The sequence below is a fragment of the Liolophura sinensis genome, chromosome 6 (genome assembly GCF_032854445.1).
Source record: "Liolophura sinensis isolate JHLJ2023 chromosome 6, CUHK_Ljap_v2, whole genome shotgun sequence".
Taxonomy (NCBI): Eukaryota; Metazoa; Mollusca; class Polyplacophora; order Chitonida; family Chitonidae; genus Liolophura; species Liolophura sinensis.
In genome coordinates, this window is record NC_088300.1 from 12,644,221 (window position 1) to 12,759,082 (window position 114,862).

Genomic DNA, 114,862 nt, shown 5'->3' on the forward strand with positions numbered 1-114,862 from the left:
TCCGCCAGCGAATTAGGGAATCTCCTAGCTTGACGGAGCGGTTCTTGGCGTGGTGAAATAAACCAGGATTAAGAACGACTTCAGTACATAGGCCTCAAATAGATACAGATTCGGACCTTGGACGTGAGATTTGTTTTGTTTTGTTTGATTGAAAGTGAAAAAGCGCCCATCTCCGTGCCATCTAATGAGAAAAATAAATACACGGTTAGAGACATTCATGATTGCCTCATCGCAAGAGTCAAATAAAGGTAATTGCTCTAGAGGGCGATTAGGTTAGCCACATCTGTAATCAAGTGAAATTAACTTCGAAACACCGGTCACCAGGAAGTTAATGTGTCTAGCATTATAACTCTTATTGTTTTGGTTCTATATTTCATGCCTCTTTAAGCCTTATGAATTATTTGTTCCAAAACCTGTGCATTATGTGATCATTCACAAGTTTGAACGACCGTTTATTACCTCAGTTTTCTTGCATGTTTTCTTCTGCGTCTTGTTTTGAAGGGCACAGAAAACTCAGATTTAAATATTGAAATGAAACGTTGAAATACATTAACGTGAAAACGCCATAGGTATATTAGAGAGCATCATAATATTAACTGAAGATTTTCTAAATTTTTTTGTGTAAAGAAAACCCCGCCCATATGGCTGATTAAATTGGAGCTACCAGCTGAACTGCAAAGTTGAGTTTCAGCTATATATATGTTTGAAAACTGAAAACTTTATGGGGTCCACTGAAATACGGTGGACCCCATAAATACAGGAATATATTTACATTATGTTTAACACAGCAGGCAATTCTAGTTTAAATTCTAAACATGTGTAAAATATTACAGCGTAATATTTTTTATCTAAAGATCATATACTGTGTACATGCAATACTTAATTTCTTTATACCCTGAAGGGAAGTGGCATTTAAAGAAATGAATGAAAAGAAATGAAAGTCAAACCCAAAATCGTTTGATATATTTGTACCTCGGTGTACAGCAAATGCCCTTTGTATAGTAATCCATGTTAAATCTACTTTGTGTTTTCATCATCATCATCACCATCATCGTCATCATCATTAGTAAACGTCAGTTTTTCAACCTTTCGATTTTAAGCTGTTCGATGTCCAGTGTCAAAGATTTCTAATACTAAAATTATTAAAAACAGACACCTTGTGCTGCAGGCATATCTACATACTTTCTACTGACTGACAAACATGTGATTTCAAGGCTAAGGTCTGCATTTTCATTTAACTTATACATGTAATATTTAGGATCTATGGTAGATATTAACAGTTTTACACAGGCACCTTTCCTGACTTTGTAAATACTTAATCACTGTAAAATTATAACTATTTTGCTTCAAATGTAGGTGTGCGACTCCCATCTTGTGGCACACGAGGTACGGGCTCAAACCCGGACTTGGGGTTTATAGATTTCCCCCCTCTCACTCTTAATTCGTTAGTTCTGGGATGGTGACAATAAATATTCGTCGAGGCCCGTGTGTCCGTTCACTAAGACCACTGGTACAGCGGGAAGATTTGTATGTCACAAGTGAGGGAGTCACACGTGTATCTCGCGGAAGGTCGGTGGTTTACCCCAGGCCCTCCGTATTCCTCCAATAAAACCCACCTTCATCTTGTAAGCATGAACAAACAACCATTGAAGAAATAAATGTAATATTTTTGGCTTCTGTAACCGAATATTTACAACAGCATTATTCATGGATAAAGGATGTTGTTCACATGAATTAAGGCACTATAGCATATTTCTTTATAAAGAAATGCGAGAAATGCTATGTAAATCTATGTTGTTTTAATAGACAGGTAGACCCAGCGGGTCTACACCAATGTGAAAAATCCTATGCTTATTTTATGAACTGTACAATTTACATGCAGGTGTAAACTGAATCTGCAGAGCAATGAGTTAAATCCTACCCTTATTTTATGAACTGCACAGGTTACATGCAGGTGTAAACTGAATCTGTAGAGCAATGAGTTAAATCCTTCACTTATTTTAAGAACAGCACAGGTAAAATGCAGGTGTAAACTGAACCTGTAGAGCAATGAGTTAAACCCTTCACTTATTTTACGAACTTTACAGGTAAAATGCAGGTGTAAACAGAACCTGTAGAGTAATGAGTTAAATCCTACCCTTATTTTATGAACTGTACAGGTTACATGCAGGTGTAAACTGAATCTGTAGAGCAATGAGTTAAATCCTACCCTTATTTTATGAACTGCACAGGTTACATATAGGTGTAAACTGAATCTGTAGAGCAATGAGTTAAATCCTTCACTTATTTTACGAACTGTACAGGTAAAATGCAGGTGTAAACTGAACCTGTAGAGCAATGAGTTAAATCCTTCACTTATTTTGTGAACTTTACAGGTAACATGCAGGTGTAAACAGAACCTGTAGAGCAATGAGTTAAATCCTTCACTTATTTTGTGAACTGTACAGGTAACATGCAGGTGTAAACTGAACCTGTAGAGCAATGAGTTAAATCCTTCGCTTATTTTGTGAACTATATGCCTATGCGTTGGACCCCCAGCAACCAATTAAATCGTTCGCTAATTTAATGAACGTTACAGGCGTCCATCCTACAAAGCTGTCGCAGGGCTGTGTCTCTTCAGTGTGTGTTTGTCTACAGTTTCAGGAAAATTAGTCGCAGTTAGCGACTGCTTCGTAGAACGGGCTCCTGGCGTCCACTGGGCGCCCAGTATAAAGAGTTTGAACGTTTCAGGTGTACATCGGACCTATAGGAATGAATTAAATCCTTGCCTTATTTAATGAGCGTTACAGGTGTTAACTGGTTAAATAATTCGCTAATTTAATGAGAGTTTCAGGTGTCCACTCAACCTACAGTAATGAGTTAAATCATTTGCTGATTTATTGAGCGTTTCGGGTGTCAATTGGGACTACCTCAGTGAGCAAATCTTTCCCTCATAATACTCTCAGAACATTTCAACAAATATGGACTATACCTTTCACATGTCGTAGCGTTGAACCGTGGACCAAAACCGATATATGATATCAGAATGTGATTGTCTGTATTAAAGATATTACAGAATTTAACACCATAGGTAAACTGAGCTTTCCGAGTGCATTCAGCTTGGGTAGATTATTACACTGCCAAATCTAATGAATATGTATGGACTGGCATTGTTATGAAACATGATGACAAGAATAAGCTTTCAAATACACAAAAGCAGAGGCACAGTTTTCTTGTATTTTATGTAGTACTTTGTGAACTAAATAGGAAAATTATGGCCTATATTGAAAAATTCATTGATTTATTTATTTATATTTATACGCCGTACTCAAGAATATTTTACTTATACGACGGCGATCAGTATTATGGGGTGAAAAACTGAAAGAGATCCTCTAATATTAGAGATTAACGTTATAGATGCTGGTGTTCATTTCAGTGCTGAATTGTACATTTATTTATTTTATTATTTATTTATTTCCACACCGAAAAGAAGAACATTTCAGTAATAATCTGGTAATGATATATATACATGTAGTTGGTTATGAGTAATGGGTAAAGGCGGTGGGCAGTGGCATGGGTTGAAGACGGGACCTTATACAGCCTTTATTTAAGTCAGAAACACATATAACGAAAAAAAAACTCATTCGCATCCTATATACAAACAACATTACAGTCATGTCATATACCCAAACTGAGGTAAATGGACAAGACAGAGTCCAGTTTCACTGGTTACGTGTTACCACTTGCCAGCCATCCCACTGTCGTCGCTGCTCTGGTTTTTCTCTCTGTGCTGTATCTCTTAATTATATTGTCTATATTTGACTATATTAGATGCTTGATTATAAAATTTGATGAGAGACATTTGGTCTTCCACGTACCTCGCCATAAAAAGCATGTAAATAATTAAGTAAAATGCAATATCGAACAAATTCAGCATGAGGTAGTCAAAGCGTTTTATAACGCTATAGCCACAGGTGTATCATAAATTAATATTTATGGCTGGCATATCGCTAAATCTGTATATTATCACTAATGTTATATTTAATTCGAATTGGTAGAATTTGATGCATAGACGCATGCTTCTTAAAAAGTACACTTAACATAAGATATATATGCTTCCTTCACCTATAAATGTCTCATGTATGCATAGATCATATTTGTTTGCTAAGATTTACCTGGTATGTGTCCTGTAAAAAACCAGTTGGTCAGCTTAGACAGGTTTACATTTGGCAGGTTATATAATGGTGTAAGGGTTAAGTATTATTTATTTAAAGTATTAAATAAATAATCGTATTAATGATTATTTATGAATAAAAAAACTTTTATATAAAAATACGATTAAATTGTATGATGTTTTGAAGTATAAGGGCATATGGTTAAGCCAGTATGTGCCAATTTAAACACAAACAACTTGCTTGTTTCTGACATGGGCACCCCAGTGACAAATCATGAATTTAGTGTCATGTTCTTCAATTTCCAGCTCATGAGCAATTTTGATATTCATTTCCTAGTACTCTTGATCACGCATAGCACAATAACCTTCTCTGAAGACATGTTTCTGTGCTTGCAAATCATTCGTTTCACAGTGCAGCGGAATACAGATAAAAGCTTTTGCGTTATTACGCAATCATTTGTAGAGTTCAAATACTATGATGTCTTACTGGCGTTAAAACACCGACATTTGTTCCTTTTCTCTTTCGTGAGACTTATTTCAGATTCGGTGTAACATGAGGAGATCTGTTTCCGATATATAGTGTAGTAGTCCATGAACACGAGTATACAAATGCTCGTACATAAGTCGACTCTGTGTTGACAGAATCGAGCCAAATTGACCAGACATAGCCATTATAGGTCTGACTGACTTCTGCCGTTGTCTGAAATCAAATCTGAGAACATGGACACATTGCAAGATGCCTGCAAGCGATATTAGTGCGGGTAAAGTGGCGCACGACCGGCAGATATTACCACCAATCCATGACTGTAAACGATTGAAGTCCAACGATCAAAAAGTGACGCGGGATCCAAGTATGGGAATGGGAGAAAAGCTTGAAAGCTATTGTACACTTTGAGAAATAATAGATACAGCTAAGGTGCTTAGCGCACAGGAAATATCCGCGAAAGAACACAGAATTTGGAAGTTTGATATCGCAGCGCGCGTGACTCTTCCATCTCCTATACAGAACTGTTCGCATCTCCATTTATTCGCCGGTCGAACAAATCGTATTGGCGAACAGCGAAGCATGCGACCCGGCGAGCTGGGCCCTCCTATCGCCGTCACTCCGCTCGCCCCTGCAGCCTATCACGTTAGACTCCTCTCCTGGACTGTCGATCGACACGCATAAATTATTGTCAGGTTTAGCGCAGAGCAGCGGCTTGGCTAACTGGATCTGTTAGATACCGTGCCGGTCAACTTGTCTTCATATAGCAGACCGTGTGCTTCCAGCGATTCTTCTGACAGCTGATCTCGTCAGAGTTACTCCCAACACTTCGGACTTGATTCCTACCCGTCCTGGTCTCGGATAGCTGTCGCTCCGAGGGTCTAACCACACGGCGGCCTCTCCAGACACCCTACCCCTCCAGGCGAAACCGCCGGCTGTATCACCAGGCCTCTCCGTTACCCAACCTTTTCAATTGACAGCCTGAAATTTTAATGGCCATCTCGTGGTGTTAACTAGCATTAATGGACACTTAAGAAGATCGTGATGGACAGACTTGACAAGAACAGTGATCGCTGAGAAGAAACGGTTTCACATTCGATCACACAATATCAACGTTATAAGTATCAGACATTATCCCCTAAAACGTTAGACTGGAAAAGAAAGCAAGTTATCATCAGGGAGTATCGACCCGTATTTGACAACCGGTTCAGGTTTTCCATGGACCCGTATCAGTATTTGGGTAAGTAAGCACTTTTTAAAATTATTGAAAAATTAACATAGTTCTTCCTTGCTAATCTTTATGTGTAAGTCTTGTGGCTTCAGTGATATCGAATATTTGTCGTTAAGTTGGTAAGATATTGTTAAATGTCATCTATCATTAGGCCTAAAAGTGGATAATAGATGGCATTATGTTTGTAACTGTTTGAAGCTGTATAAAGAACTGCAATTTTTCCATTTTAATAAATCATGGTTTTTTGTTAACTATTTATTGTGAGCGTAATGCACACTGTGGTTTACGGTATCACCAGATTCATAAACAGATAAGTCTATAATTGTTTTATGTGCTTAAAATTTTCTGGTTTAATCCCTGATCCATTTGCACCTCATTTGTAACATGTACAAATATCTGGCGGCCTGTTCAACATGTTATCTATATATTATACACGTATATATATATAGCCCCCAGCTTTCTCCCAAACCACCGAACATCTGTGTGAGAAGTGAACCGACAAGTGAAATGTTAAAGACAGACCAAGGGGTTGATATCTGGCAACACGGGAACAAAAATCATCCCCATCATATAGGCTATAGAGCAGTTTGTGGTTAAACATGGCACCACATGTGGTCTCCAGTGGGAAAAATGTACAAATCTCAACACTGTGAAGAATGGAAAAGACATTCCATGACATTAACCAATTTTAAAAATGGAATTAAACAACTTTTAAAGTGTAATATTTGTATTGGAATCAGATAGTCATTACAAATCACAAAAAAAATTAATTTCTAAGATATTTTGAGGATTTGAAATTAGGTTGCATGGAGCTGTGGTTCATACATTAATACTTTGATATGTTTAAGAAGATTAAGTCCAAATAAGTTTACATGATGGCAAATGTCAGATTGCGGCTTTAGTTTGCTTGGGTTTCACAAACTTTAATTTTTAAGTATTAACTACATGGATTTTTTCATCCCGTGATGATAAAAAATAAAGGGCAGATCTGAATGAATGTTTTGAATAATCTCCATGATATTTCACTGTAATTGTATAAGTCTTTCTTTCATCCAGTTAATCAGAATTAATTAGACCCAAATTCGATGGGAATATGTCTTCGCTAAATCACAAGAGTCCATGTTTTCGTCGCCAAATTTGTCAGGGCTCAACAGACTGTTGATAACGAGGTGTAAATGCTGTCTAGAGTGCATGTTATTAAGATAATCCGAATGGTCGTGTTGAAACGGTTATATAATCCTGATGCAAATATAAAAGCTCAACCAATCTGGAACAAATTCAAGATCGTATTGCTATCTTCAAAATAGTTATTATTTGAACTATTTAAAGTTCAAAGTATAAACAATCCCCTCAAAATGTTTTCTGCAAGGTGTGGAAGCAGAGGTAAAACTACACTTTACTCGTTATGGATATTGTATACATTTTCAATATTATACAACTGTATTTTGGAGCCACATGCATGAAAACCTCGTCTCTTGGACGGTATGTATAAACTAATAAGCCTGCATGCATGGTTTAGATTCCTTTGAGAATCTCCATTGTAATAAATGTATTTTTAAGACATGGTAATGGGTTATATAAAGGTGAACAGCGCACAGAATGCGTTATAGGGATCAGTATTACGTAGTTATTGATGTTGTATATCAACAGACACTTAACCCTTCCTGTAGGCTGGTAATTTTAATCAGATATGTTATTTCGTTTCTTACTCTTATTCATAGCTACATATTCGGTTCCATTTGGACACTTTTCAAAACAATTTGAATACCTGTCTTAACATTTCAAAATGTGTATTTTTAAACCATGTTTTGAATGTGTATTTTTGCACCATTAGTTTTTCAGGTTATCTTGTCTCAAATGCAATATCGGTTGTTTTCATCGAATCCGATTCCAAATATTTCTCCCTCCATAAAAGAATATCAAGGACTGTCATATCATCCCAATAATTACTCCATGCAGATGTATTGTGTCATAACTATACAGCCTCTGCGCTGGGATTCCTTAAGTTACAATTGATATTCGTACAATCTGATACCCTGCGATCCGCACATCAGAATGGAAATGTGATGGCTTGTTTTACACACACAGGTATTCGTGCATTATTTTTTTAGAGTTCATCTTTCAAAGCCGTTTTTCTGCCGCCAAAGTTACACGTAATCCACCCATTCAGGATTATTTGTCTCAAAGAAATGCAAAGCTCTTGTTTCAGGTGTCTTGTCATCAAGTTTGATACTTTAAGGGTTAAACTGTGTTCCCTTCCAGGAAAAAAATCATGACCCATTAGATCCAGATCATTACAAACTGTAGATTAATCAACGTCAGGAGCGGTGAAAAGTGGCGTATTTTGTTCTGAAAAGACAGATATTAGTTTGTCTGTGAACTTTAGGTTTGTCAAGTAATTGGCCAGAGACAAGCCGCGGTGACGCGGACAAATTGTCAGGCAGCAAATATCACATCTCCAGCATGCAGTACACACCCCTATCCGTATATAATGTGTATACACAAGATTGTGGAGGCCTTTATCGTCGCAGCACAACACAAACACACACACTTAGAACAGAAACTTTTCAGAAATTCTAAATTAAAAAATACAAAACTTACTCATCTTTTGACGTTGTAAAGACACACAAAAGCGGAGCAGCTTCATGTTTTATATATTTTAAAATTAATAAAAAATAATACATTTCTTACGGTATGAGTAATTTCACACTATAATTGTCATACTGTGTGGATCAAGACCTGGTTTTAGTGTTATAGATAATAACATGGTGACTTACTAATAACCGCAGGTCCAACTTTTATGCAGGCCTAATTGAATAAAATTAGCAGCATTGGGATTCTCACATACCTGTAGTCCAGTCTCATTATAAGCTGGTTTCATTGATGTTTTAAACTTAGTTCTTTAGATGTGATCTTTTTGAACAATGAGTGTCTAATGTGTGTCACGTAAGATGAAGAAAACTGCATATGCCAGCACAGTTACCATTAGCGGGATGATGATTGTACTGAATCACTTAATCCCATTATTTAACCCTACCTCTTGGCGCTAGGATACGTTTATCACTTTGTTTTTCCACAATGTATATGTGATTGACTGCGTATCAAATCTGTAAGAGTGTAAAAACTTTCCTGGACTTAAACTGGCCTATATGGTTATAATATCGGGTTTGTTGTTTTTTATCCGATTCTTTTGCGGAATACTTTCATTAATTTTCAAAAAATAATTGTTTTCTCACATTGAAACCGACGATCAAAAATTAATACTCTGAAAACTGTAAATTTACAATACAATTCATATATCGTAGGTGATATTCATATTTCTTATGCTTGTTAACTACACTCAAAAAATTAATCTGCTGAAATTAACGGAGAGTTTGTTGTCTGAGTGATGCTAGAATGTGTTCTTTTGTTGCAGTAGATTGTTCTGTTAAATATGACACACACATTCCATTAATTCAACATTCTATTAAACTAATAGGATATTCTGTTGAATGTGACACACTATCGTGTTATAATAACAGAATACATTCTAGCATCACTCAGAAAGTCAGTTATATAGTCTGCCTTATTTATGCGAAACATCTTAATGCACATATTTCACATTGATTAAATCATTATCTGGGATTGTCACGATAACATGTATATCCTCTCCTCTATAAAATATTTCAATTTCATGACATGCATGAATGCGCCTATCGCGCTTTTAATCAACATTTAAGCTGTTATTATTTCTAAAAGAGATGCGATAAAATTTGATTAATTTATGAAAGCTTTCCAAAATGCTGTTGTTTTATTTATGCAGTATTTATTTATTAACAGGGTCATATATACAGGTTTAGTGTGTAAACTGAGTGTTTCATCTTTAACTTTTGTTATTCTATAAATACAAACTTTATCTCCAACACTGTGTATTCCCATTTATAGGAACACAACTTGTTTTTGTAACAGTGAAGTGCAAAAGGTCACTGTAGATGATATGGTAACGTGTAAGTATTCATATGTTAACAAAAATCAGGTAAATTGGAAAATTAAATTATAGGAAAATGTATGGTTTATACAGTTATGAAAGGAAAATATCGAAATTCCCATATTAATTCTGACCTGTCGCTACACATGTCTGATGGCATGCTGGGAACTTTGTCATGCGCACAATGGTGCAAAATGAATTGATATTAGACTATAGACATTAAAGGTCTTGTTTGGATTGATGTATCTGTATAGATGCACACGTGCTCTATAGGGCTATCCCGTGACTCATTCCGACAAGTGGCCCTTCCACAACATGCATAGATCATGTCATCGGAAATGTTTAATATAATCCATGGGCAGCAGTGAAGGATGTAAATTAATCAGGTATATGGAAATGGAAGAGGAAAGTAACGAGAGTTAATTTGGGCTGGTAGGTTGTAAGGGGTCCGTGCTGGCCTGGGTAGTCAGGCGTGTACACCTAACAAGAACCGCTGGGGATATAGCTCCGTCTCCGACACACTGATTAAGCCTCCTCAAGCGACCCTATCTAGTCCATCAGATATCTGAAAAAGAAGCCAGAATAGATGGATAAGGCAGAACGAGATTTTCCGTGAAATTTACTGCCAAATGGCACAAAAGCTTGACACTTTGGCAGTAAGCTGATCCATGCTGGAGAAGAATTCCGTGTCACCTCCCAGACAAGACCCGGACAAAGCCCAAAGGTCAGACTGAGGTCACGGCGCCGCGACGTATGCTCTGACGTCACCTTGTTCGAACAGACATTTTCTTGGCTTCCCTTTTATATTTGTGCATCGGCATGCTGTTTTATTATATAACCGTGTTAAACAGATTAAGATTCCAACCACTCGAACCACTGATTGTTCACCTATCTACCATAGAGACGTGGCAGTTTAGATCAGTCGAACTAAAGACGTCGTTGGCACCAGATCACGGGACATTAAGCAATAAGAGATAAAACACTGCAGGGGACGAAAATTGACGAAAATTACTGCCCTTAAATCAGAGGGTATTTTTTTTTATTGAAATTAAAGAACACGCTCCCCTCTGTTATGTCGATGTATGCAGACAACATCGTACTGGAATAGGAGGTTTTGTTGTCAAGTAAATTACACAAAAACTTTCAAAATACTTGCTTGTATCTTCTGACAGTCCCTTGCAATATAGTGGGTTAATATGAGCAACAAGAGTGCTTCGTCGGTATACTATATACTACCATATATTTTAGTTGTTATGTGTACGTGTATATTTCAGCGTTCTCCTAGATACTGCATTACATTTTTGAAAGAAAGACCTTTATTATATGTTTTTTTTTACCATAAAAACTCACATCGTAGTGTGTATGGCATTAGATATATATTTTAGTTACCTATATTTGATAACGAAAAAAAAAGGAATGCTCTTTTCATTTATGTGTTGTTCCCACCAAAACATAAGATTGTAAAATTCTGTTATGAAAATACGAAACTCGTTTCATTTTTTTAAAATATTAATACTGAATCAGTCTCGAAGTAGCATCTAATTACACGACTACGTAAATGTTATAAAAAATCAATAAAACTACTCTTATCTTTACTGCCCAATACAGTGACTGGACATTTCATGTAAAGCGAAGCATTTCTGTGAAGCCATATGGTCAGACTTAGTCAAGTTACGATAATGGTTTTACGACAGATATGTGTATATTATATTTTAAGTCTGTCGCCCTCTAGTAAGTAAGGTTGTCGATGTTCTATTATAAGGACCAGACATATCTTTCACACCAGCCCCTAACTTCAACGGGGACAATTATCACAAGTCGCACTTAAACTCTCCTGACACGCGAACCGAAAAAAAGCCCTCACTTGGAGATTGCGTGTTGACAGAATTATTGCAGACACGCATGCGCAGTGCTATATTCTCTTTTTTCTCCGTCACGCGCTCCCGTCATGTGACGCGGTGGCCCGTTCTGAAGAGTGAAACACGACCAAAGCGTTTCATAAACGCAAGATGCCAAAGCGCACTAAAGTTCGGTTCGAATTGACTTATACATGCAACTGGTTTATCTGACGTGCAAAAATGAAATCTACCCTGACTTTTTGGTAGCATTTAGAAAATTTAGCATGACAAAGCAAAAAGAAAAACGTTTCATCTTCGGATATCATTCACTGGCAAAGTTTCGATCTTGATTCTAAACCTGTTGTCAAGGCTACAGTTTATTTTTTCGTTTTTTTCGACTTTTACAGTGATCGTAAAGATACGAGAGCATAGCTGTTTGTATTTTCGCTAAAGTCTTAAAATTTCCATGAGAATTAGAGGTAAAAATAGCATTACTGCTACATTTAAAAACAAAAAGAACTATGAATATTAGGAAAACCATGCGTATATTTGTATGTATTATTGCTTTTGTGCAAGTCGAGTGATCCACATCACATCTTCCAGAGCTATCAAAACTTATAGAGAAAATATTGCATTTTTTTGTGATAAACACAACATTTTCCACAAAAAATACACGGGATCCTCGGACGTTCAAAGTTTAAAATCTTGAAACACACTCATATCTGTACGCATAGCAAACTGAATCGAAATTCAGGATATACGGGATTGTCAGTGAAATCAGTTTGCGTGGGGACTGTCATGTCCTTTTGTTCCATACTATAAATCATCTCTATGCCTGTCCTTCTATTGTCCTTTGTCCACACAACTTGGGCTCTGTCGTAACCTTATAATCAAACAAGACGAAATGAAACACTAGACAGTGCAGACCCTTGTACAGAAGACACTGTTCAGGGGAGAGCGGAGGAACAGTTTCACAAAACATTCAATAGAGTGACTCGAAGCGTCTGTGAAAACATCGTCGTTTATTCTGTGGACGACAGACTGGGTCTTTCGACCACACAGGTAAAAAAACAAAACAAAACAAAAAAAAATGCTGGAGATTTAATCTCAATAAAACATCCCCCATGATTTAAGCCATCACGGTGTCTGTGCCCATTAGATAGAAATAAGGTGCTTACTATTCCCTTGTCCTGACAGTGGCATAATCAACCTACAAGCAAACTGACGGCCAGGAAATTCGTTTCGCTTGGCTTTTTTTCTAGGGCGTGTGTTACCTGGGTCTGATCACCTGGCTGGCAATTACCGTTTTAGATTTCAGATAATGTCCCCAAGTGTAGGTCTGGAAGACCGGGGGTTATAATTTTGCCAGCTAGCTTTTGTCGCTGTGCCATATTTCCGATGTGAAGGCAGCTAAAGTCAGAGTTGAAACTTTCATTTATCAACCTTCTGGTAGACGCGAGTGTCTCTCGGATCAAGTGAAATTACACGGGCTCCCACATTGTCCCGGGGCAGGCGCTCAGCAGGCAAGCAAAAGCCTGGTGAACATACACAGCCCTTTTTACTACACAGATTGCGTTTTTTTCTCAAGCCGTACAGCACTTGAATGCAAATTGTTGTATAGGCCGCCCTATGGCTTTTATTGGCGGACAGCTCACGATATATATGCATAGGGGTATGAACGGCGTCGAACAGCAAATTAAAAACCGCCTATTTCTCATGTGTGGATAAACGACAGCCATGATTTATGGCCGAGTTTAGTGACACTCAGCACAAACGGACGGTACTGGCTTTTGTAAGGGTTTGTGCCCCAATACTGCTTACCGGTAAGGCAAGAATTATTATAGCTATCAATACTGTGGGAAGTTGTAGATATGTACAAGGCTACAGATCAGATTCACTGTAGATTCTTCATCACTGGTTATTGATATACCCTAACTTTGTCATTTGATTAACCGTATTATTTACGGCGAACTTTCAGAGAAAATATCCATTCTCACAAGCCACTGGCCAAGTTTTGTACTTTTACAACCTATATGAATATTATATGAGCATTTGAATCTTACACCGAAGAGATGTGACTTAGCCCACAATCCAAATACATTTCAGCATTTCATATGGACTCGTAACCATTGCAAATTTTTCTTTTTACCCTAAATAGTTCTAAATCGAAATGTTTCTCTTAACGGATTAAATGAAGGGAAAAGACATCGACATGGGCCTTACTCCATGCTATTATCGCTGAAAGGACAGGGATTAAGATATTTACAGTGGCCTCATTGCATACAATTATTGTCTTTATGGCTGGAGGATCGCCATACAGACCTAGTCAAGGCCCCGACCGTGGCATCATTTATGACCATATTGTCTTTACAGCGAGAACAATAGACGTACAGACATATACCCTATCTTTGACCATGATCCATTGATGACGAAGATGACGGGGTATAGACTGTTATTTCAATCATAGGCCGATTAATGCGGGGATCTTTAATTTGAGTTTGTCAGGGTTACGTGGGCTCACTTGTGACAGAGATAGCGCGTCTAACGGCTTACTCCTTCACACCTACACGTACCTGATCAGTTGTAAGATCCATTAATGCAAGCTTTAAATGCAAAGTGAGTAAAGCCAAAGCAACGGAAACAATGTAATAACAAGTATATATTTGGTAAAAATACCACCACTTGTATTTTTTTTATTTCAGTCCGAGTGTCGTTCGAACTCTTAACCAACCTGTTTCAGTTCTGACATGGGACAAAGTAGAACTTAATAAGTAAAAAGCGATGTTTTACAGTTTTTTAAGTACAAAAAAGAATAAATCCACGCGACATACACATATAATGACTAGATCATTTCCACAAATGTACATAATATGATGTAGACAATGTATGTGTATCATTCTAAGGTTCGTTGGTTTTTGAACATAAAGACTTTTACACATAACAGGAGGAAAAGAAAACAGGCGATGGCATCCCCAAGAGACAATATCGCAATATCGACTATAGACATAGTTCCTTTCCCCTTTGAAAGCTACAGTAATCATAATTTAACAAGCAAAACATCTTAACGTATCGCACAAAACATTCCTGAGAGTTACCAGAATTTTACTATTTTCTTAATGTCGTTACTTGCTTCATTTTGCAGTGTAAATACGACAGAAAACTATAGTCATGTCTTTTGCAGACCGTTGGCCGGAAATTTCTAAGCGGTGCGACAAACAGGGGCTCAAAGTCTCAATACATCACCAACAGCACCGCTGGCGACAGGTGGCGCTGACTGTATCCAGTTACTCAGCACACAAACACATGAAAGTAACGTTTTATCCGAAACCGCCTTGTCGAAATGTTAACGAAGCTACTTTTCGGATACAAAACCGGGTAATTTGACGCTGCGAAAGCCATTCTATCAGATCTCAAAATAAAACACCATATGGAAATTACTTCCAAATGGACAACGTCTGTGCTCGGTACTCGCTGAACGATAGGGACAAGCGTGAAGAAAACTCAACACATTTTTTGCCATCGAGTACTTGTAACTTCAAAATATATATAGCTCAGTTTTTGCTTTCGTATATGAGTATAACAACACATGCGTTGCTCACATGCAGGCACGAAAACTTTTCGACTCCAAGATTTTATTTTCTCTTTTGAGAATGAGAAAACATTGTACAAAGAAAAAGAGTTAGTATTCAAAGGACTACCGCCCTCATTTGAGATCCAAGTTATGTTGAAATGGACAAAGCTGCTGTTATTGTTTTAAGTATTCCAGTCGTCAGAGTAAAGATATGGCAATTATTTGTTACTTTGTTTTATGAGCAGTGGATTATAGGGACGCCTACATGGAAGCTGCCTCCAGATGTGCCCTGCATTTAAAGCACTAAATCTATAGGAAGATATTGCTGTGAATTCCAAGTTCTTTACCACCAATACCAAATGGAAGAAACCGCCTTTCCTTTCCAAAAACATAACAGGATTTCGCCGTTGTATTTTATATAACTGAACTTATAAGTGTGTACTTAGTTTGTTTTTATACATTACCCTTTCCTTTTCGTTCAGTTATGATTTTTGTTTCTTTCATATATGTTTGTTATGTTTTTATTTATTTCATGTATATTTGTTCTTGTTTTTATTCGTTTCATATATGGTAGCTATGTGGTTTTTCTCTCATAAATTTTCTTATGTTTTCATTCCTTTCGTATAAAGCTGTTCCAATCTTAATTCTTCCACACATATGACAGGCCCCGATGGCTCAGCTGGTCGAGAGTCCGCTTCCTTGCTCGGGTCACACCTAAGACTTAAAAAAGGAAGCTGTATCTTCCTCACTTGGCGTTCAGCATTAAGGGGAAGTGCAACGACTGGTTGACCCGTATCAGTATAATGGCTCGGGTGGGGCGACTTACTTGCCTTCGGTTAGTCGTCTCAGTAAAGCAGCACTAGATAAAAGATCGGGGAAATCTGTCCTGCAACAAGGAGGCACATTAGATGCAGTCTAAGGACTCCTTCGTCGTCATATGACTGAAAAATTGTTAATTGCAACGTTTAAAACTAAGCACTCACTCTCTCACTCTCTCATTACTTTTGATCTTTTTAGCATTCGTTTGTAAATATCCAAGACAGATTTTCACACGACACAGGTGTTCGGAATTCGAAGCTTGTTATTGAGCGGTCATATACAAAGTAAATAAGAACACTGACTCACTGGCATCCATGTTATATATACAGTATATTGCCATTTGTTCATATTTTACACCACATAAGGTCCACCGTATTGATCTGAAACTGTGAAAAAAATAGTTACTAAAGGATATATTAGCAATTCAGGGGAGATAATTATATTCCTGTGAGAAAAATAGTTTGATTTTTAATTATCTTGTTGAGCTCGTCACACTATGAAAATCATATCGTTGTCTGTTTTTTTGTCTTGCGTTTTATAGCTCAGGAATAACTTTGGGACAAATTAGAATGTCAGGTGATACTAAATGATTTCGTTTGAGAACAGCATTTATTAGAATTGAATTGAGTGATTATGGCTTGACGCCACTTTGTGCATTTATGAGACCCTGTCTTTTACGTATTGTAGAATAATATGTGACTTGGGTTGCTCAGGTGTTACACAAACGCAACGAAAAATTCACACGACAGAGGACTGTTTCTGAATATCTCCAGTGATCTCTCGGACGAAAGATAATCTGTCGTAATGGTCTGACTTAAGCAGTAATCTCTCCTTTATAATGGATACCACCGTACCCAGACCAATCTAAACGACACCTGCTGCGTTATCATAACCTTGGCATAACTCCTTAAAAGACGTACATTTCAGCTCAAACACTTTGCACCATCGACATGTGTTGCATGTCATCGGCACTCTGGTACAGCGTAACCCCAGTACCTCGCGTGATCACGTGATTTCATCCATCATAAAGCTGTTACAAAACTGTAACTTGAGGGAAGACGGCATTCATGTATGCATACCATTTTGGCAGCGATATTACTTTCAAAGCCGAATGCTACTCGGAAACCCGACGCTTTCCAAACGTCTTTAACCTAAGGAAATTAATTTTAAACACGGCATCCCAGATGTGTCTATATAGATTTTCTAACAAATTTAATCAGCATCGCAACCCCGTAACAAAAATTAATACCGGGTTTAAACCCAAACCACAAAACCCAATTTGACATCCTCATTTACTCGGGAATCTGTAGGCAAGGGAGTTTTGCCTTATTTTTCAAGATCTGGTGTGGTATAGGTTCGAAGTTTAGTGAAAATGCAGGCGCGGCAAAAGATTTTTACCTTACAAAATAAGGCATTCGAAGTCATGTATATGTATATGTATATGAATAGAATTTAGTAAAGCATAGTAAGGCTGATGTTCCATGTTCTGTAGGTTGTGTGAAAACAAGCACAGTCTCCAAATCATTTATTTACTGCCAACGTATATTTATTCTAAAATTTCCTGCTTTATATCGATGGCTATTTCACTCATTTGACAGCTGTCAGATTTTTAGAAAAACAAAACGAACAAAAAACACCACACCTGATAAGGAACATGGTAAGTCTCCTACCTTAAAGCAGCAGCCAAGTCAGCTAATCCTGTTTCAGGACACGCCATTTGATTGGTCCAGCGTTTATGTACTGAAGGGAAAACGTTTTAGTCCACAGCACTTGCTCGCGTCCTGTTTACCATCTCGTTAATTGTTACATGCTTCAGGCCATATTAGTTAAACTTTTATAAATATTAGAGAGGTTTTTATATGGAAATAAATGTGCTAAATTCTACGTGGGTATTTAATGGTGTTAGCCTATGCTTCTTGTTTGGTAAATGTACATGAAATCAAATGGTAAACTCATTTTAAGTTGAGTTTTAATTAAGTTGAAGTTAACTTAATCAGGTAAAAAGGAACATTAGATCACTTTCTGTACAAATGCGGAGGCGGCTAAAGACTTTACATCATAAATAAGTCAATAGTTTAATGAAGGAGAGACCAACACAGGCAAGCGGAATTACAATCCCGAAGGTGTGGAGAATGAATTACACATGGATGATATCACATCAAAGGCTGCTCTCCAGGCTGTGATATATGGCGGTTGCCTCTCGGAAGCGATCCGACAAAATGACAAGGCCTAGACTAATATATCGCTCATCTGTGCCACAAAACACCTGACTATTGTCATTAAGTTTACCTGAGAAGGTATCACTTCGTTTGCTTTCTCGGGGATCCGCTCTTTCTTAATCTATACGCCCTTTGACAGCCTCTGATTCTTAGACTCTGCAAGGGTAAACGTCCTCTGCCGTCATTTGTTTTATGAGCTCCGCGTCCATTGTACTTGGTGTGTATGCGATTAGCAATATAATTAATAAAGGATAAAATGATCATCCGAGAGGAAATCCTTGAGGTGCAGATGATGACATGAAACTGATACGCCCGGACTCCTGCTAACTGCCTGGAGCCAGAACAAATGCTTCAGACCATAGCTCACACGGATCTTCTCAACGTAGCTGTAATACTTTGGGCTGTATCAGTGGAAATATTCTTCGAGCTCTACACTTCGCTATAACTTTTCTTGTTCCTTTCTCCACTGATCGAAAAGAATTGCACAGGCTAACTGATACCAGTTTAAATAATATAGTCAACGTATTTAAATACTAGTCCATGAGTTGCTCTAAAGTAATGACAAGCTCTATTGTTGTCATCAGTTGATTGAGAATTAAGGAACGGTTATTTCTCCAGCTGCAATCGACATCCTCTGGTGAAACCTGTCCTGTGCAGATTTAGAAGTATGTACAGTGTACTTCTGGAGAAAACTATTAAACATGACACAACAGAATAACACAAACAAGAAAACACACATTGCAATAGCCTAATGTTTGATGGTATTCATTTAATATGTACTCATACCCACTGACAACGCAAAACGGAATTTGGAAGCAATGATATGACAGAGAACCAACTTTCCTTCTGTAGAAGGACACAAACCTAACCAGAAAACGGCTTTACCAAATTTTCTGCTTGCGACTATTGACAAGGAACGTCCTTATTGGTTGACGACTGGTATACGAATGTCTGTTTCGACGCATAGATTTACCACATACACCTAATTTTTGTCTCAATACCTTTAATACATGAATGATACAAATTTCACCAACTTCTGTATTTTTTATATTTTCATGATTAATTTGTGTCAGTATATAGCCCTATGTATGATGACATCATTTAACACACCACTTGTTATCTTTCATGCATACTGATGGAATAATGTTATTTTTTTGATAAGATATATAAAATACTCAAAAACCTGAAATACTGTGTACCTATTTATGACAATAAAATATTTGCAAAAGTTACATAATTGCACCTCAGATATGGCAAATAAACATATGTTGTGGACAGAGTTTTACTCAATATAAATGTACAGACGCTACATATCTTGTCAAGTTCTATCCTCGATTCTGTGTTGATTTCACCGCCCTTTCAATCACAAGAGATTTTGAGTTATAATAGCGTCTGGACAGAGGAAAATACATTGTGGCTGAAATGATTGATGATGAATTACTGTGATGGGGAGTGTAAATTCCACCGGGGTCTTCCATTTAACACACAAGGGTTCCCCATGGGGGTCCTCGTAATTGCCATTTGACAGTTTATCTCCGATTTGAAACAACCACAGCTAAAAGACTGTCGATTTTCTTCACTAATTTGCCCGAAATTAGATTTTGAGGAAAGGGGAGTGCAATTGACTTAGTCAGAGGTTGTTTAAAAGACAATTTGGTTTTCCGTTAAAACTGATAGAATTCTGGCCAAAGCTTTATTTCCGTGAGCTGACAGCTAATCGTGAGTACTCTTGTCATCCAGTAATGTAGATTTAGAATCCCCTGTATAGCAAAATATATATGATATTCATGATTATATAGTTTTCCACAACAAGCACATCGGTAAACTGATTTTTGATTTGCAATATATTCTATAGGCTGTCAGTGCATGGCTGGAAGTAGTGAGGTTGAAGTTCTGCTTCATCCCCAAGATAAACCAGGCGGAAATATTAAAATGATATGAAGGATACTCTATGTAACACCAAGGTTTAATAGGATTAACGAAGAATAACACTATTTAACCCCACAAGTGAAAAAGCCTGAAAGACAAAATCTTCAGCAGTTACCCTAAATTTTTCCTGATGTGACGTGATAATATGCATTAACCCTCATGAAACCACGGTTACTTCCCTTGATTGGGAAATCAAAAATGAAATATTAATTAAATACGTATATTACAAGATGTTCTCTTGAAAGCACAATGACAAGGATTTATTTCAAATCATTCAAACCAGAATTGTAAATGCTACAAATCCACCCGGGTAAAATTAGAAAAATATCCAACTTCCTATGAGACTGAAATAATCAAAAAGAAAATGTATATCACTCATTGTAACACACGTTGTAAAGCCAAGCCTTGTGCCTTCAGACTTTATACATACCCAGAGCTGCACTTGGTCTATAACTTATGCTGACCGTCAAAATGTCCCAAAAGGCTTCAAACACGATACACCATCCAGAGCCGCACTGGGTCTGTAACTTATGCTGACCGCCAAAATGTCCCAAAAGGCTTCACGTGTGATACACCACATAGCGGTGTACTTGGTCTGTAACTTCTACTGGCCGCCAAAAATGTTCCAAAAGGCTCAGGCGCGATACACGACGCAGATCAACTCTTGGCCTATAACTTATGCTGATGGTCATTCTACACAGTTCTCGGTGACGCATCTTTTCACTGTTGAGAATGCTATACGAGGTGCATTTTGGGACGGGCTGTTGGTCAGCAAGAAACAAACTTTCCAACTTTAATGTGTTACTTCAAATGAAGTGCTGTCTTGGTTGTTGACAGGCCCCAATATGTGAACCTGCATCGCTTTTATGCATAATAATCCCTATAAACAGCATACTATTTCAACACAAAATAAATAATGCAAAATAAACAACTGCATAGCACGACTGCACCATTTGTAAAACCTGGAACGCCAACTTTGGATATAATATCTAGACATCCATTGAAATAACACAAACCCTTCACAAACAAATGGCCTGAATGTCACTCTATGGAATGTTTGTCACTTCAGCGTGCTATTTGTCATTGTCATCTTGAAATCCCTTCAAAAATAATCCTCTTCAGAAAACTAAGTGAGTTTACATAAAGTTATTCCTAATGTGAAATCTGGGGATCATTTGGAAATTCCTAAATAATATAGTTCAAAATGCCTCAAAATTTGATACAATTCTAATAACTCTCAACCTGTGTTTTTTGCTTCGTTGTTTTACATACGCTGTTTTGTAATATTTTAAAGTTTCGTAGACATCCAAACATAAACCACTGCTTCCAGCTGTGTAAGCAAGCAGTAAAACATATATCTAGAGTAACTGGATCAGTAAAGCATTACAGATGGTTATTTCAAATTTTCGGCTATTTTGTTGCTTTGCTTTGTCCGCTGTTGGTTGTACCGAGGTTTTCTCGGCACATCTCTCAGGGAATATCATATGCAGAGGGGATGTAACTGAATGCCGCCTTCTATTCCTATCCGTCCTGGGAGAAGGGATCGGGGAGGGGTTACGTCACCCCAAGGAGGACAGTAGACTGTTGAAGGCAGACAGTGTATCCTGGCATCAGTTGGTAGTCTATCACTCGACACTCTTTCCTCTTCATTCCTGCCCACATCAACGGTTACTTTACAGATGGCATCTCTAGTCTGTCGGGTGTAACCTAGTCCTATCTGCGTGAGAATCCCCCACCTTGTATACACGCCCGTCCCTGCGTCATATCTAGTACTGCCTGTCCAGCTGTACTCTGTCGTCTTGTTAGCCAGCTAATTACAGTAGTTTAGCAATAAACCGATGGACATAGTATCTCTTAAAACAACATGCATGTACAACACCGACAACTTTGTCTAACCCGCCTTCTTGAGAAGTTGTCGTGAACTAAAAGCATCAACGGGTGATAAGAGTCACAGCATCCATTTACCCACCAAAACTTTTTTGATCCCGTCATGTTTGTTTCTACCTGATTATGATTCTAAATTAGCTGAACAATATGGCCGACAATCTACAAGAAGTATGGTTTTGTAAAAAAAGATTCAAACACCATTTTCTGTGTCGTCGCTAAATGCTTTCTGGTTGTGTTCGCTACATCTTTTACATCTCTTCCAAACTACTTTTTTATTTTGTGTACCTCTCTTTTCCCCAATGGTACCATGGCATACCTGCCTTCTTTATTTATTGTTCCATTGCTTTAGTTAACAGCTTTGCAGTGTGATATATAATACAGTATGTGAAATGTTTATGTCGTATCAATACTCAATGGCTGGGTGGAAAAGTTCTCTTAGTATTGACCTTAAACTCAGAGCAATGCCGTCTGGTGAAGCCCTTGTGAAAGAAAAGGTCGCTGGATTTATCAACTCTGCGAAGTTTTGAAATTGAATTCCTGCCCAATCGCTGCTGGATCATTGTGTATTTATGTGAGTGTTAGCAGGGGTTAGCCATTGGGAGTTGTTGCAGACAGATTGTCTCTGGTTGAGTGTGAGTAGGGAAGAGCGTGGCTTCTAACGCCGCCATTCCGTATCGGCTGGAGGTTTGCAGAGACAATGAGCTGCCTAACAGCTCAGGAAAGATCACTGCCCATTGCGTACAGAACATCCAAGAAGCTCCCCTAAACTGTTTGCGGCATGTTTTAAAACAATCACCATTAATGTGGTGTTTTTGTTTTTATATTATTCCTACAAATAGCTGGTTAAGTCGCTCTGTGTGATAAGCTAATAAACTGTGTATGCTTGAGCCACGAGGGGTTCGCCTTGGCCAACCGGGGAGATCAATTAGACAGGCTGTAATGGACACTGCGCACGGGAAATAAATGAAATGTGCTGCCCTTCCGAACAGATCGCTTTCAATGAAAACATAGCTACTCTACCCTGTTAGGCAAAGCGTCTAGATATAGCCCGGGTCTTGTGAAAGTTGGAAATGTACGCTATCGGTTTCACACGCATCCCCACCGTGGTAGAAACGTCCATGGACAACGTAAGGGTGCGGTTACCCCGATTAAAATCACCCGGTCCTCTGCTTCATTAAAACTCAACTCCCTTAATTTGGTGGGCAAGCAGAGAATTGTATCAGTTACTTCTGTATTTTCACTTCTCTCGATAAAGGTGACGAAAATGGTTGTGTAGATTCAGCTTAATTGATACCAAACGTCAGCGGCTACTTGTCTACCCAGATTTTCTTTCCACTCTGGCTATTTCGGCAAAATTCCATTGGAAGCCGATATTGTCCGAATCTGGCTTTCAGTTCTGAGAAACAGAAACGGATGTGAATGAAATAGTTAGGGACGCAGAGCTCTTAAGGGAACGTATACCAATAATTGGTACTAACCACTTCTAGCCTCCAAAAATCATTTTAGGACAAATCCGTGTTTTCTGATCAAACATCCTAGTGGTAACTTTTTAAAAACGAAACGAGTTTGGCCGAAGCTGTCTGTGATGTTTTGTGATGTTGCGTTTAAGGTTTAAGATGCGTTAATGACAAGATAGCAAGCATTAATTACTATATCTAGATTTATTTTCGATAACATGTCCAATTTTATTTTTTATTTTAGAAAAGAAAATAACATAAGCGTCCCTTTGTCAGTTTTGTCAGATAGAATTATGGACTGTAGGTTATGAAGAGATGGTGGCACAGTGGGTTTTAGTCGGAAATTATAAATAACAGTTAATCTGACGTGTAAATATAGTACAGTGAAACTCGAATGAAGGTTTAAAACCTTGGGGTGAAAATATACATTTCTCCTATATTCGTGTGTATAATGCAGGTACGGTTCTGGCGCATAATTCATCGTTCTGTGGGTTAGATCAGTTGTTATCAATCTTTCCTCAAACTGCCCGGACCGCAGCCCGATTGAATTCTTGATCGGGACGCATTTCTCCTTTCGTTTAAGACGAAGCGCCATCAATTCAGGCGGTAAAGCACAATTATCTCGACTAGAAGACGTCTCTTTATCTACACACCATGATTAAGGAATAATGCTGTTTGAGGGAGCTATCACTGTTTAATCACCGCCATTGTTGGGAATTATCTGGTTTCGGGGCGGTTTTAATAAATTGACGATGAGCTGCACCCCGACACTTCAGGACCCGTATTAGCACTGCCAACAAGGCCGCCATGTTCTTGGGCAAGAGCCCGCTCATCTTGCCCGGTTCCATGATGGACGGACCCAGGCGATGACCCGGCAGTCTATCACTCTTATATCTGTCACACGAAGCAGCCAACAGACAGCCTTAATTCACTCTCTAGAATTGGTCAATTTTACGCGGGATTGTGACCAATGAGGTTGATAAAAATCCCAAAAGTCATTTGTAAGTCCTTAAGGAGATCTTTCATTTATTTACTGGAGAAAAATACATTCGACCATACAGTGCTCTGAATCTGAACTTTCAGACCGCAAACGGAAATGTAATTTACTGTTGTTGGATTTGGCGGAAGTATAATTTGCTTACAGAGCAAGCATATGATAGTATACATATATTCTTAAAGATTTTAAACCATACATCTTCTCTCCGACAGATATTATTTCCGATAGTGTTTTTCTCAGCAATTAATGCTGAACAAAATCACCTTGCACCATTCTCTCTATTTGTAAATTAGTTGACAAATGCTGATTTAGTTCACCAGTTCAATCATCATTTGTTTTCAAGCGTACGCGTGAAGTGTGGCAGCTAATATCATTTTCTCCAATATTTTTGGGTTATGACTTGGTCTCAAATTGTCCGATTTTATCTCCAGACGTCTTAATTACATTCATTTTTGTGGGTCGTTAATTGTAGGCTTTTCCAGACAAACAGAGCAGTCTTCGAACGGTTCATTTGTATGGTGATTTGCTGCTAGAAATCCCATGGAGGTATATATTTATCTATTTATTTGATTGGTGTTTTAACGCCTTACTCTAGAATATTTTACTTATACGACGGAGACCAGCATTATGATGGAAGGAAACTGGGCAGAGCCATCCGTAGGCTGCTGGAAGACCTTCCCACGTACAGGGTATATATTTTAAGAGGAAATGTCAAGACAACTGGGTATATGAGATAACGTTGGCCAAACGTCTTCGTGACTTCATTAAGCTGAGGGGTAATTGATTTTCCAAATGACAGGGGATGCTTGTCAGTGGTTGATAACTAAGGCTCTAACATTACATTCTATTCTGCCCAGGACGTTTTTCAAGAGATCGCGTCTTGCCTGATACGAGTTAGAAATGAAGCGGGTTTAGAGATCGGTGTAATTGTGGAGGTCATTAAAGGATACGTCCCTCTCTCTCCGGGCATCAAACACCGACACGTCCTCCTTCCGGCACATGCGCAGACAGACACGGCATATCACCCCTGCTCCGTGGGCCACAGTACCATTGAATTATCTGTCTCGTGCTATCGTTAATAAGGCAATTACTAGCGAGTTTCTATGCGCCGGTCTTGTGGCCAGGTCTCAGAGATAAAAGAAAATATAATTGAACTTTTTGATACAGACATTTTGTTGGTAGCTAAGAGGTTCGGATGAGTGAGCAATCCATCTCCAATGTGGAAGGCGATATTGTCTGGACTTCTCTTGACAGCGATCCAGGCTAGATGATGTGGCTATCTGCAGACTTTACTAAAACAACGGCAAACTAATCCCTTATTCCGTGTGGTATTCCGATAAAGCGCCCCGCTCATATTCAACCAATTGCCGGCGATAAAATCTGCTGCGCTAGGGAAGCGGAATTACTGTTCGCCTATCAGAGAAAAGGTCAAAGAGGTCAGGGTGACTGGTACCTTGCTGCAAACAGAGGCGCCCCAAACATTTTGATCAAATTTGTCGCCGTTGCTCGTTTCTTTTTTGTGAACTTTATGGCCTAACTCTGGTTCCTATTTGAGTTATCATGTTTCCAGATCAAATTGAATTTCGGCAAAAGTGTTCAATATCTTTTATCTTAATCACAGTTTGGTCCCGAGAAGTGTATCATATTGTACGGACGCCTGCCACTTGTGGGCAGTGAGTCTCAAAGATCAGCGCCTGTAATGCACTTAATTTGGTTACATGCTCGCCCTGTCTGTTAGGCCCCTCAGTGATTCGCTTACACCCCAGGCCTCGGATGGAGACGGTCGGGGTATCAATTAAAGCACCAGGAATCCATGCATACTGACCTGAAGAAACCAGCGTCTATTGAAACTATCATATCGTCAGTGTTCTCAGCAGGAATCGGTGAATTAACGACGAGCTTCATGGACAAGAAATCCCAGCTAGAATTTCCAAACTGAGGAAAGTTAGAGCGTCGCTATCACTCTACTCTGATGAAATATTTCACGGCATCAACTGGGGGTGAGAGGCTAACATTGGTGGACCAATAAATCCAGTCCTATATCTGTCACAACTCCCTCTCCTTTTACCAGACAGAGATGATAATCGACGTGCTCGAAAAAGTCACCTAGTACAAAACTGCTAGACACCACGTCAGTGTGTATTAATAAACAGTGAAGCGCTTCCCTGATGAAGTAACTGAAGTTCTACTCCGTCGTTTAACTAACATATTCTTGCTATGTAAAACTCCAATCAATTATATTAATATGTAAATAAATTCATGTCCTTTGTGTGGGTCTATATATTATTAAATTGTTCTTCATAAGCAAAAGGTATTGTACTTTTTAAGTTCTAAGCTATTAACTATGGTCCACATCACCGATTTTTATTGTTGTTATTTCTGTAAGGCATACCAGCATATAATTAGTTCAAAATCATGTCTGGAATCACTAAACTCTAAACTGCTTAACTCTTTCATATAAGATAGATTTATTTAACATAACACTTTACCAGATAAAAGTTAAAATACTTTTTTTCCTGGTCTCATTTAAACCTTTTGTACGTTTCCCTTCAAAGTCGTCATAAATTTTAATGACATTTAAATGTGCACATAGATAAACTCAATCTTTCACACTTAACATGTTCACACTTATTATCATGTTCGATTAAAAAAGACATAAGCATTAATATTATATATGTATAAATTATCTCTTTCTTTCCATGCATGTATATGTAAACATTCATCTTCAACTATACCAGATGGGATGCACTCGTACTGCATAACAGATTGATCACTTCTACCGATGGTGATAAATTGACATGACATGGTGTTTCTTTGTGGAAATTTCAAACTTGTTCTCAGACACTAACCATCACTACATTAGAACTTTATTTACCGTGACCTGTGTCAATTTATTTAAAGGAAACAATATGTTGCAATATTTAATAATAATAATAAAAGGATTTGATGAGCATAAAGTTTTAAAGGAGAAGAAAACATAAAAATGATGCTAAAGTCATATAAAAGAGCGCCAAAACTTATTTGAAAATGTGATCTTTAATACCTTTTGGGATTTTTTTTTCAAGAAAAAAGGGTGTTTGAAAATATTTTTGTATGGTGGGTATTTGGGGCCAACTTTTGGTATTTATTGTTGTTGCATAATAATGTGCTAAATAAGGATGTGATGCTTGTCAAATAAATTTATTTGAATGTAAATTTGTTGTTTATATCGAAACAACAAATGCCTTTAACCTAAATTATGATAATATTTATGAACATATTAAAAATATAAATATGATCCAAATTGATTTTTTTTTGATTGGTGTTTTACGCCGTACTCAAGAATATTTCACTTATACGACGGCGGCCAGCATTATGGTGGGTGGAAACCGGGCAGAACCCGGGGGAAACCCACGACCATCCGCAGGTTGCTGGCAGACCTTCCCACGTACGGCCGGAGAGGAAGCCAGCATGAGCTGGACTTGAACTCACAGCGACCGCATTGGTGAGAGGCTCCTGGGTCATTACGCTGCGCTAGCGCGCTAACCGACTGAGCCACGGAGGCCCCGATCCAAATTGAAGTTTAATACATTTGTTAGCTGAAAAGAACAAATTCCAGTGCAAAAATATTGATTAAACCTGTGTTACATCCTCGTTTTTGAAATTATTAAACAAAGACTATAAATACCAAAAGGTGGTCCCAAATACCCACCATAAAATTATTTTCAAGTGTCCTTTTCTCCTTCAGGAAAAATTGGAAAAAATATTGAAGGCCATATTTAGGAATAACTTTTCGCACTCTTTCATCTGAACTTTCTGTCAATTTTATGTTTTCTCCACCAATCGTTGTAATCAATGCATGTTTATGTGTAAGTTTCATTATGCGCTTGTTTTGTCAGGCCAGATGAAATCGTTCCTTTAAGCATGCCAGAGCCATTACTGTGTTTGGTTACGTGCTATAACGATATTGATGCTAAAATCCACAGGTACGTAGTTAACTTACAACACAGATTGCTTTATGTGTTTTCGTAGTGTCGACGCAAGTTGACGTTAGTACCTTACACAAACAAACCCAGACGATCTGACTAAAAGGCAATTCGACTCAGTATGGAGTTTGCCGGGACAAATTAACAATATTTAGATGAGGGTTGGATAAATGCTGCTTGAAAAACACGTGAACATTTACCAATAGCGATGCTCTTGATGCGTCGTTGCTTAGCATGTCCGAAGGCCAATCGCTGCTGAAGTGTGTATGTTCGCGTAAACAGAGGATGGAGGACAAGAGATGTACTCATCTGGTACACTGACATCTGCGCTACACATGGGCTTCACTGTTTGTCCCCGGCTTTGTTTAGATTCCGACATCTCCGTTACACAGGGTTCCCTGAACGCTTCTATTACCCAAGACAACAAACCCTGCCATAAACCTGTTATCTTTGAGGTGGCCCATCCACATATGTTTTCTCTCCCTGATTCTGTTCACCGTAGGGATGCGGACACCATTGGTGTAAGACATATACCACTTCGCATACTGAACCATCAAACACATTGACTTTTCAGTAAAAATGCATTTTATGTTGGCAAAAAAAGGCGATAGCAAAAGATGATCATCCACAATTAACGTATCCATGCACTTTAAGCTATGGTTTTTAAATGAGATATAATTAAACAAATTAGTTTTTTCGTTTTTTCGTACATTTTATGCCAGTGACATTAATCAGAGGTACAGTTAACAAAAAATGTTACATATCTCTATACATACTTTCATTACCACGAACGTTACTCTCCATTAAAGGATGTTTAAGGCAATAAAAAACAAGTTTATTAAACTCTTGTTCTGACTGTTTAACGTTTAGAACTATAGAGTTTTTTTAACGCTAAAAACATTGCGGACCCCACGGAGGTTTCTTTCAGATAACAAGAACATAAAAAGATCAGATTCTGCATATTCTATGCTAAATTTTACAGAAAAAAAAAACTAGTGACATCTTACTTCGGTCATAGATTATTTAGGCCATATTTACGTAAATTACAACTGTTTAACTATAGAAATCAAATGCAATAATGGATTAAAATCACCCCCAGCTATCATGCATCTTGTTTGTAGTTTATCTTAACATTTCAGAAAATTCAACACTTCAGTTCATCTGAATGTTTGCTTAGAGTATTATCCTCCTAATTATCAAGCCAGGGTCATCACCTTGTGGGTCACTAAATTCATTCAGCTTGAGAGAGGTTATTATAAAACGAAAGCAGACTTTATGGTTGACTGCTTCTAGTTAGGACTTGGAAGTTGTAGTAATCATTAAACACAAAGCTTTTGTGTTAATGTCCTTTTTCTTTTTATTGGATTATTTTATTCTAGCGCTATATATCGATTTTGTCGAGCAGTTGATTCATCCTTTCCGCATTTTCTATTTGTTTTCCTCGACATGGCAATGACTGCGCGCGCTGTGCAGCTCTACTGAGTAGGAAGGTTTTGGTTATCCTGGTTTATGGGCGGTGTTGAGATTTCTGTGAGTACTTGAGAAAGACGTCAAGATAACAGGGGTCACGACTGCTGATCACCCAATAATTTACCCTGATGGTCGGTTTGCTCCCCCACTAAGTTTCAGCGTTTTAAATCAATGATCAGTAAAACGGCAATCGGATTGGATCTTTTCTAATTCCGAAACATCAATCCACAAAGGCGCTGTGCTCAATACGACGTCGTAAAAGACTAAACACTCAGCTTTTTTTTTACAACGCTATTTTTTTCTAACAACCGGAAGTTGATTAGCTGTAGAGACTGGAGAAAATTAAGTCAGCTTAGCAGCGGCGTGAATAATAAGCGACATGCTACAGCTACAGCTTGTTTTCATCTAAATAATTTTCCCCTACGATGTTACTGGAGGACTTTTTTGTCGGCTTTACTACGTACTCAGGCTCAATCAGTGAGACCCCGTGTCAACGTTCTGTAAAAAATCTGCCCAGTTAAGAGAGCAAATTGGCATCCGTTAGGCACTCAATGCCGTCAAAGTGCTCCCACCCTTCTGGCAACGTCCTCCAAGGGATTTTTTGTACTTTATCAGTGTCAAAACAACGTTAATTTATTTTAATTTCTAGGAATGTCAGTGACGCCTTTTCAGAGGCTCTTGCGTCAGATATAGAGGCCTAGCTGTGACTATAAACATATGTCTGATCTGCCATCACCGTGTTTTCATTATTCATGTATACAACGGTTTTCGTTTTCCCAAAGTTGGTGAATTTTCAACGAAAAGAAATCATTAATAAACATGAAAAATAAATATTTTTCACGTCTGTATTTCCAGCTTAATGTTTTTTGACTACATCTTAATTACTGCAACTGCGGGGAAATTCAAGACTCTTTAGGATGTTTAAACATTCCTTTACCGTATATGAAATGTGCACGATACACAGATATGTTTCACATATTTCACTGAAACCAGGACAGGGATGTCAAATGCACTCTTCAGGAAACATAAAAATCTTCAAGGGAACATCTAATATGCCTTTATATGAAAGCAATATGCACCTCATCAAAATTATTTCGCGTTCTCAGAAATAATAATGGTGAATAAATTTAATAAATCAAATTCATTTGATGCAGCTTAACATGAATTTCTGTGTTTGCACTGTTTACACTTCATTGACGTATTAACGGAGGAGCAACAGATTTTAAAAAATCACAGGACCAGAAACGTAACCACATGTAGAGGAAATATCTTACATTAGCAATGTGGGAATCATTGAAATTCAACGATGATAAAATCTGAAATTATGCATATGAATATAATGATTTAGGTTATACAGAAAACACCATACTGTCAACATTTTAAACTTTTATGCGCAAAGAGAAGAAAAACAGTCCCGAATGATGATTTGAAAATAACCATGTTAAAAAGAATACAACTCAGGGGACATAACTCCACTAGGACAACCCCACACGCTGCGGTAGGCACCGTGACTCCATTGTTAGCGGATGGAGAGATAATGCCCAGTTTACGAACGGAACACACACATAAAATTATCAGAATGTTAAGGAGAACAAAGCTAACTGTGTATCAAATATTACTCAGTTACTAAGAACTAATTTCAGACTACATCATTCTCGTTACATTGATCATAGATATTTGAATATCTGAGCTGTGTTTGTTCAAAGAAATTCATGCGGGATAAACATCAGCCAAATAACTAACAAAACCAGTAAATAAACTTTTGTCGGGATGGAACAGGTTGTTTTTTGAAGCAGTATGTTTCCTCGATTGATTGATTCATGTGAGAGACAATGGAATTCTGGCCTGTGCTGCAACCTAAAAAATAAATTATCACTGTATACACTCAAATCAAATGATCACTATATACACTCAAATCAATGAGAAATAAATAGGCATATTTGCCTGTAGATATTTATAGAATAAACAGAATTCTACAAATTATTTCGCATTATACATGCATGCAATGCAACTTAGTTCTCATGCAAACTTATCTCCAATCAAGCTTATTTCAAAGGCATCTTATTTCACAACAGTTTGCATTCAGATTTTTGTTGCATTAAAACTTATTTCACAAAAAAATCACTTCGCTACTGTTCGCATTCAAAATTTCTTCGAATTAAACTTACTTCTGCGTGGAATTATTTCTAAGACATAACCTGTATGAAGATTACAGTAACAAAAGTTCAGGTTGTATTCACATCTGTATACCTGTTTTAATGGCAGTGGAAGTGACAATAAGTTCAACAACAATAGGTTGTGCCTCGAGGCTACAGTGCTTGTCCCATATTCGGATGCTGTTTTCCAAATTCCACACCCTTACGCCCTCTGCCTCTCCGAGGTGGGCCTCCCTCACATGGAAAGCCCCATGGGTGTGTACATACCGTGTACATACCGTTTAACAACACTACCTCCAGGATTGTTTGACATTTTCACCAGTAATTGTATTTTTTCTTCCGCCCCATGTTGTGTATATACCCTAAGATGTACATCCCTATTGCAGACGTTGTTCAGTGATTCCCTGAAGCTGTTTGTGTTATCAGGTAAAAAAGAAAAAAACCAAACACTCATTAGTGAAAGATTTAGTCCACTCTCCCGCCGATGAAATCCCCCTTGAATTAATGTTCTACAATCATTGTAGTATAATGTATTATCACTCTGATTAGCATAACTGACAGATATCTAATGAAGTTGGTCTGTCTTATAACATAGTATACTTCATTGGGCATAAAATAAATATTATGTTAATTCAAAAATCCAAACATTTTTTGAAAGGCAATAGCTGCAATGCATGCTATAGTAAAATTAATTAAGGACGGGCGGTATTGCGTAACTGGAATTATATAATATGTATATATACATATATGTAACGCTAATAAATTATATGATATTCCAGCATGGCTGGTATCTGATGGCAGAACTTGGGTGAATACGCCTAAAGAAGTCACAGGGGGTGTAGCATACATTACCTATATCGTTGATCTGGACAGTATGTTTTGATTGTTAAGTATAACTAATGACTGTAGATGCTTAGATCATAACCCAGTGTAAAATGGAGATATTGCATACAAAGCGCTTGATTTTTCCTGAACCTGCACATTGACGTAGACTGTCAGATAGCCTTGTCACGATTTCCTGTGTTAATGTGGATAGAAATTAGGATAGCACTGCGGGATTAAGAGAGACATCGAGAACGTCTCTGTCAGTTTTAATCAAATCTGGCGTTTCATTTTTCACCGAACAGCGTTTTTCTTCGCATCTTTCGCTAGCGCATTTTTTTTTTTTTTTTTTTTTTTTGCAGTTTACCCGAGTCTGAGTCTGGAAGGCCAAGCGGCTGGTATAGGTAGACCTAAACATAGATTCCCGTCGTGTCGCAGTTCTGACACAACCGCCTTCCTCTGCTGAAATAACTCGTCACTTAATCAACTGTACACTGGCAATCCATCCGTCTCCATGAAGCAGATACTTACGAAATTAGTTTAAATATGTTTTTCGCGGATGGAAAAAAATCCAAAAATTATAGCTCTTCAGCCTTCTGCAAGTGTACCAAGGCTTGCTTTTTTGCTTGCATCATTTTTTCGAGCAGTAAAAATACCATTTTGTTAAAATTTACAGGAAGGTACACGAAGACACTTGTCATGAGCTTTGGGAAGAGAGGGTATACCAAGAAATTTGAAGTTACAATTTGCCATTTACATTAACAGTGACTATATAATATAGAAGACATACATATATTTAATTATGAATCAAATGTAACTTTAATATGTCAGAAATATTGATCATATAATCTGGAAAATCTATGGATTTTCTGTCAGCATTACATATGTGAAATAGACGCTGTCAGTCACCCAATTTCAAATGGACTTTTACATCATTGTTTTGACATTGCATTTCTTTCCTTTTTGAGACTTTCTCTTCATCTGGTGGTTTCAGATAGTCACCATACTAATGTATGAAACACCATCGTTCCACATGATTGCCATATCTCATTTAAAACAGTCACTCCGTAATTCCGCTCTTAGTAATACATAATCACATCACATAATGAAGTAGCTAACGGTAACAGACTCAGTTGGTGTGTTGATTATGCCTGGAAAATTTTCTTTCTTCCCCGATAAATCTGTCTATACTCCAAAATTAGATAAATATACGCTATGTCTATTGAAAGGTCTGAGCTTTTTACCACAATGTTGTGTTGCGATATTTAAAAATGACCCGGAAGGCTCTTTCAAATATATGGGCACGGAAACCTATACAGGTAGGCTAACTTTAAATCGAGCTTAACGCTTGTGGCAATGACTTAATGCTTCTATACAGTGCTGAAAAATTTCCCCCTGTTTAGTCTGGGGCTACGCCATGCATATCTAAAGGCCACCAGTCTGCCCATTCCTAGTTTGAGAGCCTTACCTCAAGGGAACCCGATCCGTCATTGGGACAGGCATGCATTCTGACCTCTGACCCTTGGCGACATTCTTCCCACCTTTCGGAATATCAGGCAGGTAGAGTGGAGAATGGCATAAGCCGCAGAAAACATAAGCTCTCCTCTTCAAACTGCTTAGTAGTTGCCAGAGACGTAACACAAGACCTTAAGTGATATAAGCAATCCGCTCTCCGAACGACGTCTTTTTGCAAATGTTGCGTGACAAATTATTATTTGATGCCGTAAATTGGAGTGGTCTTTGGCTTTTATTTTTTACCGGTGTAGAAGAAGAGCGGAAGATGTGGTCTGTTTTGTCAGTGGGCCGTGGAATGAAGATGAGCGAGACTGTTTCTAGACAGGAGAGCGCTTCTATAAGCCAGCCACAATTTGTAATCCTCACCGGCGTGGCCAATTCGGTTTTTACGGGAACCTGCCTTGCCGGCCTGTAGACTATAAAATGTAGTCGGTGTGTATTTTGACTGCCAAAGTTTCAGGCGTACAATTCGAGGAGCGGCGTTGTTTATGCAGACGTGTCTGTGGTAAAATACTGTAACAATGTTTCCACTTTGTGTATGTTTTCAGATAGGAGCTATAAACACAGACATTAGATCCATCCGCTCCTCTTCTTCTTTCCAACTCCTCCTAGATTCAAAAACTGCCCTCAGACGATTGATACTGATCTGAGAACACAATTATGGACCCATGGACACTAGATCGAATTCTTCAGGCGCAAGGTGAGAATGTTGATCGGGCATGACATTTCATATATCCTACGCATGCATGGACTGTCAATTTGCGATATATTATATATGACACCAAATCTGAAACAAAAAAATGTGGCTTTCCCCGCATGCTTCTGTCCTATCATTTCACTCCCTGTGGATATGTAGATATGTACACGTGTATCAGGTTTTCCACATAACCTGGTACACACTTTTATATGAAAGACTTAAAAATCAAGTGCAATTATATCACCTTGTGCATAATACTCCATGAGCCGTTTGTCTTCCAGAAACGGAAATTCATTTTCAATTGAAACATTCTTTTTTTTTGAGCGTTTGAAGTTAAAAACTAGACTTCGTTACATTAAATAGGTCTATTTTTACAAGTGTTTGTATGCATGTAGCCTATGAGGCACCATTGACAAGCGGTGAGCTTTACTAACGATGACGTAGTGTATTTTTTTATCAAGATTTCTGCCACAGACCGTAGACGAAAAAGTCTATATTGGTCAACAAGGTCAGCAAATAAGTTTGTCGACGTCAAGACAGTTTTTTTTACCGAATTATATACCTCCCGTGTTGAATATAAAATTTTAAATAATGTAAACATTGTTTGCGATTTTAACGACATAAAGCGCTGGTGGCCATGAAGGTCTGTGGCAGCACACAAGCTGTCCATACTTGCAACAATTGCAATTGTTTCCTCGCCGTATTTTCAGTCTATAAACCACATGAACCTTTATAACTATAAAATCGAAGGTTATTAATGCACAATTGTAAAGTTTTAACTGCAATTTTTCTTTATGACAGTGTTTCTTGAGTCTATGCGGATTAACAAAGGCATCGAACTACATTTGTCGATCTAAAACTTCACAATTGTTTTTCGCCCATTAGAGTTTGTGCATCGGTCAACTTTAATAGCGGCATTAGGTCTTTCCTGGTGAATTAAGCACCACTAACATTCCTTCCTGAAATCGAATATACCTGAACTAAATTAGTTAGGGGTTTAATTATATGTTTAGTCCATATGCCTGTAACAAATTACACAATTAAAACCATAATCAAGTTTTAAATAACTGATTAGTGTAGTCACATGTGACAACGTGCTTTGCGTTCATTTTCATACATATGTAGGAAAATACGAAGTATTTCAAATGTTGCAAATATTGAAGGTAACAGATAAACAAGAACAGTTCAACTGTTGACACGGTAATTAAAGCTATACTAGAACCCTGTTTCGCAAGAATATCTTGGGAATAAAGCATTACCTGAACATGTATAGTTCTATATCAAAATATATATATCTTTGGAGCTTTACTGCTGTTTGAAAGTTTTGGGTAGCGCTGTTTATATTGTGTACCTGTATCTCCAGCTCATTACCTGTAAACATCCAAGTGCTATATTACACTCAGAATAAATATTTATATAACTTTACTAATTTTCCGATGATCACATTATTCTCCTGGTGGTATAGTCTGCTGTGATTGCCATATCAACGTACCTGGAAGATATGTTTACTTAATAAAGTCTAATGTACTTGACTGAGAATTCCTCTATGTGTTCCTAAATAATTGTAGGTCTCATGCATTGTTTGCAGACATGTTGCGAAAAAAGTGCCATCATAAGAATGAATGATTATAGCTTATATAATGCCACGTTGGCTGTTTTGCAATAATAGCGAGTGACATTAAGACTATATGTATACTCGCCGCAACATACAACACACACACCGCACAGATATACGGAATGAACTAAACGATTTATTTAACCAGGAATGTTCTTCCAGAAAGACGAGGCGCTTATGTGTGTTATAGTTTCGTGTCATTTCTGCTGTAAGCTTTCAGCAAACTGTAATATATTTTAACATCTGGAGGTGTGGATAGCATCTTCACAAAATTATACTCTATCTGATCCAATCAGCAGCGGGTTAGCGCATCTGTTGACTTTGGAACTGGCATTTTGTGTCTGCCAGAGTGAATGATGTACAGGGTTAATCCTTGGCAAATATTACCTGGTTATATATCCGTACTTTACACATTAGCAAACGATTTTCTTTCTTTCTTTCTTTATTTATTTATTTGATTGGTGTTTTACGTTGTACTCAAGAATATTTCACTCGTACGACGGCGGCCAGCATTATAGTGGGAGGAAACCGTGGGCATAGCTCGGGGAAACCCACGACCATCCACAGGTTGCTGGAAGACCCAAACGATTTTAATTCTGAATACACTTTCATAATAATGAAGGTCTTCTCCAATATTTTGAGCATCTGCACGATTACAAAAACTTATATTATCCTCGTATATGTGTTAATTTGATTTATTTATTTATTTAATTGGTGTTTAACGCTGTACTCAAGAATATTGTTCATTTGAAAGTCTAGATGTATTTATGTGCCAAATTTCTAAATGACATATTCATACTCAGTATTCAGATGATTGTATAGTTCCAGTACTTGCACCACTCTATAACTATATGTTTGCTCACTGGAGTGAAATGCATCTTAGTTATACCGCTATACTTAACCTTGTTCAAATTTACTTATACCTAGCTGGCCGATACATTTCCAGTGATCATGTTATTCAGCTGTGTATGAAGTGTATCAAATTTTTGCAAAGGTAAATAGTCCTTCCTGCAAGCTAGGCATGAGTTCAATCTATGTGCAATCTTGTGCTTATTATTCCCATGTGGTTTTCATAATTAAAGAGCAATTAAATTAGAAATAGATGTATTGTAAGAGCATTCATTGCACACCAAGCTTATGAAGGTATAGGGCTCAAACTGATGCATACATTGTGGTTTCTCCAGCTTCGGTTTGATCGATATGGTGTCTTCAGCTCCATCAATACAAATATATGGAATGTGAGTTTAACCTTTTGTTTAACACCACACAAGCGTATAAAAAAACGTAGCCCCCTATCTGCAGTGCACTTATCAAGTATTATACTGTGTAAACATAGGTTCCAAATATTCGACATACATATGGCTGCTGCATACAAATCCATCTATTTGTTTAATATTCATGAGCATATAAAGTTACTCATTTATACATCAATCCTTGGTTACTTTATAGAACACACGGATATATGCACGTGCATTTTGTAAACTTTCTTCAATCGTGGCTATGGAAGGTATGGTAATAAACTTATACCCGTTCGTGTTAAACTAAAACCAAACCCCATGACTCGTATTTATCCACCCAGTGCACAAATTTTAAACTGTCTGGAGCTAAACATTAAAATTGTAGATGTGATTGAATTTTCGGCTTAAGTTTTAATACGTGTGATAAATGCGAGAAATGAACCCGTATTTATCAAAAAACTTAAGATTTAAGTCATAAGTAAATTGCAAGGGCGTAAAACATCAAACTCAAAACAGGAAAGAACTCAAATTTTGATTGGCCTATTGTTCTGCAGTAAAGAATCAGTATACAAAATTTGAAGTTCCTGGAATATAACATTTTAATTATAGCTGTGTTTGAATTTTTGACTTATGTCTAAAGACGTTTGATAATATGGCCCGTGGATCATAAAGCCACGGTGGACTTAAACCAGGCTTAGCCTTGCATAATTTCTGTACTTGGATATGAACGCTAGTTTTTCTTTTTTTTTCTTTTTATCAAACTCTTAATACCGGCGGTATAATGAAAAAAACTAAAATTCGGATTAACTTGATTAACTGTTTTGGAGTTAAAACTACGGCAGAGAAAGTTTCTTAACATAATGACCTGCAGTCTGAGCTTCATCATTCTGGAGTTCGACCTTCATGATCCTAGAGCCTGAGTTTCATGATCCGGGGTGTTAGCTTCACTATCCCGTAGCCATAGCTTCATGATCTCGTAGTCTGACCTTCATGACCCTGGAGTCTGAGTTTGATGATCCCGAGGTATTAGTTTCATAATCTCGTAATGTTAGTTTCATGATCCCGGAGTCTGAGTTTCATGATCCTAGGGTATTTATGATCCCCTAGTCTAGGGCATATGATCCTGTTGTCACAGCTTCATGAGCCCGAGAATTTGTCTTCAAAGTTCCGTAGCCTTAGCTTCATGAACGCGTAGTCTTAACATCACGATCCCGTGATCTTAGTTTCATGATCCCAGTATATTAGCTTCAAGATTCCATAATCTTAGCTTTATGATCCATGGTCTTGGCTTCGTGACCCCAAGGTTTTAGCTTCTTCATTCCATAATCTTAGCTTCACGATCTCGTAGTCTCAGCTTCATGTTTCCGGGGCTTAAGCTTCATGATCCATTAGTCTCAACTTCATGATCCCTTAGTCTTAGCGTCATGATCCTGGAACCTTAGCTTCATGATCCTGGGACCTTAGCTTTTTGATACCGGAACATTAGGTTCATGATCTCATAGTATTAGCTTCAAGATTCCGGTGGCATTAAATTATTTCTTACAGATGGATATCTTATATAGTTTATGTTCGCATTCAAAGAATAATAACACTTGATTAAGTCTTAAAGATAAACTATGATGTAGAACAATATAGGCCTACATAATTGTTTAATAAAAAGTCATATCATTAATAACTTTTGATAGATTGTGCCGTAAGCACATCATTTTTGGTAAATATTTTATATATGTGATAAACAGTTCAAGTTGTTTAACTCCAGTGAGTTGTAATGACAAAAATCTAAATCATATTTTCGAGGGCAGATCTGTTGGACAGAGCAGTGAGCGGCATGATGTGCCATTAGGAAGTGACATTACTTCCAAAGTGCCATACTTTAAATTTATTCATTTATTTGACTGGAGATTTACGCCGTATTAAAACATATTTCACTTATACGATGGCGGCCAGCATTATGGTGGGAGGAAACCGGGCAGAGTCCGGGGGAAACCCACGGCTATCCGCACGTTTCTGTTAAACCATCCTACAAACGATTGGAGAGAAAGCCAGCGTAAGTTGGACTTGAACTCACAGTACTTTTATAGTGTGATTAAGCCGGACCATTATTTTCAGAGTGCCAGCTAGCAGTCTCATTACTTTCGGAATGGTATAGGCAGTGTTATTACTGTTAAAGTGCAATTATGCAATGCCATCACATCAGTTATGCAGTGCAATGACATCAATTATGCAATGCCATCACATCAGTTATGCAGTGCAATGACATCAATTATGCAGTGTCATCACTTTCACAGCATCCAACTTTCTTGTAAACCTATCCTTCGACCGGTTTACAAGCTGTTGCAAAAATATGTTTTGTCACCAAGGTGTGCCCATAGTAGCATGTTTTGAAATATTAATATCAAAGCGAACTGCAAAGGGTTTTATTTTAAACGTTAAGCTTCGTTCATAGGGTGCGAATTGTCACATGCCTAGTTACATGACGCAAATTGGACATGTTATCGGTTCCATTCGATTTGTAGCTTTTGACTAAAATCGCAATAATTGTTCACACTTTGCAATTTGGTTTTGTGTGCTACATGTTGGTGCTACCAATCGCATTGTGCGAACGGAACGTTGTCATTTTGATGGATGCTACATAATGGTTCTACAACCTCGCTTCTAAAGCCGTATTAATAGTGCACTTACTGTTCCGTATATTCATATGATACTGTTACGTGTAAAAGTTTAATAGCGTTGCTTTTCAGGCGGGAGAAAGCAAGTGCAATTCAGTGTTGATACCACAGGGAGTTTGGTCTACTTATTGCTTGTCAACACCTCGACTCCCGCAGCTGTTCTTAAGGAAAGATCCGATATCAAAGTGGCTTTGATATAATGACATATGCGGCCAACAGTCCTACACTGTCTCAAGAAATCTGAAGCAATGTGAAATACCAAGCTTGAACCACCAATAAAAATACGTGACACTAACCCAAGTGTTGGACGAATTGGGACACCTGCAGGAGTCGTGCAAAATCTCCGACACATCAGGGCCACACCCCTGATCTTCCGGTATCGGTGCCATTAAGAGGCCATAACTTCGTTGCCCAGCTTGGGTCTTTCTTCTTTTCAGTCGAAGAACGCGAATACACAGTAATGAAACAAGTGTGTTTTGACAGAGTACGTAAAAGTCTTCACAAGCATCTTACTTTGTAACTTTAGAACAGAGAAATTTATCTGCGGTTTGGTGCATTGAGTGACTAGGCCATTCCTCAACACACAAACTTTTATTAAAATCAGTCAATTAGTAAATAAAATCCCAAAATACTTGCATGTCGGAAGGACTTCAGACTTTTGTGGTAAAAAGGCAGCATTGGTCAATATTTTAATGATTTTTAATCACATTCCTTGGAGCAAAAATGGATCTGCAGGTAATATTTGAAAATGGATTTTAGCAATCTGTTGACGCTCACAGCGTTGCTCTAAGTCAACACGTCTATTCAAGGGACTTACAGTTTCTGCACTTGAAGAACTCTTTTTGTACTTTATTGTCTTTATCTTGATGGCTTATGACTTAGTATCCGTGGTAATAGAGAGAATTGTCTCCCCTGCTTGCCAAACCGCCAACCAACTAGCCCAGATTGCCGCGCCGGATCGGGTGTTGTTTTATTGCGAGGAACATATGCCGAAGACACCCGATACCGTTGCAGACTGTTTCTGCTTATGACTGTTAGTGCATGGGCCGGGACCCAAACCTACCGCTATTTCACACCAGTTGTAAATGTTTACGGCGCTCCAATAAAAAAGCCAGGCCGGTGAGGGTTCCTCGGCTGCTGACGATAAGCTCAGTTAGGGCGTACCCCGACCATGCGTGTTATTAACGCTGGGCCAGGGAGTAGTTTTGACAACCTCAAATTGGATTCTAAAAGCTGCCTTTACTTTTTGCCTCGGCACAGAGGAAGAGAAGCTAAGTCTTACGCATAAAGTTGAAAGCTTTCCAGATAATAAAGTTATTTATTTTCCATCCCCAAGATTCAAAACGATTTTGGTGATGTGGAAGATTGTTGTATAACGGTACATGAGGATAACTCCAACGAGCAACAAACCAGCTGTGTACATAGACTGTTATGAAAACATTGCCCGTTTCTTTAATTAGTGCGCCTACACGTTAGAGGCTTTGGAATGCCAAAAACTGTGCAGTGCCATTAGCTGATACTCTTTTTGCTCGCTTTCCAAGCGGAAAACTTCTTTGCATTCGCAAGTGTATGCCTTCTACACCAAGTATATCATAATCCGAATTTAAGTTCACTTGTGTAGTATGACTCACTTATAATTAAAACGTTTCTTACATTGACCGATAGGCCAATGTAACCTATACAAAGCGCTCATAAATTGTACGAACTTTACTCCGGCCCTACTTTTCCTATAGGCCTCAGTATATATGAAGGTTTTGGGCTTTTTCTTATGTTATAAACTGGCAATTTTAGTAGTCTCGAAGGTAAGGTTTCACATGCTGTTAATCGTGTCAACTGACGTTTGTTGATTCTGCTATCTTAGACTCCTTACATCCATCAGTCCGAGGCAAACTTTAGCAGTCAGAACAGCTGGGCACGTACGCCCTGTGAGCAGGAGCCCCAGTACATACACTCCATCCACACATGCGCACATGCGCGCCCGGAGGGGGCCTCTCCACACTAGCAGCTCTCCCAGACTCCCTTTGCTGATGAAGATAGCAGCCTTTGTAAAAGCGGAAATAGAAGTAGTCACAGTAAAAGCAGTTTCAGCCACCATCTTTGCAAGGCGGACGAAAGTACTTGGTTCTGTCGTTATCTAGTGAGATTGGGTTGATCGTCTTCAGAGCCAGTTTACCCTCTCACCTTCATGAAGTTCATCCCACAAGAAGATACCGTAACGAAACCATCTATCCAAAGTTAAGCGGCAACACGTAGTTCGCGGATGTCTCAGTGAATCTGCCCCACAACACGGGGTAACTAACACAGGAAGGGCCTGAGAGCCGGGTGGATACCCTCTCACAGGGAGACGTCAGAAGGTCCTGTGTAAGTAAGATTCATCTATCCACACTTCATGGCGGGCCACCTATAACTCCGCATGCTTCGTAGAACTGTGCAGCGGTAGAATTATATGTAAACTGACGACCTTACTTTGAGCAGACAAGTCGTAAGATTTCCCAGTATCATCACACAGGGCAGTTTTATAATATTTCGCCAATATTAGTTTTTTAGTATTTTCTAAATTTAACTTTCTTGGACCCCTTTAGACCTCGGTAAATTCCACCGAAAGTTACCTAACGAGAGTTTTTAACACACTGAACTACAGAGGCCAACACATTTGCTGTCACTCCTTGTCATTAAATTTCACCTTAGCATCACCGTGGATTTTCGATTTTACTTACACCACCAATTTCGTCCATTTGTGTACCTTTCGTATGTGTATTTACATGTTACCCGCGAAAAGTCAGGTCGTCTCTTTTTAACCAGATATAAGCTAGAATGGCATGTTTAATAATTGCATACACCTGTAACTCCTCTTCTTTCCCCATGTGTTTGTGCTTCACGTCTGTTAAACATTACAAACGATGTACACTGTGACTGAAACGAAAGTGGCGGGAACATAATCATTTCTGCGTTAATTACACACCAACAGAGAGCGATCGATTTTATGCGGTCACTGGATCTGTCTTTGGTTTATATTTTGGCTTCTGTGTCTTGTATCTAGGTTTACTGATCTTTACATGAACCGTCATAACTGCATTTGGCTTACACAATGGCCTATCATATCATTACAGGTATGGAACTCCGTATGTATACTGCTGACCTAATACTACCATTCAGTATCTTTAAGTTAAAATCAAACAGGTGTACTAAACGTATGATTCGCAGCTGGCGATTTGGGAAACAAGTGTGAACGAAACTACTGGTGAAATCAAACCGTTTTCAAAACGTGTACAACTACACACGTATTTATTCAGGATTTGGTTTGTGTACGCCAATCTATCCCTGGAATAAGAGCGCTTTTCAAAACGTGTACAATTAAACACGTATTTACCCCGGCTTGATTTGTGTATGCCAAACTATTCTTGAAATAAGAGCAGTTTCAAAACGTGTAGAACTACATGTACACACGTGTTTATCCAGGATTGGTTGGGTATAGCAAAATACCCGTGAAATAAGAACATTGTTCCAAAAAGTGGACCTTCATATATAGTTAGTTATACATAACTGCATTTGGCTTGTGAAAATAGAAAAGAAATCTCTGTAAGACTATTAACCATAATCAAAAAGACCGCACCAAACAGTGATCATGAACACAGTGTATTTTTATCGTTTGTATTACGTAAAGGGAAATGGATATAATGTTTGATTAATCATGAGTGTTAATCATATTACGAGCACGATCACTTAAAATGGTTGTGGAAATTACATCAGAATTTTGTGAAATTATTGAACATATAGACAAAACAAACATTAGTTAATTGGCCACCGAATAGTTTTTAAACCACTCTTTCGCACACGAGAAAACGTGAGCTTCAGAAGTTCCCAGCAGATGTTCGCACACTTGGCATCTGGCTTTGGGATTCGATCATAAACACATTATTTATGGGTGGGACTGATGTTAATTCTGGAAGCATGACCGGTCTGTAAATGCATTGGACCAGAGCAGCTCATCAAGATTACTTATAATGTGGAAGACCCCTCATTAAATGAAAACAGTTATCCGAATCCATATAGTTAATTGCAACTAAAAAGAAAGCATTAATTTTAATGATGGACCGATTTATTTGTGTCATGAAGTCATAGAGTAAACTTCAAAATTATTATAATTATAATCATAATTCATATAAACTCGTAAAAAAATCTGCCCATTGTCCGTCATGGAAGGTCATGCAGTCCATCATTTACGTATACATATGTATATTTGTACATATCGTAGATGGAAGAAAGCACAAAGCTACAGTGTGCATATCCTAGAACAAAGTGTAGGCAGTTTGGGGTTTTATAGGTTGTTTCACCCATATATCACTTGATAAACTATTTTATTGGTGAAGCTCGATAAGTTCCTATTGAAACACAGGGTCTTGCTCTGTGTAGTTGATTTGTGCAAAAGTATCAAAAATGTAGCACCCCGACCAGTCTATATGTTGGTTGCATATCTAGATCAAATGTACGATAAATCTTTGCAACCCGGGAGTTGTAAATTTTGCCAGTTGAAACGTCTACATTGTTTCGTAACAAAAGGGAACAAACCCAATGGAAAAAGTGGTGCAAAAATTATTGCGAAAACTTGTTGATTAGTGTTTGAATTTAATGTATATAAGTGGAGCAAAACGTGCCCCTGGCATCTTTTGGAGTATGGCTGCTATGCCAGCAACACAATCGCATTGAGCCTATTGTATTGCTCTGTGTATGTGGGGGCTGGCTGTTCTGTGTGATCGCATTGCCTTCCGTGCTACGTGGGGAAACACTTGACACCAACACTAAGAAGATTTGAATTGGAACAACTATAGAGGTTACAGCAATTTTCCAGTCCTCTAAATCACAATCCTTTAAGTTTGTTTTCTTTCTTGTTGATTAACCAAAACCATTTATCAATCACCTATGGCCGAATGAATTGGAATTCATATAGTGGACCAGTCTATTTTTCAAACCACTAACCTTTTAACAACTAAATTCAGTAAAATGGAAAGTGTTAAGAGATTTGTTTGGCTGGATTATAGTAATTTCTGTAGCTAACAAACAATTTGAAGTAAGTGATGAGTCGATATGAGTGCTAAAAATATCTTAAAGTGTTTTATCCATCATATTATATTTAAAATACTCTGCTGGAATTTGTGTAAATGTATTGAAAAGGTTTATGGAGAATTAAGACAAATAGCTGCAGTATAGAACAGAATAATTATGCATGTGTTTTCAGAAATCCTAGTCGTGACAAAGATTGATATCAGCATGCGTTTTCCATTTGATATCATTTAACAGTGCTTTACTTTGTACGTGCATTTTTACTTTGTTATCGCATGTCAAAATCAGAGCAAGAATTATTTAAAAAAAACATGTCACCTGTATGACGATGGTATTAGATGTATGTTCACAGTTGGAGGAAGCTCACTACTAAAGGAACCACAATGGCATGTACACGTGCTTACTGCCGAACATGTACACGTGCTTACTGCCGAACATATACATGTGCTTACCTGCCGAACATGTGCACGTGCTTACTGCCGAACGTACATTCTCCAGCTCAGTTATTTCATTTTGTCTAAGGGACAAGCGACAAACTTTTCCCGCCTACAGGAGCTGTGGCGAAAGCTGTCTGGGTCTGCTGTTCATTCCAACCGTTGTAATGACGTTCTGCGAGGCGATCCGGTTTTGTAGTACTCGTGCATTGCAGGAGAAGAATGGTCATTCCAGCTTGGAACAGAGTCTACAGTGCGCGGGAAAACATACCTCAGTGACAAAGGGCTTTTGATCTACAACTGATCACTGAGCGCTCGTCCTTGGCGCTGCTTTAAACTTGTACCTAAAAAGTTTCCTTTGTATAGATAGCAGGCTGCTTATATGTATTTTAAGCTTATTTTAGCAGATGACTTTAAAAATTATGGTATGAACAGTGTCCCAGACGCAGTCTCTGTTTCGTCTTTGGCTGTGGCCTAAGAGATGTTGTAAAGCTAATTGTGCGGGTAGGCCAAGACGTGATTAACCCGATGTCTTTGTCTCCACATCAAGCACGCTTGTCGCACTTAAGATATGACAAGACCACTTAATGTATTCTGACACGCTAGATGAGAGACAATACGCACCCCGCGCCTGATTGCTGGGGTCTAACTCCAAATAGGCACCCGGGGTTTCTCCCGCATGTTTAATCGCCGGTGTTTTGCCATGGGACGAGCCAATAACGATAACTCTTCCCCATCCAGCATGTGTAACGAGAATGAGGGATATCAGGCCGTATTGATTTGTCTTTGTGTTTGCCATTTGAACCGCAGGCGGACAGAATACCGAAGAATGCTTTAAGTGACAGGAAAGCGTTAGTTCTTGGCCAGCAGATTCCACCCAGCGTTTCCTGGTCCTCCGGATTCTATAATCATCTTGAACTGTATGATAGACGATTAGGCACGATTATCCTAACGTCTGACTTCGGTCTACGACATGAATAGAATTCGTGGTGTGCATATAATCTGAAATAGGCCTATTTATAATGCAAATTTTCGGGACAGGTAAACGTCAATAAAAATGAACTACCCCTTATGCCCATTGGTATATTTATTAAAGAGGTTGACAATTGCAACATTTAGGTGAGTGTTATTACACACCTTCTAATATTATATATTTATGTTTTTAATTTTGAGAAACCGCTTGTCAAATCGTATCTACCACTTCTCATTTTAAAAAGACAATGCAGTTCTGCAGTTTATCGTGTGTTATCATGTGAAAATAATTGAGCCCGTATTTTTTCAAAAATTCTCATCTCTAACGTCACGTGTTGATTAACGTTTATATAGAATCGCAATATAACCAAGGTAGACACAAATTTCAAGTTAGGTTTCAAAACGGATTTAGTTTTGGTGGTTTGGTGTACATCCCTGCCTGTTAAGATTTCATTTTCATTTTCCGTCCTAAAGCTACAATTTTGTGTCCCATAAAAAGAGAGTATGTATCAAACCGGTATAATTTCTGGGTGGGTATAAAAAAAACTATCGTGATTGTTCGTATGTCTGTCATTTGAATGTCACTTCGATGCATACAGCTTTTCAATCAAAATACCACTCTTGGGTAAATAAAGTGTGTCCTTTTGATATAAACGTATCTGTATTTGTTAAAGTTGAAAGTGCACTCCCAGGTTCACAGCATGTTACCAGTTCAATAATGGAATGTGTATTTTTATCGATAGAAATGCCTTCTGTGTGGGTGACAAGCAAATATACGTTGGAGAGTTTTGTTTCCGTGACAAACAGCTTCCTGTCTCAATTTTAAGCGGTGTTTCATGTTGGTGAGGTTTTCATCTAGGGAAGATATTGTTTATAAATGTTCACCTTCTAAGAACTTAAGCCAGAGTATCGGGCACAATGGTTGCGATAAAGGAAACATTCTGTCATCACTGAATGAATGATTATGGTATAACACCACCTCGGCAAGAATGCAGCCATGTCGTGAAGATTGTCATCATGGCCTTGTGGCGATTGTCGTCATGTCATCGTGACGATTGTCATCATGGCATTGTGACGATTGTCATCATAGCATCCTGACGATTGTCATCATGGCATCGTGACGGTTGTCATGGCACACTTATGATAGGAGTATAGCTTACATTATACTCTAGGAAAGACTGATGGCAACATCTTTTGAACTATTATATGGTTACAATATTTTTTGCACTCAGGGACAATATTACAACCTCACCATGAGAAAATGACATAGTCCAATGTCGTTTTTCACTAGATTAACCTAAAACTGTTTTGTTATAGCATTGTTGAAAAGTAGCCTGAGCAAAAAGAGCGGGAAATTAAGGGTAAATATGAGAGAAACTCTAAATGTCTACCTTTGGAAAGGATTACTGTTTATTCAGAGTACTCTTCTGACATTCCTATGTCAGTCGTCAATTGAGCATTCATTTGACATTCGTTCTCTTAGATGAAATTTACCCGAAAACCTGATTACTGTCATTCATGTGTGAGAAAAAAGCAATGGCCTTAAGAGGTCAACTTTTGCGAGGTGTGCAGAAAACATGAATAACTTAAAACCAAACTGATTTGGTTGAATAGATACGCCTAGTAGAAATTAACCGTTAGATAATCAGGGAATGATCTGTTATCCGGTATGTGTGAGACATTCTACAGTAAATTGCAGTGATTTGTCAACAGACTTCAGGTCCACACTGTTCATGTTAGAAAGGTTGTCATGCGTCGAAAACTACAATGGCCACCACACACATGTGCTTTGCTTCAAATGTTATTTAAAACTTCAACACGTTTTAAAAAGGAAGATGGCAAGAATTTGCATCTGGTTTAAGGTCGACTCTGTACAGTGTCCCTGGAGCACACATGGCTAGGAACAATACCTACTGAAGTTTGGTTCAGATTTCCACCTGCTGTCCGCTTGGATCCGGACTGCAATGTGTGTCGACCATGACCCAGAGCAGAAGAAAACACATCTTCTGGAATGTATCTACAAACAAAAGGCATTTGGAACAGATCTGTATTTAAAGGTGGCGAATTTAAGCTATCGCTGTCCTTTCCACCAAAACGACGAGTAAGTGCTAGTTCAAGCGAAGAACAATTGTTCTGGCATTTTTTTCCTAATTCCGTCGTTTCCTATCCATTCTGGCCGCTCTGAGAACGCTGGTGTCCACATGTGGTGTCGGTTTAGCGATGCCTGCCCCCGACACAAGTAGCAAATCTGCTACAAACCAGACTAAACCTTTTGTGTCCACAGACACTGAGTGGATACCATGAATAGAATCAAAATGTCATCCGAGGTGAACATTGCTTTTGAGCCTAGGTCGTCTGTACCCAATTTCCTAAGTATTGTGCATGGATGACAGGTTTTTACCTGACAAACTTATCATTTTCTCGCCAAATGTTTTCATTGAATTTTATTTCTTCCCACCTATCTGCTTATCTACTTCTTTCATTTACATCCTCAGTCCATTATCCATGGAATTTAATTAAGTAAATTATTGTTTCTCTGGAGGAACTCAAAGGATCTGCCCATTGTTTCCCGTTATAATGTTGTGTTATCAATCCACTCAAAAGTAGTTCTTATATCCGAAAGTGTCAAGCTAATCTGTGCTGGCCGAGTTATTGATAACCAGTTCACTGCGCATATTGAAGAGATTATTAACTCTAATATCTGCCAGTATATTTGATTGTATATATGATACATTCCATTCATATTTACTGATCCAATACGTCATCCGGCTCGTGCACTGTGGGTAGCGAATATGGAATGCTCTCGCAAAGATCTGTATCCGGTTATTGTTATGACGTAACCACCAATGATAATATACAAAGCAGTTTCTTGTTATCGCATATACAAACTGGAAGCTGGAGAGAAAATATTAGTGCAGGCGAAAGAGGTATTTTTTTCTTGGAACCAAGAATGTTTACGTGGGTCGTGGAAATCACAAGGAAGACGAAATGTTTAATTGTTCATGATGTCTCGATATACTGACTGCATGGTGCCAACTTGTAGCACACAGACATTCTCAACTTGCATAGTTACAGCATTCCTATTGTATATGAGGATAGGGACAAATGTGGAATAGCCGGTTTTGCTGAATTGACACAGCAACAGATGCGTTACTGAGACAGCATTTTGCTGAAATAAGAAGAAAGGTGAACATGATAAGCTTCTCTAAATGGGAAATACTCCCCCGCCTGAATGTCAAAGAAATGCCACTGATTTGGTTAAAATCCATCCGTTTTAACACCAAACTGGAAAGTGAACTTATAGATTTAATACCGCATTTCTATGAAGAGAAGTTTTCAGTGACTCAAAGAAATGTGCAAGAGAAATGTCTCTTTGAATTATTGAGAATCCTTGGTATTGGATAATGACAATGGACTCCAGATAAATGTGTGTTGTTCCATATGTAAAGTTTTGTGTACAATACACATTTTGTCCGCGATGTTATTGTGTGTTAATTGTGCGAAAATACATGTGATCTGGGAAGATACCCCACCGCTGAGATGTCCGTTAAGATAATTCCGTATGTCCGCGGCCCAGTCTCCACAAGGCTATTTTATTGCAGCCGTAAAGGATGTTAGAATGAAATGTTCACATTTTCGTACATGCACAGAAAGGTCTGCTTTTTCTCTCACTCGGGGGTCTTGTGGAATTTGACGTGTTAGTCCTGGCTGTTGTTGAACAGTTCTGGGCTGCTGTACGCTCCCCATCTCTCTCTCCGTTTCAAACTCTCTAGCCAGCGTTGCCTCCATCCATTCATCGTCAGACTGGCGTTATCTGGGCTAGCACATGGGCTCTGTACAGCGCGCAAATTTGTTTTCACAAGTGGTGTGTTATATTATCCATTCCATCTTAGAAGCATGCCTTCTTATTAGTTTGATGGTGCGTGTACGGAGAAAAAGGCCCCTTTGAGCTTCCATATGTTCTAAAAACACAGAGAAAAACTCCTGCCCAATTGGAACACCATGCTGAAGAATTTAATAACCACAGCAGGGATCCCATATATTGACTTAATTTCACGGTCTTATCCAAGCTAAGTTGACAACTCACAACAAACTAAGCAGCAAACATGGATCTTGTTGCCCTGTCGTGATGTTTGATTTTATTCAAAACATTGTTATTGTGAACCTCATTTTATAATAATTTCTATGTCGCACTGATAAGATAAATAAAACCCGGGAAATAAACAAAGCGAACTACGAAGTGGGTATAATGTAAATGAGTATTAAACTGTCAGAAAAGTAACAAGCGATGTTTCATGTGTATGTATTTGATTAATAATTTCCGTATCATAAATATTTTTGATTATCATTCATTCATTGCCAATAGTGGGTGAATTCATTATTATAATATGACCCTTGTTGAATTTTATGTCAAGTAAAAATTAAACACCAGGTCTTGTAAAGTTTACTTGAACACCTTTTTAAGAAGTTCTGAAAAAAAAACCCTTAAACATATACGAGAAAGTTATTATAAGGCTAAATGGTCTTAGTATTTATTTTCCATGGGGGGCTGTATTATTACCCTTGTGCAATATGTTTTTGGGATTTTGAAAATGCGCTTAACAACTAAGAGTAGCCAACTAAGAGTAGCTGAGAGACATATAAATGCACATACGGTGATTCACCAGCTGGAGCTTTTGGGCGCAAGCGTCAGAAGTCACCTCTGTCAGAAGGCGTGTTAAATGTGTAATCAGTAGCTACCATCAGGTGTATCCCCTTACATTGCCCACAATCTGACTTTACACTGCCTGAAGCAGTTTTAACAAAACATGGAACTTGATCCTCCTCGTTCTTTCTTGGTATAAAGACGTCTTTTTAGCACAGTATTGCGCAAGCTCTTTACAGATTATTCTGAATATAATACTTTGTGTCAAAACAAATACTTGGCGAAATCAGAAAAGGAAACAAAACAGCGACGTGTATTTCTTTTCTTTTTTACCTCTTAAATATAATATAGCAACAAGAAAGCAAAACATTGATTTTGTACAACAGAGAATTCTTTTGACTAAACCAAGTAACATAAATAAGTGTTCTTCGTCATGTGAAGAGCCACTTTTTGGCAATCTTTATCGTGTTAGCATATAGTGGGTTTAGCTTCGTTCTGCTCCTGTAAAATTATACAATGTGTGGGTTTCGATTTATTGTCCCCTGCAGGAGTCCGTGTCGGGTTTCAGGACAAGTCCGTCTTTTGTTGCTGCTCAGGCAATGTTTTAATCCGTGCCACACGTTTATCGCCACTGTGTTCAACTTATCTTCCGAAATACATATATAATGTTCAGGATGAATGCTCCACAATGTAAAACCTGTTAACTTTAGAGAGACTTTTTCCCTTAGCCCTGGTTCTGGCTGAGCAAGCCTACCGCCATATAATAGGTATCGGCCATCTGTCACAAAAGACATATTACCGTATAAAGTTACCATAGCCCAAGTCTGAATCCTTCAATATTGTATAAATAGGAAAAAAATGACCCCTCTAAAGTGACACCTGCTGTTAAAATGTGCGCTTAAAACGTATGTTTCAGTTGACGAGTCACGTAAAACTTTATTCTGTAAGGTGTAAGGTACAAAGTGGCATACATGTGGTAATTCATGAACGTACATATTGCCGTTGTTGAAGACTGGGTCAGGAATATTGGCCTTTTGTGGCAAAAACGAGATCTGATTTTTGGTACATCAAAATTTCCCATATCTTGAACATTTCATCTTTTTATTAAAATAATAGAAAATTTTAGTGGTTTTTGTGTATCGATATTCTTGTATCTTGTCAATGATAGTGCTTGTGACCTTTCTTGAAACTTACTTTTAACAAAGCAGAGTGTTCCACAGCATCTCTACCCCATATAAGATGTTCATTGTTGATGACAGTATCGAATGATCAAACCAGTTAACCCAAGGCTAAATTTAATTTCTCTGTGAGACGGAACGAAATCTGACCAAGCCCTGGACTCTCTCGATCAGCTGTTGCTCTTTGCCTACCCAGTCTCTAGGGGCCATTAGACCCGCCTCCGGCATTCCTGGGGCATCTTGAAACACCAGGGACAAAAGCCCTGTTGACTGATAAACTCCGGACACAGCATGATGGGAACTAACTCTCCCAGACCTTCCCCAATCGTAGTTTTTTCCAGTCATTATGGCCAAACAAGAGTTACATGCTCTGGTACATCGGTCATCATGTAAATATTACCATGGAAAGGTATAAATGTCACAAAGACATTCAAATGTCTGGAATCCTTTTGTCGCCCAGAATCGTCTGGGTTTCCCTGTGAAAGTATCGAAATAATTTTTGAGACAATATAAAGAAAGTTTAAATAAAAATGTTCTTTTTACGTTTTATGGTAGAACAGAAAGTGGAAAATTTGAAAGTTTTAGGCAATAATCATACGTTTATCTAATATTCTTAACAATGCTTTCACTACTGTGTGTGGCAAAGTTGTTTGATCCTTACAAATGTATATTGGTCTGGAACCTAGCTGTTGATGCAATATTCGGTTATATTTTGGTGGTTTATGACACATGGCAAGTAAAGTCTTATGTGAACTCAGGTTTGTATAAAGTACATGTTGTAATAATATTTAAAGGTTAAACTTAGCCAAAAGTATTTTTAATTCCCCAGCAAGTAGTAATTTATCTTGCTTTCTAAACAACGGAATTATTTTTGTACGCAGGACAGTGTGTAAGCACGGAAATTAAACGTCTTTTGTTGTATGTCTTTGTTTCTATAAATACAATAGATGCCCAAGCTGAACGGAGCAGGTTCTCTCCTTTATTCGGGTTTCGTGTAGCACATTTTCGTGTCTTGGAGAGCATCTGTGAATGGGACATATGTAATTACTTAAGATGACAAATGTGGCCCGATCTCGTTAGCTTCCAGATAAAGACAAAAAAATCGAAATTCCCCATTATATGCTTTTTCTATTCTTACGAAGAAGCTTGTCTTAAAGTGTGAGAAAAAAAGTAGACCGTGTGTAGGTCTGAGATACTAGATCCCCACCAGTGCGGTAAGCTTTTACACGAGGGGTGGTGGAAATAATGTGAGAATGTAGACAGGCTGTGTGTTTGTGTTTTAGATCTGCCAACATCTGATTACGACTCAGGTTTCAATGATTGACAGGGTTGCTATGGTAATTGAACTCCCAGAGCAATGCAGGAAAGCCGCGTGAACTCTGAGGTCGGTCAAAGCAGCCAATCAACGTGAGCTCTCACAACCATAATGTAGCTCAAAGTCGCACAAGCAAAGCGTCAGGACACGTCAGTAATTCTACACTTAATTGTATATTTCAGTTCATTTTCGTGCTGGAAATCGTGCCACGGTGGGGGCCCTGGCAGACCTTCCGATGCTTCACGACCAGGGCGGCCCGGGGGTGAGCTCTCCGACCCCGCCCATGATCCCGTCCTTCGGCTTCACCCAGGAGCAGGTGGCTTGTGTGTGTGAGGTGCTCATCCAGGGAGGGAACATCGAGAGACTCGCCCGCTTCCTCTGGTCTCTACCAGCCTGTGAACATCTCCACAAAAATGAAAGTGTTCTCAAAGCAAAGTCCGTGGTCGCCTTTCACAGGGGCAACTTCAGGGAACTGTACAAAATCTTGGAAAGCAACACATTTTCCGTTCATAACCATCCCCAACTGCAAGCCCTTTGGCTCAAAGCCCACTATCTGGAGGCAGAAAAACTACGTGGACGCCCCCTCGGGGCGGTGGGCAAATATCGGGTACGCCGGAAGTTTCCTTTGCCCAGAACAATCTGGGATGGTGAAGAAACCAGTTATTGTTTTAAGGAAAAATCACGAAACGTTCTGAGAGAATGGTACGCCCACAATCCGTACCCCTCACCCCGGGAGAAAAGGGAATTGGCTGAGGGCACAGGCCTTACTACCACACAAGTGAGCAACTGGTTTAAAAATAGACGACAGCGAGACAGAGCTGCCGAGCAAAAAGACCGGTAAGTATAAAGAGTATACATCAGATAAAACTGACTGCTGGGGGAATCGGACAGTCTTCTTATTACTGGCAACGTTTTACACACACACACATGACGTAAATTACTAACAACTTTCCAGCCAAACTTAATGCATCCGTATTTGAAAAAAGGGATTAGATCCTATAACATTATCACAGTCATTGTTAGTATGTTACAAGTGGGCTTACATCAAGTTACATAATCACAGTCCTTGTTATTACACTCATGTGTTACAAGTGGGCTTACATCAAGTTACATAATCACAGTCCTTGTTATTACACTCATGTGTTACGAGTGGGCTTACATTATGTTACATTTTCACGATCGTTTTTATTACACTCATTTGTTATAAGTGGGCCTACATTAAGTTAAACCGTAAGTGGGAAGATCTGGCAACAACCTGCGGATGGTCGTGAGTTTCCCCCGGGCTCTGCCCGGTTTCCACCCACCATAATGCTGGCCGCCGTCGTATAAGTGAAATACTCTTCACCAATGTATATATAGTAAAACACCAATCAAATAAATAAATAAATAAAGTTAAATAATCACGGTCGTTGTTATTACACCCATGTGTTACAAGTGGGCTTACATCAAGTCACATCATCACAGTCGTTATAATTACACTCATGTCTTACAAGTGGGCTTACATCAAGTTACATTATCAAAGTCTTGGTTATTACACTCGTGTGTTACAAGTTGGCTTACATCAAGTCACATTATCACAGTCGTTATTGCACTCATGTGTTACGAGTGGGCTTATAGCAAGTTACATTATCAGTCGTTATTATTACACTCATCTGTTACAAGTGGGCTTATACCAAGTTACATTATCACAGTCGTTATTATTACACTCATGTGTTACAAGTGTGCTTACATCAAGTTACATTATCAAAGTCTTGGTTATTACACTCGTGTGTTACAAGTGGGCTTACATCAAGTCACATTATCACAGTCATTATTATTGCACTCATGTGTTACGAGTGGGCTTATACCAAGTTACATTATCAGTCGTTATTATTACACTCATCTGTTACAAGTGGGCTTATACCAAGTTACATTATCACAGTCGTTATAATTAACACTCATGTGTTACAAGTGTGCTTACACCAAGTTACATTATCGCAGTCGTTATTTTTACACCCATGTGTTACAAGTGGACTTACACCAAGTTAGATTATCGCAGTCGTTATTATTACAGTCATGTGTTACACGTGGGCTTACATAAAGTTACATTATCACAATCGTTGTTATTACACTATTCTGTTACAAGTGGGTTTACATCGGTTTACATTATCACAGTCGTTGTTATTACACTCGTTTGTTACAGGTGGGCTTACCTCAAGTTACATTATCACAATCGTTGTAATTACACATTATGCGTACACGTGCACTCTGAGGACTCTTTCGTCGTCATATGACTAAAAATTGTTAAGTGCGACGTTAAACCCTAAGCATTCACTCACTCACCAGTACAATATCACCGTCACTATCAATACACCCATGGAACAGAAACAGGGTTACTTAAACGGGGTATATTATACCATACCAAGTACAATATCACAGTCACTATTAGTACATTCATGTAACAGTAACAGGGTTACTATACGTTGTACATTATCACAAACAATGTACAATATCACAGTCACCATTAATTCATTCATGTTACAGTAACAGGGTTACTACACGTTGTACATTATCACAAACAATGTACAATATCACAGTATTAATTCATTCATGTTACAGTAACAGGGTTACTACACGTTGTACATTATCACAAACAATGTACAATATCACATTCAGTATTAATTCATTCATGTTACAGTAACAGTGTTATTATACATTATCACAAACAATGTACAATATCACAGTCACCATTAATTCACTCATGTTACAGCAACAGGGTTACTACACGTTGTACATTATCACAAACAATGTACAATATCACAGTCAGTATTAATTCATTCATGTTACAGTAACAGGGTTACTATATATGCCCTACATTATCACAAACAAAGTATACTATTAGTACACTCGTGTATCAGCAATGGAGTTGCTACATCACGCAGGATTTACGCACTTCAATCATGAAATGTAGGATATACAATAAAGTTTGTCCATATTATAGAGATAATCAATAAATGGATACAATTCCGCTGAAATCTTACCGCCATTGCTAAAATAAAGAATATTGTTACTTCATATTGCGAACAGCTTATTGCTTCGCAGTTTTAAATACCAACAACTTTCGTGCTGACGTGTAGTCCATGTATGTACATTGTCTGCATTTACATTTTATGTTTGAGAAAAATATTTTTCTACATAATTATGCGTTTAGCACACATGTAAGTTACTGATAAAGAATGGACATTTGTTTAGAGTCCATATATTTATTGCGTAATATTCAAATAATGTATCTTCGAAAAGCGAAGACTTCATTATGACTCAATATTTCAATGTTTATTTGGCATGAACAGGAGCTGACGGTGACAGAATAGTGACCAGAATAACGAATATTACTGTATTAGATTAAACTCGTCAGCCGAACTTTAGCGGATTCCTACTGTTCATAGCAGTAGTGTTTGTTAAGTTTTCCCATGGTTATATATCCATAAAATTGCTTTGTACGTCTCGTGGCGTACTTTTTGTTTCTTTCTGCAGTAAACATTATACTTGTACAGTTACAAAGATACTCAAATTCATGGATTAGCCCCATGTAATTTTACTGACATAATGATATCAGATGGGTGTTAATTTTGTATTACATGTGCTTATGTTGATTAACTCGACGGCTGCGTAACTTTGCCAGCGTAGATCTAATACTGCTCTCAAAACGTGCCGGTATACACACCACATAAACAAGGTAACTCCTCAACTCCCTCAGGTAAGAGTTTATAAGCTATACAACCACATCTCAGTAGCCAGGCTGACGGGGTAGGGTAGTAATCCAACTGTCAGGTGCTGATGATAAATAATACCTTCTCACGTCACCCCGCAGTGTCAGCCTGTCTTCACTCTGGAAAAAATTTTCCACCTTAAAACCCCTGTGTCACTGATAGTCATACATTTCTTCCACTGTCTATCCTTGAAATACCTTCCTTCAGTGACCACAACGACAGCAAGGAAGTCTCTGGACATTCAACAAAATTCAGTAATAGAGACACATATGCTTTCGGAAAAAATGACAGGTCTAAACAACTCTCTCTTTCTGTGTATATATGTGTGTATATGTTTTGTGTGTATAAAAACAACTAGTGTAACAACTGATTTCTTGTGCTCTGTAGAAATGTTGCCAAATGTTTCAGATACCGGTACTTTATCTCTTCTACTTTTGTAGAAATAGTCGTCAACATTGGTAAAGGCATACTTCTGGACTTCATACATGTAAGCGACAATAAGTCGATTCATGTTTCAGGCAGTTTCCACTTTTTGTTATATTACCTGTACATGGTGACTTCTCGGCTTGGTTGGAACATTTGCATGAATTCTTTGTTATTCAAAGTTGATATTCAAGCAAAGTCCAAATTAATGGGCTAATCATTCAACCTATGAAACAATGTACAATATAAACACAATTTTTTAAGTTGTAAGGTGAATGCGACTTATACAGGAGCGTTTTTTTTATCTTTGGCAGGTAATTGTCTTACACTATCTTTTTCAGAATCTTTAAGTCCATTACCAAGTATGGTAAAGCATTTATATATGATTATGTATAAAAAACCTAAAACCAACATCATAAACACTTTGAATGTGATTAGACTTACCTGTGTGTTCTATCCAGCATACTGATGTGACAATACATGTTGTCTTCAATTTAGATTCTTCAAATAATTTACTTTGTAAACAGTATAAAGGCGGTATAAGAGATGCAAATGTATTCACTCTTATATAGCATCTGTATTCGCCTTGGCAATTCAGTAACAAAATAGTTTAATTTTGTAAGTACAGGTGAATTACATGGAATGTAATGACACCTTACCATACTTAACAGTCAAGTTGTTTTCCGTTTGTGTACCTTACCTACTCACATATCTCGGTGCCAGTTCCATGCTTAGAATGTAGGAGTACCCATTTACGGTCATCTGAAATTTGAAGAAGAAAAAATATTAGTGGAAGATTTGATATAATTTTGTGTTAATTTCAAACACACAATGACAGATTAACAAAAGTAGAAACTAATCAAAACCCATTATTCATTAAAACATTACTAACAACAAAGAGTAACCGACAGAGTTGGTCTAAATAAATAGCTAAAAAAAGACATTTGCATATGAATCTAAAATTAAGTCTAAAAATAACTTTATATGATCCAAATAGTAAGTATTTTACGCCTATGTCAGTTGTTGTCACAAATAATAACCATTCGTGTTAAGGTTTTAACATTCGACATTAAAACTTTAGATATATCGTTTTTGTTATAATTACGTTTTTTAATCATGCCCTGTTACCTATAATGTTCATACAAAAGTCCAAAAAGGGCGTCAATGTTTAGGGTCTGTTATTTTATGAAAATATTAGGTTATTTTGCGTGTATATTATATCGTAAAAATATATAAGTAAATTTAAAATAGCTATGCTACTCATTTTGACTGCAGTATTTTGCAGTCCCAAATTTCAGACTTTAACAATAAAGGGTCCAATAAATAGACTTAAAAGTTTGAGGCTAAGGTATAGAATAAACAGAATAATATTCTGTGTGAGGTAATACATTTCATGCTGTGTGATATATAGTATATATGTTTACCTGTGCGTCGCTCTGTCTGCCTTAACGCGTCAGGCATTACACACACCGAGTGTACTGTCTATTGAACGGCCCCATGCCTGTAACACAACACTCCTTGTGATCGCTCTTCATTTCAAAGTCAACTTCTTACCACTTTAATGGCCTCGACTTCAAACGTTTAACAGCAGCTAACCTCATGTGTATGACCAGGTAACAAATAATGGGAAATTTCAATAAGCCTTGAACCGTAAGCCTACAATCCTGGAAAAAGCATTTACCATGAAGCAGTGCTTAGAACAAAAACGACTCACGCTCAGTTTGTAGTTACTTTGTTTTGCATTTCTGTTAATTTCGGTTGAAACTCTTGTTGTCAAATCCTTAATTGCAAAGCATCTGAATATAACGCAAATTAACACATAACTGTTCATATATACACAGTATACTGTTTATCATTTATTTAACCGAATTGTCACTGTATTTGAAATGTATGAGTTGTTGTATTCGTTTATGTTGAGTCTCTACAGTTGAGTTATTCTGCGGGAGAACGAAATGGAAAAAAAATCACACTTGTTTTGGCATTAACAGCAATATTTGTTATTTCGAGATTTTATTCTCAATTAAAAATTCTGAAGATAAAGTATTCACACGGATGTGGTAAAAAAAATGTCAAGTTAGCAAACAGGCCTATGGTAAAAACGTACGCATTTATGCTGATAGTTTGTGTTAAACAGCCGCTAAGCCTTTTGTTCTACGTGCAGGGTTGAAACAATACTTTCATTGCATGAATTCTCACCATTGCGTTTTCAGTGAAATTACAGAACAAATTGCAATCTTTCAATCTTTCAATAAATGTTGAGACATGATTACTGAGTATTTGCGTGACTTAGACGGAAGTGCAGCGCTTACTTCCCTTCCTTCCTTTTTTATATAGGCAAAATAACCGTACAGATTGGCGGTAGATGCCGGTAACAGAGCTAATAGCGGACAAATATATACAAGACAATAGCCAGAAATAAAGCTGTTGTATCATTATTTTAGCATTACATCTTCCCCGTTGTGACAATAATCATGATTTATTGCCACAGTTAACTGAGGCGAGGAAGTTGGTAGGCCTATCACTGTACACATGCTTATATACGCCTACGCTGGCATTAGAAACTATTGTTAATTTGGATGAGATAATGTTTCTAACAACCGGAATTATCTCAATTTAGAGGCATTATTAACTTTTTGCCTCTACTTACAAGACTGCGAATAATGCACAGCCTTGAAATTTAATTCCTTTAATTAATTAAAATTTAATTAAGATATATACATTACTTTACCTGTTTAAAACTATAAAAGCGAATGAACATTTGAAAGTATATTTTGAGCAGTTTTGGAAGCAGTACCATTATATGGTGTACACCTGGGATATACTATATCCCAGATGGTGTTAAATATATGTTTCGTGCAGTGTTGTTACTCCATCAGTGTAGTGAGTGTATTATTGCGTTACAATCTATATTATATCTTACTACAATAATATATGACGTATATTTAATCAAGCTGGCATATATAATGTATTTACAAGTCTGTTCTCAAATGGGGATGTTTCTATCAATCTTTTGAATTGTAACAAAGTACATTAAAAATTTGGAAAATTAAAACTTAAAACAAAAAAAAAAAACAAAATGGAAATTTTGAGAGAATCAAAGATATGAAAATAAAAATAGTGTGAAGTTTACTTATGTAAGTTCAAGAAAAGCTGATTGAATCGCACAGCTTTCTGCTATTTTAGTTCTATATGGAGTTTATATTGAGCTGTAAAAATCGTGTCACGTAAGGTATGCTCGGTATGGTTTTCGTGGTATGAATAGTGCTGTCAGGCGAAGAATGTGGTGAATTAAAGTGCAAGGTATTTATGACATACAAATCGCCTGCTGAAACGTTTGGTACAGTAAATAGTGCTTATCTATTTGACAATATCATTTGTGATATGTGATCAGGTGAGTATTCTGGGGTTAAGTGCTTCAAGGTGAATGATTTATTGTGAATATTTAAGTGGAAATTTTAGTCACAGGAATAAACCGAGCTTCACGTCTCTGTCTGTGTAAAACTTTGAGTCAGATTTTTACCTGTATGGAATATTTGTTACATATTTAAAGCAAAACAGCTCACGTAGAGCAATAGCAGAGATAAGGTATTTTTCGTCAGATTAGGTATTTCCGCTACAATATGTTTTCCAGACCAAACAACTATAGCACATCAGGTATTTTTAGCAAATCAGTCATTTCTACCAGATGAGTTACATTTGTTTATACCAGATCAGGTATTTGTCAGCTCACATATTTCTCCCAGATCTGTTATTTATATCAGACCAGGTTATTTATGCCAGAGTATGTATCACTGTGAAATGCTTCACGGCTTTCTCTGATCAGGTATTTCTGTTTCATCAGACATTTCTGCCATATCAGGAGGTGTTTTTATCTAATGAGGAATTTCATCCTCAGCAAGTTTTCTACGATATCAGGTATTTCAACTATAACAGGTATTTATTTGTACCTGCTTAGGTATTTTTGCCATAGCAGATGTTTTTATCTAATGAGGAATTTCAGTCTCAGCAAGTTTTCTACGATATCAGGTATTTCAACTATAACAGGTAGTTGGTTGTGCCTGTTTCTGTCATAGCAGGTATTGTTTTTGCAACAGATTGTTTTTTTTTCTGGCAGCTTAGATATTTTGCTATGAAGACAATAACACGTATTTCTATACCTGATCAGGTATTTCAACCACAGGATGTATTTCCACTAGAGCATGTATGCTTGCTAGAGGAGGTATTTCTACTTAGTAAAGAGAGTTTTCTGACAGATCAGGGTTTTCTACTTCAGTAGAAAAGTAGAAAATCTATACCTGATCAGTTATTTCTACTATAGGAGGCATTTCTACTGTATCACGTATTTCTATACCTGATCAGACATTTCTACTATAGCAGGTATTTCTATTATTACAGGTGTTTTTATTATAGCATATAGTTCTACCAGATGAAATATTTATGTCCTATCAGGTATTTCTGCCACAACAGATATTTCTGGCAGATTAGGTATTTCTACTATATAGCAGCTGTTTCTACTAAAGCGAGTATTTCTTCTTGATCAAGTGTTTTTACTTTTACTTGTCATCAGTTTTTTTTCCTACCAGTTTAGCTGTCGCAGATCTGATATTTCTGCGACATCAGGCATTTCGCCGAGCCTGGCCATCGCGTTTACCATAAATGAAAAATGTCATTATAAATCATCATTATAAAAGTATACATGGCTCCGGGTGCATTCATTTTTGTTATTATTTTTTTCTTCAGGGAGACAACTCACTCAGGCCTGCAGGACCCCAATTCTCCTAATGACGACAGTCTCAAGGATGATACCCCGGGCAGTCTTAACGGACAGACGAAGCTGGATGACCCCTCGGGCACCCCCCAGCATACGCCCCAGTCCCACGCGGCCATCTACGCCGATCTACAGAAATCCCAGCTGCTACCTAGTCCTACCTCGGGTACTATCCCCAATCTTTTTAGCGGCACCAACAGCGGCCCTTTGACCAGTCCGCATTCCGCTAACAATGGACCAACACATGCCCATGATAATAGCATTTTCTCGGACTACCAGACTTTATAAGGCTTCCTGTCCTCTTTATATACCCTCTATATTATAAGGACTATTGGTAGCCAATCTTTAGGAATACTATTTCCATGTCTCATCATTTATGTGGCTAATTTACATATCCACCGGGAGTTTATCACGGTACAAAAGTACGTTACCGTAGTGACTTTCGATATGTCATTGTGGTGACCTTGCATGGGTGCAGGTTTTTTATCTGTTTATTTTTTTTCGGGCAAACGACCAGTGTGCAGCTTAGAGGAACTACGTTGGTATCCATCGCTCTTTGAATATATGATGACAGCGTTTAGTTGTCATCCAGATAGCAGTAGTATTGGATATTCGCCATTTGACGGCACCAGATGATATGAATGTCAGATGTACTCAAGTATACACGCAACTGTTCCCAACTACTTAGGTCATAACCACTGGATGTATACACTGAATGTAGATCGGCTTGCTCAGCTCTTAAGAAAGGCCCGCCCCATCAGGCAACTGTTTACCGCATTCTTGACCAGCTTTAATCAAGCATTGTCAACAACTACACAACCCCTGCAATGGTCTGTCGTGCTTCTAGGCCTAAAGGTAACTCCCAAAGGATGGCCAACGGCATGAAAAACTCGGAACTATTTTACGCCTGAATTAAATGCAGCTGTTGGTCTGTTTCTTAACAACGTCTGGGAAACGTCTTTTTCCGAAGGAACTACACCCAAAATATTTTGATAGTTTTTCAGTCCTGTCGGTGGACATGTTTCAACTGGTGTGTAACAGCCTGGGGTGAAGTGGGCGCAATTCGAACTGGCTCTCTCTCCCCCTGTTCTGGAGTTAGTTAAGATTTTTCATCACCGCGTAGGATGGTAACCCGGACGCTGAACGAAGCTGGGAACACGTGCTTATGGAATAACAGGGTGACTGCCATTCCAACCATTATGCGGAGAGTGAGTAAGTAAGTATGAGAATTCTGACTGGGAGCAAAAAGCTAGGTCAAGAGGGGCAACAAATTGACTGAATCAACTTGGAGCATTATCAGTAGCAATCTGTCAAGAATGTCCGTATCGTATGACGTCTGAAACGTGTGATTGGTGGGCCTACCTGCACGAACATTTTTACTGAGATTCGGAATGATCAAGGGGCGGAGAATCCATTTTCTTCCATCGGAGACTCACATCAGTGCATCTGTACTATATATATATACTACATGAATTACAAAGGATTGGATGTTCATGCAGTTTTAAAAATGCCAAGGTGTGCAATAAGTCCTAATGTGTATCAGATAGCTATATCCACTCCAGTCATATTGATTATCGAGTGCTAAGGAAAGAATAATGTTTTATTGACATGCTCAGTGCTAATAAAGCAACTGTATATTTTTTAAACATTGAAAATATCAAAATATTGTGGAAAATGAATCTGTTTTAGATGTAACTGTGTAACGTGGAAACTAGGGAACATTGAACAGAAACGGCGAGATCACTTAAAAAAAAACTGTTCCTGTCCTGAAGAATTTCCAGTTAAAAGTGTTTTTGTACAGAAAAGATGTGGTTGAAATTTAGAAATTTCAGAGCTGTGCTTGTTTTCCTGTCTTAAGTACTGCTCGTACTGATGGCACTGTAACACAATGCCTCCATTTACTGTAATTACATAGGAATCAGCTTTAGTTCCATGTCCAGTAACCTCATGAACACTTCAACTCATCGGAATACATTCATGTTTGTCCAGTATCTCACAGGAAGCGATGTTTTAATAATCAACAAGATGGTTTTATTCGATAAAATAGCCAGGATTTTGTATGCTGAATCTGTTCTGCAATCTTTCACTTGACGACAGCTTTTTATCCCGTGTGAATAGTGTATGCCACTAAATCTACAGAAAACACGGTATAATTGAAGCCAGAGATATACAGACATTGGTATACATAATTATGAAATTCCATGAAAATAGTATTAAAGAATGACCGCACAGTAACACGTGCGGAAGTCAAGAACCTCCGCAATGCGTACCATGACAGTGTATTTAGCTTAGGATAATTGTTTTTGTTTCTGTTTCAACCGATCTATGTTTCCTCCCAGTACTTGATTTTACAAAGACTAGCGCTGGATATAATGCTTTATGTGTCTGCTTTACTACATTGTGCGTCCGCTGCATTGACGTGACTGTTTTATGGACTATACAGTGATCGTTATGGGGGTGTGTTCGCACTTCCAATGTGATCAGGCTGTTTTCAGGGCGTGAGGGTTGAGTGTTTCTAAACAATATGACCAATGACTGATGTAACAGGTGTTTATTAGCGTCGAGAGCAAACCATTGGAGATTGTGAGTTATTGTAGATTACACAATGTGGTATTAAATAAACTGTAGTTTTGTACTATTTCTTTCTTGTGCGTCCCAGCAGCCGAAGAATTTCTCATAACGCTTCAGCTTAAGTCGAAACAAGCCTCCAGTATTTCGTGGGTATTTATTTTTACCCTCTGTCGTTGTTTACAGAAGTTCAGCTGTTTTGTGTGGGCACTTTGCCAGGCTATGACGTCAGAATGTCAATCTGTCAGAGAAGCCAATCTGGATACATCATCAGTTGGTAAAGTGCCCGGATAGTCGGTGAAAGATCATGGAAGCCAACCAGACGTACACAAAACTGTCACATTCCGACTTGCTCTATACACAAGGCTTGCTAAATATCCCAGTCGTTGGCCCAAGGTACTCGATTCGAATCGATTGATTGGTTGATAGTGAATTTCTGACAAACGATTGAAGCACACTAACACTTATCAAGAACATATAAATTACTCGAGTAGCACGTGGTGAACACAAGACAACGGGCGTCTTAACCCTTGAATCTATATTACCTGTTCGAACATTTAATGATTAACTAATTCGTAACTGCGAATAATACAGTAGTGGATGCATTCTTGGTATCGTTTGTTTTATATTTCTTGTAGTACTGTAAAACCATACACGCTACATGATAGTCGACGATGTGCGACCATCCTGTAAACCGTCCTACTATATTCCGAGGCAATGTTATATACCATTCAGTATTCAACCCCCAGCAGTCTCTCACCAATGCGGTCGATGTGAGTTCAAGTCCAGCTCATGCTGGCTTCCTCTCCGGCCGTACGTGGAAGTTTTGCCAGCTACCTGCAGATGGTCGTGGGTTTCCTCCGGGCTCTGCCCGGTTTCCATCCACCATAATGCTGGCCGCCGTCGTATAAGTGAAATATTCTTGAGTACGGCGTAAAAACACCAATCAAATAAATAAATAAATAACAGTATTCAACCAATACTTACTTTCGATCAGCCAAAAAATTTATCAGCTCATCACCTCTGCATCGTCGAAAGTTTGCAAAATGTCACGTTAAAGTACAGTGTAACATTGAATGTCACGTGAATTGATTTATGCTATGCACTAATGGCGATCAATGTTGTCTAAAAACCTTATGCATATAGGTACCAAACTTTCCAGACACAAATTATCCAGGTAGGCTATTCTAAATGTCGACTGTGATGCATTGATAAACATAGACACCTGTGTCAGCGAAAGAATACAGTACAACGAAACATTTGTTCCATATTTAGTCCAAACTGAGCTGAGGGGTCGCTGCAGATCTGACATTGGAAGACACTAGATTGATAGGAAGAAATAGACGCGTGTAAGAATATCCTTAATTAAGTTTGCGCACTTATATAAAGCGTCTGATTCATTCATATACAGCCTTCATCTCTGCTCTGTCGATCTGCACATGGCCAGTGCGGTCGAGTGCATGATTCGATGTTCGTATACGGCTTTATGTCAGCTACACTATGCTATGTCTATATACTGAATAAGCTACCAGGCAAAGGGCGGTGGTTTTTCTTAGAGCTCTGGCTCGGTTTTCTCCACCAATAAAGCTAACAGCCGTCGTAATGAAGTCAAACATTTTGTGTACGATGTTTAACTCAGATCACAAAAAAGGATTGGATGGTATTCTTGGGAATTTCCATGATCATTTCACATGAACTGTTTTAATAATACTTATGTAGAAGTTGAATTCAGGATTCGATTACATTGAGGAAGGTGCTCACACTATGCTCTTTCAACTACAGGAGCAAGTCTATCTAAACCATCCTTCTGGTAAATTGATGCCATTCTGCCCCCCCCCCCCCCAAGTACCCCACCAACCGAAGTTATGTAATTCAAATGCTAATATATTGAGTATATATTCATGAAATTCTATCCAAGGAAATGTCAAACACACTAAACATGAAATTGGCAAACAGCATCTTGCTTGGGATCAAACTATTCCAGCTATACCACTGTTCAAGGATTCACATGAATACATGTAGACCTACTATTCAAAAATGAAAGGAATATTTTTGTTGGTAACGCTGGAAATACGATTGTGTAAATGTGAGTGAATATGGAAATACGATTGTGTGAATGTCAGTGAACAGGGAATAAAGTCAGGCTATTCACGATTTTATACATGATAACCAGCGAAAATATGCCAATACCATGCCCGCAGGCGATTTGAATAACGTGCGTGTCGTGGGGTGCATTTCCGTACATTCGACTGGTTAGTGCAGTGGAATTAAACTGAAGTAATATAACACACGCAAATATTGTCGGCTATTAATTCGGCATGTATCAATGAAATTGCACGCATGATTATTACACAGAGTACATAGCAGAGTGATTTATGGGCTTTACTTTAAATCGCCAGGTCACACAAGTTGATGGTTCAGTCTTAGGGAATCTTCGACATACACAATCACGAATGTTGTTGGGGGAGGGGGGGGGGGGGGCTATAGAGGTACGAGCACTGGACGGTATAGTGAATCGTTTTTCTGATCTTAAAAGACATTCGCTGAATATCATCTTCATTCTACTGAGGTAGTACACACAGAGCTCTGTTGAAATGTGTAAGACGTGGAAAAGTTCGTCAGTTGTTTGCCAGAGGTCGGGAGTTTATTATACATATTAGTTATCTCTCCAGACCCTTGGCCAATGGGGTAGCATGTTCGAATGGAGCTCTCGCTGCGTCGGCTATGTAAGTCAAGAGGCTTTTCAGGCATCTGTGAAGGCCGTTGCTTTACGCCACTAAGTACCAATCAAATAAGTAGATAAACCATACACTATGCCACACCAAATCTTTCTTTAAAATTCTCACAAAATTACTCATTATTTTGATTTTGTAATCACCTGCAGCGCATAAGTCCTGAACATTCCCCTAAGTGGAGAGAAAATTTCAGTATATACAACTTTCACAGATATTTTTCACATTTATTTTTGCCTGAGTTAAATCCAGTAAAATATTTCGGTCTTTGTTCATCTTGATCACTGTATGTAATAATTACTTCACATGAATGAGTCGACGTGGCACCAGTAAACCTAACATGAAATTCTTCTACTGGCAAAAATAAAAGGAGAGAGGTAAGGTTTCAGGCCACCGGCATCCAAGACTATTAATATGATTGATAAAGCCCAGTTAAGTGAAAATTAAATGCAGTGAAAACCTCAGAAATAAATATAGTTTTTAATTTAAGCTTAATTAGTCTTCTCGTTGAAGCTCGAGTATGTTGTTCTCTGTTTTTTTTTTTAACACACTGGCCTTTAAATATGTCTGTTTCAGTAATACATAAACACACGGAATAGGGGATGTTTCTTGTCAATGCCCTATAAATTACGTCACCGAAAGTCCACTATTCACCTGAGTGGGCATGCGCAAGTTCAAACAGCTCTCGTTGGTTAGGTTTCGGCTTGAAGTCAGGAGTCCTGTATGATATCTGGTGAGGCTCGTCGTTTCCTCATAAACCTGGCCCACCGCGGTAATATGAATGATTACACATTTGATTAACATCAACAGTCGAATACATAGATCAAGCAAACAACAAAGCGGCATTTTAAAGATTCTTGGCCCATTTTCAAAATAAAGATGGTAGATAATACATGTATGAGTGGTGTCGAGCTCTGTAATAAATGATCCCCGTCGTAGAAGTGAAAACTGGGAATGGCGTAAAACACCTATCAAATTAAACAAATAAGTAATAATTTATAAATAACAGTGGATTCACATGATTGTGACAAAACAATGTAATTGTTCTTATTCATGAACTGTTACATGTTGATTCTGTATCTCGGACTTTATAATAATAAAAAATTTTTCAATTCATATAAACTAAAACTTCTTCAGTATCAGCATGTAGCTCTGGCATTTATATCATTCGCTGAAAGCAAAACCAAACCCTTTTTCCTTAGTTAACAGTTAGTCATCAGTTACCTAACTGGAAACACCATATGGCTATCCAAATATTTCCAAACAACTTTTTTCGTAAGCACATTTTCTCTAATTTTAATTAACAGTAAATCGCATATACGTAAGACGGAGCGTGCCTGCGTGTGGCGGGAATCAGTTTGTAACGTCAGTTCCCAGGCAGATGGCGTAGACGCAGCATGTCCATTTCCCTCTCACTGCGCGTGTCACACCAGACAGCCTGTGACGCCACGGGACGTAAGATGACGTCACGGGGTACCTGCTACTGTCAATCAAATGGCTTGCTGATTGATGGAACGCATGTCGTAATAAACGGGGCGTTCTACCCAGGGTGGATATTAAGGTCTCGAAAGGTGCTCAGCAATCCCTGCCACACCGGAGCGTTCGCCTTTCATAATGCACACCGTGAGATTGAGACAGTGAAGTATCCTCTGATCCGTTTTTGTGACAAAATACATTGCTCACACAGGCATGGAAATTGCATCCGCCTCCTACAAACACTTACCCCAAACAGTTTCAAGCCGTTTGCCAAGCAACAACGAAAGTACATGGGGTAGCGAAACTCTCTTTGAAGCTGAACATTTGCCTGAAATGGGTTTTATATGTAAATGTTAATGTCTCAGGCCAAGAAATAGATCAAAGAGTTGCTCTCATCCTTCTTGGTTATTCCTACACTCTGTGAGTCTGTATCCTATGACATCAAATTGCTTTAAAGGATACATAAAGCGCTTTGGTTTTATTTCTTAATGTGCAGATTATTAATAACATATAACAGTACAAAGTTTTCAGCTTTCACTTTGGGAGGTAAAATGGCTTCGAAGTACAGTTTTCTTAATGCTCCAGCGGTCAGTCCGGAAATTACGTAGCGGTGACGACAACGATGATCCCTGTTTAAAAAGTAGTTCCGAGCAAGATCAACAATGAAGTAATTTCTGAAAAACAAAAATGCGACCGTTGACGAAAAATACTAATACCCCCAAAATGAAATTTTTTTGACAAAAATTCTCTGGCATAATTTTCTTCATTTGGCATAGAAACATAATCTTTGTTTTATAGTTCCTTTTCACGTATCTTTTAACCTCATACATGGATAATTAAATTGACAGGTTTGATTATATCTTGCAAGAATGTAAAAGTCAACATTTTTGACTAATAAATCAATTAAGCGATGACTGAAGAAACCTGCGGATGGTCGTGGGTTTTCTCCGGGCTCTGCCCGGTTTCATCCTTCCATAATGCTGGCCGCCGTCGTATAAGTGAAATATTCTTGAGTACGGCGTAAAGCACCAATCAAATAAAAAAAGAAATAAACAGTTAAAGGTGGAGAAAACATAAAAAATGACATAAAGTTCAGATGAAAGAGTGCGAAAAGTTATTCCTAAATGTGGTCTTCAGTATTGTTTTCCGATTTTTCCTTAGGAGAAAAAGACATTTGAAAATAATTTTTGTATGGTGGGTATTTGGGACCACCTTTTCGTATTCATAGTCTTTGTTAATTATGTCATAAATGAGGATGTAACACAGGTTTAATAAATATTTTTGCACTAGAATTTGTTCTTTTCAGCTAACAAATGTATTAAACTTCAATTTGATCATATTTATATTTTTAACATGTTCATAAATATTATCATAATTTAGGTTAAATACATATGTTTCGATATAAACAACGAATTTACATTCAAATTAATTTATTAGACAAGCATCACATCCTTATTTAGAACATTATTATGCAACAACGATAATACCAAAAGTTGGTCCCAAATACCCACCATACAAAAATATTTTCAAATACCCTTTTCTCTTGAAAAAAAAATGTTAAAGATCATATTTGCAAATAAGTTTTGACGCTCTTTCATCTGATTTTGTCATTGTTTTTATGTTTTCTTCTCCTTTAATCAAATGACCAAACGGCCATTTTACCATGCAAACATTTGACTACACCACTTTTCAAACATAGCACAAATTCTCCAACTTTAACCAAACTTTCTACCAAATCATTTGACCGACCTTTAACAAATCTTCAGCATTTTGAATAAAGTTAAAACAATTCCAACTTTAACATAACTTCTAATTTAACAACACGTGGACCAATTTCCGAAACAAATTTCCAATGTACAGAACATTAGGTAAAAGTCTCCACTAAAGATCAAATCTACCAAACATTTGGACAATTTTCCTAACCAAACTTCAGATCTACCAAACATTTGACAAATTTCCAAACCAAAATTCCAATCTAATAAACATTTGAGAATTTTCCTAAGACACATTTGAGAATTTTCTTAACCAAATCTTCAGTCTACTAAACATTTGACAATTTTACCAACCAAATTTCCGATCTACAGAACATTTTACCATTTTCCGAACCAAACTTTCAACCTAACAAACATTTGACAATTTTCCTACACAAAATTTTAATCTATCAAATAGTTGCCAATTTTCCTAATCAACCTTTCAATCTACTGAACATTTGACAATTTTGCCAACAAAACTTCCAATCTACCAAACATCTGACAATTTTCCTAACCAAACTTGTGATCTATACCAAACTTTTGGCAATTTTCCTAACCAAACTCAAAAGCTACCAAACGCTGTTCCAGTCCTCTTAACAAAGCTTTCAATCTTCCAAGTATTTGACCAATCCTCCAACTTTAACCAAACTTCCAATCCACCAAACATTTAACCAGTGTGGCAATGTTAGCCAAACGTCATATCTATCTATTGGACTATTCGCTCAACTTTCCACAACCGACACAATCATAGCATCTAAGCCTATCTTACACTCCAAAAATTATATTTTAGGAAATTTGACGTAAAGTCATCTGGGTGATGCTAGAATGTATTCTGTTCTTGAAGCAGATTACTCTGTTAAATATAACCCAAATAGTTTATTAATTCGACATAACCATTCCATTAGACTAACGGAATATTACGTTGAATGTGACACAATACTGCGTCATAATAAATTTAACAGATTAATTCTTTGAGTGTAAAACGAAAATCCTAGCTCTTGACCGATTGGATAGGCTGCGGAAATACATCAGGAATTTTTTTCCAATAGCCTCACCATACTTGATCTAAACGCTCATGAGTAAAACATCAATCCGCAATCAAATAAATAAATTATAATCTACAATCACCAATCAAATAGGTAAATAGTAACATAATGTATAGGCTGCTGTATACTATTGCATGTTCATGTAGTGAACATGAGGTAGGAAAAGGTATAGTTCAATCACACACGATTACTTGGACTGAAGATCATGGTTTTACATAAATACGTCTAAATTTCATCAAGCAAATTTCTCCAATCATCACAGCATAAGGTACACGTACGAATCCCGTTAAAACGCAAATCCTTTTCTTTGTCCATCACAAGCCAGTGGGTACATCAAGGAATACTATATTTTTTACAGTCGTTCTGCTCGGTTTCCTCCCATCATAATACTGGTCGTCGTCGTATAAGTGAAATATTTTTGAGTAGGGCGTAAAAACACCAATCAAAGAAATAAATAAATAAGTAAATATAAACTTCCATAAATGAAATCAAAAATTTCTAAAATATTTTTGCTTGCCACTTGTTCCCGTCTCGTAATTCCACACGGCCGAGTACACAGCGATTTTCCTTGTCAATATATAGTACAATCTGGAGGATCTCGACACTGAGGGGTATGCGTAACCCCGACAGCCCTTCTCCACTTTATGACATATGGCTTTATTGTTAAACACCGTAAAGTAAACAGTAACTCGATGCCACAAAAGAAATAACACAGCTTCTCGAGAAAACGCCCCAAGTTTTGAAGCAGGGGGTTAGAAATGTCACTCTAGAGGAAGTTTTAGTTAAAACAGTTAAGGTGACGAGGGGGAAGAACCCTAGCGTGTCGTAAATAAACAGTCTCTAGTTAACGATGGGTCGGTCAAAGAACCGTTCACCCTAGGGGAACACAGATTGGCATATGAAATGATAAAAGTTGCCACACGGACTAATTGGCTGGGCTATCGGGTATCACAGGCCGATCTGGAGGACTTGTGATTGTAGAGGAGGTGTTAGCGGCCTTCACGGCGGCACCCAGCGCGGGACAATCGGCAGCAACAACACCACAACATACAAGCCAAAAACTGAACCTGAGAACTCACTGTTTCCCGGATCAACGGTATCGCAAATTGCCCCCAGTGGTTTCTTCTGCATTCTCAGTGACTGTCCTTAGCAGGCAAGCCATGCGGTATGCTGTTTCACAACAGTCCGCCTACTATATGGGCATTATACACTGAGTTGTTTCCAGACCGACGTAGGCCTACATGTAAATGTAATGAACACATACATAAGTCTGACACAGTGATCCAACCGTACGATTTTTCGTTGATGGCTATATACTGTTTTATAAAATACATCCAACACAAAGCAATGAACTGACTGCTTTCAATTCATTGCTGATAAACACATTGCAGTAAAAGGCCAAGATTGCTAACGTTACTTGTAGGCCTAAATAGAAACCTAACGGGCAATTCATACAAAACATTTTCGTAAATGCTGTAGCTAGGCTAATTGCGAAGCGGGAACATTATCAAATGGAACAGAAAGCTTGCAGTTATGTTGACCTACGTCCATGTAAATTATACCCATTTTCACGGCGCAAAGTTCTGTTCGAGTTGACTATGTACAAGTAGCCTAGGTTATATTTTGTTAGGTATCATAGGATCCTACTGATGCCGCCCGATTATGGATCTATGAATATATAATTTTATTTTACCGATATTCTGGGAACACATGGCCTTGGTAAGTTTTGCACTTGCTAGGGTGGTATAGGATAACGTTGAGCAGGTCTACTAGAGAGCTAAATAACCAATGACGCTTAGTCCGACATCATATTGCCCGCCTTACCTCCCTTTAGCTATCATAAGCGATATCAAGTAGGCCTATGCTGTAGGCCTAAAGCAGCTATTTGGCCTGGGTTCATTTGTGATTAAAATAATACACTAAAATGTGATCTTTGAAAAGCACACAAACGTCTGCCTTAGCTTTATAGTGGTTATACATGATAACGTGTAGACATACAAACGCCTGTCAACAAAAAGACCAAGAACACTACTGTAGTCTTCCTACTGCTTGATAAGCATACTCTACACTCCAAGAACGTGTTTATATACAAAGAAAAAATTGCTTTTTACATTTCTAGAATTCCACAGTATCATAGCAGCACTACCCCAAGTATGGAACGATGACGTTTCCATTCAAAATATTAGCGAAATTACCTTGAGTCCTAGTATAAACATAAGTCATTTTGGACCAGCATAGTCAGTCACAACCGCGCGTGTATATTTATCTCCCTTTGGTAGCTCTTTCGACCTGCAAACAACCGCATCAAGAGTCAGCAGTGAGCATGGATTTCAGAATGGGAAAATCAACTGTTATTTTGTTAAGTATAGGAATGTTTGTGTTTTGTATGAGTTTTGTGATCTGCGATGATAAGACTGATGATGTTAATATGGATGATGAAACCTTAGAATACGCCAAGGGCTCAGTTTGCGGCTATTGTTCGTATTGCAAGGTAGGTCTAGTTAGCAGGTTGTTGTTGTAACAAGGACTCGATTGAGGTGTTTCATTCTTATGTATTTCATGAAATAAATCACCTCTTTAAGTCTAGGATGTTTGTATTGTACACCTCATTATGTTTTTGTGTATACATAAAAATGAGTGAAAGACGTAACAGCTCATTAAATTGTTAAAGTCACAGCATATTATTCTAGGACATTTATTTGTTCACAGTTTTGTAAACTTTGCGACGAGGACTGTCCTTGTGATACGAGCCCGAGTCAGCCAAACTGTAAAATGTGTAAAGTAAGTAGCTAATTCAGAAGTATTCTGTAGACGGGTCAGAAGTTGACCAGCCTTTTGTGTCTAAAGCAAAATGTCCGCCCATTGTTCAAGCATTGGGGAAAAGGTCACTTTTTTCCATTTCGCCAGCGACTAGTAAGACCTACTTGTACAAAGTAACGTAGGGAAAACTTTACAGAAATACTCAAACTATCTGGAAAGCTGAAAGTTATACAAATCCAGTGGGTACAAGATGGCTGACAGAGATTAAAAAAAATAGGCATTTTCCTATGCAATAATGTGGGGAGGACCGTTTTCTTCACCCATGCTGTTTGTTACTAAGAAGATCACGGGGTCTCTATCTTCCGATCTGTCTCACAGAATTTGCATGTTTTCTCTCATTTGTTTTCCCAACTGATTATTGCACATGAATTAAAAATCACATTTGAAATGAGCATTCTGATTCTGTCTTTGGTGGCCAAAGTGTGCCAGCGCGGCAGATTGACCCAGGAGCCTTTCATCAATGCGGTCGCTGTGAGTTCAAGTCCAGATCATGCTGTCTTCTACTCTGCCTGTATGTGGGAAGGTCTTTGCAGCAACCTAGGGATGGTTGTGGGTTTCCCCGGTTTCCTCCCACCATAATGCTGGCATTCGTCTTATAAGTGAAATATTCTTGAGTAGGGCATAAAATACCAATCAAATAAATAAATAAAGTAAATAATAGAGGGGTCTCTCTCAGGTTGCTTTGATGCACCAAAGAGGAGCATGTTTCTACAAAATATTACTATAAATTAGCATTAGTTTGTCCATCAATAATTTGCCTTCTCGACGATGTTTAGTTTAGATTGACATGTGGTACCATGTCAATACTTTGAAATGGCAACAAGGTTCATTTTTGCTTCCCACTCCAGTTTTTTAAATAAATATATTTTTATATAAAACATCGAAATGTGCAGCAGTTGAGTTGCTTGCTTTTACTTCAATGCACATAACCACAGTCCTTTGAAAGTGCAAATTTATTATTGGCACATGTACAGGCATGCATGTATGAAGGTGAACTTTGCGGCCATTTTAAAGTGCTGGAATTGATACATTGCCATCCATGCTTAAGCTAAACACATCCATGAAGGTAAATTATTGGTGAATGAGCCCATACTAATATTATATGTAGAAACAAGGTCCTTGTACTGTCAGCTGTTTGCTCAAAATACTTTTTAGTCACTGAAACTGAGTGACTTTGGTTAGTATAATATAAATGTCAGGATAATGAGAAATAAATGCAGAAAATGTCAAACTAAAGCCTGGTAGGGTCAGTGCCCTCTTCATTACGTAATACATTGTGAGATTTGAAATTTATTGTCGACAGGAGTTATTTTTTCCAAGTTTTTATATATTTATTTCTGGGAAATTTTAGTTTTAGGTGTACTGTAATTGTAGAACAGTTTACAGAGTGGGTATCAAAAACTAGGTCACTAATAAGATCAGATTAAAAATATAGCAATATGTATAACAATTTGAACGCCACTGAGATCCAAGCACTTACCTTTACACACCTTTCTCGTCTGTCAAGGACAAATGTCAGAATCTTGCAGTAAGGAAATGCCGAAATTTTATGTTGAAATATGTACAAAATATGCTTCTGTGTAACAAGAAGTTAACTCAGTCTGAAAAGTTAAGTAGAAACTGCCTATGTTACTTGTGTATTTACTCATTTATATTGCATTCAACACTTACTTCTGTCATACTAAACACTTTGCATAAAATCCTGCTAAGCCAAGGTAAAATGCTTTCTGATATTTTTTAAAATTCATGTGATGTGGTTTGTTTTCAGTATTGCAAATATTGTTACCTATGCAAGGGTGTTTGTGACACCATATGTAAACCAGGTAAGCTAGCTTAGCTTATACTCTTCTGACTTGACGACTCTTGATCTTTTAGAGTTTGCAATCAGTTAGAATACCTTCCTTTTGTCAATGTTGTCTGCCTCAACATACAGTTCCATTATACATGTAGGTTTGCCTGGACCTCTGGAAATGTAATGCTCAGCTTAGCTGGTGTGTACAAATGTTTACGTTCTTAGAAGACACGTGATTGTAAATTACATTTATTTGCAAATTACATTTGTTTGTAAATTACATTTACTTGTATATAACATTTATTTGTGTAAAAAATATATACATTTACTTACTGTTGCATGTATATCAGTTGTTGTTCAGCTGTTGAAAAGGAGCTCAAATCTATTAGGAACTTGAATTTATTAGAATACCAAAAGAACATTATCTGAATGCACATGTAGTTTTTGGTTTAAATGGTCTTCTTGCAATAGGTTTATTTCCTTCAAAAGATGCCACTTTCTCCGTTTCCTGAGTGAACGACAGCCTATACATGTGATGTCACGTGCTGTAATGTTATATTAGGGGCCTCCATGGCTCAGATGGCTAGCGCAGCGTAAAGACCTAGGAGCTTCTCACCAATGTGGTCGTTGTGAACTCATGCTGGCTTCCTCTCCGGCCGTAATTGAGAAGGTCTGTCAGTAACCTGCGGATGTTGTGGGTTTCCTTCTGGATGTTGCCCGTATAAATGAAATATTTTTGAGAATGGCGCAAAACACCAATCAAATAAATAAATAAATAAAAGTTATGTTATATTAAAAACATAAAAATAACTTCCATTTATGGTCTTTACTATGAATTATAAAGTGTGTTCAGTTTACCATCTACTGAGTCATGCTGGCTTCCTCTCCGACCGTACATGAGAAGGTCTGTCAACATCCTGCGGATGATTGTGGGTTTCCACCGGGCTCTGCCCGGTTTCCTCCCACCACAATGCTGGCCGCCATCATATAAGTGAAATATTCTTGAGTACGACGTAAAGCATCAATCAAGTAAGTAAAAACATACTAAGAACGCGATACTGCCGATTTCTTGTCCGTGGCTGTTTGAGGATAGCTTCCCGGGCAAGGTATTATTGTAAGTCATTGTGGAGTGTTAAGTGAAACATTTCTTTCCATGCTTCTCTTCAAACAGGTGGAATAGTGGACAAGGTTTCTGCTGCTATTGTGAAGTAAGTTTTGTGATATGTCTTTTTCGGTGATTAATTACTCGGTTAAACGAGATGAAATTAAGTTCAGAGGGTTTTTGCTTTAATGAACATAACATCAGTTAAGAAAGAAAAACCAATAGTAAAATCAGAACATCGGTTTGATTTATTCTGAACAGCTTGACTGACTTGGTATATCTGTATGAGGAAAAAATGGAATTTTCCCATTATTTGGTTTCTGTGCTTCGTGTTTTTTTTTTTGCTCTTGGTATCATATTCTTAGTCGTTATCTGGATTCTTTTTTGCAGCTCTCTGCCCTATGCCAACCGTGATGAGATTGACAAAGATATAGACTCTGTAAAAAGCTGGATAGATAAAACAAAGGATGAGTTGTAAATCAAATTGTATAATATGTGTGTCTGTTTTATTTTGTTGTGGTCTGTGTGATATGATTTATCTAGAGAGCAAAGAAGCAAATATCTCATTTAGTAACAAAATTGTATTCTCTTGTGGTGTATAGATAGCTGTTATGTGATTTTGTGCAAATGAGACTAAAGATTGTCATTTACCTGAAAAACCGAAACTATGATAATAGTAATGTATTTGAAAACGTGCCTGAAAGTCCGTGAAACTTCTGGTTAAATAACCAGTTAATGTGTAAAACGTGAGATCAATTCGCTTGTGTGATTGTGTGTTTTTGATGAGAATTACAAATGCTATGCGATCCAGCTTTGTGCTTTTTTTGTAGATCTGTAAGAAATTGCCATACAAAACCTGTTTAGAGAACTTTAGAGAAGTAATCGCTAGATAGGAGTGGATGGTTGGTCATCAGTGTAATAGACCTAAAGCTAGTGGGACATTGCTCTAGACCATATTCGTGAACGATCAATTTTTTACATGGGCAGGTGAAAATAGAATCAAACAACCTAATAGTGTTTCACAAATACTGACTTATGCTGACTAGTGCACTGGCATGTGCAACCAGTAGATACAAACGTATGTACATTTCACTGTATTGGCTCTCCTGGTGTCCCAGTTATCATTCATTAAATCGTGCATTCACGAAACTTTCAGATAAAACGGTGTTATATTTAAATGTACAGTACCTCTGCACGTGAGTCTTTTACTCCTAATTGGTGTGAAATGTATGCAGTTTTTATGCGCAGTATTTCCTGTAGATGTACATCTAAAGCACAAGGTGACGTTAACTGTACACAAGTTCTCGCGGAGATTCTTATTCTCATAGAGAGACACAATCTGGTATTACATACATGTTACTTCTAGACGTAATTTCTGTAACCTTAGGGTTACGTGGGAAGGTCTGATAGCAACTTCAGGATGGTCGTGGGTTTCCCTCGGGCCCTGCCCGGTTTCCTCCCACCATAATGCTGGCCGCCGTCGTATAAGTGAAATATTCTTGAGTAAAACACCAATGAAATAAATAACCAAATGTCACAATGTGTAGGTCCAATCTTAAAGTGAACATAAAGTCAAGCACTAAAGCTGAATTTATGAAGTGGCATTCCAGAAATGTTCTTAAAATATTTAAAAAGATCTTCACCGCTTATCAACAGTCGTCAGTACTTAGCCACTCATTTGGTGACGCCATTTTGCCATTTTACAGCTAACTAGAGCGACGTCACAAAACCTAGGAGCTCTCCCGTACCATGAGTATTGAATAATGTGACAAATAGACAATACAAACTAAAACCCCAGATACCCATCTAAAGAGTATCAGCTCTGTTCCTTGTTCAAAAGGCCGATGTTTTTTGTTAGTTTGGCGCACGGTCAGGCCTATGGTCTTGGACATAAACCTGCTTCAGCGGTTCTTGTCCTCGTCTTCCATAGGTGTAAGCATTTGGGTTAGCCGGCTGTACCGACTAGAGGAATATAGCGAACATAGCAGGACCTTCTGATTCTCATTCCCATGCTTATAAAAGTTAATCCCCAAATTCAATTTATTGAATCGATATCTGTCTATCCCCTTTAAGAAACGATACGGACAATCGAGAGCTAATGGGATTTTTGACGTGACAGCCAATTATCACGTGACACTTTCAGCGCTAGTGATTGGCCAAGTTCATAGGGGCTTGTACAACATGGCTACTCGGAGTGAATTTCCTGTCGGTGCCATATCGCCAATGCTTAACTTCATCTTCTCGGCTTTCATAACTTCACAGAATTTTTTACACATTTTTCTGCGATGACTGTCGTATATCATTTTTCTGTGTATACTTAGTGGCAGATTTTATGTTCACTTTGACACTTCTTGTTACGTCCGGGAAAGCATTTAATAAATCCTTGTGTGTTCTTGGGTCAGAATTTTGTTTGTATTATTCTGTACCTTGTTGCGAAGTAATGATGATCATGACGTAAATCACCAGTGACTTAGCTAAATGTACCTATAATATCTTATTAATATTGTATCATATATGAATTACCTACCAACTTTGTGTGGTCAGACGTATTTACGTTTATAATAAGATTTTTTTAAAGAAACATTCCGTTGTGAAAGCTTTTTAGAAATATCATTTTGAACTCGTTTTAAGTATACTTTCATCTTTTTTTCAGTTTACGTACATTGTCTTTCTTAATCGATACTGTTCCTTCATTACTGACCATATTTGGAAATATCTTCATCTCTTGCTACCTCTAGGTACATAAGGCTTTTGTGTATATTATGGATTGTTATACATGTATAGTATGCAATGTTCCTCTTACATTCCAGTCGGTCTAGTAACTCCCAAATGCTTAATACATTTAGTTTGTGACAAAATAATCAAATCAGTTTTAGTCATGAGTGATTAAAAGACTTTTTTACGTATACGAGTCATCGAAATGGATTTCTTATTAGTGTCGTATAATTCTTGGTATATATGCGGGGTTGATATCACGATCAGTTGGTGTGTTTGTCTGTCTAACAGTAAACAGTATATAGCATGGGTTGTGATGAAAATTTGGAAGTGCCATGGCGTCCATCTGAAGATGTCTTTTTTGGGTTGCACTCCGTAAAATATTATCCAAGTTATCTATGTCTATATTGAAGATGGAATCTGGACTTCACGGCTCGTCAAAACAACTCTCCCTTGACCATTCAACAGAATTCCTGTAATATTGGAGGTGTGTGTTGAGTTACATTCACCGCCTGAGGTTGAGGTGTTCAGATGGTCACCCAGTCAAGGCCGTTTTTCGTCACAGAGGTCGCCAAGTGGTAGAGTTGACAAAAGACGGCCTTGACTGGGTGATCATCTAGCTTGGATTTCGAAGCCAAATGCGGTAACTACACAGTGGTTTCACTGTTTGTCAAGAGTCACTCGTTTCAAGAAATCGCCGTTTTAGCGACTAAAGTCAGACAAATTCTTCTAAATAATAAAATTCGCCTTAATTAATAGGTAGTCGCCGTACATGTATAGGCTTGTAAAACAATGTATTTCACTGATACATTAGCGATATTGATGTGATCTTATATGAAGCCATTAAGATGGTATCCATGACACATAGTGCCGTGACAAACTACATAGGCTTACCACATGCATCTATTTCGTATTATCGTTTATGTTCGCATTAAGCAATTTATAAAGGTTTTCGAACAGACTTTAAAGGCACCCAATAAGTTAACGTACGTAGCCTAAATCGATGCTGCAAATTTATATAGCCTTCAAAAACTTTCTTTCGGCAGATGAGTGAAGCAGTCATTTTTAATGAAATCTGCGAGTTTAGTGCATCACTTGAAACCCCGGTACACGTCACCTCCCCCCCACCCCCCCACTCCCACCGTACGTCAATTGAACACTTGTTGTCCGCCGACTAAACGGTGGGTTCGTACGATGGATGACTCGCGGCAAACAGTGGACCCAGTGTGTAAGTTTTGTTATTTTCCAATGTAGCAGGATTTGAAGGTGAAGCGTGAAAAATAAGAGTTGCATTTAGTAAGTGGTATCAAAAGATGGGTTGTACTTTTGATTCAAATTGCATCATTTGTTTGTGAATAGTTGTGAAAAGTTCGGTTGAAGTGGCGTGGACCTGGTTAGGGGCATACCTAAAGGCTTTATAAGTTGGACTTGTTTCTGCCCCGCTTGGCGCTCAGCACTGAGAGGATGAGCAAAGAAACACGACTGTTTGACCCGGTGTCAGTATAATATGACTGGGCGGGGTGTCATGTCTGGTGTCTCCGGCATGATACTCCAGTGACAGCAGAATTCTGGCAACGTGGATTTGCCCTGCCAAAAGAAGACGCAGTACCTAAAGACTTCGTCGTTATGTGACTGAAAAGTTATTTAGTTTGATGTAAATCCCCAGGCACATACATCCATTTAACCAGCATGTGCCGTGATTGGTTTTCTTTATACGGAAGTCGCCCAGTCGTCTTTGTGGATATGGCTTCAAAGTATATCCATGTCAGATTAGTATTCAGTGTAGCAAGGTACCACACGGATGCCAAGTTCAAACCAGATAATTGTTCCTCTTTATCTCAAAGAATCGTATGTACATCTAGCAGATGTTTGGCATGTCTGAAATGCTCTAGTTAGAAACCACTGGTCCTTCACTACTGATTTCGGGGGGTAAAATTCATGTAAGACAAGATCACGATTTAAAGCGAAATTTAATTGCATGTAGTTGCATCAGATAGACACGCGTTTTAGGTTTAAGTTCAGGTTTTGCATAACTATCCCTGAATTTATATGTTCGAATCTAAAGCCAAACGTCCATTGTGAACGGCTCCCATGGCTCAGACTGTGGCCTGCTCCATAATCAATTTATTTATTTATTTGATTGGTGTTTTACGCCGCACTCAAGAATGTTTCACTTATACGACGGCGAACAGCATTATGGTGGGACGAAACCGGGCAATGTCTGCTTATTGTCACCAAGGCCCGACAAAGAGAGACAGAGCGGTTATGTCAAAATTCCTTGTCAATAGCTGGGTTTGAACCAGCACCCCGTGTGTCCTCGCAATTAAAAGACACCTTTAAACAAGGGTCCGATCCCATCTTAAAAACAATGTGTAACACAAACACGTCAATCTCCCAATCCACTACATACAGTATGTTAACGGATCCTGCAGAATGAAGGATGCACTTCACTGGGGCCAATTGCACTGGGGCCAATTCCCCGCTTTACCATACCAAATCCTTTGTTCTGAAACCGAACTTCCGCCAAGTTTCGGCAAGTTACGTGCTGGCGGTTTGGAACTTTCTTCCCCTGGAAAAAGTCTTTGGGCTATATAAAGGCTTACTATATACTGCAGATTTAACATCTAAAAGGAGTGTGACGGCCACGATAGCACAGTTGGTAGAACGTCCGCTTCGGGCGCGCTAGATCCAGGATTTATCCTGCATCGAGTCACACCTAACACCTTAAGAGAGGAAGTTGTAACTTGGCGTTCAGCATGAAGGGGATAGTGCAACGACTGGTTGACCCGTTTCAGTATAATGGCTTGGGCGGGGTACCTTACTTGCCTTACTTGTCTCGGCACTAGATAAAAGAGCGGTGGAAATCCGTCCTGCAACAAGTAGGCACATTGCATGCTCTCTAAGGATTCCTTCGTTGTCATAAGACTCAAAAATCGTTAAGCCCATGCACTCACTCACTCACTCACTCTAAAAGGGGTGGTTTAATGATTGTATGGAAATCAATCGCCATGCTATGGTCAAGGAATGACATAAGGCATGACCTGAACTAGAAGTGATGGTTGAATAGGCCATGGCAGCACTTTAAAACATTCAATCGTTACCCTTCAAATGACCATATTCCAAATTCCAACTGTGATCTTAAATGTAGTGGTTAATAGATACATGAACAGAGACTCTAAAATAAAGACTATGGTTTTAAGGAAAATAAAGAAAATTCACTTTGGAAGCATAATAGCCCCTCTATTCGATGTATATTCTCTATTAGTGTCCAGGTTAGTTTCCGAAATAACGTCATCTCTGAACTTACTGGGGATGCTGGGCTAGCTTAGCACCCACCAGTTTTGCTCTTCTTAGCAGGTAGCACAGTTGTTTGCCCTTCGAATATTGAGGCGAAAAATCCAGAATTTTCCAAGGCGTCGATTGAACTCTCTCCTGGTGTGCCAGCCGTTTGCGGTCGCGCACCTTATCACAGAGTAACATTTCGCTGTCGATGTTGATATGGATGTTGTCTCTAATACGAAAGTCGACAAGAGTATGTTACATTCAGATAGATCTTTTTCGCTGTAGTATCTGCGGACACTATTCTTTACCGTCTATAACAGAAAATGTAAACTACATGTATATTGTTTTCTGAAGAGAGGCTATTTGGGAAACTGAAATAATGTAATCACGGACACAAAAGCAACCGCTTAGTATTGAATGGATAGATGCTGACGTGAGTCAAACATGTGTTTAGTGCATTGTATCGGGATCAATGCATCAAGGGTACAATCTTTCAGCGGTGGAAACTTTGGTAAACAATCAATTGGAGACAATCTGACAACCAGTTACCGAAAAGAAAAACATCACTTTATTGTTTTAGTCTATCGGAAACAATCACCGCTGAAAAAAGTCACCTAATAATATAGAAAATAATTATTTTGGTAAGACGAACAGTCATTCAGTATCGAAAATAATCAATTTCCCAAGAAAAACAAGCTATTGGTTGTATAGAAAACAATCACTTAGTTGTATCAGAAACAATACTCTCTCTTTAGAAAAGCAATCACCTGGTTATATCGAAAACAATCACTTAGTGCAATCGGAGACAATGAAATGGTAAAATAAACAATCACTGAGTGATGCTGCAATCAATCATTTGCTAAAGAGACGAGCTATTATCGGAATCAATCACTTTAGTATGAGAAACTATCACTTTGTGGTAACGGAAAGACTATGACTTATAGTCGTGTCGGAAACAATTACTTTACTATGGGAAACTATCATTTAGTTGTATCGGAAACAGTCATTTTACTATGAAAAACGACCTCTTAATTGTATCGGAAACAGTCATTTTACTATGGGAAACTGTCACTTAGTGGTATCGAAAACAGTCACTTTACCATGAGAAACTATCACAAAGAGGTAACTAAAAGACTATCACTTATAGTGGTGTCGAAAACAGTCACTTTACTATGAAAAACTATAACTTAGTGGTTTCGGAAACAATCACTTTACTATGGGAAACTATCACTCAGTGGTGTCGGAAACACTTACTTTACTATGAGAAACTATATTTTAGTGGTATCGGAAACAATCACTTTACTATGGGAAACTATCACTCAGTGGTGTCGTAAACACTTACTTTACTATGAGAAACTATATTTTAGTGTTATCGGAAACAATCACTTTACTATGGGAAACTATCACTTACTGGCATCGTAAGAGAATCCATAACTTGGTGCATGGTATTTGAAGCAACCACTGCCTTACAAAGTAAACCTGAAGAGTAACAAGAACATTGGGAACGATTTGATATATATATATACCGATAATAAAGCCTACAAAGGGGGATAACTGATTAGCGCAGGTCAATTTTTCAACACGATAATATAGCAACTGCATCTATGGTCCGAGCTTTTGCGGCGACATACGATATAAATGTTCGCGAATGGCAATGTAATACACTCTTTGCAGACTTCATGCAATTTAACAAAGTTGACCTGAATGCTGTTGAGGGTTATCGTGGAGCGTTTTTATAGATATATCGTAATGCGGTGATCAATGTCGAACCCGTCTTTGGGCTTAACAATATATATTTTATTCCTCGGATGGACATAAAATTATGATGTATAGGGTCGTCATCGCCAGTCAGGCGTCCTGGCTCATAAAACCTACGGAGAAGTAAAGATGTGAGTTATTTGTGCCGCTAAATTTCGCGGTAATGTATTCGTGAACAGGATATATTAGTCACGAATGAACTGTTACATAGAACTACGGACAATCATCTCATACAATAAACGGGAAGATCCTTCTTTATAGGAATCAAATAAAAGCAAACAGTAATGTGTATAAGGAGCCCATAGGTTCCAAGTACTATTAATCCAGAAACATCCTGTTGATAGCAGACATGTTATTAAGTGATCAAACTAACCACTATGATACAATAAAGCCTAGTGAAATAACCACAATAGTCATAATAACGAATGTTTGTCTACTATATTGGTCTATTTATGACTAACAATTTCTGATAATTCTACTAAGAGTATAAAGAAAGTGTTCAACTATATTTCTGCAGGTGGGGACAATCAGAGCAATCGCTTCCTTTTTGCAAAAAATAGATACTGTAAGCGTGTTCATGTGTACGGGTGTGGGTATATAAAGTGTCAAAGTGTTTACTGTCAAGTGTGTATTCACACATGCACCCATGTGTTTATGTTGTTATCATTGCAAACCTCTACCTACACACAAATATAGTTTTACAGATTATTTTGTTGTCATTTTTAGTCTAATATTCATGTAATTATCACTTTATCACGCTGTCAAACTGACATTGTGTTATACCTCTGTATCTTGATGTGTGTCACAAAATAAACCGTAAACTTAAATGAGTCTCTCATGGTAGTAGACCATATATAGCCCCTATCCGTCAGTAAATGAAATGAAACTGCAGAGAGACAGAAGCATATTATTGTTGTCCGTTATGACGTTATGGGTACTGTGACTTGACGAAAAACGCCCCACCACGATGACTCCTGCCTGCATGGTGAATTAAAGACTTCTAGGCTTACATAATACCGCGTCTTTGGTTGTCATTGATTTGGCAGGCAAGTGAAATCCCTATTGACAGCCTCAGTCAAAAGTAATTTCAAAGATCAGTATTCTTTTAGTGTGAAGGATGTCCATGGTCCCACCTCCTTCTCGTCGCGCGTGCTGTGGACAATGTTCTCGAACTGCGCAGCCTCATGGAAGACATTGTCATGGCGAGTTTGGCAGCTCCCCGAGAGTGAAAACCTTTATTATCCTTATTTATCCTGGAGAATGTTGCAAATATTTGCCAACATTTACCGGCTGTTTTGTACTGCTGTCAAAGTCTTCCACTGAACTGGGGTCTAGGTAAACACCACAAACTAAACCGCGTAAATGCCTATCCATTATCAATTCTGGTGACTGCGGTCATCTCCTTGTGAGTATCCCACGTCAGCTGTAAGACGGACCGGTTGCAAGACGCTTCCTGGGTAATGAGACAAGGGTTGGTTGACGAGTTCGTGCTGATATCAAAGCTTTTGGTCTCAGCGCACTGGAGATCGAGCGATAGCCCCTAGCCCAGTCCGCAAGCCCGCAATGTCCTGTAGCGGAGACAACATCCGGAAATACCAACAGTAGCCTATCTTTCTTACAAAGAACGTCCAGCTTCACGACATGGTAAAAATGACTCGGGCATTGAATGTGAATCACACGAAGTAATGTTTAGTTTTAGCTAATGAGAATATATTTATGCACGCCGGCAATGTTTGTCTGTCTCGTTTATGTCTAGTTATGTCACGACTGACGAGGACTACACAACATTTGCATTGAGGCGAAACAATCACGGGCTAACCTATTTAGCATACACCGCCATTTTCGAGGAACAAAGTATCAAAATCAACTTGTCGCATGTGGTACAACAGAAAATAGAACTTTCATAAATCATGAGGACTATAAGAAAACCCTCCCCATTGATTGGTTGAGGGCGACGAGTAAAAAAAGAGGGTATGGGCTAAATACATGCACAATGGAACTGTTGAGACAAGAACACATTGTGTCCGTACAGAATTGCATATACCCTATTGGCGGAAGAAAAGCACTCTTCAAAAGACTGCGTAAGAGGCCACTCGAGTTTAATTGATCAATTATTGTCGCAATTAATACCCCATGAGTATATTCAGAGCAGAGCCCAAGATCGGACTTAAAGCCACACCTCGTGTGTTAGCTCTACTATGACCGGTTAGAAGAGTACATGTATATCGTGATCATGTCTGTCGTGTGGGCCTACATGTACGCTGCACAGAACGCAAAACAACATTGACAAGAGCCATCTGAGATTTGCATATTGCTGTCTCGTCTCTTTCTCATGTAACACAAGCATACATATTTTATCATGCATTTTAATCGTGTTTTACTCTGTACTCTGATTTATTTTACTTTTCAGGGCTTGGGAAAAACCGGGGATAGCTTGGTTGAAACCATCGTCACCGCTGACGTAAATGCCATAACCGAAGTATGGTGAATTCTAACATTTCACTGGTCAAGGATGTGATTCAAGGACACTAAAAAATAATTGAGTCAGTCAGCCCAAGTCCTCGCATTCTTTGATCAGCTGTAATGTAATTACTTGCAGACGTTACAAATAAACGTCTTTTTACCATCTTGTTGCAGCTCCTACATTTTCCCCACCCTCCCCCCCCCCCAAAAAAAATTACGACCCTCTTCTAAGCCCATACAATGCTACCGCCCCTAATATCGAGGATTACATTACGATGTTGACAACAAACTTATCGCCTATTTTTTCAAAAGAAATTTCTGTTTATTTTTTTGACTGGGCACATGATTATAACGTGCCGTTACTTCACATTCACATGCAACGTTGGTGACGTAAAACGACAGAGAAAACTTGACACACATCTACGTCACTTCTAGTTCTGTCCTGCCTGCTACCATTCTTACCTGACTAACCCATCAACCCCTTTGCCCGTGGGGTCACCTGTGTTTTGTTCCCCCACCTCAGGCGGAGACACCGTGACGACATAGGCGAGCGGACTGGTGTCAGCCTGTGTACTTACTTTCACATCTCAACAATGGATTAGTCAGATCTCTCTTTTGACACATATCCCTTTTCTAAACTCAGTGCTATAAATGTTTTTTTCCAACCAAAAACAACATTGCCGGGATTAGCGGGCTAGGGTTTCAGACCGTGTTGTCCAGCCTAGGTCCGGGATATGAAGGCCGCTGCCAAGATGCCCAACCTGCCACTAACATTGACAATCTCAACAAGATTTGTCTGCTTTCTCTGAATGTTTAAGTATCATTGGAGGACAGTGACAGTGGTGTCGTCTTACATGCGGACGAGCTTGCGTGTCCTCAACAATACTGCCATAGATGATTAGTTGTAAAGGTCAATGAGGGGCGCACATGGTCTTGCTGTGATTGACGTCTTTCTCAAACGTTCTGTGATATGCGTAGGCCGCGGTATAAGGGAAAGTCCCCTTAAGTTCTTTGGAGGAAACAATTTAAAGGCGCAATCTGATCGCACCTGATAAACAATAAACAGTCTAATAAACAATTATTTTATCATCAGAGTAGGAGATGAATATACTACAATTATTACGCCAGTCTTTACATACTGGAATAGGTGGACTACATTCAACTTCGCAAAAGAATTTCATGGAAGGCAATAACTTGCACAAAATATTATCAGTCTAAAGACAGTAAATTATATTATTATTATTATTATAAATTTAAACGAATTATCCAGGATTCACTGCGGATCGGAGATGTTCATTCACCCATCCATCCACTCGATTGTTCGTTCGTTCGTTCAGTCATGAATCAATCAATGATGTTACGATGTTGGGCCTGTTCTGTCAACACTAACTGAAACGTATGTACATGTCACTCATGCAGAATGCTGTGTGCTAATATGTTGTGTTACAAGTTTATGACATTATCAAGATCACGCCACAACAAAACATCAACCTATCATCCAATCATTCGTCTGGTGTTTCTATAGCCAGCTCGATCTGTCAATGCTAACTAGACCGTTTGTACAGAATGATCCATTCAGTTGCTGATATAAGCATCATGTTCGACATTCGTATACCATTATCCGTAAAGGCATCATGCAGATGTAATGAGCATGGCTGTCTAACCAGGCCCCAGGTTAAGCGGTATTAGATACAGTTCGAAAATGACGAGCGTTACAGACCTTAACCGAACAGATTGGGATTCAAAAGTAACGGACGATTCCCGTTAATATGTAAGGATGTCATACTACAAGAGGCACCATGTATGGTGTTACACATGACATGCTGGTCTGTATAAAAGCTGTCTACAACCAGCGCCATTTATGTTGTTAAATACCATGTACACAATAGATATGTACATAGGGATAACAGCGCCGTATATGTGGTTGATCACAATGCAGATCGCCAGAGATTCTGAACGCTCTGTCCCATACCCGCCAACGAGAGTGTTATACTCATTGCAAAATTTGAGAAACTTAGAATGAAGCCGTTTGATGGAGTATCCTTGACAAACTAGTTTTTTGAACTAACAACTTGTGACACACATTAAATTCATCACAATTTACGCAAGATCTGACATCCTACAAGACGAGATATGTATAGGCCATATGCCGGACCCTTTGGTATATTGCTATCCAAAATTAGGACAATTTACAATATCAAAATTGAAATTTTCCCTTTTGTCGTAAAGGCGGCGTGAAAGGAGACCTTGTTCGTCTTTGTACAGATATAGATCCAAACAAGATGTACCATCAGGTTGTCTCCTTTAAATCCAATGAAGGCGGATAGATTTCCTTCACCGCTTCAGCAATATGGGGGTTATTTAATACCAGTAGATCATCAATATACCGCTTGGTAAATGAAAAGGATCGAGCCTTAAAGATATTACTTTTAAGTAATTTCTGCATATAGTCATATTCATATGATAACAGGTATAGGTCTGCCAAAAGTGGCGCACAACTGGTACCCGTTGGAATACCTATGCACTGTTGGTAATTGGTATCCCCGAATTTCACATAGATGTTATTAATGAGAAATTCAAGTAATTCAATAATTAATGCAACATCCCATGAGTGGAAACCTTTATAAAGAGTAGAACTAAAGAAAGCCTTATTGCTTCTGACGTTATGTAACGGTGACCTGTTTTAGTAAATACCGAAAAAATTAACGACGATATTCTTTCAGTAAGATCTCTGTGAGGAATTGTGGTATAGAGAGTAGAGAAAACCCATGTAGATACGTCTTTGTACGGTACATGCATATGAGCATCAAGTTCTTCTGTAAGACGTTTGGAGTTGTCAAGAATCCACATGCAGTTGACACCTGAATTTTTTGTTATGGCACAACAATACTTATTCCAAAATGACTTTACTTCTTGTAACGCTCTCCGAAGTAGGGTTGACAAGAGTTTGGTGGTACAACTTCTTGAACCTGCAATACATCGAGCCTTGTATGGGGATTTATGCATTTTAGGAATCCAGTAAAGTTGGGGTATTTCTGTGTGACGGGTAGGTATATTAAGGCGCCTTTCTTTAAGAAAAGCTTTGTGTTTATTAAATAGTTCCCCCAGAGTACATATAGCAGCAGAATACGTGGATGTTGTTGTAGATGTATATAGCTCGTGAACAAGAATTTGATAAAAATAATTTGCAAATAAAGATGACATTATTAGGAGCCTTGCCTACTACGGTGATGACAAATTTACTATAAAGGTCAGCGAGTGTTTCTTGCGCAGTGGGATCCTTCAGAACCTGTTTAACTTGAGGTAGAGCATCCATGTCTACACGGTGTGTAGCTAAACTAAACTTCTTTTTGACAATCTCAAGCCAATTGTTAAGTACCAAAGAATCCACTTTCTCCCATTTTGACCATTTCTTAACATATTCCTCAAGCGCCGAGATGATGTTGTTTTTTGTAAGATCGAATGTTGAGATTTCTCTTTTCTCTATACTTAGAGCCCTCACAAACATTCCTTAGATCATGATTCTTAATAATATTAAGGTCACCAGTCAGGACATGTTTACATTTGTCGTAGCTAAAAATTGAGGATTCACAATCACAGTTATAGCCGCCAGAAGTATACGTCGCCAAATCGAACGCCTTGATGGCCTGGGAATAACTGAAAATTTTGGAAGCGATAGACTTTGTATACTCATAGGATATGCACGGTTGCTCTTGGATATTACAATAATTAGGCACAGCACTAAGAACATCAGGTTCATTAAAGATGCGTGGTACGTTAATTAAATCAAGGCCTCTGTCTAAATACTTTATCTTCAGAAAGAGTCGATCGTGTTGAGTTTCAATTGTAGTTACAAGGCGATACAACCGAAAATACGATATGTCTTGACACAGACGTACAAGGTGAGGTGAAACGTTAAAATTGTGTATGTTATTGGATACGTCTTGAACTACCTGTTTTAATAATAATACTGTGCGTAGAGCATGAATGCTATTGGTTTCATACGACAATCCTACTAAATAGCTAGCTGTAACGTGATTTGTGAATCATGTTTCTACTGAACTTCCTCCTACCATGACTGCGAGGTCTACGTTTATCATTCAACCCATACGGAAAGACTGAGCCAATCTCTAGCATCCAGCATCCTAGCTCACGGTCACGGGTTTTACGTTCAAATTCGAGTACTAGCATTCTGTGTTATAGGAATATAACCGAGCGTGGGAAGGTCTGACAGCATCCTCCCACCATAATGCCGGCCGCCGTCGTATTAGTGAAATATCCTTGAACACGGCGTAAAACACAAATGAAATAAATAAATAAATAAATATATAAATAAATAAATATATAAATAAATAAATGACGTTACCAGGATCATATCACGACAAAATTTCAATCAGTCATCAGTCAATAAATCAATGTATCAATCATTGATCTTACTATAGTCAGCTGTCCAGACTAACAAAATCGTGCATACCGATGCATTCACGCTGTGTTACAGTTAATGTATATGACTTCACGAACATTATATCACAACGGCGAAACAACATTCACTCATTCATTCATTCGAATGGTGTTACTATAGTGAACCTGCTCTGTCAACAGTAACTGGAACCTATGTACAGAATCATTCATGCAGACTGACTCGCATTCCGTGATCACGCGACGGCGAGAAAAGAATTCCATGATACAAGCAAATGAAGTAACAAAGATCAGACAGCTCCACTACGCATGTTTAACATTCAATCAATCAACCATTCATTCAATTATTCATTCATTGTTTTATTCGAATGATGTTAGTGTACTGAGCCTGCTCTGTCAACAGCAATTGGAACATATTTACAGAACCATGCAGACTGACTCGCATTCCGTGATAGGAGTGCCTATTTACTCAGCTGCTGTGGAGGTAACGATCAATTCCAGGTTAGATCCACACCTACGGCTTAATCAATCAATGGGCAAATTTCAATAGCCTTGACCCGTCACATTTGTTGTGGCGCGAAATGTGCGCAATTTCAGAAAGCTTTTAAAGAGGACTGTTGGCCAAGCGTTTACCTTCTGGCCGTCCTTTCACATTCACTATAAAAACGGTGCGTGAAAGGTATAATAAATTGTGACTTCTTGTAACTTCTTCGTTGTTGTTGTTGTTGTTGTTGTGTGTGTGTGTGTGTGTGTGTGTGTGTGTGTGTGTGTGTGTGTGTATGCGTGTGTGTGTGTGTGTGTGTGTGTGTGTGTGTGTGTGTGTGCGCGCATGTGTGTCTGTGTGTTTTGTTATTATTTTTTGTGTTAGACAGTTTACAATAAAGAAGATGAACATTATAATGTTAACATTTACCTATTTTACTATTTTACAGCGGGTTACCTTAATATCTGATCAGTACAACAGAGGTTAGGAAAAGCAAATTCTACATGGCGTCAAGGTCTAATGCTAATTCTAATGCTGTGCGTTCTGTTATCAGTATGTGGATGAACAACTAAACATTAAGACAATATATATTTATATACAATTATAATTCAGAGAGTATGGGGAATTATATGCGCACTGGGAGACGTGCCTTGAGTGACGTTAGGTTAATTTGCTATTGTTTTATTAGTTAGAGATTGCTCTGACGTTATGTTTGGCAAAATGTTGTTGGTTTGGGGCCAGCCATGCCCGAATAAAATTTTGCCAAACCTAACGTCAGAGCAATCTCGAACTATGTTTTATCAGAAATCCATTAATGTCTCTTCATAGGGGTTTTAATTTGGGTATTGCTGATGGCACTATATATTTTTTACTTGTATAACGGTGATCGGCTTCATGGGTGAAGTAAACCATCAACCTTTGGCTTGTTACTTACCAGTTTGAACCTTCCCCATATGTGACGTACAGATATGCACAACAAATGTTGTATATAAAAGAATATACAAATTCCCTGTCCTAGCCCGGGTTTGATTTATTTATTGTTTTGATTAGTGTCGTACCCAAGAATACTTCACTTATACGACGGCGGCCAGCATTATGGTGGGAAGAAACCGGACAGAGCCCGGCGGAAACCCACGATCAACCGTAGGTTGCTGACAGACCTTCCCCCGTACGGCTCGGATTTGAACCTGCACCTTGTGTGTCGTAGCAGCTAAAAGACAAGCTCCTCTAACAACTATACTGCGGCCTGCTGTCTGTCTACGGGTATCTAAGGATAACAATCACATGGTATTCACAGCCGCTAGGTAAATAAGGAAATAAAATTGTGATTATACCCACAGCCGCTGGTATATAAGGAAAACAATTGTGATCATATCCATAGACGCTGGGTATATAACAAAAAAAATTCTGATTATGTCCACAGCCGCTGGGTGTATAAAGCAGAAAGTTCAGATTATATCCACAGCCGCTGGGTGTATAAAGCAGAAAGTTCAGATTATATCCACAGCCGTTGGGTGTATAAAGCAGAAAGTTCAGATTATATCCACAGCCGTTGGGTGTATAAAGCAGAAAGTTCAGATTATATCCACAGCCGCTGGGTGTATAAAGCAGAAAGTTCAGATTATATCCACAGCCGCTGGGTGTATAAAGCAGAAAGTTCAGATTATATCCACAGCCGTTGGGTGTATAAAGCAGAAAGTTCAGATTATATCCACAGCCGCTGGGTGTATAAAGCAGAAAGTTCAGATTATATCCACAGCCGCTGGGTGTATAAAGCAGAAAGTTCAGATTATATCCACAGCCGCTGGGTGTATAAAGCAGAAAGTTCAGATTATGTCCACAGCCGCTGGGTGTATAAAGCAGAAAGTTCAGATTACATCCACAGCCGCTGGGTGTATACAGCAGAAAGTTCAGATTATGTCCACAGCCGCTGGGTGTATAAAGCAGAAAGTTCAGATTACATCCACAGCCGTTGGGTGTATAAAGCAGAAAGTTCAGATTACATCCACAGGCGCTGGGTGTATAAAGCAGAAAGTTCAGATTACATCCACAGCCGCTGGGTGTATAAAGCAGAAGGTTCAGATTACATCCACAGCCGCTGGGTGTATAAAGCAGAAAGTTCAGATTACATCCACAGCCGTTGGGTGTATAAAGCAGAAAGTTCAGATTATATCCACAGCCGCTGGGTAAATAAGGAAATCAAATTGTGATTCTATCCACAGCCGCTGGGTGTATAAAGCAGAAGGTTCAGATTACATCCACAGCCGCTGGGTGTATAAAGCAGAAAGTTCAGATTACATCCACAGCCGTTGGGTGTATAAAGCAGAAAGTTCAGATTATATCCACAGCCGCTGGGTAAATAAGGAAATCAAATTGTGATTCTATCCACAACCGCTGGGTGTATAAAGCAGAAAGTTCAGATTATATCCACAGCCGCTGGGTGTATAAAGCAGAAAGTTCAGATTATATCCACAACCGCTGGGTGTATAAAGCAGAAAGTTCAGATTATATCCACAGCCGCTGGGTAAATAAGGAAATCAAATTGTGATTCTATCCACAGCCGCTGCGTAAATAAGGAAAACATCTGATTATATCCACAGCCGTTGGGTATATAAAGAAAAGAATTATGTATATATCCACAGTTATTTGGTATGTAAGGACAAAAATTGTGATTATATTCACATCCGCTGGTTATATAGTGACTGCCCCCTAATACAAGTACATGACATAACAAAGATCAGACCACTACAATTCTCTCCAATGAGCAAGTTTGTCATATCGGCAGACCAGAAACTTCCTGGTAATTACACAACACCGTGTTGGTGATATCGCGTATAGAACAGTGTGTCTGCTCATCGGCTTATCCTTACTGATTTTCATCATAGCCTTTTGAATGATGAAGGACACGGATTATTTACATGTATTTTTGATGGAATCCTATATGGCTACGTTAGCGCTGTGTAAGTGAAAATTACTAGTTCTAAATCCACCCAAATAAACATGTGTTTCATATCCGCTTACGATCGGCTGCTGTCGAGCCGTGCTCGATCCCTATGGTAAACTTTGACCTTGGAGACGTTTGTAATTTCCCGCCTGTCATGGTCGGGATATGCCATCCATCTACACACAAGCCCGTTTCCGTCATGATTGATACTGCCCAGATACACGCTATAAATAAATCTACTTTTTATGCCGTTTGAAAAAGCGAGTATTGCGCATTCTGAAGGTTGTCTCACCATACATCTCGTCACTGTTGTGGACAGACATTTTGTTTTTTGTTGCTGTATGGCAATTTGCAATTCGCGACACATTTTATGATGAACATTAACCATTAAAGGCGGTAGGTAATGGACCAACATAGTAATAATGACATAATGCATTCGCTAATAATTTCCCATGCTAAATGTCACTATTAAGTCCAAGCCAAGCCCTCAAGATATTTATTTATTTATTTTATTTATTTATGTTACTTATTTTATTTTATTAACCGTAAATCACAGTCATTTCCAGGCAACCATCAAAACTCAAAGCCGTTGGTAAACTAGTCCAACGAGTGAAATTGACAACAATGTCATATAATACAAAACTGGTCACCTTCACCTAAATTAAGCTGATAAATATGAAGTTTGAGATGCGGGTTAAGACTATAAAAACCTCACAAAATATTAATTATTGCTATGATCGGTTAAATCTATGCACAATCCGATTCCTCGGACATCTATGCTTTCAATTTGCAAAACGAGGTCAGGTAGAGTAAATCCATGGTTTTTTTTTTTTTGGTTTTTTTTTGTTGCGAAAACGGTTACGATTCTGTGACGTCATATTTAGGCTCCAGGTCATGCACAATATCAATGACGTCAAGAAACGAGGTCAGACTGCTCACGATGCTTCCACTGTGATTCCCGGGTCACTTCACGACTAGAAAAGAATTACGCGGAAAATGGCGACAAATATGACGAAGTAAAGGCGAGTAGTGTCGAAAATGTTTGAATGTTCTACAGATAAGTGTGCGTCCGTGTGCCTTTGCTTAGATTAATTGTTTATAATGTGCTGTGTGCTGATATGAGCCAGTTTAACGATTATTTGATTTATATATTTGACTGGTGTTTCACGTCGGCCAGAATTACGGTGGGAAGAAACCGGGCAGAGCCCAGGGGAAACCAGCCGCTATCCGCACGTTTCTATCGACCTTCCTAGTCACAGATGGAGAGGGCTTAACACGTAAGTCCAAAATAACATAGATTAAAAAGAAAATACTTTTCTGCTGCCAACTGGCAGATTTCATTTGGTTTAATGCCGTAAGTTAGTGTAGCCCAATAGTGCTTGACACGTCATTGCATCATAATCAGTTGAGCAATGGGCCTTCGGGTGTAGTTAACGTAAAACTTCTCTTTGAGGTCGGTCGGGTACGACCAAAACATGGTTTGGAAGAAAGAGTCCGCGAGAGGTCCAATATACATTAATACGCATAACTATACATGTTTGTTAAGAGCCCACTGCATTTGGTTTTATGTACATGTAGTTTTATCCGCCACCGCAACTTGTATCCCGTCATCCCCCAAATACACTACACAAACAGTTTATCTTTACTTATTTCTTTAGGCTGTAAATCAGGTGAGTTAAATCCAGTGAAATATAAGAGATCTACGATGATATATAGTTAACTAGATATTTGCATCCCTAAGCAACTCGACAATAGTTCATAGAGACAATGTTAAATAAACTTCATACTGGCAGGTAGCTGTATTTAATTTATTAAAAGAAAAGACTTCAGGGTGTTTCTGTAAAGGGCGATGCCCACTTTAAAGGAGAAGAAAATTTAAATATCAAACAAATACCATTGAAAAGAGTATTCATTACCTCGCAGGTGCTTGCCATAAATATTCTTATATGTACCTCAACTTGATAAATTATAAATAAAGTCAGCGCCAAAATCCGCTGTGGGCGACTCCATTTTGCCTAAGAACTAGTAATGAAGTCTTTTGAGCTCGGAGGAGAATTGTCGTCGGAAATCGCCGAAGTGCAGTTCGTACATTTCCGGTAGAACTCTTCTTCCCAGAAGGTAGCGAACAGCACAGTTAGTTTTCCGCTTGACTATCGGGAAACCGGAATGTTGGACGTAGGCTCCGCGTTTACACGACCAAGCCGTCAGTTTTAACGATTCTCATTGGCTGAGAAGGCAACACACCCCCAGCATAAATTATAGGGTGTTAAAGATGGAGGACGCGATGGACTCAGCGATTTATGCCAGCTTTGCTGTTTTAAGGCTTTACGTGCGAGGAAAAATCGCAAAATTATACAACAGGCCCCACCTTTTCAGCCTATAGTTTCATATTTTAAAGTTTTCTTCTCTTTTAACTTTGGGTCAACTTTCCGTTTTAAAGAATACTGTTACATTTCTATTGCCATGGTTTCTGCTGTTGTTAGCAAGATGAACGTGGGTGGAATAAGTATGTCATAGGCATTCTTATTTTTCACAGAAAATAAGAACTGCGTGTTAGAGATAAATCTTTCATTGATCGTTCAATTTATCTCATGTAATGAGCCATTTTCCAGTTTTGCGCACAACAGGTAATGTAATAAGGGTGTCTCGGTTTAGGGATATTTTTACTATATAGTTATACAGCGCCCGCGACAAACAATCTTTTCATCACTTTGCGCTTCATCATATTTATGTCACCTATGAAAAGCACTTTGTTAAAATTGTCTTCATTATATGCCCGTGCACTTATATATGCAATAATACTTATGTTTCTTTATATGACCATCTAACACACCAGTTTTAAAAATTGAAACTCATAATTATATTTGTCCATGTGAAAAAGGACACGGTTCCAAATGCGCAACGTTGAACTGAGTATTCATGGCGGATGTGTTATGAAAACTCATCGAATCGTGTTTAATTTAGCGCAAAGATAATTTGATCAGGATAAAAATAAAATTTATTGCCAATGTATATTGTGTTGAGTCTCTCGGTCGAATAGAAGTGCAGACGGTCACTTGGCGAGTTGGCAATCCGGCTTCTTTATTGAGTCTGGAAGCCTTGACCCAACAATTTTAGGGGTGAACATATCGATGTCACGGATAAGATAGCGTGCGTGCGCTGGACACATTCAGATGCGCTTTCCTCTGCCTCGGGTACACGCATCTCTTGCAAAAACCCGCCCTGGACGATTTGCCGAAATATTAGTTTCCGCTCTGCTGCGTTCCTACGGCGATTGGATTTCCAGCCCTAATTTTAAAATTAATGAACACATATGAGCTTTTATAGGCATCTCTGAAAACCGATAGGTGTTTTAAATTAAAAACACAATAGCACGAGACTTCTCGGATTCGCCGGCCAACTGTGTTCTCTTTAGTCCTATTAAGTTTTAATATAATTATTTCATCCTCGTTGGATGGGTATTTGGTTTGTGGATTGAAGCAGAAATTGATACCCAGTTTACGCCATTAACCCCCCGTCCTAATTATGACCGTAGCGAAACTGAACCATGTTGCCCAGGCAATCCGGAGAATCGGCAATGACAATAAACGTGTATTAATATTATATGTGTGAATGTGTAGCTTTTCATCATGAAACGCGAATGTCTAGCCGTTTCGGACGCTGGTTTGCACAAGTTATCTATGAGTTGACTATAAAGCAGTGCCGTGAAGCCGGTCAGGATTCAATATGATACATTTCACTATTGCATCACAACTACACCTTCCTCACCTTCAAAGCATATAAGGTGAGGCCTTGAAGGGTATTGTTTAACAGTGAATAGTCCGCTTCAGCTGTATGGTTTAATGCATAAACATATTCAATTGGTGTCTAAGAAAAGAATACACAATGATGTGGTCATGGTTGTGTATGATTATGAAAGGCATGTTCCAAAGAAAGTTCAATATCACAATGCATATGTGTGAGCTCTAGGGCAAGGTATGTGTGTGAGGTGTGTGTGAGGGGTGGGGTGGGGTGGGGTGTGTGTGTTGTTATGGGGTGTACCTATATAAATGAACACGGCATGAACATTCCGTTATTTTAAATATCACATTAGTGCAGATGAACCACATTTCATGCCGTTTTATTGTCAACAAATGAAGGTTTCAAATACCACTGACAAAACCAGAGGGGAGTTGTTGGGGGGGGGGGGGATAACCGCGGAGACGACACTGATTAAAGCTGATGGCTTGCGCTTTAGGGAATCGATTTCACGCCTTTCAATAATTGTCACCATGATCAAAAACAAGTTAAATCTGAAAGGCTAATTGAGCAGTTAGTATTCCGAAAAATTTGACAAAAGACTGTGAAATCGCCTATGGCACGCAAATAGGCATGGCGATAATCATTCACGCCATACACTTCATGGATTAAACGCTTAACCAAATTAGAGAAATATTACAAACCTCGACTTTTAATCAAACGGAAAATTAGAAACATTTAATTAGTTGCATATTCACGAAATGATGCAATAATAATAATAATAATAACCATGCATGAGACACTGTGTACCTACAATGGACTTCGATTCTAAAGCATTAATTTTAAACAGATATGGCAATGAGAAACATGCCGGTTTTAAAACTTAAAAATCTTTCTGGCACATATGCACAGCTTGCGGCTTGACAATCGAGTAATGTAACTGTAACCATCCATGTTTAGCTTGCCTTGAAGTTTTCCACAAAAATGTCTATAATGAAGCAAAGCACGACGACAGAATCAAAAGCAAAACAAAAAAAAGCATAGAACCGCTAGCAATTTTTTTCTGTTTGTAATTAAATAAAATATTTGTGTGCAGCATTCATTCGCTATAGGAGTGGCGTATCCGTCGCAATAATAAAATGTGTTGACCCTAGTTTTAATACTCCAATAATCTGAGGTGGCAGTCTATTTAAAAACGAAATAGTTCATTCAGACTTAGCACTGTTCTGTTTTATCAATCTTGGTTGTTTGGTTTCTGTGTCCAATTTTTTCGAATTCGAGTCTCAAAGCGAATAACATCTAAATCATTGATTGTGCACACTGATTACAACACAAACACTAATCAACAGCTCTTTCCCGTGGCATTGTCATTATTCTCTGTTAAGATAATACACAATAAACCCTCTCTGATCTGTCTGGTCATTGCATGGTTTGGCCCTCATGGCGGCGTGCATGCGCTGTCACACATCTCGTGACAGACGCTAATCGGCTTTGTTCGGAAGTCAGCCATCACTGAGAAGGTTCCGGGATCCGCGACCACGCCATTGCCATCCCAGATGTTCCTCCATCTCACACACAAAATTATCTTCATCTTCTATCAAGGCTGCGGATATTTTCCCCATGTTCTCTCCTGACAGGAAATTTCCGGGCAAAGGGAAGAGGGTTCTAATTTAACAAGGCACACGGCGTTACCTAATGAGCGAAGAGTCCCTGACTGTTGCTCCTCTGGGAGATTTGATGCCGTTAGACCAAGTTCTCTGGGGGCCACAGGGCGATTGTCGTCAACCATATACACACATCTTCATATTGTCAATTGCTTCATTCATCAAACCAGTCGCTTTGTACAACTTTACGGGAGTCTCTAAATCAACAATCTTAGTCCTCGTGAAATTAACTGTATCTGACAATCATGCCGCATTCGGTTGACGGTTGGGAGGGGGGGGGGGGGCGCAAGCTTTCTGAGTTTGATACAGAGAGACTCCTAATATTTACAGATATGTGATAAAATTTACCAAGAAAGGAGAGAAAGTCAGATTGATATGTATATATTCAGTGGTTATAAAACATTTAACAGTTTCATTTTTCCTACACTTTATTCGTTATACGTTCGTTTTCGCACAGTTTGCATATACTCATGTTCAATAAAAATGAATGTCAGTGAAGACGAAATATTCCTCCCGAATTTACTGGGTAAGTTCTGTTCTGTATTTATGTACATTTTTCTCAAATATAAGGAGGTCAATTTCGAGCAAACTCTGCCGACAAGGCATGCTCCTCCCCTACCCCCCATGAATTCTGTAATGAATTAGATTACCTAGTCAGATTACCCTTATGCTGTCTCCCTGAGGTGTGCGTACAAACATCGTCCCTGGTTGATAACGCCGCATTAGGCACTTCAAAAGCTTGTCATTACCGAACAATGCGCTATCGGTGGGCATTTTCCCCGCCTGCCAGTCGTGCTCAAGCCATACTGGTTCCGTCTCCAGCACAACCGCTGTACTTTTGTACGCGTCAGTGGTTCTGGCGTTAGATTCATAGCCCGATACTAGATTATCATGAACAATTACAACAGTGGTCACACTTCAGGCTTGCTATAACCCCTTGATCACCTGACCGCTTCTATTGGCTGGGAAACATCGTCACTGATTCGAGAGCGCTGCTCGACTGACGGTAGCCGCCAGCGATCGTTACCTGAGGCCATCGGTCAGCTGGGCGCACCATGGGACGCATGCCACATTCGGACCAATGACCTCAGCGAACACACACGTACATGTTTCCAGTTGTGCTTGAAGTTAAAGAGGCTAATTATTTTGCATTCTGTGTAAGCAAACGTGTGCCTTCGCTACAGACTGACTTATCTTCAATCAGCTCTGTTTGTGTCTCGGGACCTTAGCATTGCCTTCATTACCGGACAACCGTTGTTCTACGACTTTCCCAACAAGCAGGAATCTAACTCCGTACCTGCGTACTATTGCGAGAGGCCAGTTTTGAGGTGGCATAATTAATGTATTGCTTTTCAATGAAGGGCCGGGTCTCGTTTATTTTTTGTGGTCGACCTGTTATTGATGACCTGACGATCTGAAAGCTATGCAAAGCCCTCCAGAAGCATCCGTGCAGAAAGTCACTATCGAGAATCCGTTGAGCGAAATGTTCACGACAGACGATTATTCCGGACCGGTTAGCCAGTCGTATGTTTCTCAGATACCTAACGGGAATTCCTGACTACATTCTCTGCCAAAGGTATCATCTGTTCTTTGTCGTGGGCCACGACTCACGGGCTAAGAAAAGGGAGCTCTCGTGATCGGGTAAAAACAAAGGCCGCCAGTAGTGATCTATCATTTCTGATCCCCGACTTGTATTTGTACTTTGTCCAATCCCCTCGCTACATTCCCCAAGAAGTTTGAATAGCGAACTATTAGATGTAATTAGTTGGGAATAATTTATGTTAGGTATTAATTTTATATTAGTTTGATTGGTGCTTTACGCTGTGTACAAGAATATTTCACATTTACGACGGTTTCCAGCATTATAATGGGAGGAAACCCACTACCATCCGCTTGTTACTGCAAGACCTTCCCACCTACGATGGGAGTTAAACAAATAGTGTAATAATAAAGTTATGCTGACTTATGTAAGTAATATACAGTTGTAGGCTTATATTAAAATGCATTGTTATTGACAAAGTCTGTGCTATTTATTTTGCATGTATAAGGAAGACAAAACGCTAACAAAAACCAGCATGCAGTGTAGTGGACTTAGACCAAGAGAATAAAGCTACCCTTCGTTTTATAAGCTGATTTTTAAAAATCATGGCAGTTTGAATCACTTTTACATGTTAAGGCTCGGCGATCCGGCAGGTGGGGTAGTCATTTAAATCGTTTTAATGAAAACTGAAAACTGTCAGTGAAATGACAGTGGCAGTGAAGGGTTAATGACAGGGTGGAAGGGCTGCGAGCGCCTGCCATCGGCCCGATAGAAGCGTACAAAGGCACGAGACTTCGACCCGATACTGCTGATGAAGAGGAAGGAGAGGACGGGTGCCAACGAAACAGGCTCCTACTTCCCATAAACTAAAGACACCTGGGCCTTGACTGCTCATTTAATAACGCCTCTGACAACAAAACCTTAGTGCTCCCGTCGCGCTGATGATTGTACGGACAATTATCAGAGCTCTTGTTCGCTAGGTATAATAACCGCGTGCAAATCGCCACGATGGCAGAACAAGCCAATCGTCCACAGACAGTCATCTGTATACAACGTCTGTTAGTACCTTGGTCTCAATGAAGACATTGTATTTCATGAAGGTAAAAATAACAGACAAATCTCACAGAAATGAATAGACACAACATGGCCTGGAGTTGGAAATTACAAACTTATACTCATGCGTGCAAGAAAATAAACAAATTTATATATAAAAAAAAACAACATTATAATCCCTTATCTTTATTACACACACATTTCCACAAACACATTACCAAGATATGCAACGTAGTTTTGCCACCGTTTGTTGCACAAAGTATTAATTTTAAATTGCTTTTTATAAATGTCATTTACATGCGGGAAAACATTACACCCAATACAAATGTGTACTGTCATAAATGCACAGGTTTTCAAAGTATTTGGGTTTCATGTCTCAGTGCACTTATATATTATGCTAATATCTGAAAATCTTGCAAAGTAAACAAATGCGATTCGTAACAGCCAGTATGTTTATAATAACTGTTTTATGCTCACTGCTATAAATACTCAGTTCGAGACACACAATTGTAGTTTGTGGCAGTGGGTTTGGGTATTCATGTACACAGGCTGTATATATTTGGAAAAAATATCAGCCTTTTTTTTACCTCTTACGTTGTATCTGATGTACCATATTGTTTCAGTTCTTTTCTTCGTGAGACAAAACAACCGTGTTCTGATGTTTCGTAAAGAAAAGCTGGTTGTCTTCCATTGCTGTTCTAATGTTTCGTTTATATTGCTTGATTTTTTTGTTCAGCCTCCTCATTTGTGCCACAAGTTCGTCTCTTGACGGCAACCTCACAAAAATCAATTTGCGTGAATGTAATTATTCCCTGGTGCTAACGGTTAGCCGGCAAATGGGCGCGAAATCCGATAGCCTTATAACGTTTCATATGTTCCTCGTTTGAGGCAACTTTCACATCGTCTGAGAAGCCCGCATTTGACGTTCGTCTGACTTGGAAGCGACACTGGCCGGAAAGTAAGGAAAGCTCAAAACAGCCAAGCAGGTGCAATTCCCAGTTTTTGCATAGTTCAATAAAAATGCATGTGCTGAAAATCTCCAATAGTTTAACAACTATTTGTTTCATTTTGTGTGAACTTATGATTGAAGTTGATGAGAGTGCATGTTGGTTGGATGTTCGCTGCTCTCTCAGTCAGATTTGTCTCTAGCGTATTGACGCCCAGTCTATAACTAGGGGTATCACTTTCCCATTTCTACGTTCGCAGTATTAAGTTCCCAGAAATGGCACAACCAGAAAACCTTAAGCCATCGCTAAAAGCCTCTTGACTCTGGATCATTGGCTTTGTTATTTTTGCGTGTTCATGGGTCAACAAAGTAGCCTGAACCTTGTCACTGGTACTGACATAATGACACTGACCTTCATCCACTTCCTCTCAGACACCCTCCATGGAATATCCAGAGCGGTTTGCAAGACGATGATTTATAGAAATACACATTTGTGCATGAGTTCAAATTACAAAAATTTACAGTTACCTGCATATTTTTTGCAGCTGTTATAAAACATTAACATTCAGTTATTACAGTTTTCCCGTTCAAATAAACATTTTCAAGCCGAGGTATGCTTGTTCCCAAACCCAACATTTCTTTGGAATATGTTAAGCTTGTTTCATTTCACACTGTTTTGCAGATCTGACATCGAATGTTTGAAGAGTTTACCCGTATTTGTAACAAACAGCTTTATAGTAAGTATCATATTTATCTTGAGTATTTCACTGTCTGTGTATATGAAGAAAAATGCCAAGTCTTTTTGACTTGTCCATTAATTCTATGTTCAAGACTGTATTTACACTATGTCCTTATAATAATAATAATAATAATAATAATACTGATACCTGTATTTCAGACAAAAAAAAAAACAGTCGATAGTTGTACATATGACAAAAAAAGAAATTAAAAGTGGAAAAGCATACAGCCGGATACGCTTTGCAGCGTGTGTGATATAATATCGTTTATCTACCATATACGCGTTAACTAATACACGTTTGTTTGTCAATTTTATGATTTTCATTTAATATTATCTAGAATGTGCAAATGCGCTGCCTCAATTAAATATGATGTAATTGTAAATCTCTTTGAGATAAAATAAACATTTTTGTTTTATTCTGTTACAGCGACATTATTGCTTTTTTAACGATTATCTGTGTACTCCTCGATGTGTATACGAAAAATATATTGTGTAAATGGAAAAATATTAAAAGCCTGACACCACATAAGATTGGCGTAACTTTCTCACTTTAATTGTAAAGTTAAAAGCCTGAACCCCCTTGTGTCAACCGCAAAAAAGAAAAAAAAGAAACATCTTATCGTCCAATCTACGAACAAGGATAAGTTGCCAATATAGAAGGTTCAACACACGCAGAGGCCTAAGGCGACAAGATGTGATGGAAGACATCAGAAGAAATGAACAAGGGTATCAGCATTTCAAAGAAAGAGCAAGTATTAAAAATATATATTATCCCGTCAAATTGCCACCGTTTTCAAGAACTTGATCTTCGGCCTATCTACAGATCATATAGCTACTTAGGAAATTGAGAAGGGGCTTTAGTGCGTCTACTAATCTTTGAAGAGAGATCTTGCATAGGCAATCTTGGTATGTATCTCTAAAATTTTGAACTCATCTTGATTTGGCTTGTTTGATGGGAATTTGACTACTAATTTCAATATTAATCCAAATAAATGTGAATTAATGGCACTTATCGCGTTCCTGATCAACGTGCAGAGTGATATGAAATATAAGAAAAATAACTCCGACAACTGATTGATTTATTTATTTAATTGGTGTTTAGCGCCACACTCAAGAATATTTCACCCATACGACGGCGGCCAGCATTATGGTAGGATGAAGTCGGGCAGAGCCCGGGGGAAACCCACAACCATCCACAAGCTGCTGGCACACCTGCCCACATACTGGAGAGGAAGCCGGCATGAGCTGGACTTCAACTCACACCGGCCGCATTGGTGAGTTGAATTTCCTGATTCCCTGGGCCGCGCTGGCAGGCCACGGAGAAAATGATATGATTGTTGCGATGATAGTGATACTATAGAAATGAATAATATACATGAAGCAAAGGAGCATATTTTTCTGTCCAGTGAAAAGTCGGGTCCAAACTATAGCTGAACACTTTTGTCTCTTAATGCAAGTTACCATGCTGTTTGCCGATGAACAGATAAGGTAGGAGTAACAATAAATTATGCACAGCGCAGACACGATGCAGTCTATAGGCAGGAATTGTTCTTTCTTTGTATAGAAATAGAAATTACAAAAAATGAAAAGCTGGTCCTTACGAATTACACCGGGCGTGAATAATAATAAAATAATATGTACATAAAGACATTGATAATAAAATACTCATATGATGTTGATTGGTGATCTTGCCGATGTTGTAGACGCTCGCCATTTATTTATTCACAGAACAGAACTTTTCTCTAATGTCTATATAGCCTTTCACAAATTCATGTTGTTTATTAAAAGCAAACCATAGTTATGCATTAGAAAATTAAACAGGTAGGAGCCTTACATTGAAATTAATTTCACAACAGACAGCCAGACAAGAATTATAAAAGATTGTTGAATAAGAATAACATTAACGATGTGGAACAAAATTGTAAACCGTGGGCCAAGTATTTTGTCTCTGTTTGTTTGTGTTACGTCATCTACATCCTACAGACTACACCGACCCACGACATCAAAAGAAGCGTGTGCACTGATCTCATGCGTCTTGCATCCTGGGGGTAGGGTTACATAAAATTGTCCTCAAAAGTATTCGTAAGGCTTTTCATGCCGATCGTTTATTGTCGATGGGTTTCTTGTCTTTCTCCAAATATGGCTTCTCTGACAGTTTGCACACGAATGAAATGACTACTCAAGGAAGTCAGAGCTTCAATTCTGGACATTATGTTAACTCTGAACGTGCAGCCACAGCCATGTCTCATGTCATCAGCGGTTAAAGTGCAATGCGTCTACTGCACAAGTTTTATTGTGGAAACAAACATAACTCTATGTTGAACTACCACACGAAACAGAAAATACAAGCCATGAGAGTAAAAGCCAATGTAAAATTATTCATAAAGTTTAATATTTATATATCGAATTCTGTGCCTTTCCTGCCGCGTATTTTTCCTTCGCCGTCAAAAGTAATATAGGCCTCTCCTCTAGCATTTGGAAGATTATACATGTGGCCCGCCTTCTTCAATCAACGCCACTAATTATTACTACAAAATTTAGAACATTAAAAACATTTAATAGAATGTCCTCAGTTTAAATTTCTTAAATTTTAACACACGGCGTAAAACACCAATCAAAGATATAAATAAATTAAATTTTAACAAGGAATGAAATTTCTTGGGCATGGGTCAATATGAAAAGCGTGTGGGGAATCTCTGAAGCTTTGCTTCAGACACAACTTGTATCCAGTGTTTAAATCCTGGCATGGGGAGTATATCTGCCTGGATCGCGTTGAATAAAATGTCCAAGTTGGATATATGAACGGTTGTATTCACAGAATTACCGAGAATAGATTTTTGAGAACTTACAGCATATGGGATATATATGATTTGGATGCTCATTTAATTTACTTGTCTATATATTATCCCTTCCTTTTTTTGTTGCCCTCTTTTTGCATTCATGATTTCGTCCTAATTTCTTCTTCACTTATAATATTCCTAGTTGGACTGGAATATGTGGCCGAGTGGTGTTAGCACGCCAGTGCGCCGCAATGAATCAAAAGTCTCTCACCAATGTGGTCGCTGTGAGTCCATCTTACAATGGCTTCCGCTGGTCTGCCGCAACCTGCGGATGTTTCCTCCCACAATAATGATGGCCGCAGTGGTATAAGTGAAATATTCTTGAGTACGGCGTAAAACACCAATCAAATAAATAAATAAATGTTGGTAGTTGGTTGAACGTTATCGTTGACGAATGCTGTATACAAATGTCTGCTACGACACCTATATTCAACGTTCCAGTTTGCAGAAAACATCACATTTACTTGTGCATCATACCTTTATGCTATTCATGTGTGCTCATTATTTCCATATGAAAGACAGTCAAGTTGAGCTTGTTACTAGACGGCATCCAGGTTTATACGAAGGGAAATTCCAAGATAGCTTTGCGAGTATAGCCACCCTGTATCTAGCCAGGAAAACTGTTGTTAATCACATGCTCTTAAGTGAAGAGTGAGCTAAATACGTGAATGTCCCGTAAACATTTCGATTACCATGCAGACAACTGCAAGTTATTTCATGTTTTACTGTTACGGTCACACGTTGCAAGATAACACAGATTTGTGGTTTGTTAACCTTCATGCTGAGGTGGTTAGCGAGAGGGTTAGCCTCTCACCAATGCGGTCGCTGTGCTTCCTCTCCAGCCGTATGTGGGAAGGTCTGGCAGCAAACTTCGAATGGTCGTAGGTTTCCCCTGGGCTCTACCCGGTTTCCTCCCGCGAGAATGCTGGCTGCCGTCGTAAAAGTGAAATATTCTTGAGTATGGCGTAAAACACCAATCAAATAAATAAATAAATAAATAAATAAATGCTAACCTTTTCTACACCACATCAACACTAACTATATATAAGTTACAGTACAAGGTTTGTGTATAATTGAGACAGCCTTTCCACAAGATTGAAGGACAATTGGCATAGCCTGCCAGTGGCCCATCAGTTGCTACGTACTTAGAAGCCCAAGCAGCTGTTCTAAGAAGATAATGGACCATGCAGTGTTTCTAATTCATGAGATAGATTACCAGCCTGGAAAGATGTAACCTGGAAATGAGTCATTCATGATTTCTTCATCGGACAATACAAACCAAAAGACTGGTCGAACATCAAAAACATGTATACATGTACACCCAGATGTCTCTTATCACCCGACACCTGTGCATCAACAGGTGCAAGTACCCATGATATGCAGGTGTAAGAAAACTGATATGCTTACACTTGTGATGAGGTTAATGTGAATGACGTTATCTTCGGTGCACGGGGTCGAGTGGGCAGGCGCCCAACTGGTCATTATATCGATACACGCATCAGAATTAGGCAGATATAATAATGCACAGTGGGAGACATATTCACCAGTCTCTGGCATCAATATCATGTCAAGCAGGGGGTCACATGACGTGATTTGTCTCAGAAGCTCGCTTTGTTGCGCACCTGACGCAAAACAAACTTTTTTATTTCTGTCCGGAAAACATTAAAACATTAAGGCAGTGTTCTTATAGCCAAAGAAAACAAATGGCTTATCCCACAATAAAAGATAACTTTAACTAACGCGAGCACTGAACATCCGTTGAAAATGGTTACAGACTGGGCCGACTGAAAATCTTTTATCTTAATAATTCTTGAACTTCAGCAACTTTGAAGTGTTCACAGCATTCTGGTTAGTTTTGTCCATTGCATAACGTAATGTACACAGTTAAAAAAAACGTTAAAGGTGAAGACAATGGTTGTTCTGACCTATTACACCCGTTCAGTATTGGGAATCCACTCTCTGGTGGCTCTTGTTATACACAACTCGTCCTTCTCGTGTTCTGTATTCCGAGACGCCCTAATCCAATTGTCTTCTGCGAGGCTCGCGTTCCAACAGCAGCGACTCGTGACGACATCCAGTTCCGACCCAATCTGTCGCCAGGAGAGCGCGCCTGCGCTAATTTTAACAAACACATGTTTAAGAAGAGAGGGGCCATCGAAATGGCAACCATAAAACGAACAAGTCTCCAGTTACTGTCATATCTCGGACAGGCCAAACCACGTAAATGGATTGGACAATTACCGCCATTTGAAAGGAGAGCGAGATTTGGGCCATGACAAGAGGCCGTTCTCTAAAGATTAGCCCTGGGCGTGTGTGTTTAATTGAGAAATCGCAATCATCCTTGAGCCGAGTGCCAATGCCGTATTCGCTTCAGTTTAGATAATATGACAATTAAATAAAATGCTCTTAAATCCTATCGAGGAGCTGCACGGTGGGACATAATATCCCTCTGCCTATTGTACATGGAGAGGTTGGAAGGTGTCTTAATACAGCTTAGCCGTGACTACCTTTCATCAGTTTCTATCAAGCGTGAGTTTGGACATCCTATCCGCTCCAAATAGAAATCTAAGCCCACTCCTCTCGTATAAATACAAACAGCATTGTACTGAAGAGACACCAGCCGAAGTATTTTTTGTTGTTGCTAAGCAGGCTGTGTTCTTGACCCCCCATTTACAGGAAATACCACTTACCTTCCACGCATCATGTGCCCTGATTGCACTTTTTTACGCAAAACCCAGAGCTATCGGTGTGTCGTCCGAAAATGCAACTTACAGTTTATTTGTCCATCTCACAACGCCTGGTGGAGAAAGATTCCATCAACTGATGTAAAAGTATAGTCACAATTTTCTGCACGTGACAGTGCATAACTGAAAGAATTGTTAGTTACAGTACCGCATTCGACTTTGAAGCGGATTTAAGGATATTTTACTGGCTGGACGAGATTCTGGCGTGGATTGTTTTCTGCCTAGGAGATTCTGCTTATGTTAAGCTGTGGACATCGAATTGGCGAAAGCCAGTTTAACAGTCAATAACGCATACAATTCGATATTTTCCTAACATCTAGGATTAAGGCATCTAACACCACTTAAGGTATAAAAGAGTTTCAATATATTATATATATTTTATTACATATAAAACAAAAAAAATCACTAACTTGTTGCTTTCATTTCCTAGCGAAACAAACCTAACACTATGATTACAAAAAATATCCATATTTTTGGTGTCAATGCTGCTTGTCATGAGAAACCACACTTATATAACGCTAGTCTCGTTTGGACTGCTTTACGGATGATACCAACAATAAAAACAGCAAAAGAAAGGAAAGGAAAATGTCCCCAGATACGGATCTGTTTTCTCCACGTGATGTCTGGGTCAAATAAAGGTTATTTCCCATGCTTTGGCTAACTGTTATGGCGGTATAGGTGTGCGTGTTGGCAAGCCGTACATAACCCCATGCTGTAATAAACGTTGCGTGTTGTTGCTATACAATGTGGTATTACCTTACATGCTATTTCACAAAATCAGGTTAGCTCTTATCGCCATGCAGCTTTCCAATGACCCGTCTCGGAAAGGTCCAGAGCATACCGCGCTGGGATATTTATTGGCCATGTATTATGAACATCAACCTTTAGTTCGCCCATGCTCACTCTTATTTTACGAGTTATTTGTTGCATAATTTTACCTGGGACACGCGCCCTGATTAATACTAAACATGTTAAGGGAGACATTCCACAAGTGGAGCGTGAGAATCCGGGTATACGTACTACAAATCGTTCTTAGCAAGACGCAATCAACTCGTCGTTAATAAATAATGTTCGATCCCCGGGAATAATTGAAAAGACAAAGGCCTCGAGTTTACGATCATTCAGGTTAATCGCACGAACACATGCGCATAAGCGCCGTGAAAAAACTTCGAAAAATATTCGTGATGGAAATGGTTGACTACATTCAGGATAATAATATTTTCTTTTTTGGTCTTGTTGGTTAAATATTTCTCCAGGTTCTCTCCCATTTCATATATCGTACCAAAAGTTTGGCATATAGCCTATATTTTACAATCTCCTACATAAAATGGCTATCAATTCATTTTTAGTATTTTACCGTGGGGTAAGGGTTGAAAAAAGCTCTAAGCCCAAAACTATAAAATTCAGTCTATTAATTAAACAAGTTATCGACGAAGCAGTAAATCAGATGAGCTAGCAATTGCCCAAAGGCATCCATGAAGTTCTCTGTTACATATAAACGTTGTTTAAGACCCTACATATCTTTTCAATAAAATTCCATGAGTCTCTTACACATAATTGTGTTTTTTCATAACTATGTTACATTTCGGTATGTATCAGTATGATGAATGTGTCCCGCGATAGTAAAACTAGATGGTGTCATCTTATGAACAATTATCCTTTCTGTTCGTATACAGTCATCCTCCAGGGAACACGGTGGGTTTATGTACTGTTCGAAAAGAAAAAAGAACAAGGTCTATAAGCAAATTTCAACCATTTTGTAAAGTTTTTAATTGAGGAAAACGTGTCTCCAGCGTGGTATGCGTTTTCATTTATGTCAGGAACTGAATGTCACGGGCAAAGGCGTTACTACCATAGAATCGTTGGTATATATCACGATATAATTTGTAGAAAAGCGAGGCCTGAAAAGAAGCAGAGGGGCAGAACAGGATTCCTCTTGAAACCACTCCAGCCGCATTAAACGGAATTATTCACACATGGGTTTTTGTAAACTCTTTCTTTTCAGTAGTCTGGCTGTTCTTTATCGGGGTTGAGAGAAGTCAGGATGTTTTGAGGGATTTCTGTTTCAAATATCCCAGAGGCTGCAATTTACCACACAATGACCGTGTCAGATGAGAAAGCCTAGACAAGAATCATGGCCGTCTGTTCAAGGGGCTTTTCTAAACAGTTTGTTGTGACGAGAGAACATCGTTGAATTTCCACCGGGTTCAGACCTGTAATTACCGTTTATCATTGTCCCTGAATCAACACTGGCCTCACCTCGGGTGAAACAGAGCGTAGAAAACTCTACGTACGCGTAGAAAAACCCGTGCCTGCCTTGTAGTTGCCACCACACGGCTATGACTGTTGACTCGAAATAATATTAACTGATATGGCTGATGTTTCATGAGTGGTGTAAAAGCACACCACTGGACATAACTCCACCAGCCAACCCTATCTAAAACTGTCTGTCTCTAAGTCCACTTGTACTAAACAATAGCGACATAATGCTTACAGGTTTTTTTTTAGCCCTGGCAGTCACGTGCACGCACGTCTATCCCTTGCATCAACATCATCATCAGTTTGGCGTAAAACATGTCATGGAAAAATACACATGGTCCGACAGAGAGTCATATGCTACTCTCTAATAATCGTCGTGTACCTAATACACGTACTAATGAAATTTATTTTGTGCTCATTTTAAAATACATATACTCCGCCTTTTGTCTGAAAGCGAGACACGATGTAATTGCATCAGTTATGAGAGCTGTGATTTTCACATGGTTGTCGTTCGTTTCAGGGCGCTCTTTTAGCACTTATTATATATGACAACATTTACGTCCCTTTTCCCTTCTGGTTTGAACATTGTCACGTTGTCATTTTAAAAAATGGCCACATTTGGTAAAAACTATATCTCAAACTGCGGAGCTATACTTCATGTCAAATAAAGTTGTTAACTTTGCAAATAATGCGTGCTTAATATATTCGAGTATTCGACGCAAAAAGTTGAAGTGCTCTAATCT

The 114,862-nt window shown here is 38.5% G+C and overlaps 2 protein-coding genes across 5 annotated transcripts; both read left to right on the top strand.

The window, feature by feature from the left end:
* Positions 1 to 5,280: 5,280 nt before the first annotated feature.
* On the top strand, positions 5,281 to 65,882 carry LOC135468051 (homeobox protein six1-like). Of its 4 annotated transcripts, XM_064746067.1 has the most exons (4): positions 5,281 to 5,877; positions 35,029 to 35,180; positions 54,487 to 55,141; positions 63,217 to 65,882. In XM_064746067.1, the coding sequence occupies exons 2-4, from the start codon at positions 35,141 to 35,143 to the stop codon at positions 63,530 to 63,532; spliced, it is 1,011 nt and encodes a 336-aa protein (XP_064602137.1). In that variant the 5' UTR covers positions 5,281 to 5,877; positions 35,029 to 35,140; the 3' UTR covers positions 63,533 to 65,882. The 4 variants fall into 4 exon arrangements, with proteins under 4 accessions (XP_064602137.1, XP_064602139.1, XP_064602138.1 ...); XM_064746069.1 differs by lacking the exon at positions 35,029 to 35,180; XM_064746068.1 differs by lacking the exon at positions 5,281 to 5,877 and having other exon boundaries at positions 34,745 to 35,180.
* A 9,243-nt stretch (positions 65,883 to 75,125) lies between these two features.
* On the top strand, positions 75,126 to 81,487 carry LOC135467864 (sarcoplasmic reticulum histidine-rich calcium-binding protein-like). The gene is made up of 5 exons (XM_064745763.1): positions 75,126 to 75,308; positions 75,527 to 75,598; positions 77,406 to 77,460; positions 78,601 to 78,637; positions 78,922 to 81,487. Exons 1-5 carry the CDS (start codon positions 75,141 to 75,143, stop codon positions 79,007 to 79,009), a joined length of 420 nt encoding a protein of 139 aa, XP_064601833.1. The 5' UTR covers positions 75,126 to 75,140; the 3' UTR covers positions 79,010 to 81,487.
* The last annotated feature ends 33,375 nt before the right edge of the window (positions 81,488 to 114,862 follow it).

Excerpts from the sequence above, each read along its gene's own strand:
- LOC135467864 (XM_064745763.1), top strand. The coding sequence starts at position 75,141 with ATGGATTTCAGAATGGGAAAATCAACTGTTATTTTGTTAAGTATAGGA. Across the intron at positions 77,461-78,600 it reads TGACACCATATGTAAACCAG|GTGGAATAGTGGACAAGGTT; the intron begins GTAAGCTAGCTT and ends CTCTTCAAACAG. Across the intron at positions 78,638-78,921 it reads GTTTCTGCTGCTATTGTGAA|CTCTCTGCCCTATGCCAACC; the intron begins GTAAGTTTTGTG and ends TCTTTTTTGCAG.
- LOC135468051 (XM_064746067.1), top strand. The coding sequence starts at position 35,141 with ATGGACCCATGGACACTAGATCGAATTCTTCAGGCGCAAG. Across the intron at positions 35,181-54,486 it reads TCGAATTCTTCAGGCGCAAG|TTCATTTTCGTGCTGGAAAT; the intron begins GTGAGAATGTTG and ends TGTATATTTCAG. Across the intron at positions 55,142-63,216 it reads GCTGCCGAGCAAAAAGACCG|GGAGACAACTCACTCAGGCC; the intron begins GTAAGTATAAAG and ends TTTTTTCTTCAG.